Below are 144,179 nucleotides of genomic sequence, written 5' to 3' on the forward strand. Positions count from 1 at the left end.
GAACAGGGAGGTAAATTCCAAGTACCAGAAATAAGCATTCTATTGCTGCCTTGAAGATGAAGGATCATGTGGTAGCCTCTGAGACAGGAGAACCCTAGTATTCAAGTACCCAGGACACCTCAGTTTTCAAGTGGGATATTCTACACAGACACTGAGTAAATATTGCATAAATAACTCATTTTGTGACAATCTTTTGCAGTAATGGGAAAATAACATAGGGTTTGGATTTTTTCTTCCACCATGATTTACTAGATGATAAAATTTCCTAAGCACAAAAACAGTAGGACCCAATTCTCAAAAGCACCTGTTTCCTAAGGTATCTGATACTAATACACTCCCAAGAAATAAGAGGAATCGTCTGTAATTCTAGCTGTCCATATCCTACTCAGTACAGCTTTGGTTTAACCACAATCCTCCAAATCATAACTTCACACCACAAGTAAATTAAATCATGCCTGCACAAAAAGACAAGTGTATATAAAATCTTTATAAATTCACAAGCTTTGCTGAAAGTTTACAAGCAGTTTCAATTTATTGGAACAAAAGTAACATTTCAGCTTTGCAGGCGTGAAGTCACTGTACATTTCAAAGAAGGCATTTAAAAAAGTAGGTTTGAAAAAAAAGTCATGTTAAAACAATCACAATTGAAATGAAACACTATGACTGTTAAATACCTGCTATGCAGAGACCTTTTAATAACAGTGTTCAGCTGCTTGACTTAAAGGATACATATATTTCCACACTGTTTAACACTTATAAATTAATTCACAGGATCCATAGTGTTACTTTATAGCTTCAAATCAGTATTAGCAAAAATAATACAAAATGATTCCTCTTGCAAACAACACCTTCATCCTAAGTAAAACATGACATTAAACTATAATTTGTTAGCATTTCTTCTAAAAACATTTGTGACATTATTGAAGAGGAGAGACATCTCCTGTTTTCTACTCTTAGGACATCTCTCGCAGTGGGCCACGGCTATTGCTTCATTCACATACTTACTCATACCTTCAAGAATTTGGGGCCTGTAATATCTTTTGCAAGGAATACATATAGAGGCAAAGGAAAGCAACCCAAAGATGAGAAAGCCCCTGGGATGTCTACTGTGGCTTACTGCCGAGGTGGATGGGTTGAAGGGTAAGAGGCAAGCATACCTACACACTAGGCTTCTGGACCCTTATGGTTTAGGTGCTGTTTGGACAGGGGCATGGACACAGGACAAAGATCTAAGCCCTCCCATAATGTATATTTAGTTTTTACTTGGTGAATAGAGAGGGGTTATAGCTACCAATGAAAATACTTATCCAGTCAATTTTTCAAAACTTCATTACTGTTGAACTCTAGTGTACTACCTTGGCATCTTGATACTCTCTAAGCTTAATTTTCTTCCTTAAGATTGTTAATGTGTGTTGCAGTCACTTTTTACTTGAAAATAAGTAGAACAGTCAGGAACCATGCATTACTGAAGGCAAAGCAGCAGTCTTATGTCAGCTCTTTAGCAATTGACCCATAATATCCTGTCTTCCGGATGTCCTCATATATATGAACTGTCAAGCCCATGTCATCTTAGTAGCTTGGGTTTATTAAGCTAAAGTTATCTAGGACCAATATTGAATGAGATGGATTTTGAAAACTCCTCACTGGGTGGCTCCTCACTTTCCTTCTAATGAGGAAAATGGTAGCAAAGTTCAAGTGTCAATCTCTCTTTCGTAGAAAGAGGTTTACAAAGCACGACAGCTTACCTACTGAACTCTTATTAGTTCCTTTTGGAATTAACAGCATTAGGCTAAGACACGAAAAGTATTTACAAAGTGGACACTCCTTATAGACAAACTTGCTGATGCTGCAGGACCTAAAAGGAGAAACTTAAGGGGGAAGAGCAAAGTTCTAGGTAAAATGAAGACAGGGAAACCAAAATACAGCATCTTACATAACACAGTGGATGGAAGTGGAAGGAACCAGGACTATTCAGAGGACCTGAAGAGGTTTCAGGAGCATCATTATGCAAAAAAATGAGCTTTGTGGACTAACTGCATCTGTAGCTGTTCTTCTGAGAGTACAGAACAACTTGGCAAGTTCACAGGCGCGCGTTTCCATTCTTTTAATTAAGCAGACTGTCATAATGGGAAGACTAGCCCCCATTCTGTTGGCCATCTGAGAGGTCACACATTGGTTTCCAGTCCTAACAAACGTCCCATCCTCTCCACATTCTTATCAATAGTAGCTTGGCATGTTATCTCTTTTGCACATTCCATTGGAAACCAGCCCCTTTCTCCATCTCGAAGTCGTTCTCCTTCATACCAGCCTGCAAGGAAAAGCAGGTTGCATCAGGCAAGACATGTCTGGGGGAATCTTATTGTGCCATTGCACTCTGAATAAGAGATGCCCCATCCAGAGGTGGCTTTTCTTCTGTGCGTTGTGTTAGCATGGACAATAGGCAAGGAGAAACTTTAGTGCAATAGATTCCTGTTAAGGTGAAACAGGACAAGGTTTCAAGAGAGGATGAGTGATGCACCAGAGATTGGACATGAGCAAAAGGCTTGGGAGACTGAGAGAGTGTGAGCTGGCTGAGCTCGGGCAGGGAATCCACTGGACATGAGCAGCAGGGAACCCTTTCCTTTTTAAGTAAGGGAACAGGGCAGAAAAGTTGAGAACTAGGTGACTGCAGGACTGGGAAGAAAAGGAAACTCCATGGTGACTGCATCCTGCTTCAAAAGTCAACATGGAGAGAAAACAGAAGATGCAGAAGAGGGGGCAAGGAAAGGGTTTCCAAATGGACCAGGTCTAGCAATCATCAGGGCTCCGAGGAGCTTCAGGTTTGGGGCATGAACTCTCAGGGACAGGAGTTAAGGATTGGATAGAGCAGCTGAAGTATCACTGTGTCAGATTATGGAATACAGGTATTGATGACAAAATTAAACTCCATGGACCTGAGGCTCTGAGTGCCAGTCCATCACCAGTGCCTATGGGACTATTCTTACTCACCGTCACCAACACGCTGATAAATGAGGACCACATCTGCCACCTGTAGGGAGAGTTCATCTGGCTGCTTGGCAGTAAAAGATCTAATGATTTCCACCTGGGTCAGTGCTGTGGAGGAAAGGAGACACACTGAGCTTCCAGAGGCTGGGGAACAAAACTTGTACAAAGCAGCAGTATGCATCCACTCCCTCACCTGTTGACTCCAGGACTGACACAGGTGGAATGAGCCAGGCTCCTGTGGGGAAGTTACTTAAGAAGCTCATGCTTGGTTATGAAGTTTAGAGTTTTAAAAGCTGGTTCAAGAGGGCTCTTATGGTACATGAATGTGCTCAGTAGTAGCCTTAATCAGGAGTCATTCATAATATGGAACTGCCAATAGCCATTGCACGCTGGGGACACTGAGGCAAGAGAGGAGCTGATAGGTCAAGCTCATAAACGTCAGTGCCCAGATCTCTATCCACAGCACACTGGTCCTACCAGCAACTAAACATAAAGGCTGTGAAAAGCTTAGAAAAAGTGAGGGCTCCAACCAAAAGCTTGCCAAACTAGTTCGGAGGACCCAAAATGTTGATTTGCAAAAACAATAATACAACTTCAGCAGAACTAACTGGCATGGCTTCACTATATGTTTTTAGTAGAAAACTGAATGTCACACCAAACACTTTTGCTTTGACTGTAAAAGCTGTGATCATCAGCTCCTGAAAACCACCTTTGCAACCCTCATTCTTCAGTCCCCCAACTGATCATTCAGAAACAGAGCATCATCATAAGCCTAGCAGGACATCAGAAGACTAAAGCACATTTTCTTGACATTGTCACTTAAACTAAAAAGGGTCAGGAAAAAGGTAATTTTCTTTAGACCAAAAACTTGTAACCAGACATGGTGCTCATACACTGTAATGCCAGCCTTCTGGAAGCTGAGGCAAAAGACTGGGTTCAAAGCCAGCCTAGACTAGTGTGAAACCTGGCCAGGCAGAGCTAAGTAACATGTCTTCTTCTCAAACAAAACAATAAAAATCAAACATACCGTCACACTTTTCTACATATATTCAAACCCATTAATAACAGCTAAGGGTAAGCCCTGTATGATTCAAGTAGGGTTTCACCCTCTATAATTTACCTTAGTCCCCAGTAACTACTGTGAACCCAATGCCTCCAACTCATGGATGGAGAAACAAACTCAGGAAGGCTAAGCAGCAATTTTTCATGTTATCTAACAACTGCACCTGGGAGGAATCTCGTAAAGCAGGTAGAGATGAAAGTAGTGTAACCGGTCAGTAACCATGCCGGCCAGCAGAGGGCAGAGACCCTCCGTGTTTCAGAGCTGCAACCTCTCCTGGAAACTTACTAGTTCGATCTGGTGGCTGCTTTCCACTGCTGTGTCCCAGAGCTGTGATCCAGCGGGCTCGCTCACTCCTAAACACAGAGAGCAGTGTGATTCAGATTCGTCCCTTAGACATCGAAAGTAGTTTATCCCAGATAGCCAGTACAAACCCATTCCCAAGACAAAAGGGATCCCAGAGGGTAGGGGTCTAGCCTTTCAAACAGGTCAGAGTGATTTTTAAAAAGGCAAAAGAGCAGTTGTCATTGTCAAGCAAATATAAATCTGACTTGTTATTGGTCATATGACAGTTGGACATTTAATGAAAAACTGGTTATGCCAGCACATTAAACCGCTGCACATTAAAGCACACACCTGGCCTGAAGTTTAGCAGGTCAAAGGATCAATTTCACCTGTAAGGCAAGTCTGTAAAGCTGGGTCCCTCCCCTCCCACACACTCAGCCATTCTGGTAAAGAGGACATAGAAAGTGTTGTCTCTTATACAGGCACCTTTGGCAAGTGTGAGCTTTACTGAAATACAAATTCTGACATGTTTAGACTATTCTCAAATGCTTTAAAATGTTTTCATAAGTGTAATTAGGATGAAAACTAGCCACAATATTTTTTGATATCTTGCTAAGGTATAGCTACTTGAAACCAACAATTAACCATGACTACCACTTCACAAGTCTCGGGTAAATAAGCACTGCTCCATCACATAATCGTCCTTGTGTGTTTAGAAAACCAAGCATTAGAAATGAAGTTCATTAAATCAAACTAAACACAGATACTCTTTAAACTCTCTTACGCACTCCCTAAGTTCGTCTATGTCAGATACATGGACTCAGCCTCCATTATTTCATATAACCCTTCCCAAATGCCTATGGGATGGGGCTAGCATTTTGGAGGTAAGGGATTTAAGCCAATTAATTTCCTATGCCAATGTGCATTGTGGAAAGACATCTTTATCCCCAAATACATTTTTTTTCTCCCAATTCCTTGCATCTAAACATGTCTCTACAACCCATTTTCACCCCCTAACTGAACTCCCCTGCCATACCAGGAAGAGCAGCCCATATAAGGACCTGCCAGAGGACACACCAGCCCATGCTTTTCCAGTGCATGCAACAGGCTTTGCTTAGTCACCACTACCACACTCCCGCCTCTTGGCGCTGCTGAGATGACGCACAGATGTGCTGGTTCTGGTGGGGGACCGAGTTCAGTTCCTAGCATGTACAAAGGATGGCTTCCAACTGCCTGTTACTCCAGCTCCACGGGATCTGATGTATCCGGGATCTGGTCTCTCCGAATACCCACACTCACACACATCCCCACACAGACACACATAATTAAAAATAAATCTAAAAAAAAAAAAAAGTACTGTATGTATATTCAACTCTGCAAGTGCTTGCTTACAAAAACCCACGTCTATATGTCACCAGACCAGGAGTCAGCCATTGTCTTCTGTCCAAAGGAAACACCATTCTGATTTTCATCCTATATATTAACCTCACCTATTTAATATATTAGAAAATGAGTTTCTATGGTACATTTCTGTTTGAGCTTCTTTGGTTTATATACTCAGGATATTGAAAACAGAACCTCACCCCTTCCAAGTAACTTCCCTGTTACAGACACCCATTCCCTTCCTAATCCCTGTCTGTCCCCAGGGGCCCCTCTGCCCAGCCTCACCTATGGGTGGTTCATTATATCCTAAAAGCAGGCAGTGGGCTGCCAGTTGGTTAACTGATCAATTCCAGAGCACTGCTTAGTGCAAAACCCAGGCTCAGTAAACATCTGCTTACAAGCGAATCTAATTACTAAACACACATGGAACCTTGATTGTTTATCAAGTTGTCGGCTTCTATAACCAGATCCTAAACTCTGGCAGGGCAGGAATCAGGTCTCCTTCTTTAGTATACAGAAAATTGACAAAAGTTAAAGGTCACTCTTAGCAATATAATGGGACTGACTCAAAAAGCCAAGACTAAATAAATTGATACATATTTAAATGTAAAATAAATAGGTCAGGCAGTTAGGATGAAATGGGTATGTTCAAACAGTTTCTTTCTTTCTTTCTTTCTTTCTTTCTTTCTTTCTTTCTTTCTTTCTTTTTCTTAAGAGTGAAGTGCCTGCTCAGAGGGTACAGTTGTCCGCACACATATGAGTTTGGATTCCCTGAACCATGTAAGAGCTGGATGCTGTAGTGTGAGGACCTGCAATCTTAGCTTCCCACAGGGACATGGGAGGCATAGAGAGAAGAATCTCAGGATGCTTTGGTGCCACCTATCCTGTGTACACAGTGGTAATGAAGCCCTGGCTCAGACTAGGAGGATTACCCACCGGGCCACTACCCACCGGGCCTTTCCTTTGACCCCCACACAGGCATATGCATGTCTATTCACACAGAGAATGAAGGACATGAGCTTATTAGAAGCTGATGATACCATCTTGCTTTTAAAAACTTTGTCTCTCTAATACAAAGCAAAAATGCTTTCCCTTGGTTTTGTAATAAGTAATACACAGCTACCGCTAAACCAGTTAGTTCCCAAGTAAATACTTTGAGTTCTGCCGTTTGATGGGGACAAATTATGCCCCAGGCTCAATTGGAGTTTCCAAAGTACAATGCCAGCTGGAAACTAATGTCTAGCAGCAGATGACTGGTTCACTAAGAGAAATCTCCGCTGCTCAGGATACGTGTCTCCTTGCTGTACCAAAGGCACCGCAGGTCTTTATCCTGTGTCCTATCCTGCCCAATTTCTGCCTTCCTGGAGCACTGTGGAACTGAATCTTTTACACAGGACTTTCAGGCAAGGCCAATCTCAAGATCCAGCAGCTGTCCCCTGCCACTGAGCTGAGCAGTCCAGATGAAATCTTTCCCTCCCGTGCCATGCTGTCTGGATACTAATGGCATCCTGTAGACAGTGTGGCCCCTTGCTGAGACTCTAGAGGACAGAACAAGACACTTGTTGTTGGCTTTGCTGAATGGAGCTGTTTCTTGAAAATGTTTCAATTGAGCCAGCCCCACCCCCTCTTAGAAGCCTTCAAACCACACCACATCCCCTGGGGCTTCTAAGCTCCTTGCCAAGGAGCTGGCCCCACCAGGAAAGTGGAAGGATGGTATCTCTAAAGCAGGAGCAGAGCCCTCTCAGTAAGAGAGAATCCTAAGGACAGAAATACCATTATGAAAGTCCATGGCTCACCCTTATCTAGTCTCTCCAGTGACAATACGAAACAAGAGGAATTTGCAACCTACCACATATGCAGTTCAGACTTTTTCCTTCGCTCACAGTAATCCAGTAGGAAATGCTAGGCTAATGCAAACTCATACTGTGGGGAATCCAATTCCAGGGCACAACTAAGCCTTCCTCCAACCAGCCTCCCCTGAGTGCACAGGCTCTGTACTAGGCTGAGAGTGCAGAGTGCACAAAATATGGTTCTTTGCTGTTCACAGCCCTTAATACAATGGAGCAGACAGAACAGAATGAATCCATTCAAGCCTCAAACAGTGAGCAACATGCTGGGGAAAGACTCCTTAAGCCACATTGGACCCCAGAGTAGAAAGAAGACTAAGCGGAGAAGAGACTTAACAGTCCTTCCATTATCACCCAGTTTTGTACGCACGGCACTATAAGACGTCATGGCAGTTTTCCTTCACGGGGAATAGTAGCTGAGCAACTTATCCTGTCCCTTAACTGGGCAATAGGCACAGCAGGTTTAAACTTGATTGCACAATGGTCACAGACACAGAAATCCAATTTCTCACCGTATCTACTAAAGGTTACGTAAGTATTAAAAAGGAAGGTGCTAAAATGACAGCACATTGCAGCCTCAGCACTGCTGGGAATCCCAGCACTCAGGGATAACATAACTCAGGAGTAACATAAGTTGCAGGCTAGCACGGGCTTTGTAGTAAACCTGATCTCAAAAATAAACAAGTAGCAAAGGGCAGTGCTAGTTTTCCAACATTTTTAGAATAGAAGCTATTATTTAGAAAATAAGAGATATTAATTCAGATTTACAATTCTTTCTCTCTCTCTCTCTCTCTCTCTCTCTCTCTCTCTCTCTCTCTCTCTCTCTCTCTTTCTTTCTCACACACACACACACACACACACACACACACATGCCAAGGGTCAGGACTGGCTGTGAAGTTGTTAATATCTTCATGTGAAATGTCAGTGCTCAACATAAGTACCACCTGAGTACTCACTGAGTATCAAATGAAGGCTTCCAATTGTGGTCCCCCACCCAATAACATTGGTGTGTAACATTGCTATGTGCTATTAAAAAATGTTCTGCCCATGTTGGGATCCAGAATCTACATTCAAGAAGGGAAAAAAAATACTGTAACCTGAAATACCATTTTTCCATTAATATTGTGATTTTCCTAAAGGAAGGAAGATTGACTCTGAGATACCATTTACAACTTTATTCCATCCTTTTACTTCCTGTTGTAATTAAATCATTAACTGGAGCAGGAAGAGTGCAAAGCTCCCTGCAAACAATGCCTCTTTGTCAGTGGCCCAGCACCGGGTGGTCTGGATGGCTGACAGCACCAGCCACATTCATTAGACTCCCGGCTTTCCCTGTGAGAGAAATGCAAAGAAGGACCTCTAGTTATGGTTTATGACGATTCTATTCTACAGTTACATGGAAAAGCTGAAGAAAGCTTGCACTCCTCACTGAACGCATACTAGATGTCTCATCCCTAACACACTGGACCTAAGGACATCCAAATGCTACTGCCCATGCAGGAAGCCAAGGACATCACTTGCTGCATACAGCCTGTTGCCTTTGGGAGCTGCAGCTGTCTGTGCTTCATTTTAATGAAGGCAGACAAAGGGGATTCTCCTTCTCCCACATTCTTCTTGAAAAGTCTAGAGGAAAAAGATACGACAGTAAAACATTCTTCCCTTGTCTTTTCATGAACAGTAACTTCATATTTTTCAGACTCTTGTGTGATCAGCAGTACAATCACTTAAGGTTTGTACCAGCCAAACAGATCCAATACGGTGTATAACACCTCATGTAATCCTACAAAATGGTCAGCAGTGTCCTTAAGAACAAAGGTAGAAAACCAGGAGAAATTGAGGGGAGAGGGAGAAGTTGCTCTAGCAGCAATGCTTATAGATGCCAGGAAACTAGGAAGGTGCCAATGGGGAGTAGGACATGTTCAGGGGTGGAACATCAGTTAGTAGGACAGAGGTGGTATCAAAGTGGTGGGTGGGGAAACAGATTTAAGCACAGGTGGGGTGGGGTGGGGGATTAGAAAAATGAGATCACTTGAGTGAAGGAAGCCAAAATGAATAGTGTATGAAACAGTATTATGGAAATTTATAATTTTTTGTTTTGTTTTGTTTTTTGAGACAGGGTTTCTCTGTATTGCTTTGGAGTCTATCCTGGAGCTCGCTCAGGACCCGCCTGCATTTGCCTCCTGAGTGCTGGGATGAAAGGCATGTGCCACCAATGCCTGCCGGAAATTTATATTTTTACAAGCAAATTAAAAGTGTAAATTAAAATAAATAAGAGTTGGAAGGGAGATGCCTCTCTTTGCTAGATAATTCTGCTCCTAGAAGTCATGGCTATTAAACAGATAACCCAGTATCACATGGGGAATCCCTCCTGTGAGTTGCTGATCCCCAAATAATGCAGGTTCTTGCCATTCTTCCTGATTACCCACCAGAACTAGATGATAAGACACTATTACTGAGGACGCCATGTATCTTGATTGCAAAATATAGAGAAATAAAGGCAGAACTGAGCAGAAAGCTTCTTCCCTGATAGCTAGCATTCATAATGCCAGAGTGCTCTATAGGCTACTGGGAGAGAAAGGGCATCAACTTTGAAACCTATGAATTATAATACAACCACTAGGCAAGAAGTGTACACTGCTACAATAAAGATACAACCATTATAGGAGCATCCAATGTTCTATGATTGGATTCAGGCCTGTTTATACCCATAAGCAAGTGCTACTCTCAGCCTTAATCAGAGAAGCTTCTCTTTACAGCAAACATTGATGAATGAAGAGATGCTTGGTTGCTTAGGTAAGGAACAGTTGAGTGCACAGCCCTAAATGGGACATTTATACCATCCCCTTTAAGGCTCAGAAAACACTGAGGTAGAAGTGATAGACAGATGACAAGGATGGAGAAGAGCTACAAAATAGCATCTTCTAGACATGACACAGCCATTGCAACCATGTACTCATAGCAGCTAAGGTTGTTTTCACAGGGCCTGCACAAGGTTCAACCTGTCAACAACTGTAGATGGAAAAGGGGCTAATGGGACACTGCCAAGCACTGATGAGCTATTGGCCACTGATGGGTTCTAGGTGAGAATCATTTTTCAGTTCACAAATCCAAGCAATATTTCCCAAATCTAAGATGCAAAGAATACTTTCTACACTGACCAAAACTGATTACTCAGAACCAGATAGCCCACACCATAAAGAACTGGTATTTTCGAGATAAGTATATTTATGTTGATTTAAACAGATCATAATGTGTACATTTTGTAGTACTCAAGTAGTATGTTTCCAGGTGTAAGCTTAAAATAAAACAAAACAGAAAAGCCAGTAACTCATGACTAATCTACAGATGTCCACTTCCAGTATGCAACAATTTGCTCGACACTTAAACAACTCATTGTGTGTGAGTGTGCATGTGAGTTTTAAGAAAGCACTTTGGGAGTCATTTATTTTTATCTCTACCAGTGCTATTTTGTATCTTGCCAGCATCTGCCCATTTATTTATCTTAAGAATTATTGCTTTATATTATGTATTTAAATGTTTTGCCTGTGCACATGTATGCACACTGCAAACGTGTCTGGTACCCACAGAGACCAGAAGAGAGAACTCTAGAGCCCTTGTAACTGGAGTTACAGATGATTGTAAGCCACCATGAGTGCTGGAAAGTGAACAAGGACTTCTGCATGAACAGCAAGTGCTCTAACCACTGAACAAGCCCTCCAACCCAGTCTATTCATTTACTTCTCAACTGTAGTTGAGGGCAGAGAAGGGAAGAGAAGAATGACAGTCACTCCTTCTGTTCCCAAAGAGAGACTTCTGCCACCCCTGTCCCTTCTGGAATGTTCTCTTGCTATTAATGAAAGAACGACAAATATGAGTCATACTCATGGGTTTATGGGTGACATAACTAAATATTCTGAGAACATGTCTGATTAAGAAAACAGGCAACTGTTCAGTCCAAGGCAAATCAAAGACAAGAGGATAGAACAGATTCTGCAGACTTGGAAAAGATCTAGCCGTGGTTTGAAAAGAGCAGGACATTGCCTTGGAATATTTGAGAAACAAGCGATGGAGATTTCATAAATAATGGATGAACCAGTCAAGAAAATCTCTTCAGTACATTGGCAAAGCCTGAATGAAGAACAAACTGTGAATAGAAGAGGAAAACACAAGCAAAAGCAGCACTTTCTGCATTACTAATGGGGACATTTCCATGAATTTTCTGGAATGTCTGAACAAGTGTTAACTCCCAAAGAGTTTAAGTTTTTCTTAAAGTAACACAAAATCCAGCATATTGATTCCATTTTGAAAAGACACTGTCTCACACAAAGGAAGTCTAGTTCTGTCTCTGCTACCTGAGGCCTTCTAGGGTTGAAGAGATGTCTTTCCTTATTTCTGGCCCTGGATGTGTCCCACGCTAGATTCCAGAAGCACACACCCAAGGATGCCCTCTCTCAAAAGCAGCAGACATGGAAGGCAATGCTAGAAACTCTTCTGGGCTTTTCTACAGCTCCTGGGGAAGAATTGTGGGCCCATAGAAAAAGACTTCTGTAAGAAAATACTTTTATATAAAGACTTAACTCCAGGTGCGGCTGTTATTTGCTACTATTTGCTGATCCATTTTAACCACTCTACATGGGAATGCTAACTGATGATGGCAGGAAACATGCAAGGACCTGAGAGTATCCAGACTTGGGGAATTCCTTTTCCTCCATCGCTCTCTTCTCTGATCCAATGTAGTAACTGGTCCATGACGATATCCAAGAGATTTCTTGTTTCCAAACAAATTGGTCAGCAATGGCAAAATCAACCAAATTCCCGAGGTGGGCTAGCAAGTCAAGCCTTAATCCCCTCATTCAGTGTGAGAGTGGACTGCACAGTAAGTGTGGGTGAAGCCACAGGCACTCACAGAATGCTTGACCTGCTTTCAGAGACTGGCTGGAAAGAGGAATCGAGAAATGCTTTCCCTAAGCCGAGTATGATTCTGAGTGTCCTTCTGCCCTGTCTGACTGAAGGCAAATGATTCAGAAACTACTTCATATTCAATATCAAAGAAAGCAGCATTTGCTTGGAGCCTGTACCCTTTAATCATTCTGCCTAAAGTGGATGAACCGTGTTTCAAGGCTACAAAGTATAGCAGCTACAATGAGTCCACATGAAATGTTAAGTGGCCATGTCCTAACTTTGGCACTAGGAGCAGCTTCTCAAGGGCTGCACTTGCAGGAATGAATAAGGAAAACGCTTCATACTAATGTTTTCGTTTATGAAAATGTCAGTATTGAAATAAAATGCATTTTTTTAATGAAAAGGTTCAACTAAAATGTATTCATCAGGACTTATAGGGCCCCAAATAAATATCCCTCCCTAGAGATGCTGAGGAGGTCATATCTACTAAAAGTAACTGGATGCTGTGCTCAGCACACAGTAGGTACACAACAATGAAAATAAATAGCTGCACTGTCTGTGGAGAGGAGGAGCAGGTGGGTGGAGCAGAGGGAGGTCGGGTGACTCTGTCCCTTCTCTCTGTGTACACTTACTGGGTCTCAGCCCCGAGCAGCATGTCCACCTTCTCATTGGCATGGTTGCTGAGGACAGTGAGAGTGAAGAGGTGAGTGGCAGAGCTCTGTCTTGAGTAAAGCATTGTGGAAGTGTTCTTCCCTGGAGAAGAATTAAGCTCCTCATTGTCACAAGATTCCACCAACAGCTGATCCCTTAAGGAGTAATCATTGACGTTGTAACTTTCCTCACTAAAAGAAACGGGAAAGAATATGTTAATTAATCAGTGGCTATGACTGTTACCCTGTCGGATTTCAAGTCACATGTTTTTGGAGAAATGGGCAAGACATCTAGAGGAAGGAGAGAATGACCTGTTTGATAACATAAACTGGAATCTGAATGTTATCTACTGATTAGCAATCAAGGGAAGCCAATACGATGTATGCAGCACACTAAAGAACATCCCAGATAACAGAACAATATAATTTTTGAAAACACAGATCATTTCTTACATGGAATTAAAAATCAACATAAATCAAACCTGGGCACTTCTTGAATACAAACTATGAGAAATTTCTGAAATTTTGAAAACACAGATCATTTCTTACATGGAATTAAAAATCAACACAAATCAAAGCTGGGCACTTCTTGAATACAAACTATGAGAAATTTCTGCCAAAAATCCAAGTATCTAGCAGGCAATACCATGAGACTTTACATTGCCATTGTAGGAACAACACACAAGGGTTAGATCATTGCAAAGATGAAATATTGAATAATTAACCCAATACAGAGCTTCCTAGGCTACTTTTGCCATCATTCTGTAACGGTTATAGTCAGCAAGACTTGCATGCGTCGTGACTCACAAACGGTGCATCTCCCTACCTTTTACAGCCACCTCCACCACAGAATGAAGAGGAGGCTGTAAAAACCTACCCATGCTCAGGGAGCCCAGGTTTCACCCTGTACCCCCAAATGACTACAACGGAGGATTGAAGTAGAACCCCAGAGGTCTGCTTGTAGAACCTCAGGGATTTGTTGATAGAAGCAGAGCCCCCAGGAGGTCTGCTTGCTCTGGCAAAATGCCCAGTCCACCATCTCCCACATTATGGCCTCTTGTTACAGAAGCCACCAAACTTAAATCTTGCTGTGTCCCCATCCTTGCTTATTCACCCTCACACTGTGAGCTAGGCTAATTCCCTCAGGACAGTTTGTTCTTGAATGCCTCCTACTGTGCCCTTCTGGAGTGCCCTTCCTCAGGGAGTTCAGTAAAGTCTGAGGCTTTCTAATCTACCTTCTAATAATTCTGTTTCTTCTAACAGAATCTTGGTCCCTCTAGAGGATGCCATATCCCCTGTTTGCTCTGCTCACTTCTGGAAAATGACCACTTCCTGCTCCCAAAAAGAACTAGACTTTGGAGCTCATGCCATTAGTCTCTGTTCTAATCACACACTTGTACAGACTTGAGAGTCTTCCAATACTCCCAAGTTGATGACTCCCGAGCTCACTGTATCTGGCCAGCATTCCTTTCTTCTTTGCAATCTATGAATAGCTCCTTTTCTTGTTGTGGTCTCTCAGTTCTTTGACTTCTCCAGTGGCCTTGAGCCTGCTACCCCAGCCCCTTACCCATGCTTATCATTACCATCAAACACAGCCGAGACATACCGTGCTCTAGCTGGCACCCAGAGTTCTAGCTCAACAACTCAAAGCCTCACCCCCTCCAAACTTATTTAACCTGTGCTAGTTCCTACTCATTGATTCTATGATCTTTTCCTCTGTTGAGTAATTCTTCATGGCCTGTCACTCATGAATATCAAATTACTCAGCCTGGATTCCTTGTACCTAGCTAAACTAATTTCTTATTCATAAACTCATCTCCCTTGGCTGTCCTTGCCCTCTGCTATCTTCCATCCTTACAGATAAGCCTCAACTGAACTGCTAAGTAAACAGATAACCCTACAATAAATTTTAATATACTCTAGGAGCAATGACATTATCTCACTTAATAGCAAATATAAATACATGAACTTAGAAGAGCTGAAAGAAAACACCCTGTGTCCAAATACACTAGGGGTTTTAGAACAAAACATTTTGTTCAAAAGTTCTGGGGCCTAGTAAACACTCTGCCTTGTAAATGTTCTTGGAAAACTTTACAGTCTTTTTTTTTTTTTTTAAGTTTAGTTTGATAGATTTTCCACTCAAAAAACAGCACATACCGGTTCCACCTCTAAAAACAAAGTATATCTCTGACCTAATCTGTTGTTAGGGTCATTTCTGTATTCACTGCAAGTTGCCATGGCAAGAATATCTGCAAAGCTATCCTGGGGCGGTCACACCCAGGAATAGAAGGAAGTTTTCACATCTAAAATGAGACCTATCAAAGTACACATTATGTTCAAAGGAAGAAGGCAGGGAAGAACACCTTACAATCAAACACGGTTGTATCTTTAACAGGTCTGTTTACTAGAAACAAAGAAGTCAATTGTTAGCAGGGCAGAAAATGTTTACAGTTACAGGACATCTCAGACATAAATCTAACAACCTAGGATTCAAGATGTGTGCCTGTGTGCATGTGCGCACACACACACTGTCACCATTACACACACACACACACAGAGAGAGAGAGAGAGAGGGGGGGGAGAGGGGGACAGAGACAGACCCCTTTAAGGAAAAAACCATAAACAAAAGCAACATCTCAATAACAGTAACAAAAACCATGTAGTAAAGGATCCTAAGCCCCTGCATCTACATCAGGCTGCTGCTTGTTCAGTTGTCCCTGAGAGAACTTAAGGACTGAGCTCCAGGAGATAAATGTAAGTTATAATGCTTACTCTTTACTCCTCTTCATTTTCACAATTCATATTCTTTGCTATTCTCTTTTCTTCCACTACACTCTCTTTGGTCCAAATTAAAAGCTACAAAATCACTCAATGGCATGGCACTGGTTTCCTATCAAAAACCATTCTCTGGACAGAGAAATTGAGCAAATTAATATTGTAGAAGTGGGGTGGCTGGAAGGCCCTGAATAATAATAGATGCATTGATATCAAGCTTATTTCCAAAGAAACAAAAGTCAGGGCAATCTGCACATGATTTTGCCCTCATTTTTTTTTGTGTGTGAGGAAAATCAGAATGTATTGTTTTTTAATTGAAATTAGATTCTTCTCTTTATCTCATATAATGTATCCTGACCACAATATCCCTTCCTTTTTCTCCTTACACTGCCCCCCTCCCACAGACCTCCCCTCTCCCCCAGATCCATTCTCCCTCCATTTCCCTGCAGAAAACATCAAGCCTCCAAGAAACAACAACCAAGCAAGACAAAACAAGATACAATAAGACAAGGCAAAAGCCCTCATATTGTGGCTTGATAAGGCAACCCAATAGGAGGAAGAGCAGGTAGACGATCAGAGACACACCCACTAGCACTGCAATGAGTCCTACAAAAACACCAAGCTTAACAGTCATAACATATTTACAGAGAGGACCTGGTGAAGAACCATGAAAGCCCAGTGCTTGCTCCTTCAGTTTACATAAGCCCATATGGGCCCTGCTTGCTTGCTTGAGTGGCCAAGTTCTGATGTCCCCCATCCCCTCTGACTCCTAAGATCAGGATGGAGAAATCTACAGAGGCAGCTGAACCAAGCTTGAAGAAACTCATGAACTCTAGAACTACAACTGTGGAGACTCCAGGGGACAAAACTAGGTCTACCATATGTGAGAGACACTTGTGAAGCTTGGGCTAGCTGAGGGACCCCTGGTAGTAGGACTGCGATGCAAACCTGGTACATGAGCTAGCTTGTTGGAGCCCACTCCCCATGGTGGGATGCCATACTCACTCAGTCCTAAAGCATGGGAAAGGGGGCCTGTCCCTGTCCCAATCTATTGTGCCAGACTTTGTTGGCTCCTCATGGGAGCCCTTACCCCCAGTGGACTGGGGGTGGGCTAGGGAGGGGTGGGGTGGAGGACTATGGTTGGAATATAAAATGAAATAAAAAATAAAAAGTGGAAAAAATAAAAATAAATATTAAGAAAAAAACGATAATATCCTCATTTAAGACCAACTAAGCTCCTGCATCTCCAGCTTCAGGCACTTTTGCCTATTAGGTTGTCCCTGATAGAACTTAAGGACTGAGTTCCCAGGAGACAAACATACATAATAAAATGCTTAGTCTTTACTCCTCTTCATTTTCAAAATTCATATTATCCAGTGTTTACCTAAACATTTTTTAAAAACCCAGCTATCAAATTTCATCAATGCTTTGAAATTTTTTTGAAAGACATTTATTTTAAAAAGAACAAACAAACAAAAAATTTTGATATTTCAAAAGCCAACAACTATCCATCCTCAGAAAGTTAAACACCCAAAAGCTCAGACCCCACTGGCTCAAGCTAAGAAAGGGGCAATGTGCAAGCCAGCAGAGACCAGGGGAACCACCTCTTCTCCAGGAAGGGTGGCCATTGGACTGTTGGTGAAGTTTTATTTTTAGGAATCATTATAGCCAGAAGCAAATACATTTCCAAAATGTGCATTAATCGTTCCTTTAAACAAGTGCAGTGACACTGATTACAAGCTTAGCCCAGTTTAGACCAGTTAGTCTATCAAATGTCTACTTTGGATGGTAAACTGTGGTTATCCTATACACAGCTATGGAACTTCACTTCCAGTGTTTGTCCAAACTACGTCTAAATACAGAACTTTGCTTAGTTTGGATATCTAGATCCAAGCTGTCCCCAAGAAAGATTTTTCTGTCTGTTAAGCGATTTTTGGTCACTCATCCAAAAATCACTATTATCTATAGTAAACTTTTGCACTGTATAACAATATAGAGCTTAACACTTTACTACTTTTTAAAAGTGGGTTTCATGTGAAAAAAAAAAAAAAAACTTGGCGTCATGTAACAGTAGTAAAGTTAAATTGGTAATTTATCCTAGTTGGCCACCTTCAAACCTAGTGAAACAAAAACTGACAAGTCGCTGGCTCACTCTTGTAGGATACTTCTGGAATGTTCTCTCCCACATACAGATATTTAATCTCTCAAAGGTTCAGAATAATGGACATTATTCTTCTGCCTTGGAATCTGCCTACTATTACATGAAACTCATTCTTCCATCAGTCAGCACCTGCAATTTCTCTCCAGGTAGAAGTCAACTGATTACATTGTGTGCTAGAGAAGGGAGAAGGGAACCTACCACAAGGCACCTCTAGTCCGGGCTCTCTCAGGTCCCCGAAGGCTGAATGGAGTGGGAAAGAAACATCCTCTTTCCTCAGGGAAGCTGACTCTAATCAGACTTCCCCATGTTTGTCTCCATCATTTAACAAACATATGGTTGACACAGTTTCTGAAACAATTTGGATCATGTAAGGAGGAAGTTGAATTGCTCAGAAAAAGGCAAATGGAAAAACCATCTTCCCTTGCTTGAATGAGTTTACATGGGGACTTCCTTCCATTGTGTCACATGCGTTCTGCACTTGCAGCTGCTCAGGCTCCTGGCTCCGTGCTAGCACAGTACCCAGGCAAGTCCACAGAGGTCTGCTACTCTGTGTCTTAAACAATAGTGAGTATCCCTGTGGAAACCCACTTGAAGGCCTAGTAACCTCTATCCGCACTCTCCTTCTTTAAATTATTATTTTAAACAAAAGAAATAACTACCTGTAGAGAACCAGATGTGATGTTAAACATGTATCACAGTTATTTTCCCTTCTGGAAGGAATTCTGTGTTAAGACATTCACACATCGCTGTGGTGATGTAACAGAAGCCTGAATGTAAAGAGCTCCTTTTTGCTTCTTTGTGGTACTGGAATGGATCCTGGGGCCTCGCACATGCTGGGTCAGTGCACCAATGAGCACTGCACCAATGAGCTCCGCTTTGACCCTCCCTTATTAGGTGAATAATTATGAATACTTTAACTTCCTGTCCCATAATTTCTACAAAGGTTGGAACACTTCTCATAGTGGAAATTTATTTATTATTTGTTTATTTCAATGTTATTTCTTTTAGATCAGAAAGACATTTAAAGACCACATATAAGAAACTCATGTTTCAAACACCTAAAGGTCACAGACAGCTGGACATCTGCAGCACTGCAGAAATGAGCCCCGTTTTGACCCAGTCACTTGGGGAAGGGGAAGGACAGGATGAGGACAGAGATTTGATCTATAGTTTTGTTCCACTTGGGTTTTCTTTTTGGCTTAAGAAGAAAGTGTCTAATTTTAAGTGCTGTGGCAAGTTTGGGCAATGAGCTTGTTGTGTGATGATTTTCTGCACATTTGACCTATTTTAAAGTAAAAGTAGAAAGAAAATGTGTTTTAAGTCTGAAGTGCAGAGATGTGAAGACTATCAGTATTCTCACTCCAGGTGTCTCTGGATGCCTATGTGTGTGGTTCCACAAACTGCTGACTGTAGAATACATCACTAGCTGAAATATAACCAAAAAGTGACCGTAAATTCAGTATAATGACTGAGAAAAAAGAACTCCAAGTAATAGCTCTCCTATCTATTAATGACATCCAGTTAAATAATATGATCCATGTAGGCCAGTGAGATGGACTACTCAGGGATAAGTGTTGCTCTGAGGACCCGAGGACATCAGAATTTGTCTTTTGGCCTCTATACACATGCTATGGTACCCACACACACCCTAGATAGACAGACAGTTTAAAATGAAATATAATTGATGAACTCATTTCATTTATAACATCAGAAAATCTCTTTAAATATTTATGATGAAAATTATTGTAACACAGAAAATAAAAGACTCAGTGACTGATACTGGGGTTCAAGCCTCAGGCTGAAGAGTAGAAAAGCAAAGCAGCTGGTCACTGGCTCTCACTCTACCTCAGATTGAAATCGCTGATCCACCAGCTCTCCCAAACCTCAGACTGAAGCCTCTCCTCACTCAATGTGGCTGGAGAATCCTGAGACCTCAATGTCTTTCTATCCTCAAAGTGTCTGGAGAATGATATGGACTACTGAAGACCCTGTTCCTATCTTTTAAACCCCTCTAGTGCTGAGATTAAAGGCGTGTGATCCCAGGTGCTGAGATCATCATTGTGCGAGCTGTTTCTCATTAGGACTGGATCAATTTTGTGTACATCTGTGTAGCCTTGGACTCACAGAGATCCATCTACCTCTTAATCCTGAGTCCTAGGATTAAAGGTGTGTATCACCACTTCTCAGCTTCTGGCTGCTGGAATTAAAGGTGAGTGCCTGGCTTCTAGGTCTTGTGGCTGACTTTGCTTTCTGGATCCTCAGGCAAGCTTTAATAAATGATAAATAATATATCAGCTTATCAGAATTTTCTATATGAAGACAACCTTGCTATAATAAAAGTATTTGTTCTTTCTAATGTAACTTATAATTTTAATCCAATCAATCTAAATGCAAATCCAAAACTGGTTTTCTGGGGGAGAGTTAAGTAGAGGGGCTAGCCTCATTATTTTAAATCATGTGGAAAAATAAACACTCAGAAACAACCAGAAAGACTATCCAGAACAAGACGATAATGAATTGGCTCTTGGACATACTAAGACATTCATAAATCTATAGTATTTCAAGGATCAGGCCTGGGCATATGTTGACAGATGAACTAGTGAAATAGACTGATGACTTCATAAATTGATTCAAACCTATTTAGGGACTTAATGTATGATACAGGTGGTTTTTCAAATGTGAGAAATTGATAAAAAATAATTTTGGGAGATTTGGAGAAACAGCACTTAAAAAATTCAAATATCCTTCCTTATGGCAGGCTGAATCCTTAGACTGGGTATGTCCAAGTCTGTAAGGGTCCTAATGAGGTGGATGGTGGATGACAAGACAGGTCAGGTCTGCCTTGTGGTAAGACAGAGGCTTTTAAATATGCATTGACCTGGTGGAGGACTCTCACCTTGACCCTTACTAGCTATCACCCTAGATACTGACTTTTGTTGGCCTGAAAAGGAGAAATGATGCTTGACCAAAATGGATGTATGGGATGAAAGAAAGAAGTGCTGGCAGGGAAGGCCAAGGGTTATACTGCAAAGAGCAGCTTCCCTACGGTTTTCAGCACCAGGAGAGCACTTGCATACTTTACATACTGTTCTAAAAACTCTATTACATGGACCAAGTAGGAGAAAGACTGGTGGAAGCCTAAGCAACACTTTCAATTTTCCCTTTAATAAAAAGTTAAATCATGATCCCCAGACTGACAGCTGGGAAACCACCATAGGACTGACCTAGACCCCCTGAACATGGGTGTAGGCTAGGAGGATTGGGCAGTCTATGGGGGCCCTGGTAGTGGATCAGTATTTGTCCCTAGTATACGAATGGATTTTGGGAGACCATTGCACATAGAGGGATACTCCCTCAGCCTAGATACATGAGGGAGGGTCTGGGCCCTGCCCTGAATGTGACAGACTTTGAAGATTCCCCCATGGAAGGCCTCATCCTCCCTGGGGAGCAGAAAGGGGATGGGATAGGAGGTCAGTGGGGCAAGGGAGGAGTTGAGGGAGAGGGAACTGGGATTGACAAGTAAAATAAGATTGTTTACAATTTAAATTTTAAAAAAAGAGAGAGAGGAGAGAAAAAAAGACACCTTGCAACCTCCTATGAAAAATTTGGGATTTAATTCAAATTTATAGGGTGTTTCTGGAGAATTTTCACCATGCAAAATGAGGCCTGGATTTTACAGGTAGGAGAAAGACAGTGTTAAAGGATGCAAGATGTGATTTAAATATACTACTTAATAAACAACAACAACAACAACAACAACAAACCCAAAAAACAAAAACGTTAAATTAAGAGAAAGGGTTGTTATAGAGATTTATCCAAAAAAAAAAAAAAAATCACACTGACTCCCAGCATGTATCCTCAGGGTAGTGGCAAGGGTTTTTTGTTTTGGGTTTTTTTTTTTTTACCTATTCAGTATGTCTTTTCCATAAGTTTTGTCTAAAACATTCACACAGCCTCTGTCCTAAAACACAAACAGAAAACACCCCAGCACAAGACAAATGTCTTCTGAGCCAGCAGTTGCTTGTGCTTCCTCAGACCACACTCACAGGTTAGAGAAATGGTTCCCCAAGGTCACCATGGTCCAGTAGCCCATGAAATACAGCACTGGGACATTGGCATTATTCTTCTGGATGTCAGCACGCAAGTCAATGGTGACAGGCACCTGTGGTGTTCTGAAACACTATCCCTTCTAAAGCCTTCCATGACACTTCCCAGGCATCCTTCTTCAGAGCCATTCTTCTATAGCCACTTGCTTTTCTCACAGGGATGTCATGGTTCTGCCACTCTTCCAGGAGTGCGGAGGCCGGGAGCATACAAGATTGCAATTAATGAAAAGAACATCTTTGTGTTTCCCTGGAGGGCTTGTGCAAGGGCTCTTCCTCTGCAGATTTCAACTTGCTCATTCAGTAGTATGATTTCAAAATCCCTATACTTGCTTCTGGGATTAACTGGTATTAATATACCCCAGTCAAACATTGCTGAGACAGAGGACATTGAACAATGCTGGAATTTATTTCAAGTTAAGGGATTCAAAACAAAACAAAACAAAACAAACTGATCTACCTGATTGAGAGTGATTTCACCTGTAAAGCGTGGCTTAGGACACATCTAACAAGTAATTTTATGGAATTTTCAGAAGTAATGGATTTCAGCAGGTACGCTTACACAACTGACTTAGAAGGCCTGCTTAAAGTTGACCCATCTGCTTTGTGAACTGGAGCAGGGTTCCTTCCAATCCTCTCCTTGCTTCATGGCTCTCATCTGTATAATGGTGGGAACAGTACCAAGGCACGAGGTAGTTGTGGGAATTAAGTGAGATAATACATGTATTATCTCCTTGTTGTATATAGCCTTATAACCACACCTGGACCACACCAAATGTTAGCTATTATTTTTTGTTTTTCCAATAGGATCCCGTCCATTTAAACTGCCTGAGAAGGTCTTAAAGGCCGGTTCATTGCATATGCCCTGCAAACAGACAAGCAGACTAAGCAGGATTCACATTAAATACTCACATAAAGAGATTCAAGATTTGCCAAGAGCTTCGACTACCAAAGAAGGAACATTTGCCCTGACTCGATTCCTCAAAATAGCTCTCAAGACTAATAAACATGCCACACACTTCCCATCCATTGTCCAGAGAAGAACAAAGGGTAGAAGTGAGAATCTCATTCGCTGGTATGAAAAGCATCTGTTGTGATTAACTGCCACCAAAAAAGATGGCCAGAGAGTGCAGGAGGGCCACATTCCAGGGCCCAGCACTCACCATGCCTATCATCCTTGACAAAGAGGAGACAAGCAGTTCTAAGAGCTGGGAGGCCCTTGCTAGAGCTTCCTACCTACAGTGACCAGGACACAGCATGATCAGAGAACAAGGAGACAGCCTTTCAATGGGTAACAAAGTTACCTCAGATTACAGGAATCACCCCCACTCCAGTTCAGGCATCACTGATTTACACCATGAAAAATGACAAATGCAGAGTTGGGTTGTTCTTTACTGTCCTGAGGGGACTGGATCCAGGAACTCTCAAAGATGTCAAACCTGTGAGTAAGTTACGTCCCTCATACAGAGCTGTATATCTGCCTACAACCATCACATATCATATTTTTAAATATGCTCTGCACACTGTAATAACTAGCACACTATGAAAATAATTGTTATGCCATACTGTCCAAAGAATAATAATATGAAAACATCTGCAAAAGTGCAGTACAGCCACCCCAGCCCTTATTTTCCATCTACCATGGGCTGAATTCATGGACATGGAGGCTGGCTACAATTAGAATGTTCCCAAGCCCGAAGGAAGGGATGGTGCTAGAAAATTCATCCACATAAAAGCACTCATGATTCACATCTCTTTGTGAAGAATGAGTATATGTCACCAGTTATCCCTCCCCTGATGGCTGCAGTGGGTGATGGAGAGAGGCAGACATTTATTCCTAATTCATTCCAATTTCAAAGGCCATAAATTCAGGCCTAGCCCTGCAGTATGCCACAGGCTTGAGATGTGAAACATCTCATGAAGAATTTAGATTTGTTTTTAGACAGTAAAATACAGTGCAGGGCTAATAATTTGATTTGTGGCAAGAGTTTTTACAGAGATATACACAGCACTGAAATTAGTTTTGATAGTATCAGTTACTTTGTAGGGGTTACTGAAACTGCTAAGACTGTGTGCACTATCTTACAGATTTAAACACATTCCACAATCAAGATGACAAAATTACTACCACTTTACAGATAGGGACACTGAGATACGAGAGGCTGAAAATGCCTCATGCAGAGTCACATGGCCAGGAACTGAACCTAAGTCTTTCTGACCCCAGCATTGATAGTGTTCTGTCGGCAATGGTTCTTCGAACAGGGAGTCTTGATGTCAATTCTCCTTAGACACACAGAAGAAATGACTTTATGATGCTAGTGCAATAAAGCGTGGGGCAGTGAGGAAAAATAAAACAAAGGTGAACATCGTTTTTTCACTTCTCACCCATCTCACTGTCCTCAATTTAGAAGCAAATGCTACAGTGATCAGCAGCACACAAGCTTATGTACCTGGAACAAAAATGATCTGAGTCCAAATTCCTTAAGGTTGATTTACCAAGAATATTTTTTTTCTGCAGAGAAAAACAACTGATGTCAGGTAGTTTCAGTTTTCTATAATAGGAAAGAACACTACCATGGAAAAACTTATGACAGGATGGAACTAGGCCAGGACAGTTCCTGGGAACCTACACTGCCTGAAGCCACTGAGCACTCAAAGCTGATGAGAACTGAGTTCTAGAGTAAGACCCTGACCTCATGATAGTGACCATGGTACCAGTACAGAGAATCCATCTTCCAAACCCCAGAGATTGTTACAGAGCTGAGTTATGCTTATAAGATTTAAGAAGCAGGCATCCGGGAGAGGAATCTGCAGCTTTACAGGCAGTGCTGAGAAGGACAAACCCCTCACACTGGTGGCATGGGAATGGGGGTGTGGTGGGAAAACTGCACACATGATTCAAGACTTGTTCCAGTGTTCTCCTGCATATAGGAAAACTGGAAAATCACTTTGCAATGGTGAAACATGCATTTTCCAAAACGAAAAAGGAGTAACTTTCATCAGGAAGAGGAAGCCCACAGAGAGGACAGAACTTTTTTCAGCTATATATCAGACAAAAGATTAATAATCCAAATACAAAGATATCAAAAAAAATCAAGAGAGTAAATGACTTAATTTAAAAAGTGTGCTAGGAATCCAAACAGGTAGCTATCAAATGAAGAAACAAAAATGGCCAAGAAATGTGACTAGGGAAATGGAAAGTAAAGCCACTTTGAAATTTCATCTTAACGTGGTTATCATGGCTGAGATCAAATGAAACTAATAACAAGTGTGGTAAGGATGTGAGGAAAGGGAACCCTCATTGACTGCTGGTAGGACTGGTGCAGCCACTCTGAATACGGTGTGAAAACTCTCAGAAAGCTACAAGTAGCTTCACTATACAGCCCAGTTCTACCACTCCTTGGCATATGCCAAAAGGACTTGATATTCAACTACAGAATTACTTTATCAGACATTCTCAGTATTACTTCATTCGCAGTAGCTAGAAAATGTAAAAAACATTTATGTCCCCTGATTAATGAATGAACTAATAGTGAAAATGTGAAACATACACACTATGGAATACTACAAAGGTATAAAGAAAAATGAAATTTGCCGGTATATGCAAATTTATGAAGCAATTTTGCATAAAATTCAAATGCAGGAACTAGAAAATACAGTATTGAGTGAGGCAACCCAGACCCAGAAAGATGGGTGGATGTTGAATGGTCTCTCTTACTTGTGGATCCCAGCTCTGAAACTTCAGATGTGTACAACATTCAGTAACCATAAAATCAAGAAAAGTGAAAGATATATGGGGGGGGGGGAGCTGGAATGAGCTTTAGAGAAGGGGTATTGGGATGCTCTAAGGGGACAAGGGGAGAAAAGGGTAAGGGCTTTAATTAGAAAGGACAGAGAAAGGGAAATGCAGAGGGAATGGAGGAAAAAAGTTAGCACTAAGGAAAAAAGTTAAAAAGATATAGGGAAAACTCAATACACTTATTTAAATATGTATGCACTATGTTTGTGTGTGCATGTGCATGGTTTAGATGGAGTTCTGCCATATGGAGTGACAGCGGTCCCCGAAAAGCAAGAGATAATCTAAAAAGAAAGAAAGAAAGAAAGAAAGAAAGAAAGAAAGAAAGAAAGAAAAAAATAACAAACAAAAAACCTCCAGGCCTAAGCAAGGAAAACTTCCCTTCTAGTTGTTGGTCAGGGAGCCTCTAACAATATAAGCTCTTGGTGTTGCCTTTGCTTGCCTCCCAGAACTTGTTGAAGACACCACACACTTTGCACACAGAACTTAAAGGCATAGAGCTACAACTGACCCCAACTGATACAAGTAAAAGGCAACCCCTAAATCAAACGAAGCATTACAAAAGATGGGCAAAGAGACTGTAAGAGCCAGAGGACATGAATGCCCATCGCAAGATAATATCTTCTAGACATGAGCACAACAACATGGTTGCCTAAACAAGACCTTCACAATGACATCAGTCACTATGCCAGTGTGGATAGGGGAAACGTCACAAGGCATCTAGTTTTCTTAGATGAAAGCACTATAGGCAATCAATGGCTGAAGAGGAAGGGGAACAATTTTCTCCAGCTAGGAGCCTCTGATAGGCTACCTAATCCCAAGCAGGCAGCTTTACGAGCCTCTGATAGGCTACCTAATCCCAAGCAGGCAGCTTTACACACATGTACATTCCAGCAACACAAAATGGACTCAGTAGTTTGAAACATTATCTATTACTTGCATGCATAGCAATAATAAAGAGAAAGAGGTCATGAGTTTGAGTGTGTTGGGGGAGACATGGAAGGAGTTGGACATGGAAGAATAATGGGTAGAAATTGTATAAATACAGTACTCAGGAATGAAATTCTCAAAAAAAAGCATTTAAAAGGTTTCTACATTATTTTTCTCCTAATGACAACAAAGACTGTAGGAAAAATATAGTAGAAAAATGAAATCATGAAATAATGAAGACAAATTGAGCCTCTGGGATTTGAGAGACTCGGGCCACCAGGGCTCTGATAAAAAGCCTCAAAAATACATAGGTTGAGCACAATGGGTTGAAAAAAAAATCATGGTCAGAAGTATTTTAGAATTTAGAATTTTTCAGATTGAGAGTACATGCATATATTGAATGAACTACTGGGGGGTTGGTACTAAAGTCTGAACCAAAATTACTAATATCTCACATACATCTTAATACATACAGATGATGGTTAATATATATTGTATATCCTGTTCTTAGTTTTCATGTTATTAATTATTCTCTAAGAATTTCATCAGTATACACAATGGATTTTGATCATTTCTACCCACCCCCATTACCCTGTTCCATCTCTTACAGGACATACGTCCTCATAGCTAAACACTTTCTCATGGGCTGCTGATAGGGATCAGTGTATGAAGGTGCTTGCAGCCAAGCCTATCAAACTGATTTCAATACTTGATAGAGTAGAGAACTGACTCCCTCAAGTTGTCATCGAAACAACACTTCTAACAACACAGTGTGTGAAGTGGAGCTCCATGGCATGGGATTTTCTGCTTGCCAGCTATAATTTGGATTTTCTGTAGCATTTCAGATTTCTGAATGAGAAATACTCAGTCTTCTGTACTTTCATCAGTGTCATTATCTGAAACATGACAAGGATTTAGGTGACTGTGGTAACAGTGATATATTGCATACACATTCAGAGTAGAATGAACTGCAAACAACACGTGCTGGACAATACATGCTCTTATCTACGACCACCGTTCTAACTAGAAGCACCAACTGAAAACAGCATGGATGATGGTGTGAGGGCAGAAGAGTAAGAGATGGATGGAAAGTAAATAAAGACTACGTAGGTTTCAGCATGCTTTTGGTATTGTGCCTAATACCTGACAAGGCCCAACTATCTGTCAGCTCTGGGCTTCTAGGAACAAAGAAGCCCCACCAAGCAGATATTCAGTAAGCCATAGATAAATGGCTAATGTTAGGAAAAGGAAGTGAGTCTAAATCTTCTGTCACTGTCCCTCATCCATCTACCCTAAAGGCAAGGTGTTGGGACTTGCAAAGAACTCTTCTGATTCTTCCAAGCATTCTGAAGCATGACTGTCACTGAATGATACCTAGCCATCTCTGGCTTCATTGACCCAGCTCAGGGACATCACCCAACTGCACCAAAAGAAGCACCTCTCTTCTGTTTCATTCCTTTCTGACAACAAGCTTGCTCTGGATTCTGTCTGGGGAGTTTCCCCAGCCAACAGAAAAGGAAAAGCCATTTAAGGAAAGCTGCCTTTGGACAACATATTTCTACATAGCTTCCTATCATTGAATGACACCCTCCTGCTACAGACATCAGCAAGCATGAGACTCTATTCATAGGGGCAGAAAGTAAGCCTGGATGCCAGATTAGCTGTGCATAGAAAGGGACTGAGCTCTGGATAATGAATGAGCCTGGACTCCCATCCCTCATGTATTATGTGAAAACCAAACATCTCTATTATTTGAGCCACTGCTATTTGGGAATTCTGCTGAAGGGCTAGTGAATGATCCAACAATGAGTTTCCCAATGAAGAAAGGAGTATGCACGATTTCCCAAACCCACTTCATTTCTCTGGTTTTGTTTTCAGGCTGCTAGTGTGAGGGGGTGATAATTCAGTATTTTTACTGCTTAAAACCTTTTATTTGAGGCCACATTTACTGGTCCCCTAAAACATTTGTCAATACTGTAATAAAAATTAGGAGCAAGTAAAAATTGCCTCTGTGGAGTGGTTTTACAAATAGCCTTAAGTTTCGTCGATTGAAGTTATTTGGTATTTACAGAGAATTAGATGGGGGATGTTCCAGAAAATGTCAAAAGCCACATCACTAACAAGGCATGAGTCTGTTTTTTTTTTTAAATCAAGTTTAAATAATCATAGTGTTTATTTAAGAACTGGGACATAGATGAGTTGGGAGAGTGCCTGTCTACCTTGTTCAAAGTCCTGGGTTCTATTTCCATAAGCATATAAAATTGTGTTGGTCCACACGCATAATCCTAAAGCCATCCTTGGCTACAGGGTGAGTTAGAGGGTTGCCTGAGATATGTGCTGAAAGAAAGGAAGGGAGGAAGACAAAGAGAAAAAGAAAAAGAGAATAAAAGTTTATTATTTATAAAGACAATACCTAAAACAAAGAAAGACATAAATATCCTGCCTGAAGTTTGATCCAAAACAAAAGTGAAAGGCAAGGATATACAAGGAAGGGCTCACAGAGACACACACAAAGAAAATTCCACACATCAGTCACATCTCACCTGCCTAGGACACCATAGCAGTGATTCAGCACAAATATCCTCATAAGGACCCTCGGAGAAATATCCTGGTTCATTGCGAAATCAACAAGCTCCCCGGGACCAGTAACTCACCATGAGGGAAGACAGAAGACAAATGTACACACTATAGAGGGCAAGGCTAATACAAACTCCAAACTCCAAAATACAGACTCCAAGAAGTTCCAGTCATGAGACAGAATGAACAGTGTGTGTCCATGCAATGGGGCTTCTGTTTGGCCACCTGAGGTAGTTTGGCTGACAATGGCTTTCAAAGGCTCATATAGAGCAGCACTATCTGAAAGGATTAGGAGGTGTGGCCTTGTTGGAGCAGGTGTGGCCTTACAGAAAGAAGTATGTTACTGGGCTTTGGGTTTTCTGAAACCCTAGCCAGACCCATTCTCTCTGCTTGCTGCCAGGAGATTCAGATGTGGAACCCTTAATTCTTTCTCCAGAACCATGTCTGCCTGCATGCTGCCATGCTCCCTGCCATGGCGACAGTGGACTTAACCTCTGAAACTGTAAGCAAGTCCCATTTAAATGTTTTCCTTTATAAGAGCTGCCGTGGTCATAGCATCTCTCTGCAGCAACCAAACACTGACTAAGACAACATCAGTCTGACTAGTTCATCCTCAACAAATTCTTGTTATTGAGCATTCTTAGAGCGAAGTGCCTGGCTAAGCACTGAGGCATAAAAGTCACTATGAGACACAGACTCATCGTCGACATTAAATGTTACGGTAAGGCAAAGTGCCCAGTTTTATTGGATCACAGGGTGGGAGAAAATAGACTGTCTTAGAGAGTTGAATAAAACCCCTAGTGGTCGTGTGGAAATTAATGTAAACCTAAAAGATGAGAACATTGCCTAGAAAAGGTGTGAAGTGAAGTGAGGGCAGAGCAGAGGCAACACTTTCCAGGTAGAGAGAGAAATCTGTTCTAGGCCTGGCATCTAACATTGGGTTAAAAGGCACAAATGCAGGAAGAGGAGAAAGAGACATGCATGGACACACTTGCAAGGCATTTGTGCTGAAAGCAAGATAAAATGGAGGGTAAGTTTTGCAAAGGGCTAAACTAAGTAGATTCATCTTTTAAAACATATTCTGAATGTGGAAGGTAAGGAGAAAGGAGGGGAAGTTTCTGGTGCCAGTTGGGTTTGTCTTATTGGAAGAAGTGGAAAGGGTTGGCATACGGGCGGTGTATGTGAAAGAGAAGGCATTTCACCAGCTGCATAGAAGGTTTGTGGCGAACTGCTTAGGGGAGCCCAGCAAACACAGACAGGAAGGTCATCTTTGAGGGTTACCGCAGCACCCAGAGGACAGAGGACCGTTTACTAAGAAGGGAATGGACTCAGGAGAAGGCAAGGTTTGACAGAGAAGATGTGAATATGAGAGTAATCTGTGAAACCACTAAACAAAGGAGTTCAAGTCACATGACCATGACAACATTCTGAAAACTGTTTTCAAAAATGGAGTGATCTGGTGTAAAAGAAACACGTGGCCCCGAACTACCTTAGGCCATCACTGCACGTTTCTCAACTATGTTTAAGTGAGATGGTGGTGAGGGGTCAGGAGTGTAGTAGGTCGGACTGTATGCTGCAGAGAAAAAGGATGGAGTCCTAACTCCTGACACTTTGAACGTTGCCTTACTTACAGATAAAGCCTTTGCAGATTAACCAAGTCATACTAGATTGAAATAGGCTCTGCATCCAATAACTGAGTGGTGAGACGGTGGGGGACTCAGAGACACACAGAGGCATGGCAGAGGCAGGTCATATGGAAACACAGGCAGACTGCAAAGAATGTTTGAAGCCATTGGTAGGTGGAAGGAGCCAGTCACTGCATAGTACTATAATACAGCAGCTAGAAGGAGACCAATCCAGGGACAGAGCATCTGCTCTCATCTTCAGATAGAATTAAGACAAAAGACCAGGCATATACAAGGCACTAAATGAAAATAAGATAGCAAACTGCCTCTCAAACTTTGGGAGTTTTAACCAACTAAGGTCTCAGATTCAGTTTATACATTTCAAAAATAGGACCATTTGTACTTAACTCCATACGACTGCATATGTGGGCAGAGCGAAGAGGCAGCTTATTGTGTTATTATTGGCACATATCAGTTACTATATGTTCGTGCATATTAATCTATTACTGTCTGGTAGCGTATCATGTTTATATACAGTGTTACTATTCCTGCGGTGTCAAGCCGTGCACTGACTTGCACCAGTGGATAGAGACCAGCGATACTGCTTAAAACTATGTTACAGGACCAACCACAGCAAAGAATCACAGGCCCCATGTCAACACTGCTGAGGTTGGGATCTAGTGGATCCAGGGGGCATCCAGTCACAGCTTCTTGTGAATTCTTTGGTAAACACTTTCTCATCACAAGTAGTCAAATTAAGTGTATCCCTTTGAAATTTGGTAGAAGCAACCCAGACCTGATAAAAATGTTTATGTTTTCTTCTAACCTAAAAAAAGGTGAAAAATTAAAGAAAAAGAAAATAACATTGTCTTTGAAGACAACCCTATGGGGTTAACCACCAAGTCGTACTCTGCAAACACCAACAAGATGCTGAAGGGCCACACATTCAGCGAGCTAGGAAATGTGTGTAGTATACTCTATCTGCCAGTCTGAAGTGGAGGAGGAAAAATAACGGTCCTCCTGTGGAGCCACTCTCAGTAAGTAGAAAGAAAACCTCCCTATGTTAAAAACTACTTGAGTCCCATAAGCTAAGCTCCTTGCCTAAACCTTAAATTTCAATCAATCCGTGGGTGTTTGGGTCAGCCCTAGAGAGCTGGCACAGATAATGATCCCTTATCTCTCCCTTGTAGACATGTCTGAATTATTGCCCGACTCAAAGCAGCTATATCTCCTTCGCTGCTCCCTCTGGCATGCAAAGCATCTGCAGTTGCCTCCTTGAAGCTACTGTGTAAATACAGCAGCACATACTGTACATTTCAAACCCAGCCTGTTTATCAAGCCTTTTCCCCACAGATTCACGTCATGAACAAGCAGTCTCCAATGCTATTTCCTCAGTTGAGAGGACTTTAGACATAGGATAAAGTTATTTACAGGGCAAGAAAAATACCAGTTTTGACAAAGGTTAATTATGTACCCAGGCTGGCCTCTCCACTGGGAATATATGCCATGCTCTTTCTGTCATTCAGATTAAAATTTCAAAAAAATACTTGAGCACATGAATTTGGCGTAACTGGATCGACATGAAATATAATGGCAAAGCCACCTGTGAGGAGCAAAATCAGTTGCTGAGTAAGAAAACATCTGTCTTAATTCTCTACCTATTGACTACTTCTGTGCAAGTTCAAGAATAAAGGCTGCATATCCTGGTTTTAGAACTACCTGTAAAGACGGTAACGTTCATCAGTTTATCAGTCAACAGTCAAAACAAGTCTAATATTTAAAATTGGCATGGTGTGTTCAACCTTTATCATTCAACTCAAAAGGTGAGTTAAAACTTTGGTTTTACTAAGACAGCTGGAAGATGTTAGAAATAAGAGTTCTGATACGGGCTGGAGAGATGATCAGAGGTTAAGAGCACTGACTGCTCTTCCAGAGGGCCTGAGTTCAATTCCAAGCAACCACATGGTGGCTCACAACCATCCATTATGAGATCTGGGTCCCTCTTCTCAGATATACAAGAAGCAGAATGTTGTATACATAATAAATAAATAAAATCTTAAAAAAAAGACTTCTGATACTTGAAGGGAAGCACATAGTGATGCTCCCTAAAACTTACTTCATGTCGAATGCCAAGCACAGTGGTACACAGTGTAATCCCAGCATTAAAGAATCCAAGGCAGAGCCGGGCATTGGTGGAGTACGCCTTTAATCCCAGCACTAGGGGGGCAGAAGCAGGCGGATCTCTGTCAGTTCGAGACCACCCTAGTCTACAAGAGCTAGTTCCAGGACAGCCTCCAAAGCCACAGAGAAACCCTGTCTCGGGAAAAAAGAAGAAAAAAAAAACAAAAAAAGAAAAGAAGAAAAAAAGAAAACTGTCTAAAACTCAACAACTCTGAGAAAAAAATCTCTATGAAAGTCAAGAAAACATGCTGTACTGGCTAGGCTTTTGGGAAGTGGGAACCTCTACTAAGAAAATGCCTCTGTCCAAATGGCCCGTAGGTAAGCCTGTGGGGCATTTTCTTGATTAATGTTTGATGTTGGTGGGTCCATCATATAGCGGGCAGTACCATTCCAGAGCAGGCAGTACTGGATGGTATAAGTAAGCCTTGGGCTAGCCAGTAAGTAGCACTCACCTCTGCATCAATTCCTGTCTCAGGGTTCCTGCCCTGACTTCTCTCTGTGCTGAACAATCACATGGAAATGTGGGATTAAAATAAACCCTTTCCTCCTAGAGTTGCTTTTGGGGGTAGTTACTGTTCTATTGTCCTAGGTATATGTGGTAGTTTGAATGTAATTGGCCCCCATAAGCTCATAGGTAGTGGCACTATTGGGAGGTATGGATTTGTTGGAGTGGGTATTGCCTTGTTGGAGGAGGAGGTGTGTCACTGTGGGGGCTGGCTTTGAGGTCTCATATACGCTCAAGATATCACCTAGTGAGACACACACCATTTCCTGTAGCCAGCAAGATGTAGGACTCTCAGCTACTTCACCAGCACCATGTCTGCCTGCATGACGCCATGCTCCTTGCCATGATTATAATGGACTGAACCTCTGAAATGAAAGCTTCCATCTCAATTAAATGTTTTCCTTTGTATGAGTTGCTAGAGTCATGGTGTCTCTTCACAGCAACAGAAATCCTAAGACAGTATACATCTGAAAAATTCATAATACAGAAGCTCAATATCTGTTTTGTTTTATTTTGACTTATCAGTCTATAAAGTCAGCAAATTAGAACTAATATTAGAATAAATCACTCATGATTAATCTGGACATTTATTAATATTTTCATGTAAAGTCATTTCTACTGCTGAAATTGTACTTTCTAAACTAACCATTCTATCATATACTGTCAGTTCATCTCATTTCCTTCATACATGGAGGAAGTTTTCCATTTTTATTTCCAGTCCATCGTCTAACAAAGATGCAAAATGTATCTTATGCCAATAGGAAACATGGCCATCTATGAACAATGTCATCATGTAATACATGTGACAGAGAATATTCCCTGGAGAAAGGCAGAGATAAGGAGTGTGTGTGTGTGTGTGTGTGTGTGTGTGTGTGTGTGTGTGCGCACGCGCGCGTGCATTTTTGTGTCCTGAAAATGGGAACTGTTTGAGATAACAAAACTATAAATATGAGGCTTGTATGGTATTCCTCCTGGTCATTTCCTCAAGGAAGGGCATGAACATAGAGCAGAAAAGCAGAAAGAGAAAAATCACTTGCCAGTCAACTGAGGCACTTCATTCCCCGAGGAAGGAAGCACACTCAACACCTTGCCATTCATGGGCGCACTTCTTAAGTGAACAGTCATTGAGGTCATCATTTAAATTAAGTCACAGGACATACCAGAGTTGTCCCTAGAAAGTCCTTAATTATTTATCCAAATGTCCTATGAGAAAAGAAGTATGAAAAATGCTGTAGGAAAGAGCGCGGCCTCCCCTGGCACGGCAGAAGAACTGAGTGATGTGGATATGTCAGATGCCCAGAGCACTGGCTTGTACTCTGTCAACCCTCCATAGAGGGTGGCTCTGACTACAAGGTCCATAATGATGCAAGTCTTAACTATACTTGTACTTAGAGACAGTGAAGGACATATGAGACTTTGACTCAACACTTAGGAGTTACGCATCTTCCACTTAGGCTTTCGAAAGAAACACTTGACAGGCTCACCTCTTCTTCTTAGTAATAATAAGCACATCATTGAAGAGAAAGAAGTAGACTTGCTGTCTGGACATCCTCTTTGAGAACAGCACCGTGTCTTCCACGTAGGCTGTCAACTCCCCTCTTTTCACCAACCACCGGGAAGAGGAGACGAGGGGAAAAGGCTATAAAGAGAGAAAAACTCAGTGCCCACATCCAACAGAAGCCCAAAAAGACATTATAATCAAATGGCACATCTGATGAGATGCATCAATATTCTATAGGGAGATAGTGGTGAAATGCAATTGGATATGGAGAAAATACACATTTATTTTTCAACATAAAAATTTATAGCTTGTCCATACAAAAGTGAAACCACAAGGAAATGTTATTATATTGGGTCACAAAAGTATGACTCTTCTATTAACTCTGAACTACAAACAAAAACTGGAGTCACTTAGAATTCAAAAAACCTAGTAGCAAAATCTATCAGTTATTATAAATATCTTAAAGTAGAATATAAACATATGGAAATCTGTAAATACCTCTAGTTACCAAGAGACATCTAAAAGTCTGTGTTCACTTTATGTAGTACCAAAGGAATTTTCAAGAAGAAAAACCCCACAAAACTTATGTTTTGTCTACAGATATCTATTCAGCCATATTCTTGAGAGCACCTGTTTTTAAGTTTATGGCATTTCCACTGTGTAAACACATCCCTGAAAACCTCATTCCACTTTCTGGCACTGAAAATGGAGTTCTTCTAAGGAACCCCTCAATCTCACAAAAAAGGCTGCATCTAAGGAATTACATTCTGCTTTTACTTTATTCAGTTTTATGTAAACCAATTGGAAACCTCTCAAAACCACAGAATAATTTGCACCCTTTAGAGTCCTTTCCTTTTTTAAAAAAAATTAAGTTACTAGGAATGCATACTGCCAAAAAATTGATTTAAAAACATATATCCATAAAATAAGCAAAAGTTCCTAGACATACATACAACACAGGCACAGTAACAGGACCCAGCAGATGTCATCCTGTTAAGTGAAGAATGATTAAAAGTGGCTAAAGGAAATTGAGGATATTAAAGAGGAAATGAAGAAGCAGAGAAAGGGTTTCAGAGTTTTCCAACTTTATAAAGGGCTTTTATAAGAAGGTTGTTCATCAGCTATATACTAATTCAACAAGGAAGATGAAAGCTTATGGCTAAACCCAAGCTTTGCAAACTGCCTTGAAAGGGAGGTCCTGGGGTTTCCAGTCCCTTAAATTTGAGTCACACAGTTATGTAACAGGGACAGCAGAGCCCTGTAAGGTCAACAGAGAAAGGATTGCTTATGATAACTCTGACCAGTGTGCTTAGGGATTGCAACAAAAACACACATGTGTCAGGTTAAGTCCTGATTGCTGCAAGTGCTAGAAGTGCAAGGCTGTCCTGACACTGCATGTTGGCCCTGGGTCTGAACCAAGGACAGTCCTGATGGTGTCCCACCATATACGCCACCCTACGGCCATTCTTTTCATTGCATTGTCGTTTTAAAGGAAATTGATTTTCAGAGAATTTGTATTCCACTAGGAAATAGCAATCTTTCACTTATTCACCCCAAATTGAGAGTAGCTTTCCGAATGTCTATGCTGCATTTGAAAACAAAAACGTGATGTTAAGTATTGTGTGAAAAGTCTTCTCTACCCACTTTCTCACTCACCCCATTCCCTCACACTGACTCCTGCCTCTTCGGGTTAACGGCAGATGCTAAATCCTTCTGTGCTCTCCAGAAATTTCTTTGGCAAAAACACTGTTTTTTAAAAAAACGGTTTTTTTAAAAAAAATTTAATGACACATATGACTACTTTCATAGGTACCTAAACCCTCAATCATCCTTTGTTTCCCCCAGAGTTGAGTGGCTCTACTCTGCTTCATATTGATGTAGTCAGTCCTCTATGATAAATATCTGAATTGTTTCTGATTCACTGCTAAAATAAACACCATGTGGTTATGTGAGAAGCATAACTATGTGATCTTTACATTCACCTGTATAGAACAAACTCCTGGAAGCAGAATCGCTGGTTTACAATAATTGCTTTGTAAATATGAAAGTAAGTTCCAGGACTGTGACAATCCTTGTTACCAGCAGCCTGCAAAATGCCATTCCTATAACCTCACAAATAGAATGTCTTCTCACATTTCTGCATTGCTTGCTGCCCTGATGCCCATCAGCAATTTCTTTATGAACGGAATAAAGTCATTTTTTCAAAAATGGCCACTTGCCATTTGGCTCTGACAGCAGCTTCCTAACTTGTCATTTCCAGTGTCTGTCCCCTCTCCTTTCCTTGTCACTCTGATTTTACATTCAAGGTATGGTAAGAATACTATATGAGCAAGGCTACTTCTTCTCCTTCTGCAAACCGCCTCTATTTCTTTGTCTGTGTTGTTCTTGTATAGCAAAAGATTTATAAATTTTCACCTAATGAACTCAGCATTGTTTTCCCTTTAGAAACTTCTAGATTTGTTGTATGCTTTAAGATTTTCATTACACCACAGATACTATCTTAACCAACCATACTTTTTGCTTGTCTGTGCATCCCGATACCTACTCACGAGCAGTATCAGACAAGTAGTAACAGGTGGCATAGGTCCAAAAAAGAGTTACATGAGAAAACAAGCTTGAAAAAAAAAAGATCCATTAACTATCTTTTTCTGCAAAAGCAAAGTAGTAATCTTACTTGGTTTAGAACATCCTGGTCCAGCCCAGGGGATACCATTATTTGGCAGCACCTACTGACAGTGCTTTAGGATTCCCCTTTATCAACTATTGGCTTCAACTATTTGAACTGTTTGATGGTTTCCTGGGGAAGGTCATACCATGATGGCCTGGAGAGAAGCTGGGAGACTCCCTTAGGCATCTGGGAAGTCTTCTGTCAGCTATTATTTTCAATTGATAGGCCTTCTTTGAAAAGCTAATTGCAATTTACTTTGCTAGCCTTATCTTTGTCTGTTTAGATAAGATTTAAGCAACAGCAATACAATAAACATAGACAGCAGGCTACCTTAATTTTAAATTCCAGCTGGGAATTAATCGTGTACATCATCTCCGTCCTTTCCATCTTCCGTGCTCCTTCATTGCACAGTCGAACCAACTGCGAAAACAGCATAGGAGGGTTAAGAAATATGAAGAGGAAATTCCCTTCACTTAACCTCATATGGCCCGCTCTCCCCAAGAACCTCATTTTCAATTTCAGATCTCTCCTAGGTCTCCATCTATTCTGATCCTGCCCTCTGCCCAGCTTCATCTTTACCTATGAGAGCCCCACACTTATTCAGGGCAAGCTACAGAGCCTCCTCTCTTCCAGACCAGAGCAGCAGGAAACAGACTACCAATTTCAAAGACAAAATCTAAGCACAGTGTTACATATAGAGCATGGGGTCACAAAGGGATGCTGGAAGAGGGAAGTCTTGGTAGTTCTTCAAGAACACCCAGATAAGAGAAGCTCTGTTTAAATAGAAATACTCGATTATCTGCAAAGAAATGGATTCCTAGGCCTTTGATGAATACTTAGTATATATTTGGGTCACTGAGCAAACCCTACACTTTGCAAACTGTCTTTCATAAATAATTAAAACAATGTCTCTATTTAAAGATGATAAAAAGAAATAGTACATTATAATAAACTGATATGGAATGTCCTTTTGTATGCTGCAATTATGTGTTGCTTTTATTGGTTGATGAATAAAGCTGTTTCAGCCAATGGCCAGGAAAAAATATAGCTAGGTGGAAAATCCAAGCAAAGTTATAGAGAGAAGGAAGGTGGAGTCAGAGGACCATGTAGCTACTGAAGGAGTAAAATGCTGGAGCATCACTGGTAAGCCACAGCCTTGTTGTAGTACAAAGATTAAAAGAAATGGGTTAATTTATAAGAGAGAGCTAGCCAGTAAAAACTCTGAGCCATTGGCCAAACAATTATATTTAACATTAAACATCAGAGTGTTATTTCATAAGCGGTTGCGGGGACCCAGAGTGGGAGAGAAACTGGTCCAGCAGAACCAGACAAAACAGAGAAAAACATCCAACTACAACAAAGTGGAATGAAGATCTTTCCCATTCCTGCAGGAAGCAAGCAGCAGGAGATAAGTAGGAAGTTTCTGGCACACTCAGTCTCCACTCAGCTATGTCCTGTTCATATGCTACCCACAGGGTGACAATACTTTCTTTTGCTTTCTCAGCTACCATGTGCCTAACAGCAGCTAAACATACACTTTTCTATCTTCAAATATTAGTTCCCTGTCAGCCGCAACTCTTTCCCTTGCTACTCCAGGCCTGACTCCACCAGGGGCAGCTGATAGCACCATTGCACACCCCACCCATTGCTCAACATATTTCAATGTGGTTTCTGTGTCATCTACCTGAGGATGAACCCTGTAAAGAGCTAAGTCAGACTTGCCTCTTTCTCTCTCAGGGGCATCCATGAGCTGTTTAGTTATTTTCTAGGCAGTTCTGTTTTCCTTTACTCTGGCATGTCTTATTTGTTTTTATGTCTCCTGTGCTGGTTACTTTCTTCCAAACAGGAGTAAATATTGTTGTTCCCTGGCTTGCTTTTTTTTTTTTATACCAAAGGCTGATGTATTTATTATTCTGCATCCTCATCCCCAGGTAAAAACCCTTCACACTCCAACAGCAAATATCACCTATGCTGATGGTTCCCGAATCCAGGTCTCCAATTTGTTTCTTTCCTTTGAACTCTGATCCAGAACACAAGTTTTATAGGATCTGCATTACATGTCAAGAATGGAATTCATATTTCCATCGTAATAAAATGAGAAAATGATTCAGTTGTCTAATAAAAGATTATATTTCCTTGACATCTGTCCTTCAAAGTGCTCACCAGTTCCAAGCCCACTGTACATACACATTTACATACATACACACACATACACACACACCTTTCCATCTTCTTACATGAATTCATAGCTTTATCATCATCTTAGACTATAGCTCCCAACTCTCTAACATGTGCAACAGGCTCCACCTATGTCCTCCCTCCCCCCCTCATTCCCTTTCTTTCTTTTTCTTTCTTTCTTTCTTTCTTTCTTTCTTTCTTTCTTTCTTTCTTTCTTTCTCCCTCTCTTTCCCTCTTTCAATGAGTTCTTCAAACTCTCCAACATTATGGATTTGGGTCCCTACACACCCAAGACAGTCCTTCCGCTCCCTGGGTCACAGTTATTCTTGCAGTAGATCTCAGTTTAAACAACACTCCATACTTCTCTCCCATATCACTCACCACCCTTTGTGTAATTCTATTTAATGTATGTCCTTCTCTTTAATCTGCACATACCATGAATGCAATAACCACACCTGCCTTGTCATCAAATATTCAGATGCCATCATGATTCCTGGTATAGTGGTTTATATTCGATAAATATTTGTTGAAGGTGAGAATCAACAAACAGCTACTAACACACTAGACAAAATGAGATATGGATGGGCACATAACACAAAACCTGTCTGAAACAGTCAACATACCAATTTATTTGAATATGGCTATGTGAATCTCGGTGTTTTTAGCAGGCATAGATGTGCTAAACTCTTCCAAACTTTCTACATGGTTTACTGTTATCATGGTAAACAGTTACCTTGCTCACTTCCTTCAAGGCCCTTTTGCAGACTTCATACTTCGGAGAGTCCTTAGGTGTTTTTTGACATATAGTCTAAGAAGAAGTAAAAGAGGCAAAACCAACTGGTTTGTCATATGAAGCAAAATAAATTACTATTCAGCCATTTTCTCTTACTCATAAAAGTGCTATTCTTGGACACAATATTAGAGATGAAGATACCAAAACACAACTAACAGAACTAGAAAATACTCTTTAAATACACAAAGCCTAAATTAATTCAGCTAAATGAGAGAGATGTCAGAGGTCAGTAAATAGGCTGGCAAATCTCAGACCTGTCTTATGCTAGCTATTTAACTGTGGGCAAGTGACTGGTCATAGACAAATGCCATTTTCCTCCTCTGTAAAACTGCAGCAATGTCAGATACAACACAGGCTTTTCCAAGAGACGGGTGCTTTGCCTCATTTTGTTTCTTGTGCAGGGATCCAACATGGCCTTACCCATGCTGAACAAGTGCTCTCCAGAGCTGCCTCCCAGCCCTGTTTCAAGAGTTAAATGTTGTAATCTATACATTTTATCTAAGTGCCTGGCATACAGTCATCTCCCAACAAGGGTACTAACTCTGATGACCAAATAAAGATAACCTTAAATATGATTGTCTGAAATATGAAAGTCTGAAATCATAAATCTTTAAAAATGCAAAACTTTTTGACTGTCAGAACACTGCAAATGGAAAACCCTACATCAAGACACTGTTTCATGCACATCATTATTAGGTACATATAACTGTCTTTAGAATATGTATACAAGGGATGCTTGAAACACAGATGAATTTCATGTTTAGTCTTGGGCGCCATTCCCACAACACCTCATTATACAAATAAAAATATTCCAAAATTATTGAAAATGTAAAACACATCTCACTGAGCATTCTTAGTAAGGAACACTCAGCTTGTACACATAACTTTGAAAGCTCTAGGAATGAATTTAATTGTTTTAAAATGTCCATCTGCTTCAACAGATTTCAGTGAATTTCCAAATGAAGTGAAATTTAAGAGACAATGGTTGATTCTGCCTAGGTTCTCACATATGGGAAACAGATGAGGGCAAGTCATCAGGCAGGGCAGAATATGGTTAATAACTAGCAGGCCTAGTGCCTTAACTACTAATGAATGTACTCTGTAAATCTAGAAGTCTGGCAGTGGGACTGCTATATGAGAGAAGTATAGAGCATGTCATATGTGGGTTTATATTAAGTATTCTTCCTTTCAGATTTTTGACCCATTATAAAGAACACATTTATACTACAGGGGCAAGGTTTTTAGAAACAATATTTAACCACATTATAAGCCATGTATATATCAAATACTTCATATTTTGTTCTGTTGCACTTTTAAAACACTGCTCATGATTCCAAAAATCAATTATGCCCCCCTTAATGGATATAAAAGCAATATGAAAAATATTGGGTTATTTCCATGAGGGCAGACATCCTTCACTCAAATCTTTATGATAAAAATGCACATAAAATTGTGTGCAAACATTAATTATCTGAAAAGAAAGACTACAGCTTCACTCAGAATCTCAAACAGGATTATGACACAAAAGCATAGAGACCATTATGTAATCATGCCATAAATATCCAACATAGTACAGTCTGGTGTATTACAAATAGGACTACCATTCTGGTCTCCAAATGGTTAATTAATTATTAATGCATTCTATCTTTAGATAGGATAAATCCTGATCTAAAAGAAATCAATCAGACTTTTTGAAACTCCAAGTTACTGGATGGGACAATAATGAACCACATACAAGATTTAGAAGATTGCTTCTCCTAGGGATGCTGAGAATGTATTAATAGATACTACTAATTAAATTCATTGATACTGCATGGTACTGGCATTGCTAGCCATGCATTTCTCAGAATGTTAACCAGCTGTGACTATGTTCATGCAGGAAATAATTTCCTAAATTATAGGTGATGGGTGACAAGGAGTGGGTAAACACAGCAGACTTAGGTGACTAAGAGTGCACAAAGGAAGGGTTTATGAATTAGAATTCTGAAATAATCGATAAAGCTGTCACACAACTGTGACAGAGTAAGGAAGTGACAGTCATATACACTTTGCTACACTTCACACTTTCACTTTTGTTTGAGAGTATCTCAGCATTTTATAGTGGAATATGGAAAATGGAATCTATTTTTGCAATTTTGCTCAACTGTGTATCTCTGGTAGATTTTTATCCTGTGTTTTGGTCTATAAAATAAAATACATAAAAACTGATACCATGCCAATATAATGACCCAATTTTAAAGTACATCTGTGACAAACTGTCCTAATTAGATCAAAAGACACTATCTACCCACTAAGCAGGCCCCATCACGGGCCAGATGGTCTCCTCCCTCTTCCCTCAGCATGCCTTGCCATTATTCAAAGTCAAACTCTTGCTTCCTCTATGACTGTTACCTAATACCAAAAGGATGCTGGGCTTTTTACCCCACTTTACATAATGCATGGTAGAGAATAGTTTATACCTTATCATGTCAGGAGAAACTGGGCCCAAAGCATCTTGGAATGTTCAAGATGCAAGGGATCTAAAACAAAGTGACTTGTCCAAGGTCTCATGCTTAGTGGGTCAGGCAGAAAGAGAATCCAAGCCTCTTGACCTCAAAAAGCCATCATCATTCCCATTCCAAAATAAAGTGGGTAATATAAGCAGGTTTCACCAGAGTGACCACACAAATCTAAATTAACAATAAACTCCAGTGATCTCAAATACAGACAGGCTTTCTAACTGAATAACATCCTCTCAGTTAAGGAGTTTATAAAAGAGATAGGCATCAATTTAAGCAGAATAACAGCAAATTAGTTAATCAGATTTGTAGTAGCTGATATCCAGAGGACAAAGTCAGCAAATCCTGCCTTACATCCATCAGCAGGGGGAGGCGAGTCACTCTCTGCATGGGGAGAATGAGGAAAGAGATCATGGGTAAGTTCCTGCAGTCTTCATGAGACTCAATCCGTGACAATACTTCCTTAAAGGAGGGGTTGGTGGCTCTGTGGAGAGACAAGCAGAAAAAAAGTTTCAAAATATTTTCTTTGCAAGCTTAAAAGCAAACAAAAACAAATTACCAAATACTGAGGTAAATTCCCACATTACAAGATTCTTAAGCATATAAAACCAACATAAAGCATAAGACACTGGGAAACACAGGTGGCTTTTCTGCCTTTTATATTTAATGCTGAAAATAAGATGTGGTGCCCTATAACAATATTAACAATAAAATAAACATGTAAACTAGACGTTTGCAAAACTGGGATGTAAACAAGAGGGTACAGTATTGTAACAGAGAACATGTCAATCATGAGTTAGCATCAACTGATCAGATCTCATACTTAATCATGTACAAACACACTCCACCAACATAATCATGCTTCATACAACTGTTCTGGCTCTGGGCAGACCCAAGAACGAGGTATCACTTAGGCAAGATTTTCAAGGGATGCTTGACCTTTCCAAAGGTCCTCTTTCTAACAAAGAAAACTCTTTTGTATTTGTGTTTGCTTCATTGTTTGGGGGTTGTAGTTTTTTGGAGTGTGATGCTCTTCAGGCTGCCCTCCAGCTTACAATCCCCCCAAGTCCTAGGATTGCAGACATGTCTAGCCAGGAAACCCTTCGCCACATAAGCCAGAATATTTCTCTTCATCTCCCACTGAGTTGCAAATGGCTGTGATGCTGGCATATATCCATGTAGTGTTGCCAGATATTCCATACAGAATCTCAGTGGAGCTGTCTCTAGAACCTTAAAGGGGGATGACATGGAGATGCCAACAGAACAATGCTCACAAAGACTCTAACTTGTTACATATTTAGCAACAGCAATAGAATGAAGTCAAATTGAACTTTTCTGACCCTGTCCCACTTATTTCTCTCCTCACTTTGCTCCTGTGGAAGTCTACAGCATCCACAGCCCTCTACCCATGGAAAAGGAGGCTTGCAGAACCACTGGACTCTTCAGAACTGGAAAGGAAGGCAGTGGCCATAATGACCATTTTATATTAAAAAAATGTGACTTGAAATTCATTAGATGATGTGGGTCAAGGCCACTAAAAATAAAGTGTGAAAAACCTAGAATGTCAAATTAAGAGGAATTACACAGAAATGTGTTATTTTTTTCTCACACTGGAGAACTTTTAAATATCCTTTCCTTAATAGTTTTTAAAAGATTTTTAGGAAATTAAAAACAAACTTCATGTAGGTTGCACATTTAAATCACACAGGTCCCAGTCTCCTCCCACGTCCAAAGGGTTCTGATTAAGAAGTCTGGGGTGAACTTGAGAATCTTTGCTGGTTGGGCTTTGAGGATTTCTGGGGTTTCTAGCATGCTGCTGAAGTAGAAAAGTTCCTGCCCCAACCTTGAATGCCCCGAAAGACACAAACACTAATTTCCATGAGAAAGCTCCCATGATGGTTTGATTAAGGTAATCTAGACAAAATCTATTTTTGAGAGTCACATAATACATAGCAGTAACTAGTCACATATTTTTTTTAAAATCCTGCAAAACAAAATGGAAAACAATGTCCTCTGTAATTCAGGGCTTTGCTTTTAAGCATGGACCCGTATGTTCAGCTACAGGGTCCTAGCCTGGTGTGGAGTAAGGGAAAGTGAAAGGACAGACAAATCTGGAGACATTTTTGGCATCAAGTTGGGTAGAAGCCAGGTATTGGGCTAAACACCCGATAAGCCCTGAGAAGTCACCACAACACACTTATCAGGCTTTGAAATCCCCAAAGTGCATAAAAAGCCTCATTGCAAGATGCCAGCTGGGGTTTCCACCCTATCCATGAGGCATGACGAGAGGATGTGGCAGGAGACAGCATTATCAGCTCTCCTTACCAAGCTGGGAGCAATCACTGTCACCAGGAACACTGAGGCTGCCTTTGGGTTATTTGCCTCACTAATAAAAGAATTTTAAAATAGACTTTTTTATTCAAAGTTCAAAGACAATTGTTAGTTTGAGAGACAAAATACCAAGGATAGGCAAGTGGAGATCTCAGCAGGTGCCCGGAGGATAGAGACAGGGAAGAGGAAGACAAGTTATGCCTTTGGCAATGATGGTTGACGGGGTACTGAAAGGCAAAAAAGTGGGTGTCTGGCTATGCTTGCTTAGAAGGGCTTAAGCCAAGGAGCTGAGTTCAGAGGGCACATGATGTCAGGTTCTTGTGTCTCAGGGCAAAGGATCCCACCAGGGATATATGCTTATAAACAATAATACAAACTACTTAGTAAGAGAGGGAAAGTGCTCCCAAGAGTGGGAGTGGGTGAGCTGGGTAGTGTTGAGCCCCCAGGAGTGTGATTCTTTTGTAGGACATTCCTGTAACAACAGCTTCAAGTTTGTATCTGAAGAGCTGTTCTCATGTTTCCAGTCTTCCTCTCACAACTAGCTGTTTTCCATATGCTAATCTTGACGTTTCAGTCTCTAGGACCCCATTCTCCTAACACATTATCACCATCCCCTTAGCCTCTTCAAAGATCTCACACCTAGCCTGGAGTGACCAGAGGCTCCATAAATGTCACTACTCCAAGGAGAGAATGAGAATAACAATAGCCAGGAAGTCTCAAACTGGGTATATGGTGGACAACTACAACTTCTGACAACTGGGGCCTCGGAAAAATGTAACAGTATATTAACTACTCAACAATTGTTGACTCCTGTCCCTCACATTCACACTCTCAATAATCTTAAAAAGGAAAGACTAGTGGTGAGAAACAGAGTGCTTGGCTCCTTATTGTGGCATAATTAAAATCTCCAAGCTGGTCTTTTTCTTCTGTTCTTTTAAACCCTCCCACAGCAACTCAGCCAATCTACCCAGGGAGGGGGAGGTGGATCCTGCAATTCCTGTAAACAGTTTACAGAGGTTAGAATAGTAAGGGAAACCCTGGATCCTAGTGTCTCACTCTGGTCCACTTAAGAACAGCCTCTTGCCCTCTGGCAAACCACTTAATGGCTAGTTACTTGCTTAGGAAAGTGGGAGGTTGAATGATGATGGGTCAAGTCTCTGGCCAACTAAAGGGTTTATAAGGGGTGTGGGGGGAAGGCAAGGAGAACTTAAGCATACTTTAATTTCAAACTGCTTTAGGGAGAAAATTCTGCATACCCAACATCCTCACTCAAAAAGTAACCCTCTTCCACATCAGTCAAGGAGAAAACAGTCTACTAGGAGGCATGTCTGTTTCTATTATTAATTAATCTTTATCAATGTGTTCTAATCAAAAGTAGGTTAGATAATCAAACCCGAGCATTCCACCCTGCTTACAACAACTTCTGCAGTGTTCTCTGTTGGTAAACTTCATTGGTGCAGTATTTCACATAGGGATCAAATGTGGACGCCGTGTGCTTCTCTACAATGTCACTTATATCGTCTATGAGGATGTTATTCTGATGTCTTGCCTCTAACTCTGTAAAGAATCTGAAAAAAAGAAAAGAAAAAGCATTTATACTTCTTCTTTAAACTGCAAGAAACAATAGTTATCCCCATGTAGGGTTTAAAAATAATAACACCACATAGTATTTAAGGAAAATTTTAAAAATAAAACAATCCCCCTGCAGAGAAAAAGCAATGGAAAATTTTTTCTGAATTTAAATCAATTATGCACATTATTACTTTAACTTTTGATCTTAAAACATTGGAAATCCTGAATATTTCTCTGCCTTTAGGGACTTTTTAAAAATAAACAGATTTTCCTATATCTTAAGAGCTCTCCCCAGTGGAGGAAGGAGGGCCATGCTTACAGATTGTCTTGTCTCTTTCAGGAAAAGTAGGGTGATGCATGTTTGTAATCCCAGCATTGGGCAGGTAGAGGCAGGAAAATCAGGAGTGCAAGTAGCAGGTTCTAGGCCAGCCTCTGAAACACAGTGAGGCCCTGTTCCCAAAACAGACAAGAGGAAGAAATGTATACAAGCAAAGCACCTAAGTGAATGCTGACAAAATGAATTTGAAAAGAACCCAATCTCACATGCCCTTGCAAAATAAAAATGTTATTTTAAATATATTAATATGCATAATATTTAATATGTTCACAACTTAATGAGGCTGCAACTCAGAGTAATCAGATCTTGTATATGAGACAGATGGAACAGTAATTTAGGGTTGCCTGATTTAGTCATTACACAACAAGAGTATAACCACTGGCTATACAATCATTGTTGGTGGTTCTTTTGGCTACCATGACTGAATAGTCTCATATAACTATCTGTTTGAATCTCTGCTTTCATGTCTTTGTGGGTATAAACTGGGAGATTGGAATTCAACAGTAAGAGTTCATACACCAAGACATGACCATGTACTACCAAGAACCAGTATAAAAGGATCTGGGTTATATGCCCGGGAAAATTAACTCACTGAATGAAAGCTAAGAGAAAAATGATCCTTCCTTCTGGACACTCACAGGAGTGACTGACGGCAAACATGGGGGCAATTACAAAAAAGGCAGATGTGTGATAGAATAAAAAAAATAAAAACTTGGTTTTCATTCCTAGTTTTTTGAACACAGCTCTTAAAATCCCTTGGGATCACCATACCAATATACTTCATTCATATGCTGAGGAGGCACTGAGAGGTTGGAGAAGCCTAGGTAGGTTTAGGATGTAGGCTGACAATTAGGAAAACCAAGCCACCTTTCCAAAGTTGGACTTCTCAGGCTCTCTCACCTCTGACCTCCAAGGAAGAAAGGAAGCTGAACTTCAGGTTCATTCACCAAGTGCCCGTGGTCTAGCATGCCTACCCAATAACACCTTTTACAAAGAACCTTAAACAGGCTTCAAGGCTTCTCAGAGGGCCAGAGGCACTGCAGTGCTCGGTGAGTGACAGGCCTAGAGAGGGTATGGGGGCTCTGTGTCACCTGTACTATCTCCTACACTAAATATCTCCTCATTTGGTTCTCCCTGAAGTCCCTTCCTTCTTAATGAGCCAGTGATAATAAGAAAAATGCCTTCCTGCATTCCGTGGGCTGCTCTGGCAAGCTAGCCACTAAGAAAGGGAGGAGGTTTGAAGGAACCCCTGGCTTTGTAACTAAGTAGGACAGAGGTAGTGATAACTGGAGGAGACACAGTGAAAACTCCAAAGGTGAGGTGACTACAAGATAAATATAGGTGAGGAGACCGTGAGCTGGCCAGTCATCCCTGAAAATAAGACCGAACAGTAGAAGGAGAGGGGAGAAGAGCCATTGGCTACAGTCTCTCATTCAGGAAATGGGGAAGTTTATGGGACTGAAATGCAAGCCACAGAATAAATAGGCAGACAGAGAAGCCTGCAGAGCAGATGAGAGCTACTCTGCAAAGGTTTGGCTGTGTGTGACCCCAAGAAGTACTAAAGAATGCAACCAATAAGTCATCAATCATAGGCAGAAGTAGGACAGAGAGAAGTGACAAGACAGATGGCCAGCAGGGCAGGAAGGTGGACTGGAGACAATACAGAGAGGGAACACAGATTGGGCAACAATTTGGAGGTAAAATGAATAGAATTGAGAAACTCAAGGAAAATGCTTGGGTTTCTGAGAAAGGGTTCCATTTGCAGAACAGGTGGCTCATTAAACCCTGAATGGAGACAGGGGCTTTAGGAGGAAAGAGAAGCAGCAAGGAAGCTTTTCATTCCGCCTGGGTGATGTCTAATGGACAGCTGAAAACACACATCTGTGAGAAATCAGAGGCACTGGAATTCTAGGCACAGAAGGGTTAGGACCTGATTTCATATAAATGCAAATACATATAATTTATTTGAATCCAACTGTTTTAAGAAAATATTCAGAGAAAACTGATAAAAGAAGCTACGATAAGTAATCACCAGGTAAATCCAGGATATACGTATCTAACAGGTGGCTATTCTTTGTAGCTTCTTGCTTTCTGCAATTGTTAACAGCCTACAGAATGTAATTACCTTCCCTGATGAAAAGGAAAACTTCCTTTATTACTTGAAAAAGTTTGCCAAAATACAGGATTAAAAACAAGGTACTAATGACATATCTATCTGCTCAAGAGACTTACTTTAATACAATATAAATCAAGCTATACATTCTTTATTTTGGCATTAGCATTATAAGGACATAACTTGAAGCTTTCAACATTAAAAGGTCTGTTCGTTATTTGGAAAATTTGCATACTTTGCTAATCAAGCTGGGCTGCAAGAAAACCACTATATTTCTGAAGAAGGAGTTGGCATCTCAGTAGCCAAGAGGGCTGGTGCTTCAAATCAAACAAGGAGTTGCAGGGAAGGAAAGCACTGAAGTTCTGAATGAAACTGGACCAAGTTTAAGAAGCAATCTGGCAGACAGCTCTGGAATGGAAATTTGGACCTTGGCTCTATGAAGTTTCTTCCCTCTGCAACAATACTGTATTCTTCTCTTATTACAAGCACTACCAGCCAAACTGTTTCACAGTTAGCCAACACCCCCACCACCACCGCCACCCCCAACCAGCACCAACAGCACTGACAGCCTACATCATGAAAGACATCAGAGGGTCAAAGGGATCTCTTCCAAACACGTCCCTAACCAAAAACCCTAGCTCGACTGCCCATGTTGCTGTTAGCATGCCATCACAGAGTACTTCATCCTGCCAGATTCCTCCAGTACTTCCAAAGACTGCAGCCATTTCAGGCAAGTTCCTCGGCCAACAGGCAGACCAGCAAAGAACACCTCAGCCTCAATGGGTAGGTGTTCCCAAAGATTCAACTAAAAAATCTGTGTGAAGAAAGTTTGATGTAATGCATACTCCTGGTACGTAACCCATCCCTCGACATTTCCCAGATTCCATTTCTCGGCATTTCCCAGAACCACAGGAGTCATCAGTCTTCCCAGGTTATGTTCTTATATATGGCAACATACTTCTGAGGAGGAAACAAATTCAAGGTTAAAGTAGTTGTTTCCTGGATGCACAGTGCCTGTGCCCTTTGCCCTTGTAGAAGAGTCGAATAGAACTATGAATGTGATATAGCAATAGCTTGCAGCCCATTATTGACCAATACATTTCTGAATGAAATCATGAACTTTGCAGGTAAATGGGTGGAACTGAAATTTATTATACCGAGTAAGATAACCCAAACCCAGAAAGACAAACACCTTATGTCTTCTCTTATTGGTGGATCCTAGCTCAAAATCTTTAGATTGGAATATATACATATATTTCAATCTAAATATATATAGATAGACATAGATAGATAAAGATATATAGAGAGCATATAAACTGAAATATCCAAATATGTCATTCAGGAAAACAAAAAGGGACTGTGGCAGGGATTGGGGAATGTGGTGAAGAGAGAACGAGCTCTAGAAAGAGGGATAGTAGGAAGCAGGTCCTGCGAACTTGAACGACATAATACAAAAATGGAGAGCTTTAATTTGGAAGAGGAAAAGGTAATACAAGGAATAGGAGATAAATAGCAAGGATGTTTGAAAGAGTCATAGGGCTACATATTATTTTATAAGCTTCATTTTAAAAATGTGTGTGTGTGTGTGCGCACATGTGTGTGCGCCCGTGAGACTGCTGTGTTTTAATGGAGCTATGCCACGTTGCGCACTATTGAACAAAAACCCCAGTGCCAAGTATGAAACACCTCCCTACCTTTCCAGTTGTTGGTTCAAAGAATACATGCTCTCCCCCAACACAACATGGATTATAGTCACTACCGTTGGTTGCCTTTCAGAACTTATAGTTAAGACCCTGCTGCTGAAGATACCACACACACTAGATATAGAACTTGAAGGAATCAAGCTGGGATTGATCAGGAAGCCATCTTAAAAGGGACTAGGTCCCAGAGGATTTGAAGGCCCTATGTAAGCTTCCAAGGGAAAGGAGTGATGTGTAGTCCTCAGTGGTGGAACACTAGCACTTGTATATTGGACTTCAGGCCTGCTCAACAGGAGGGAATTCATGTCTGGTATTGTAAACCTAGCCAGCTATCCATGGCAGAAGAGGCCATAGATCCGAGAGGAAAACCTATTACTTCCATTTTCCTAAACCAATATAATTTCTTACTGTATGCTAAATACTTATACCCACAGATAAGTGTAGCTTTCACCCCTCCTCACCAAGAAAGCTTCTTTTAATAATAAATGGAAACTATTGAACAAATGTATAATTGGGCAAAGTATAGAGTAGTGATTTTTGGATACCCAACATCAACTAGTAAATCAACAATGCAACTCCTATACCCAAGGCTCAGGAAAAATTAAGAAAGAGGAATCAGAAAGGCTGTAAGATCCAAAGGCTCAGGGAGCCTGTTGCTAGGTAGTTTCCCTTAGGGATAACAAGGAAAATATACCCATAAATTCTCAACAATATGGCTTCTCGAACAAGATCAGAATAATCACAACACCAGCTGGCATGCCAATGTGGACAGGAATTTGCCATATGGCCCCATCCTTGTATGAGCTAAAGATGGTCAATGGGTGCTGGGAGAGGGAAAATGAGTTTCCTGCAATGATGCGCACCCACATGGGTGATGCCCAATCCAAAGTGGTTAATCCCTGACACATGTACTGGTGAGCAATGGTAAATGGAGATGTGTATACTTCTGTCACACACACACACACACACACACGCACACACACACACAATTAAAGGAGACCATAAATGGAGGGGATACAAGATGAGTTGGGAGGAAAGCAGGGGAAGTGATATAGATACAGAGCTCATATACAAAGTTCTAAAGAAACAAAAAGAAATCAGTGGTAATAAAGCTGGCACAGCAGATAACAACCCTGGAAAGATACAGTAAGGCCAGCCATCTACAGAAGAGAATAAATCACATAACACAGACCTAACAGTTTCTTTTCAGAATAATGTCTAGCACAGGGCAACAGGTTTTGTTGGACAGCAGGGAACAAACCCTTCAGTGCTTCATGCCTCTAATGCAGTCTCAATGTCATTGAGTCCTCGGGCTTGCTTTATGAGACAGCTACTGTACCCATTTTAAAGATTAGAAAACCAAGACTAGTAGAGCTCAATAAAAACTACTCTAAGCACCTAGCTGGGCATTGGTGGCACACACCTTTAATCCCAGCACTTGGGAGGCAGGGGCAGGCAATCTCTGTAGTTTGAGGCCAGCCTGGTCTACAGAGCGAGTTCCAGGACAAGCTCCAAAACAATACAGAGAAACCCTGCCTGGGAAAAACAAACAAACAAACAAACAAACAAAAACTCTAAGCACCTGAGCTTGAGTTTGAACCCAGAGACAGAGGCCTTCTGCATCCACAGCCTATGGTCACACCAGTAAACAAATAATCTGCTGCCTCTGCTTTCCTGTGAGGGCTCATCTCGCCTACCTGACAGCACTGGCTAGCTCTCAGCACGCATATCCAGGAAGAAGAGCAGCAGCTGGGACTAAAAAGAATCATTACTCTGCAAGGACAGCTGTTGACCAAGGGTGTTATACAACCACAGACTGCAAAGACTTTTCTAGGAGACTAAGCTATGGCAGTGTGTGAAGACAACATAAGGCTAACTAGGCTCAGCCTCCAGGAGACAATTGCACATAACAATGGAAGCGACTTCTGGACTAGAAACCATGAGCACTGGCCCAGTGTCCTGTGGAATTACCTAGGAACCATTCTTTTCCCCTCCTTGACCCAGGTCGCCCTTCCCTTTGCCCAGTGAACCCATGTGTCAGATTACATTCCATATGCTACAGGAAGCCTTCTCCAACTCAGCAGGGTTGGTTATTCTCCTTCTTTTATCACTTTATTAGATGATCTTCTACCACTCTTCACTCTTCCTACTGTGATCACAGCTAAACATCTTATAATTTCTATATGACTCGAGCCAAAGAGGGGGAAGCATTGCTTTATTGTGCTCACTGTTTACATGCACAAGACCTGCAGTTAGGAACTTCAACTTTGGAGACAATGTTTGAGAAGTGTATAAATGGAGAATAAATATAATTTATTGTTTTAAATTACACGTTATTATTATAAAGATAAAATTTACTTTTTTTGCTTTATTCTTATTTTACCAAGAATGTGATGAGTAAAAAATAGAAAGTTCTCTTTCTCATTTTTCTTACTAGTAAATCAAGTCAGCACCTATTTATTGACTGTGACAAGCTGGGCTTTCAGAACAACCTAGATGCAGTGTGGCCACCACTAAAAATGCAAACTAGATGTAGTTCTGCCCATGACCAAAGAAACAAGACTCCAAGCACAAGCTTTTAGTCATGTCAAACCGAGACATAGTGAAACCCAGTGCAGCCCAAGTTACTTCAGTGCCAGCAGTACTTTCTGGATAACCTGCCCAACCAGCCCTTCTTCAGCAATCTAGGAAGGGTGCCAGGAAGACTGAGCAGCCCAGCTCTGGAAAAACAGCAAGTAGAGCTCTGGCAATCATCAGCACTGTTGTGTGTCCTTGGAATGGCATCCTTTAAAGGACTTTTCCTTCAGTAACATCCATCTGCCTAAAGCAAACCCAGGTCACACTGGACTTCTTTCCATCACTCAGCTGTCTGTTAATCTAATCTGCATGGCACTTTCATCTGGTGACAGTGGCTTACCAGACAAGATCACAGTCAGTCAGGATAAAAACATAGAACACACCAGACAGGTTCCACAAACCCAAGCTGCTGTTATATAATAAAATACCTTCTCTAAACACAAATAGTTCAACACCTATGTGCTCAATACTCTAACAGCACCACTGTTACCCAGTGTGTGTGTGTGTGTGTGTGTGTGTGTGTGTATGTTCCTACATTCTACTTCAGCTTTTTATTTTGAATCTGGACTGATAATAAAACAATAAAGCTGAAACTTAAGGTAGTTTAGAATAAGAAAAAGTTCTCAAAAGTAAAAAGAAAAACTTTCAGTAACTTGCATTCCCATTTTATTTATTCTATGTATGTATGGGTAGGCATGTGTTGTATGTGTATAATATATCTTGTGAATATACTCACAAAGGTCTATATTGGGTGGCTTTATCATTCTCCACTTTCGAGACAGCATCTCTCATTGAACCTGGAGCTCACCCACTGGCTAGACTGGCTAGCCTGCAAGTCCTAGGAACTCTCAGTTTCCACCTCTCAGCTCTGGGATTAAGGGTGTATACTACCATTACTGCTGTTCCAAGCTGTTTACATAACTGCTAGTTATCTGTACTAGGGTCTTCATGTTTGGGGACTGAGTCATTTCCCAGATCAGCTTTCCCATTTTAATAGCTACTGCTTGCTCCTTTAAAATCTCTAGGCTAATTTTTGTTAGAAATTTATTTTAATTTACACATATGAGGGTGTGCCACATGCATGCAGGTGCCCATGGTGGGCAGAGGAGAGTGTTAGATTCCCTAGAGCTGGAGTCACAGTGTTTGTGAGCTCCCTGGTGTAAGTCCTGGGTATCCAACTAGGGTCCCCTGGAAAAACAGCAAGTGCTTTTAACTGCCAAGCCATCTCTCCAGCCCCCTAGGAATTCTGATAATTTTGTTGAAACTTTTAAGATATATCTGAATGTGTGTGAACTTATCACAGAAGTCCATATTAGGTATCTTTATCATGCTCCCCTGTAGGCAGAAAAGAGAAAGGACTGAGGTAAAAGACAAGCAGATCAAAGGGCTTCTTATCCATTACACTGCACAGCTCAAAGCTTAGGTTCAAATTCAAGTCCATACAGTCAAGTTCAGTTCACAACTCCCCCTACCGCTCCCCACAAAGTCCACAAAAAGGTGTTTCCCAAGGCTGGAAGAGGAGAGGTGAAGACTGTAAAACCCAGGTGTCCCAGGAAGCTCCCACAGCAGTCAAAGTTCAAACTTACTTAGCGCATATGTTCAGGGATGACTTATATTCTAAAAGGAATATACACAGGACCATACAAATATAACAATATTTTTAAAGTCCTTGAAACTTAATGCTATTAAGTTTTTACTTAAAAGTAAGAATTCAAAGTGCTTGTCATCTGAAACTTCTTCATGAGAAAGTAGATACCAAAATGCTGGTTCCCATGGTAACTTTTGTACCTTGCACCTAGTGTTCTGTGCTACCCAGTGCACTCATTCATATTCTAATTTCTTCTGGAAAACTGGACAAACTGTGAGAGGGGCACAAAGCATAAACACTCTTATTAAAATGTTCTTAGGAGAGATGGAAGCCTGGGTGGCACTGGGTTGTTAGGAGGTTCTTCAGTTTCTGATTTTGCTCATTAATATCCATTAATAAGCTCATTAATAACAATAACTAAAGCTTTGCCCCTACAGATATATACAATGAAGACTGCCTGGCTCAGGCAAGGTCTAGACCCCAGAAGAACAAATGCTCAGAGAACAAGCTAAATGACTTAAGCTAGCACTTTATTCCTCTTTGTCCAACTGCCACTTTCCAAGGAGAGCAATAACAACCAGCAATACAAAGCAATCACCTATCGGGCACAGCATAATTGCTATGGTAAAAGATGAGGGTCCTGAGGCTGGGGGTGGCCTGGAATGCTGAAAGGCTCTGTCTCTGTGGCCAGGCCAGTCTCCTAAGATGCCCTTATCTCCCTTCACAGCATCTGCGATGAAGGGTGAGGCTCTTCCCAAAGACTTCGAATTCCTTCCTAGCAAAATTCCTCAAAATCCCCAAACCTAGAAAAGGTTTATGACTTCAGAAGGGCTGCTCCGTTTTAGTGGGTAATGGCTACAGAGAGTTGTGACCTTTTTGCCTTGGCTGCCTAGAAGGACACTGCTGTGTTTAATCCTCACTCAAGGCAACAAACTCCCTGGGGAGAGGTGGCTTGGCATGTTGGCTGTCTAGGTCCCTGCTGTGTTTTCCATTTCCAACTTTAACAGACTTATTGTATACATGTCATGGACTGTAAGTTGCCTGAAGCTTTGCATGGGTACAATTGGGGTATAAATTAAAAGCAAACTAGGCAAATGAAGATTCTTGTTTGCTGCCTGGAAACACTGCTAACAGACTGGAACAAAGTGAAATAAAACAAACAAAATAGGCCCCTCATGCCAATGGTTTCTTTGCTATAGTGGTTGGTCATTCTGGATAAAAATCCATATAGCAAAGAACACTCTCTCTGAGCACTACATCCAGAGCCTTTGGAGGATGCGGGTACAGTATTTTAAATCACAATTTAATCAAGAGGTACAAAATAATGTGTAAAATCAGCTCCAAGTCTTTGCTCATTAGTGTTTTCATGCTTTACACCCCAAACCTATCTCCCTAATGAGCCAAGGAAAAGTAATCCACTGTCTGCAAAAGGGAAACAGAATTCTCAGGCTTCCCTGCATTGCAGTCCTGCTCCAGCTAAAGGCACACTCAGCTCTTGTTTTCCCATTCCACAAACCAGCCCTCTCCTCCAACTTCCATCAAAGACTTTAAAAATCCCTTTTTAGATGTCTACTAAGTGGGGTTAGTAAAGAGCCAGAAAAATGGGATTTGTGGTGAAAGCAAGTTCTTGCCCTAATTTAGGAAAAACAATAAATTTCCATTTCTTATTGAAGTGAAACAAGCAACAGAGTGCAGAGACCTGAGTAAACACCCTCCAGGCCCTTCACAGCCATCAACTTTCAGAAGTCAACTGGCAATCGGGAGAGGAAAGAAACAAATCAGAAGAAAAGACCCAGTAACCCAGCAGAGTCTGCTGGGAAAGAGCAAGAAGAGACAGTAACTACCCAACATACAAGTCAGCATTTGGCTGGCTCCTCCTTCAAACTTTCCTTTCCCTTGGGTGCTGGTGCCCAGAACCTTATTGTGGGAGTACACTGAACAGGATGCCTATAACCGAAGAGCCTTCCAGGGAAAGGCCAGGCCACAGCTGACCCTCTGCTTACAATACAGCAAGGCTGCTCACCCTGTCTTGAGTGCAGGCCTTTAAAGCCAAACCACATGGCTCAAATCCCAGTCCCTTTTTCACTGCCCATGAAACCCTAGCAACTTAGTCAATGTCTTGGTGTCCCTATTGCCCATTTGTAAAATGGAATGATCATGGTATGACCTCATGTGGTTCTCAGGATTAAACACTATCAGGTAAATATAAGAAACTACCCCCTCCCACATGAACCCACATGTCTTACAGACAATGCCTGCCAACTCTGTTCCCTTCCTGGCCCACTCAGTTGAAACATGGCAAGTCTAGTTTCTCTATTTCTAGAAATTAAATAGGGGCAGAAAGAAGTGATAGAATCCTGCCATCGACGAGATCCATGTTTAATTGCAGCTTTACATTTTTTTAGGAACTTTTAAAAATGTAACAGGCACTTATCAATGATAAAACTAGAGGAGGACCTATCACAGATTTTCCATATTATGTAGGCTCTTCCACAGAAAGTTACAGATGGGGAAACAAAGAACCATGGAAAACCAACTGTCCTCTGAACCATGAAGAAGAGATCATTTCTTAGAAATGATTATGGTTCCTAGCCTTGGACCCCTAATAATTGTGAGGATCTCCAAGAGTCAAAGTTCTCTCTCTCTCTCTCTCTCTCTCTCTCTCCCTCTCCCTCTCCCTCTCTCTCTCTTTCATAGTTGGCAAGGACAAAAAAGACACATTTATTCTTAACTCTTCTTTTTACAGATGGGTATATAATGGCCCCTGACAATGTCCATGCCTGTAGACTGTGTTATTTTTACAAAGTAAGAATAAACCTGCAGAAATAATTCTGAATATTGAGATGGAAGAATTCTCTTGAATAACCCAGTTGGTCTCATGGAGTCACAAAAGTCCTCACCAGAGGCAGGATGGAAGGGTGAGGGAGTGGGGAGGTGGGAGGAGAGGAGAGAAGATGCTACACCGATGGTTCAGAGGAAGAAGAAAGAGGCATAAGGCATGGAAGGCAAATGGCCCCTAGAAGATGGAAAAGGAAAGGCCACAGGTTTTCCCAGAGCCTCCTAAAGAAGCCACCTTTTGATGCTATGGCTTTAGTGACCATGAAACTGACTTAAACATCTAATCTTCAGAACTATAAGGGAATGAATCTCAATGTGGTTTTAGAGCACTAAGCTAGTGGTAACTTGTAATAGCAGCAATAGCAGATGAAAATATCCAATTAATTCACTTATAATCTTTCTTTTACCAACTCCCCATTCCCAAACCAGAACCAATACCTAATGTCTGCATTAGTGTCCCTTGGTTCCCATGGGCTTGTACTCTGCCCATTGGTTACTGCACCCCTCGGTTTCTCTACCCCTTGGCTATTGTGGGTTTGTTTACTGTGCCCATTGGTTGCTGTGAGATTGGTCACTGTGCCCCTTGGTTACTGGGCCCCTCATTTATTATGCCGCTCAGTTACTGCGCCCCTTCATTTCCATGGGCTTGGTTGCTGTGACTCTCAGTTACCGTACCCATTGGTTATTGTGGGCTTGCTTACTGTGCCTCTTGGTTACTGTGCCCCTTGGTTGTCATGAGCTTGGTTACTGTACCCCTTGGTTACTGAACTCCTTGGTTACTGTGCCCTTTGGTTGTTGTGGGCCTGGTTACTATACCCCTTGGTTACTATATCCCTTAGTTGCTGTGGGGTTGGTTACTGTCCCCCTCAGTTACTGTGGGCTTAGTTACTGTGCCCCTTGGTTACTGTAGGGCGGTCTTAAAACTTCATTTGTCACAGAAAGGTAGAGGTTCCAGACCCAGCTCTATCTCTGATGTGGTTTTCACAGGAAATGCCCCTACAACCTTCTGTGGTGAACACTTAGCTAAAGGCACCATTTAGGGGAACATTAGGAGGTGAAGGTAGCTGGAGGAATTAGCTCACTTGGATTCTGGCTTTAAAGTTATACCAGGTCCTGGGTTTCCCACCCCCTCACTGTGACTGAATATCCTTTGCTCCCATGGGCATGTTATTGTCTTTACCACTGTCCAGAATCAATAGAGCCAAGGACTTTGGACCAAGGCTTCTGAAACTCAGAGCCAAAATAATCCTTCCATCCTAAAGGTGTTTATGTCAGGGATATTGTCATAACAAAGAAAGGCTGTTGTGGAATATTACTTTAATAGAGTAAGAATGTATTACACTTGTTTATCTTGCCAAATATTATTTTAACTATGTAAAGATGTGCTACATTTGTTTATGCTGTATTTGTTTAATTATGTAAAGATGTGTTGCTATTTTACCTTGCCTGCCTAAGGCACCTGACTTGTCTAATAAAAAGCTAAACAGCCAATAGCCAGGCAGAAGAGGGATAGGCAGGGCTTTGGGGTTGAGGCAGAAAGAATAAGTAGGAGGGGAAATCTAGACTCCAAAGTGAGAAGAGAGAATGAGGGAGAAAAAAAAAAGGAGACACCAGCCAGTCAGACAGGAGGAAACAGGAAAGTAGGACATACAGAATGAAAGAAATGTAAAAAGCCCCGAGGCAAAACATAGATGAAGAGAAACAGGTTAATTTAAGTTATGAGAGCTAGTGGAACAAGCATAAATTTGAGCATTCATAACTAATTATAAGTTTCTGTGTCATGAAAAGGAGCTGGTTGATGACCCAAAAGAAAGCCTGTTACAAAAGTCTGAAGTGAGCAGAAAAAAAAAAAAAAATGGAATCTTGAAATTCACAGGCAAATGGATGGAACTACAAGAAACCATTCTGAGCAAGGTAATCTAGAAACAAAATGACAAACAGGGTATGTACTCACTCATATGTGGATTTTAAACATAGAGCAAAGGATTACAAGCCTACAATTCACACCGCCAGAGAAGCTAGGAAACAAGGAGGACACTAAGAGAGACATACATGGTTTCCTAGAGAAGGGGAAAGGGATGAAATCTCCTGAGCAATTTGGGAGCATGGGGAGAGGGGAGAGGGAGCTAGAAGAAAGAGAAGGGGAGAAGAGGAGGGGAGAGGAGGACATGAGAGAGCAGGAAGATTTAGTCAGGGGAAGAATTGAGGAGAGCAAGAAAAGAGTCCTAAAGTCTTCATCCAACAGCTGGTGGAAGTAGAAGCAGACACCCACAGCTAAACACTGAACTGAACTGGACGCCAGTTGCAGAGAGAAAGGAGTGATGAGCAAAGGGGTCAAGGTGAAACCCACAGAAAGAGCTGACCTGAAGAAGGGGGAGATCATCGTCCCCAGACTGATAGCTGGGAAACCAGCATGGGACTGATCCAGACCCTATGAACGTGGGTGTCAGTGAGGAGGCCTCGGAAATCCATGGGGCCTCTTGTAGTAGATCAGTACTTATCCCTAGCATAGGAATGGACTTTGGGAGCCCATTCCACATAGAGGGATACTCCTTCAGTGTAGACACACAGGGGAGGGTCTAGGCCCTATCCCAAAGATATGACAGACTCTAAAGATCCCCCATGGAAGGCTTCACCCTCCCCGGGGAGCAGAAAGGGCATGGGATAGGTAGGGTGTTAGTGGGGGGCATGGGAGGAGGAGAGGGAGGAGAAAATGGGATTGACATGTAAAACAATCTTGTTCCTAATTTAAATTAAAAATGGAAAAATATCGGGCTGGAGAGATGGCTCAGCCGTTAAAGGCTAGGCTCACAACCAAAAAAATGGAAAAATATCAAAAGGATCTAAATAAATGGAATAATATACGGACACCCTCCCCTATACTCCCTGACTGTAGGAGGTGAGCCCTTTCTCTCATACTTCCTCAGAGCCCTGCTACAGGTACCGAGGCAATAGTAGAGCCGAAAACTTTCTCTTCCATGTTCTATGACACTCACTAAAGGATGTATACCACTTTAAGAGACCTCCAAGAAGGATGGGAGAGGGGAGGTGATAGCATATGGAAAGACAAGGGCACACAGGTGTTCTGTCCAGGAATGTGATGGTGGATGTCAAGGCTTGCCAGCCAGTACAACCACTTTTAACCTTGCCTGCCACATTTGTTGCATCAGTAAAATATTCAATTTTTGTAGGTGTTACTAAATGTATGGTTTTTGAAGCATTTGAAAAAATTTAAAGTATGTAACATAAAGAAATGTTAGCATCTAACATCTAACTATGCAGCCCAGTAAATAACCAGAAGATAAATTATGAGTGCAGCCTGGGCCTAGACTGTACTCAAGTATTATTATTAACAGCTTCAGCTCTTTTCTTAAGTAATAGGACCACCAAGGTGTCTGATGTTTCTCTATGATAACTGTATTAGCAGCAGAGTCAAGGACAGGATGCTGGGCTGGGCAAGGTGCAAAGGAGAAACCAAGCAGACCAGTCACCAGCATCCAAATGGTGCACACTGAAAGAGGGAGTACCCCAACACATTAGAGTTTCCATGAGTCCAAGGAATTCCACTCTGAGGAATGGACCTAAGACTCACAAAAACTTGAAATGCAAACACTTACACACAAATGTTCAGAGCAGCAAGTTTACACTAGCAGGAGAAACAGCGCAATACCCAGGAATGTGAATGGGTAAGTAAAATATGCCACAATTATCAGCAGTAAAAAATGAAGTACTGGAGCCAGGCAGTCGTGGTGCACACCTTTATCCCAGCACTTGGGAGGCAGAGGCAGGCGGATCTCTGAGTTTGAGCCCAGCCTGATCTACAAGAGCTAGTTCCAGGACAGCTAAGGCTACACAGAGAAACACTGTCTTGAAACACCTCCCCCCCCCCAGAAAAATGAAATACTGGAATATGCACATCATGGCTGACTTTGAAGACATTGTGTTAGTAGATGAACCTCATCACAGAGCGCCACAATTGTGTGGCTTCACTAATGTGAAATACCCAAACAGAAAAAAAGCCAGAATCCAGAAGTTTAGGACAAGTGGAAAATGCATGTTAGTGAATGCAGCATCCATTTTTTTGAAATAAATTTTATTTAAATTAGAATAAATCATATTTTACATATCAATCCCAGTTCTCTCTTCCTCCCATCCTCCCCTGCACCCACCGACCCCCCCATCCCATTCCCCATACATTCCCCAGGGAGGGTGAGGCCTTCCATGAGGGATCACCAAAATCTGTCAAGTCATTTGGGGCAGGTCCTAGGCCCTCCCCCATGTATCTAGGCTAAGAGGGGTATGGGCTCTCAAACTCTGTTCATGAGTTAGGGATACATCCTGGTTCCACAGCCAGAGGTCCCATAGACTACCCAGTCCTCCTAGCTGACACCCACATTCAGGGGGCCTGGTTTAGTAGTATGTTGGTTCCCCAGCTGTCAGACTGGGGTCCATAAGTTCCCAATTGCTCAGGTCAGCTGATTCTGTGCAGTTTTCCCCAGCATGGTCTTGACCCCTTTGTTCTCACTCCTCCCTCTCTGAAACTGGATCCCAGGATTTCAGCTCAGTGCTTACCTGCAGATCTCTGCTTCTGCTTCTGCTTCCATCAGCTACTGGATGAAGGCTCTAAGATGGCATTTAAGGTAGTCATCATTCTCATTATAGGGGAAGGGCATTTAAGGTAGCCTCTCCATTATTGCTTAGGTTCCTAGTTGGGGTCATGCTTGTGGATCTCCATACAATTCCCTATAATGGCTCCCTATGTTGCTGTGTCTCTTTTCTTGCTCTCCTCTACTCTTCCCCGGACTCAATTTTCCTGATCCGTCATGTTCTCCTTCCCGCTCCTCTTCTCCCCTCCTTTTTCTCCCACCTCCCTTCCCCCCTCCTCCCTGCTCCCAATTTGTTTAGGGGCTCTTGTGCCTTTCCTCTTCACCAGGGGACCATGTATGTCTCTCTCATGGTGCTCCTTGTTTCCTAGCTTCTCTGGAGGTGTGGATTATAGGCTGGTAACCCTTTGTTCTATGTTTAATATCCATATATGAGTGAGTACATACCATGTTTCTCTTTCTGTGACTAGGTTACCTCACTTAGGATAGTTTCTTCTAGTTCCATCCACTTGCCTGCAGGTTTCAAGATTTCATTGTACATTTTCTGTATCCATTCTTTGGATGAGGAGCATCTAGGTTGCTTCCAGGTTCTGGCCATTACAAGCAACGCTGCTATGAACATAGTTGAACAGATGTCCTTATTGTATGAATGTGCTTCTTTTGGGTATATGCCTAAGAATGGAATTGCTGGATCCTGAGGTAGACTGATTCCCGGTTTCCTGAGGAATTGCCATACTGACTTCCAAAGTGGCTATATAAGTTTGCACTTCCACTAGCCATGGAGGAGTGTTCCCCTTTCTCCACATCCTCTCCAGCATAAACTGTCATTGGTGTTTTTGATTTTAGCCATTCTGACAGGAGTAAGATGGTATCTCAGAGTTGTTCTCATTTGCATTTCCCTGATGGCTAAAGATGTTGAGCAATTTCTTAACTGTCTTTCAACCATTTTGGATCCCTCTATTTAGAATTCTTTGTTTAATTCTATACCCCACTTTTTAATTGAATTATTTGGTGTTTTGGTAACTAGCTTCTTGAATTCTTTGTATATTGGTGAAGATCTTTTCCTATTCTGTGGGCTGCCGTTTGTATTGTTGACTGTGTCTTTTGCCTTACAGAAGCTTCTCAGTTTCAGGAGGTCTCATTTATTAATTGTCCATCTCAGTGTCTGTGCTACTGGCATTATGTTCAGGAAGCTGTCTCCCATGCCATTTCATTCAAGGGCACTTCCCACTTTCTCTTCTAAGAGGTTCAGTGTGGCTGGATTTATGTTGAGGTCTTTGATCCATTTTGACTTAGGTTTTGTGCATGGTGATAGATATGGATCTATCTGCAGTCTTCTACATGCCAACATCCAGTTATGGCAGCACTATTTGTTGAAGATGCTTTCTTTTTTTCAATTGTATAGTTTTGGCTTTTTTCCTCAAAAGTCAGGTGTTCGTAGGTATGTGGGTTAATATCAGGGTTTTCAATTTGATTCCATTGGTCTACCTGTCTGTTTTTGTGTAAATACCAAGCTGTTTTCATTACTATAGCTCTATAGTAGAGCTTGAAGTCAGGGATGGTGATGCCTCTAGAAGTTCTTTTATGGTACAGGGTTGTTTTGGCTATCCTGGTGCCAGTTGTGTTGGCACACGCCAATAGGATTTGCTGGCGGAGGAAAAGGCAGGGGGATCATGAGTTCAAGGTCAGCCTCAGCTATATAGTATCCGTTTGTAAGAAATGAAACAAGGTAATAGTGATTGTGACAGCTGCACAATTTGTGAATACAACAGAAAATAGTGAGTTATGTAACTGAAATAGGATATTTGTATAGTACATCAATTACTCTCTCAGCAGAGTGAGCACTTTAGTCAAGGGGACAAGGAAATGCAAAGAGGGATAAGAACTGAAGTCAGCTAAATCTGTTCATATACAGAGAGCTCCTTTCTGCTGCCCAGATGGCACATATAATGTGTTTCATCTCCTTGCAACCAACTCTCACAAAGTTCCATGACACACAATGAAAGAGAGCTGTGCTGCCTGAGGCAGGGTCAGGAGGCCCAAACCCAGTTGTTTGCCTTCTCTGACACCCAGACTAGCAGACATGAAAGAGTCTTTAAGCTCATGGGATGCAATCTGAAGCCATTCCACACGTCGACAATGCTGAGATATTTGGGAATGTCAAGCATGTTTGTGGGGAAGTCAGCCAAAAGCGTTGTCACACCCGAGAACTGGAGACTGTATGTCCTCACAGAAGCCAGCCTCATTCCAGCAAGCACAGCCCTTCAACCTAAGAAACAGCCATCAGTCTTCAGCTCAACCACCCCACTGGATACCAGTGTCAGGAGAACCAGCTGCATTTATAGAAAGTTGGGGAAGTTTGCTTCCATACCTTCTCACCAGCTTCCTGATGGCTTAAGTGAATGAAACATAGTCTAGAAGTGTTAAAATGGTCAGAAAATCCCTTTCGTATACCAGTTTTATAAAGTATTCGAGCATAACCAAGACCCTGGCAAGTTTTAACTTTCTTCAACCATGGTGAGTTTTTGAACTGCAAAGTAGCTTACCTCCTCCATTAGAGATGTCTATAGGATGGATACTCTTAAATACGTATTTCCTGCTTCCTGACCTCATTTTATAAGTCATAAAAACCGAACGTCATCTTTGTTTGAACTTTGTTGTATACATAACCCTTTCCTTCTCTTACTTTTTTAGTTAAACTCTAGTTCCAAAGCACACTGATTTTCTGACAGGTTCTTTGCACAATGCTCCTAACCTGCTCTGACCCACTTTCCAAGTTCTATTGAAACCTTGCCTTCTAAAATCTTCTCTGTAGTCAACACCTTCTTTCTCCTCTGAACAACAGGATGACCCATGTTTCCCAAACAAATTCCTAACTACCAGTTTCTAACCACAAACCATCCAGTGAGACCTGTGGACACAAACCTTAACTGCCTTCCTTCCTACTCAGCCCTCTTAGCCACTTTACTTAGCCCAGTCTAAACACCTAGATCTCCCAAAGTCATCATGGAGTCCTACCTTCATAAGGATATGAAGGAGGGCCATAGCAGATCACCATGGCTGTATCATTCACAAAGATACAAAGGGCCTGGTCCAGAGCAAGGCAATCATTTGCAGCTTGTAACCAGTTTGCCATTCTCCTGTTTCAATAATGTTTCTACAACTCACATCTTAATGTTAATAAACCGAAAAAAAGCGTGTCTGGATTTCAGCACGTTTGCATGGGTGCACGTGCACAAACATACACATACACATACACATACACACACACACACACACACACACACACACACACACACACACACACACACACATTGCATTTGGTCCCTGCTCCACCAAAACATAGTCCCAGTGCACTTTCCACTCTCACTCTCTGCCACTGGAGCAGAGCTGGCCTCAGCTAATAATAAGAACTGGAGAAAGATCAAAGAAACCACCTACTTGTCATTTCCTTGGGAGGAATTTCCTGGGAGTCCTGAAGGACTCCTAGAGTATGGAAGTAGGTACTTCTGTGTGAGGGAAGGGGCAGGGAGCATGGCTGGGTAGCTGGATGGTAAGATTCAGTACCTGCTAGCATGTGTTAAGGCTGCAGTTGCTGGCAGCTCTTCCTTCTCTCAAGCATAAGATTCTGAAAACTCCTTAGTACTTGTGTTAACAAAGCCAGCATGAACTTCAACTAACAAGTCTCTACTACTATACCTGATAAGTACACCTTGTATAGTGTTTTATTTTCCATGTGGATGTTTACATATCTTACTGTTAACAGTATCATTTGTAAGTGCTTTCCTTGGAGTCCATTAGAGCTAGGCCAAAAAATAAAAAATAAAAAAAAAGAAAGAAAGAAACCGGTCTCTTTCACAGATAAAACAGGATAAGGTAAAACAAATGTGAACGCATGTGAATATGTTTCTGTGGGCCTAGAAGCAGAGAAACAAAAGCCTTGTTCAACTGTAGAGAACAGTCTCCTCATCTGGGCTATACCGGAGCAATGAAAAGCAGCTGTCTTAACTAGGACTTCAGATTTTGTAAAATGTAATTCATAAAGGTTGCTTTCTTTTTACAAATCTCCAGGTTTGTATAAAATAATTCCTTGAAGAATATTTTATTAAAGCTAGTTTAAAGGTTTATGGGAGAAACATAAAAGAAGGAAATTTCTTTTCTGTGGGAAGTCAATGATAATATTAAGCTTTTTCTTTTTAATTGACTTATTTTATGTGTATGGGTGTTTTGCCTTTGTGTACGTCTGTGTACCGTGTACATGCTGTGCAGAGTGCATCAGAGACCGGGAGAGTGCAACAGATTACCCTGGAACTGGAGTCACAGAGGGGTGTGAGTCACCATGTGGTTGCTGGGAATCAAACTCCTTGGGTCCTCTGGAAAAATAGCAAGTGCTTTTAATCACCGAGCTATCACTCTGACCCATGAAATATTCGTGTTTTAGGTTTAAAAAAGGGAAGGGGGAGCAAAATGCCTGCTTCTTTCCAGCAATAGCTTCTGCCTGTCCTACCCAGCATCCAAACTCTAGTTCCGACCATAGAGATATCCCCCTCAGCATTGCTTAAACCCAGGCACAGAGGCAGAGGTCTACCATGAAGCACTCAGTATCTACAGACTTTCAAAACCTGAACTTTACCTCCACTCTATGACACAGAGTGGTGAACTCCGTGTTTTAAAAGACAAAAAAGAACGACCCCGTTGAGGACCTGGGGATTCAATATGAAAAGGGTCTCTTTATTTTCATCTTTCTTTTTTCAGTGTTTACACAAGGGATTTTTTTTAATTTGTGTATTTATTTGTTTGATGAGACAGGGTTTTTGCCTTCTGCTTCAACCTGGAACTGAAGGTCTTCCTGCGTTGGCCTCTTGAGTACTGAGACTACACTCATGTAGCAACTCCACACCCATGGTTTCAAACATGTGTTTTCTAAGCCATTAATTTCAGTATTTTATAATTATCTTATGTTTCTAACAGGCCAACTCAATTACAAGCAGAAAAAGGGTGGATGTGGGTATACACACATATGGATGCATATATGTATACCAGATACATTAACTACTCTACCATATGTATTAAAAAAATCTTCCTGAGAAATATTACTCAAAGTTCTCTATCCCACTTGATCAGAGAGGGGCAATGAAGGAAGATAAGGATATTTTATCATTAAAATCATACAGCTGTATTGCTGTGTCTCAAATTATATATTTTGCTAATGCCTCAAATTAAATATTTATGTGCTGGGCAGTGGTGGTACACACCTTTAGTCCCAGCACTTGGAAGGCAGAGGCAGGCAGATATCTGTGAGTTCCAGGCCAATTAGGGTTGTTACACAGAGAAACTCTCTGTCAAAAAAACAAAAGAAAAAAAAATAAAGACAAAGGAAGTATTTGTGCCTAACTTCTCTAAATCCTGATGGCAGATGGCAGCACTCACCCTAATACTTTAATACATATCCCACCCCCACCCTTGCCACCTCTGGCTGAAGCTGAGCAGAGAGTTCTGGGGGACCTTTAAGAGTATTACCCCAAACACTGGCACAGGCTTTACCCACTTATCTGGCTAACGTAAACCAACACAGTATGCAGCAGCCTAGTAACCCATGGCAGAAGGACTCTAGGAGTATGCAGGCAGACTTGACTGTTGATCTCCCAAAGTTAAAATTAAGAATGCACCTACACATCCAGATTTCTCAGTTTTCCTGAAATGTTAGGATATATAGCAACATTGAGGCCACCATGGCAAGGATGGTGAAGGCTGAACTCATAGCCCACTATGTGGAGATCACTTGCCATTCAGCACCATCTCACACCCATAACTTCCCTCAGCCACGAGAGCAGCTGGCTGGCTCTGTCTCCCCATAGAAAGCTACCTAGATGTGGGTCTGAGTGCTGGCCTTAAACCTTGGGAACTGGTACTCTGACCTCTGCTTCCCATCTGCTAAAGAGATATCTCCTCCACAGGTGATGGTGAGATTTGAAAACATAAATTAAAAAGAACCGAGCCCAGTATAACCTTCATTGGCCTACAGAAATGGCAGCAGACATAGTATCAACAAATGCCTAGGCATGTAAGGCATGCTAGTGAAGAACTGTCATTGAAACCAAAACGATTATGGGAATCTATTTCAATTCCTCCCATTTAGAATCAAGTTTAGTTGTTAGGAACTCACTAGGCTTTTACTTCTGCCTGGCAGGAACCTGTAAGCACCAGTTCTGTGTTGGAAAAGAAAGAGATGCCTATTTGCAACTTCTGGTTTCTGTTTAGTTATGAAGAAAAACAACATCTTGTTCATCGGAAAAAATTAATCTATGTCAACCAATCTATCCTGCACCTGAAGGGTTTCTCCTATTAACATAAATGAGAGCAACGACTTTTAAGCTTTCACTAATGTTTAAAGTGTTATTTTTATTGTGAGCAAGAATTAATTACTGCAATTATCATCACATTTTGACAGATGTATACTTGTAAGATATTTGTCCCTCATTAGAAAGGCTTTGAAGTTTGCAATTTTCAGTAATTGATTGCACTGTTTGCAGTTTAATTAATTGGGGACATTTACTGTTCAATTACAAATGGGGGTCAATGAAAGAAAAAGTGTGCCTGGCCATTTCTTCATAATCTTAATGTGATCTTGATGAACTGTTATCAGGAGAAAAATCTTGTCAGTGTATATTCATGATCTGAGCCAGAATAAACTATAGCAGAAGCTAAGTCCAATTATTTATATCATTCTGGCAAAACTCCAAGGCAGCAACATAATCAATCTTCAAGGGAATGTGGCAAAGAGACCACGAAACCTTGGTGATAAATTTTCTTTAAATATGAAAAGACATTAATAGCACCTGGCTGAACACACTATATTCTGATATGTAAACTATGCTATAATAACAATTTCTCCAATGTTAGTTTTGGCTTCAGAATATATGTGAAAATTGGTATGGACAAAGGCCTTGCTTAGCTGGCTGATTTCCAGGCACTAATTATCACAAAACCTGAAAAGGTTGGTTTTGCTTTCATCTCCCTTAACTTCACATTAGAACGTGAATACCAGCCGAGGCATGAAGAAGCCAGGTATCATGTCCTAAGCCAGCTACACAGCACACACAGGTGGTGTAGCGGAGACTGGAACTGGGCAGACCCATGGCATATTTAGCCACCAAGCTAAGCTAGTAGGACACCGCTGTCAACATTCTAATTGTCAGTCTTTATAATGTTTAAAAACAAGCATCTAAAAAGCAATGAGAGATTTTAACAGTACTGAATTACTTCACTACTAGGGTATAGTTTTACTTTTCATTACATCTAAACTAAGTTTTTTTTTTCCTATTTTGCCCTAGGATATAATGAAAGAATAGTACTAGCATAGAGCTGGATATTTCTTGTTTTACAGTTGTAGCTGGTTCTTAATATTCACAGTACTTATGCTCTACAAAGTTGCTATGAACATTGACTACTGAACTAAGCTACGAGTAGAAACCTGAGTCAAGCTTCCAGAAGCCTCTAGTCACAGTATTTTCATCAAATAATCAATATGCAACCTTGTTTAACGTATTTTAACACAGCTTATAATATATGTATGTAGAGAGACACACAAATTATCTGATCCTTTAATATAAGATAACACCAATGCAGCTGTAACTATAGTTATAATTATGTAAATATGGTGATTTGTTGGCATTCATCTCATGCCAATAGCATTAAAAATGCAACTTAAAACACGTGAAAATTTATCAAATGTGAACATTTCCTCTAAGGGTGTACCACAGTCTTGCTGCTATGGAATACTACACACTTGACAGCACTCTGGCCTGCTGCTCTGAGACCATTTTACGTGACAGAAATCACAACTGAAACATAAATATGCAACAAACATGCCAGCAACTCACCAGAAGGACCACAGTTAAGGGTATGATAGCAGGTGGTTGATTTTGACTACCAGCATGATTGGTCATTCGTGGGGTTCATCCAAAAGTGTGTCTGTGAAAGTGTTCTTAGAGAGGTTTAACCTAGGAGAGGCAATCCGCCCTGAACATGAACAGCACTGTTTCATGAGCTGGGGACTTCAACTGAATTAAAAGAAAAAAAAAAAAAAAAAAGAGGAGAAAGCCAGCCAAGGGCCACCATTCATCTCTTTCTGCTCCCTGGTCCACCCAGATGTGAGGGCCCTCAGCCATGTACTCCTGCAGCCATGAAAGTCTTCCTAGCCACGACAGACTATGCCTTCAAACCAGCTACAATAAAGCTGTCCTCTTAAGTTGTCTTTTGTCACAACAATGGGAAATTGTTAATATGGGCAGAGTGCTGTCTTGTTCAACTTCAAAAAGCTGGGACTGTGTGCATGGAAAAAGTTACGCACAAAGCGAGGTAAAAATAAAATGAACTCAGGTGTGCCATGTGATTTATTATGAGAACTAAACTAACAGCAGTGAGTGGTGCCTTTGTCAAACTAGTGATCTGCTGCACATACGGTTGGCTGACTTTGCTATTTACATTTCCAATTTCAAATAAGTTAACTGGGTATTTTAAAACTACAGTGAAATCTTGACTTGAAGAAACTTTAACAAAACTAAGCATTCCCTGAGGACATGATGTAAAAGGAGATTTTAGTGAGCCTGCATAAGCCAGATGCCTGTTCCTTAAATTGTATCAATTCCCTGTTACCAAACCCTCAAAATGTATAAACCCTCCAGAGACAGGGAAATACTTGAAAAACTATGCATTCAAACTAGACATATGTTTAGTATTTTGAACTATGGCATGACTCTGGCTTGGGTATTCATTAAATAATATATATGTGCGCACACCCACACCCCCCACACACACATTTGGTTTCTCAAGACAGGGTTTCTCTGTGTAGCCTTGGCTGTCCTGGACCTCTCTCTGTAGACCAGGCTGCCCTCAAACTCAGATCTGCCTACCTTTGCCTCCCGAGTGCTGGGATTATAGGTGTGCACCATTATACCCATCTTAAATAATGTATCTTCATATTGTAGCTAAATAATTTATTTGCAACATAGAAATGCTGGTTTATTAAGTAAGCTTTATTCCACATATCAGCTGTCCAATTTTAATAAAGGTATTTTTAAATATAAACAATTAGCAACCTGTGAAGAGTACAGTATTTATAGATAGGTAAAGACCTTATGAGGTCAATCTCATGAGTAACAAAGGCAGGAAGGTCATTATGAGGTAAGGACGATCACTTCATGGTTTCCTGCACCAGGGGAAGCTCCCAGTTTGAGAGCTGTTTCTCTAGCATCTGTTCTATGCTTATGTTCCCAAGTCACAAGAATGGGAATTTTGTCTACTATGTTTACTTTTATATTTCTAGGGCCTAGAATTATCAACAGATAATTTTTAAGAAAAAACTCATAGCCTAACTATGTTATAAAAGAAAAAGATATAATGCTTAAAAAAGTCATATACTTACAGAAATGATTATTACCAATGTATTGCCATTTATTACAAGTTCCTAAAGTGGGGCCAGTGAGATGGCTCAGTGGGTAAAAGCCCGTGCCAGCAACTACACAGGCCTGATGACCTAAGTTCAATCCCTCTGAACCCATGGAAAGCTGGAGGAGAGAACAGAGAACTGTTGTCTGTCCTCTGACATTCAGATATGCACCATGGCGTTCTCTCTCTCTCTCTCTCTCTCTCTCTCTCTCTCTCTCTCTCTCTCTCTCTCTCTCTCTCTGTCTCCTCCCTCCCTCTCTCATATACACACAAATAATAAATATTTTTTTAAGTTCCTAAAGAGAAGAATATAGGAAAAGTGCCAGCAGAGGAGAGTAGAGGAAGGGAGGAAAAGAAATGCAGGGTTATTTTTCATTTAAAACCCTGGCTATTTGATAGACCAAAAGAAAAGTCACTGGCATAAACTCTCTGCCTGTGTGGACCTCTGGAAATTATAACTAAGGTTGCTTTATTAGGGACTTATTTTTCATTGGATAGCCTTGCTAAAACTTGAATTTTTCATGTATACCAATTATCATTTTGAGTGGTCCAAGGCAGATCCTCTAAACCACTGTTCCTGGAGTTGTAAAAGAGAGTAACTTCTTCCAGATGGGCAAATGCTGGGCCAGCCTCTGAGGAGGGATACACGGCTACAGAGGGGAATGCAGACACCACAGCGGGGTCAAAAACAGTGCTGGGTGGTGCCTGCATTCAGGGATTCAGACTTTGCCTGCAAGGCAATGCCAGGCCTTTTTAAAGAAGCCCATTAACTAAAATTATCAAAACATCATGCTACATTTTCCTCAAAGAAGGTGTGAAGCCCTCTGACTTGCCTATAAAGGCCTCTTTCCACCTGCTCTTTAGAAATCTGAAGTTCACTCTCAGAAAATAACTTTCAGAGATATCTCCTATTAGGAAAGTGGTTCTCAGCTTATGAGTTGAGACCCCTTTGGGGATCGAACAACACTTTCACAGGGGTCACATATCAGGTATCCTGCATATCAAATATTTACATTACAATTCATAACAGTAGCAAAATGACAGTTATGACATAGTAAAGAAATAATTTTATAGTGGGGGGCTCACCACAATGAGAGAAACTGTATTAAAGTATCACAGCATTGGGAAGGCTGAGAAGCACTACATTAGGAGATTATTTACTGGATCAAGCTCATCTGTTCCAAATTCTAAACATATTATAGTGATACATATAGCTATATTTTTCAAGACATCCCCGAAGCTCTCACCACTTTCAGACCCTAATATGAGACACACACGAGCCTTAGGTAAAGTTTGCATACCCCATCTCTGTGAGGCTCACTGTCTGAACCATATACCACTGAAGAACTAACAGCCGAGGAAAGGCAGGAACCGGCTGGAATTCTCCAGTGACACCTGGTGATAATGTTGCTTCAGAAAAGACCTAAAAGCAACGGCTTTTGATCCTATGGTTGTCTGATAAACATCATCTCTGGCTGAGGGAGGGCTCACTCAGCAGCTGACAGGCAGAGGGCAAGTGACCAACTCAGTGATGAGATTGACATTCCTTGCTCCATTATCAGGAAAAGAAATACAATCGACAAAAGCCAGTCTTCAAAGTTGGGAATTAGTTAATGCCTGGAAAGCTGAAATAAAACAGGCAAAGGGAAGTGTTTCTCCACTATACATTCCTAAAGAATACAGGAAAAAAAAAGGGATTTCCTTCATATGTTTTGCTCAACAGCTTGTAAGGGGAGAGAGTTTTGAATCTTTTTTGTATTGTTTTGTTTTGTTTTTTGATTTTTTTTTTTTTGAGACAGGGTCTCTCTGTGTAGTGCTGGCTGTCCTAGAACTAGTACTATAGATGAGGCTGGCCTTGAACTTACAGAAATCTACCTGCCTCTGCCTCCCAAGTGCTGGAATGAAAGGTATGCATCACCATCGCTGGGCAAGAGAGTTTTGAGTCTTAATAATAATATTTTTCAAAGATAGTTTGTAAGGAGACACTGTAGCCCCGCCTCCTAGAAGCCCCTACAGGTGTGCCTGACCACGCCCATGAGGGCATGGTCAGGGGAGGTCAAAGATGACGCTGGAGATAATTCTTCAGAGGCCACAAACATGTGGATGCCCCTTCTCTCTGGCCACACTAGCTTGCAGCCTCTGGGCATGCTCTGGCTTGCGTTTGGGCTGGTGTTTATCTGAATAAAGAAATCTTAGCCTTATGGACTACTAATCATCTTTGAGCACACGCAGTAAGAGTTTGCAAATGGAAATCACCTGGTCCAAAAACTCCATTCTGATCACAGATGGAATTCTATAGAAGTAAACTAGATACTGGACAGGAAAGCAGGAAAAGGTAAAGGAATAGAGTGGAAAGGTTCAAATCCTGGGGTGGCATGGACACAGCCAAGGCAAACCAATCATTCCCTCAGAAGGAGAGCCTCTTAAAACAAACCTTCCCCGAAGTACAGTTGCTTCAGAGTTAAGGCCATGGCAGGTAAACCTGTGACAGGGAGCTTAAAAAAATTACTCCTGTAAACGACCTTTAAGTTAATGCTACAGACATCTAAGAAAGTAATTTAGTGCTGGGATAACTTCTGGTTTTGTTTTTTGTTTGTTTGTTTTTTTCTAATAAAATGGAGTCAGGTGAAATTTCTACTTGTGAGATGGATAGTTGAGGACAACCTGGAAGGCGACTTCCAGTGTATTCTTTAATGCCTCCACATAAGCACACAAGTGCGGACCTGTGTCTCTATAAGTAAATGTACATTAAATGGCAAACACGATGCAAAGCATGAGAAGCGAGTATGTGAAGGGCCATGTCCACAGGCGAGCACAAACACTGCTATTGTTCCTGTTCTGGTTCTCCAGATGGGTCTCCTCTGGAGAAAAGACATTCCAATGAACTCCCAATACAAAGGCAGTTTGCTAGTTACAAGGAGACCTTTGTCTGAATCCCCACAAGTGACAGGGTCAATCTCAGCCAATCTTGACATTTCCATGGAATCTTTCCACAAAGTTTTTTTGGAAGCCCAAGTCATTTCCCAAAACCTTTTAGAAATCCAAAGAAAACACTGTGAAGATAAAGGCTCTGTTAAGAACCATATCCAATGCCACTCAGAATACTCTCCTACACATACAGTGATTTAATTCAGACCCTGAAAATTGTACAGAATGGTAATAATACGCTGAGTTGATACTTAAGATATTATTCATCTCTCTTCCTAGAATCAGAAAATGAATTTTTACATTTTTAAGGGAAATCATATTTTCACAGGTTTTTACACAAAGTTGAGATCTTAAAAACTTAAAATAAAAATCTGACCACAGATTGCTCAATATTTACATTACCACTTAAGAGTTAAAGAATCCATTTACTTAAATCCTGGGAGGCTTTCAAACTTTTGGAAATATATTTTTCATACTGAGTATCTGAAAATTATAAGTCTGAGTTAAGTCACCACTTTCCAAACATACATTTTTCTTTTCTTCCTCAACTCACTGAAGTAGTTGAAGAAATTTAACATAAGCTATTGAGATGCCTTTTTAATTTGGCGATTTGTAAACTGTCAGACACTTGTACGATCTATTTGCTTATTTTCAGATTGTACCATAGTACTGCAATGGGGGTGGGGGGACACACATTCAGGGACAGCTTAGAGTAAAGACTCTGAACAACCGCCCTTGCTTACAGTGGCAATGAGGACATAACAGGGTAATGAAAACAGCAAGTCATAGAGCACACAATGCCTTGGCTTGTAAGGTCTACATATCAGAAGAGGTTAAAGTCATTCAGATGTAAGAAAAGCACTTATAATTCTCCATTGGATGATGCATACTGAAACGAGCAAATCAGAGTCATTTTCAGTGTGTGTGTGTGTTCCCTAGAACCCTAAATTGAAATTTAGTTTTTTACACTAAAATCTCTTTGGTTTTTAGAGACAGGGTTTTGTTTATTATTTTTTTATTTATTTTTTATTTATTTATTTTTTTTTTAGGTTTTCTCTATGTACCCCTGGCTGTCCTAGAACTTGCTCTGTAGACCAGACTGACCTTGAACTCAGAGATTCACCTGTTTCTGACTCCCAAGTGGTAGGGTTAAAGGCATGTACCACAACCACCACTCGGCTAGCCTGCTATACATGTGTATTTTTGATAGGTTGTCTAAGGCAAACACATTTGAAGAACAAAAAACCTCACTTACTTTAACCAAACTTAAGCAATGAGTTTAAGTAGATTCACATAATTAGCTTGGGCTCAATATCTTTACTTGGAAACAGAAAATGATAGATGGTACTTGATAGCATCCTGAAAGGATCAAGTCAGATGGAATATTCACACTGTGATGCTTATGATGAGTACACAAAAGTCAGAAGCAAACAACTAGAACACTCACAACAGCTTGCCTTTGCAACTTCACTTGTCAACCATCCTTCTTGTGCTTAAACCAAGTGCTAGATTTAACTTGGCTAGATCATTGAGTTTACATTAAGATCTTTTCTGTTGCCAAAAAAAAAAAAAAAAAAAAAAAAAAAAAGCTGGGTGGTCTTGCTTGTTTTACTCACAACTGGCACAGTTACAGAAAGAAAAAAAAATCATGAAATGGTTCAAAATCCACAGCTGCAAATGGAAGGCAGATGAAATAATGCAACTAAAACCCAGTCATTGTTTCTTTTTCCATAGATTTCTACTTTAGTTTAATGTTGGTCACAGGGAAACTAACTTGCTAACAGTGTAGTATGCTCCAACTGGGAACTTTATCTGAACTTAAAATCTCTAGGTGACAACTCAGAACTCATGGGCTTATTCAGGCAATGCATAAAGATGAATGGGAGTGTTTAGCCCCAGATACCTGCATAAACGTAATAGGAACTGCCCAGCTGGTAGCCGGAGCATGCCAGGGCCTTTGCCAAACACTGGTATGGAGACCTTACCATTTACATGGAAAACACCAGGTTTTAGTTGCCAACTAAGTCCTAGCTAATATATTCTGTATGATTACAGTATAAAGAAGATGGCTAAAATGGTATGGTAATATGCTGTGACCCATCACCAGTCTCCTAGGTTCACATCTCTGTTGCTATGATAAAACAGTGACCACACCAACTTGGAGAAGGAAAGGGTTTATTGGCTTACACATCCATATCACAGTCCATCTCTTAGAGAAATCGGGGCAGGAATCTGTGGGCAAGAGCTGAAGCAGACGCCATGCTTTCTGGATGACTCGGACTGCTTTTTTTTATACAACCCTGACACAGGGTGGCCCTGACCACAGTGGGCTGGGCCCTCCCCTATAGATTATTAATCAAGAAAATGTCTCACAGATATGCTCACAGGCCAATCTTACGGAGGCAGTTCCTCAGTTGAGGTTCTCTCGTTCAGATGACTCTAGTTTAAGCCCACTCTTAAACCTTGTTCTTGACCAATGCTGGCAGAGGCAATTAATAGAGAATATTTTAATCCGGAAAAGTAAAATCAAGACATATTTCAGATACCTCCACGGGTAAGGATGCTCGCCTCCAGATCTATTTCTTGGCTTCTTTTACTGCCAATTTCAATGCAAACTTTTTGAGTTGCCTGAAATAGTTACTGAGCACCCAGCTTGGGTTTTCTAGGCCCAAAATACCACTGCTGATGCCCATCCCAATGAATTTGCCATTTGATGGTTCACATCGTCTTCACCAGGATTTCAGAATAAGTATGTGTTTCCAGTTACCCACACCCACCTAGCAGCACTTGCTGCTCAGCTTTACAGACCCACCGCTTTCTGCATTCTTAACTAGAAGAACTGCATCCATGGGACATCAGTAGCCTTTATTTTTCTTCTTGAGATGACTACCTATTTCTTGTATTGTCACTTCACACATTTGTGTGAGAGACTTGCAGAGAATTTCGAATAGACTCGTTGGGCACCTGTCTCCAGGTGGAGACAATGCCGATAAAGGTCACAGAGAGTGGTTTCTGTGTTTCTGCCTGTGAAGTGTCAGCTGAAGAAGTTGGTTTTAGAGAAGTAGAAAAAAGACACCGCTTATCTGTTTAATAAAGGCAAGTAGAGCAATGGATTCCCTTTCCAAAGAGTCTCTGTTAATTATATTACATGTTGAGTGAAGAAAGAACATTTGCTAACAAGAAACTCCAGAGTTGCCAACACTTCAGAGCAAAAACTAAACAGGTCTCATGATCTAAAGAGTTCTGTATTCTGGCCTACTTACATTTAATATGCTTTTCTTTTAGAAGTTAGCTGTTTAAATCAGATAAAAGGGGGGAAGTGTTAATATTAATGCCATTAAAGACTTTGGGAGATTTGCTGTTATTTGGTTAATGTACTAATGTTTAGAATTTTAACACCAACTAGAAAACATATTTTGGAGTACACATAGGATGTGCCAATATTTAAACAAAATGCAATTTTTGGTACTATTAAGCAATTTCATAAGGCGTGTGTACTTAAGATAGTATTTACTGTCCCTTGATGTATTAATTTTAATATAACCTGATTTAAATGGACAAGCAAATCAGGTAAGTATTGTTTAGTGTGTTTACTGTTGTCATAGTTTACTCCCTACACAAAGCAGGAATGGAAAGAGTTGGGATTAGCTGCTCATTATATGCCAGAAACAAAATCACCTCTCCAGGATACAAAAGCACACTGAAGGACATTCTGACTGTACTCTAAGGAAGACAGGCATAGCTTCTGCTTCATATGCTTCCCAAAGAAACCGGATGTTTCCACTTTTTAATGGGAAAAAAGAAATAGCTTTTCTACTTGCAAAGCTCTTCCACTACCTATTTGACAGGATGCAAACAACAGCACACAATATAGCTAGTAGTAGAAAATAATATTGAAAATGAGTGCACAGAATTGGAGGCAAAATAGACATATAAAATATCAAAGTCATCTAATTTTCATTTTGCAGAAAACTTTCTAACACAATTTGCCTTTGTTTAGACTTCGTATTTTCTAACCACAACAGGGTGGCTGATACTTTGCAGCAAATGAGTGAATTTCCTTTGATGACAGTGTCAACCTTTAATAGTGAAGTATTTGAAATTCATAAATAATTAGAATTAGATATATTGCAAGTTGATGTAAAGCAATAGCACTTACTATTAATACAGCAATATTATATGTACATTATTCTAAATGGACACTCAAGAATTAAGGAGAGCCGGGCATTGGTGGCGCACACCTTTAATCCCAGCACTCAGGAGGCAGAGGCAGGTGCATCTCTGTGGATTCGAGGCCAGCCTGGTTTCCAGAGCGAGTGCCAGGATAGGCTCCAAAGCTACACAGAGAAACCCTGTCTCAAAAAAACCAAAAAAAAAAAAAAAAAAGAATTAAGGAGAACCACTGAAACAGGTGAAGTACATGCCATTCGTGTATCTATTTATACAACAAACCTATTTGTTTTTAAATGGAATAATATATCAAATGTTTCTATTTAACTTTTCATAAACAAGCTTTTAGAACATCCTTAATAGAGAAAAAGACCATGAGTCAGGCTTTCCACATATTTGAGACAAAGGCAAGATGTTCACTCAGTTAAGGTACAAGTTAAGTAGACCCAGGGTTGAGAGCCAAAGATGCTTCACAGACTGGCCCAGAGCCATCCTGGTGCCACAAGTTTTCAAACTTTTCTCTAGTCATCCTATGAAAATAGGGTAGTATTCCTTTCTAGGAGAGAACAGGAGGAGAGTCAGCAGGAGGCTAGCTTTCCCTCCATATAGACTTTTAACAAAGATTTAGAAAGCAGACAGTTGCCAGGCCCACAGCACCCAGAGAGATGCTATTGAGAGGCAAATTCTCCAGGGCCAGAGGATCAAAGGTTGGTGGTATCCACTACATAGTTCTTACACCACCCAGCTCACTTATTCCAACCACAGTCTCCTCAAATGTCTCTGGGTCAAAATGCTGATATTCATCTTCTTTGTAGTCCATCTATAAATTTCAAGGTGGGCATTCACATTTGTCCAGGACTACGACCAATTGTACCCAGGTACCATCTACTAATGTCAACTCACAGGATTACCCACAACTACAATTCCTTAGTGGTATATGGGTTCATCATCACCAACCACTTCAAAAAACTACTGCTACAAGATTTGTAAGTTATTTGACCCATAGTGACAGGAACCACCTTTGTGAGTCAATTCTACAGTCCCACTCAAGACCTCTTTAGAGCCGGGCAATGATGGTGCACACCTATAATCCCAGGACTTGGGAGGCATAGGCAGACAGATCTCAGTGAGGCCAGCCTGATCTACAGAGTTAGTTCCAGGACAGCCAGAGATATTACACAGAGAAACCCTGTCTTGAAAAACAAAAACAAAAATAATTCTTTAGTTGTTTCATTTCTTTCTTCTTTCTTCCTTATTTTTTTTTTTTTTGTTTTTTTGTTTTTGTTTCTTTGGGACAGGTCTCACTATGTAGCTCTGGCTGTCTAAGAACTCTCTCCCTATGTAGACCATGCTGGTCTCAACTAAACTCACAGAGATCTTTCTGCCTCTGCATCCTGAGACTGGCATTGCCACCAGACTGGCCTGTTTCCTCTTTCAACAAGACACCTTCTCTTCACGTGCATGCCACATTCTCATGTTTAAGTCTTTATCTCCCTCACTAATTCCAGTGTTATAAAACTTCCATCCAGAGTCAGCCAGGCTGAAACCCAGGAAGCAAATGAAACTTTGCTCTTTCTACCAAGTCGTCAAGAATCCATATTCTAAACATCTTTTGAGTTCTTCCCCTTTGTTTTATCACATTCCCATCATTGTTGATTATGTTACAAAAACTACCTCAAATCTCTCATCATACATTGCTTCTCTCTACAGCATTCTACACGTTCTTTCCAGCACACTCACCCACTACACAAATGCTAAGTGTGAAATTCCTCAGCAAACAGTAGAAACCCAGCCACATGAGCCTTGTCATTCATCTACTCTCTCCCTCTCCTTTGACCTCACCATGGCCCATGACCTCTAGTGTGACCCAAACATTCCTCTTTCCAGAGATGTGTTAGGCTTTGGGGTGCCTCAGCATACATGCTAGGGTTGTTCTGCCAACCACCATTGGTCCCACCATACCAGCATCTACAAGGCAGACACTGGCTAAAGTGTGATGTAGCCCTTAGCCTAGCAGAAAAGGAAGCTCTGTAAAGGTGACTAAAATGACTAAAGGTGACTAAAATTTGTCACATAGAAGAGAATCTAACAGAGACATACCACTGACAGATGCCTATGTATACACTTAAAATCAGAATGGTCTTTGTCCTTGCTTCCTGTGTGCAAATAATGCTATCTCACACGGAAGGGCCTGCTGGTGTTTAATCAGCAAACAGAGAAGCCTAAGGTACCACAAAGGGTAGCAGATGTCACACTGACAACCTGTATGTCAACAAGGTTCTGACTTCAATCTACACTAAATAGGCTATCACCTACAGCTACTTCTTTTATTACACAAAAGAACAATCTTGCTAACAAGCCTGGCTTTGCTGCATCCACAGTACTCTGCTTCATTAGCACTGTCTATTATAGGTAATTCTGAATATATTGACAAAAATAATATTTTAAAATATTCCTCTAAAATTTTTTAATTGATCACATAATAATTCCTGTTATAAGTCTATAACTCAATTAAACTCACATTACTGAATTCAGCAATCTTTCAAGAAATTTTGTTGCCCATAAAACTGCACTGCGGTGCATCACAGAACTTTTTGGTCAACAGTAGACCACACATAAGATGGTAGCCTCATAAAAATATAATGAAACTAAACAATTTTGAGTGTTTAATCACTTTACAGTGGTCATGTGGTCACAGAACAATGCTTTACTCATGTTTGTGGTGACACTGGTATAAACAATCCTAAGGTGCTGCCATCTGTACAAAAGCAGAGTCGGACAAACATTTGACAATGATAAAACTATGTCAGTGGTTCACAAATATCCTTGTTATCCTTTCATCACGAAATTATACTCCTTTTCCTTAAAAGCTTATAAAGTTATATGCCATGTTACATTGGTAGCAGCATCTTGTATCGTGTATTTCCTGTGCCTTATTTTTTCCTATGCTTACTTAATTCTGCTTTGTTCATGGCTCTAGGAGAAATAGCCAGTATCATCTACATTATGCTATCATTTAAGTATGTAGTGGGCTATACCATCTAGGTTTATGCAAGTACACTCAATCTAAGGTGTTTTCACAATGACAACCCCCCCACACACAGTGATGGATTTCTCACATCTTATCCTGGCTGTTGAGTAATACATGAGTACACAGTAATGCCCTTGCTATTACCCTAAGGTGTCAATAACCTATGTTCATTACTTAGAACAGTCTACTTACTGTGCTGAAAAATACCATTAACTTAGTTTCAGTTGGACTATAGTATGCTCCAGAATGCTTTAATTGAAAAAAAAAAAGGTCTTAAGAGAAATGCTAAAATGATATTGAGATAATACTCCTTGCTTAACAGATTGACAAAAATCTAAAGATTTGTTGACAGACTGCTGGAAAGGCTGTGGAGGTGCAGGAACTTGTCTGTTCTTAGTGGCAATGCAAGGTGGTTCAAATACTTTGAGGGGAATTTGGTAATACACTCCAAAAGTGCATACATACTTACCCTTTGATACTGCAATTCCTCCTCAAATATTTTCCCAAAGATAAAATAACTAAAACACAACAAAGCATATGCACAAAGCGCAATAGTAAGACTGAAAAAAGCCTATGTCCATAAACAGAGGGCTGCATGAGTGAGCCATGACACAGACTCTTAATGGAGAATCAGGCAGCCAGAAATGAGAATGGCTGCCTTTATAAATGTCTAGGAAGCAATCTCTAGCCCATCTCATTATGTGAACAAAGAAAGGCTGACAGAAGTGTATGGAATATGCTTGTGGTATCTAAAGGGAAGTGACACAATAGGTGGTGTGTGTGTGTGTGTGTGTGTGTGTGTGTGTGTGTGTGTTTATATGTATACACATACACACATTAAAAACAAAGATAAACAGTAACTTTTAAGAGGAGGGTAGTGAGATGGCTCAACAGTTAATGGCGCTTTTGCCACTGACTTTGACAACCTGGGTTCAATTCCCTGAACTTAAATAATAGAAGAAAAAAACTAACTCCTGCAAATTGTCCTCTGACACACACATTATGGCACACTGCACCCTTACGCCAAATAAATATTTTAAAAAACAGTAAAAAAAAATTAGCCATATAAAGAGAGATCAGGATGGCTGGGGCTTTATGAAGTTTTAACAGACATATAAAAGCTGTACATTTATATGCATGTATTTTGATGAGCTTGGAGTACCTAGAGGCTGTTTTGAGTATATATTGTTCTGTAGATTTGAATTTGGACTTGTTTTTCAGTTATCTACTCAAAGTCAAAAAAAAAAAAAACCATCCAGCAATGAGCACCCCCTGAATTCTTCATGAACATCAAAAGATACTAAGGCTCTTGGGGCAAACAGCTGATATAGAGCAAGAATTATAACCAGGATCTTGAAGTACTATATAGCAAAAAGATGGCCAGAGATTATTAGGGCTAAAAACAGAAAAACATCAGCAAAGAGAATATGTGCTTCACTGGGTACATTAATAGACAAATGTGCACTTCCCTTATAGAAACATACATTACTCGGTAAATAAAGCATGGTGGGCTAGAGCAAAAGCATCTGCAGTCCTTACTGAGCTGACAGATCAGAGACGGATCATCACCCCATGTTCTGCCCCCTGAAAATTGCTGCCCAATCGATAATCTGGTGCCTTCAATAAATGATTTGCCATAAAAAATATTTTTAAAACAGAGAAACTTGTAATTACAGACATGGAATGACTTGTAAAATTTAGGTGAATAGTTAAGGGGAAAAATAGTTTCCCACAGAATGTTACCATTTAAAATAAAAAAGAGAGAAAATCATATTTCCTTACATAAATCATAATTGATTTTGAAAGATACACAAGGAAGAAATGTTTTCTCTAGCTGCTTTTCAGGTGCCAGAAAGCAGTACATAAAGGGAATGTTTAACATATAACCCTTTGTGACATTAAGCATTTTAAAATACTTTTAAAAACACATGCACACCTACACATACATAAAATCAAATAGGATAAAAACATAAACCAAAGTGTAGGTATATAAGGAAATAGTTTTCATTATTAAACACTGAGGCATTTATCCGTCAGATATCATATGTATATACCTATAAATATTTAAGTGGAAAAAAGCAAACCTGGAGGAAAATGTTAAATATAAGTTTTGAGTGTATGAAAATGTATTACACAGATGTATCAACTTCTCATGACAAAACTCAAAGTGAAATAATAAAAATCAATAAAAGCAGTCTACCCAACTATTTTGCACAGAAGATGAAAGCCTGAAGCCTCTCTTTCTTTTTTTGCTAAAATAGACAAGTGTCACAGCCTCGTCCAACAGAAGAAATAAAGAAGCACATGCAGGGAAAGAGAAGGGCTGGAGAGGCATGAGCTAGCTCCCTGCTGAGACCTGTAGCAAGCACAGATGCTCAACATCTAAATCACCAGCTCAAAGCACATCCTAAAATTGATGTCACGGTGTGAAGACACTGGCCACTTGGGTGGAGAGAGACTTTCTAACCCCAGCAGCTCCTTAGTCAGAGGACACAAGTGACCCTGGTAAGGACTGTCCCAGACTGGCCACAGGCAAACTGCAGAGCACTTACTTTTTGCTGGCCTCACAGACATCTGTGATATTGGAGAAAAGGTGATGCCGCTCTGTTTTAGTCATCGTGTCGCTCAGTTCTTTCGAATCTTTAAACATCCGTATCAAGATCTCCAAGCTGAGTAAGTAAGAATGCTCGGAGGATATGACTTCAAAGATGGCCTGGCAAAGGGAAAAGTAGAAATACTTCATTCATTGCTTTAACTGAATAATTAAACACTGCTTTTACTGTTCTCATTGGAATGACAAGGAAAAGGTATTGCCAAACTGAAGACTGTCACTGCCTGTACATAAGGAAAAAAGTTAAAAAGCCAGGATGACTTTCCATGGCATCCTGAGGTCATGCCTTTGCCAAAGGGTACAATCTATGGAAGGAAGTAGGGCATGTCATAAAATCTCACTGTGACACTAATTAACCTTTGGGGGTCACCTCCTCTAGCCCTGCTTTCAAAGCACATTGCTTCAGGGACAACAAGAATTTATTATCATTGCCTCACAAATAGTCCCCTGCCCCCTTCTTGTATTTGTTCCTTCTCTCTGTTTTAATATGACTAATTTGCAGTTAGCAGCAAATAGTGTGTGGCATGACCGCACCTACCCTTAGAAGGTCCTTAGCAGCCACAGGAATTCTTTTATATAACTCATACAATTGAAAGTAATTCCATCTTCTCAACAAGCCACCTACTCTACTCTCATCAGTGTCTCAAGAAGGAACAAAGCGCCCTGGGCAGAGACCCTTGGTGACAAACAGGGAGATTTCTGATGACTATGAATGATGAAATGCCAGGTCACATCTACAGAGACACCAACGCCCTGTGTAAAGAATTCATCTACCTCTTGAACAAAGTCAGACTTAGATTCTCCACTAACAGGAATGCTAGGAGAATTTCTCCGTGGGGGGTGGGGTGGGGTTTGTGTAAACATTCTTACAGGCCTGGGTACTTTGACCTTTAGGTCTTGTTTCCTTCAAGCCCCTGCCCAGAGAGCACAGAAGAGGAAGGGTAGATGGGAGGACAGACACAGGCAGGTGGAATCTCAGCTGTCTGTGGCTGGTCTACATCTTGCATATCAAGTTAGCAGAACTAACTTGTTCAGAGTTAACAGTCTTTACACCCCTCCCCTCCCTTTTTAAACATCTGTAAGGTTTCGGAGGCCTTAACCTTAAAGATTCTGGTCTAGCCTCAGCTAAGCTCCAAGGAGTTAACTGACATAACTATTTAAAAAAATAAACAGTAAGAGCATTAAAAGTTAGCCTGTATCTTGTACAAGTCTAGGCAATAAACACAACTGTCCCTAAGAAATATAAACGAACTCAAGAAACTTCTCCATTCCTGAACAAAAATGAAGGATTTTGTGCCTTGGAATGACTTCAAATATTTTCAACAACAAAGGCTTCTTCAATCACATCCAAAAATACAAAGACAGACAAAAGACACATTGAACTATGCAGAACAGATCACATGCAAAGGTGAGTGCAGAAAAGTCTATGGTAGTAATTTGACTATATCACTAAAGAGGCTTTGACTACTGGAGAGCACAGAAGAGTATGCCTGAAGAAGAGAAAGGGGTTAGAGCATGAAATGTAAGCTGCCATGATATTTGTATGAGAAATCTCAAAAAGATTTTCAGAATTCAATAGAAATAGACAAAATCCAAATGCATAAGATGTAAAAGACAGATTGTTTTAATACACTTAAAACTTTGGAGAAATTCTTGAATTTGTCAACAAAGAGATAAATATTATTTATTCCATAATAAACAGCAAAAAAAAAAAGCCCTAACCTCTGCTGACCCTTAGTAAAACTGATATAGGTGTTCAGAGAATGGAGCATCACACAGAGGCTTAAACAATGACCAAAATGAATATACACCATCACAGACAAAGAAAGCCCTTAATATGCTGAGTATAAAAAGGGAACAGTTTAACATTTAATGCATATGTCTGTATATAGAATACCTAATTTAAAAATATAGATTGAAGGATACACAGCAACTTGTAATTTAACTTCTCTCAACTGAATTAAGAACACAAGATTTTATTAAGTTTTATTGTCTTTTAAATATGGTACACCTGTGGGTAACCTCAAGTGCTATGCTATATTCTTTAACCTTTTTAAACTTAAAAAATACCATTATTGTGGAACCACATATTTTTCCTTTATTCCATGCTATTTTTAAGACAAGGGCAGTTTTGCATCTATGCAGAATTAATTTACCTGTATGTTAAAGCACATTATGTATACATTATATATTAAGATGCATAAGATGAGAGAAAGTGACAATATTATGAAAATGAGCAAGGTTGGGCATGTGTGATGGTACACACCTTTGATCCCAGCATGAGGAAAGCAGAGGCAGTGGATCTCTGCAAGTTCTAGGCCAGTCTGGTCTACATAGGAAATTCCAGGAAAGCTAGGGTTACATACAAATACCCCGTCAAAAGAACAAAACAAAGCAAAAAAAAAAAAAAAAAAAGGAACAAAAATTTTAAACTGTATCGATTTAAATTTCAAGTTACAAAGTTCAATTATCAACCCTTTTTCTTATGTAAACTTGATTTTGGTGTACATCTTAATTTACAGAAAATTTGCAAAAGCAGTTCCTAAGACCCTGTATTCTTTTCCTGGTTTTCCCCACACAGTGTGCACTGCACTATCAGGGTCTATTGTGTGGAGACTACTTTCCCCAGTTTTCCCCATTCAGTGTGCACTGCACTATCAGGGTCTATTGTGTGGAGACTACTTTTTCTAGTTTTCCCCATGCAGTGCGCACTTCACCATCACAGTATATTGTGTAGAGATTAACATAAGTACTAGACTCTGATTTTGGCTTTTTCAGCTCCAGGACCTCCCATCTGTAGTTCAATGCATTTCTTCCAGGTGCTTTGCTGTTTAAATGCAAATGATGTCGTGACACTTAAAACATCATTTCTTCTGTTCTGGGGGCTAACATGGGTGTTGCTTTATTCAAAGACAAAACTTTCTGTGTTCATAGAAAGAAAACAAATATGTTTCCAAACACTGACCAAGCACACACAGTAGGGGAAGACAAAAGGTGTGTGTGCCACCCTGCATCGCTCAGGATACAGAACATACCTCTTGTCTCTTTCTTTCCTCTTGGCTCACTGTTTGAGACAGACCATTTCGTTTCACCTAGAAGAAAAGGCAAAGTAGCATTTATCTCACTGACTTTAAAGGCTTGCTTCCTACATAGGCACATTCTTTTAAAGTGAATTAAAAAGAAATTAAACCAAAAGTAGTATTAGATTAGCATAATTCAATGTAAAAACAACAACAAAAAACAGCCAAAAAAAAAAAAAAAAAGCCACAATGCTATTAGTTCAAGTTTTTGTTTTAGTCTTTAGTTCTGGCTACTTCCAGACTATCCAATTACCCCAGGGTCAAAAGAAGAAATCTGAAATCAAAGGAAATGTTTGCTGGCTCTGAGTGTTAACTGAGCAGGTTTACACACAGAAGTCATTCTATCACATAACCACTGGACTGTCAGGGCTCTACAGAGAGCTACAATCCAGAAAAAGCTCCTCCCACAGCCTCGCCAAGCACCAGAGGTCAGCAGATTTAAACTTGACGAGCCAAGATATCAATCTGACTGTTCTTTGAGAAGCAACAGCATACCTGATAAACACTTTGGTATCATCATTTGAGTTGTTGAAATATGAATTTCAACCAACATCCTGTTTCACTGCTATAGCTCCCATCAAAACTCCAATTTCTAAACCCAAGAAGAACATAGGAGGCCCACAAACTCCAAAAACCAGGGGCCTGGTTTTCTTCTGACACGCCTTACACTTCTGTCAACATAGGAAAGATATTCCTGATTTTCAGTCAAAGATTCACTTGACAGAAGACTGTCATGAAGAGTAACAATTGCCCCTGAAAGTGAGAGACACAGATGCAAGAGAGAAGACTGAACTTCTTCAAGGAGGGACATGTATAGCAATGAAACAGGACCATCTTTAAACCTTTTGTTGTCTTATATTCCTAAAACATTAAGAACTGTTTCTCTGGGCTCATTATTAAACTGATCCCTAACATTTTTCATCATATGCTTAAAAGCCTAAAAGAACATGTCTGATAGTTGTTACATCCTCAAATTTTAAAATGTATTCAAAGTAACATGAAAGTTGGTATCATTTGATGTCCATTATCCATGTAAACAACTTTCCTTAGCAGTTGGACAGGTCACATTGTTCTCTTCTTAAAAGCATATTTTCAGGTCAATTTCCCTGTAAAATTTCATAATGTAATAGAAAAATCTATGTGTTTGAGTCTCCTACTAACCACCCCCGAAGTACTTTGAAACAGGACATATTTTTCAAGTTTAATTCTGTAAAATTCCCTATAATACTATAGTGATCCCCACATATAAAGAAATTCTCCTTTAAAGAGAATAACTCACAGATGTCATTAACAACTGATGGGAAGGTGGAAAGAAGACTCTGTCATAATAGCACCTACAAATGTACTTTTAGAAAAATACTCAGAAGCTGAGGTCTAGAAGATGAAACCTTAAAAGTATTTCCTAGCCACCATCAAAAGATCTTCATGAGGTCCCAAAGGAGTGACACATTCCCAGTTATGAAGGCTGGTGGTGAATAATTCTCTCTACACAGTACTGTTGTGGAAAATGCAGAAACACCATTGTCTTTAGTTTGCTTTTGATAACAATTTAGAGGGCAGTAGAACAGAAAGTAATCCCAAATCAATAGGAAAATCAATAACCATTTATCACTTATTACATGTTATGAACTGCATTGAGCATTTTATATATTTTCCCATTGGATTCTCATAAAAATTCTGGAAGATTAATAGTGTTCACAGATGGTGACAACTGAGGATTAAGATCCAAAAGAAAATAGCTACTAGGAGCAAGGCCAGGATTGGGGCTATGCCTGTCCAACTGCAAGGCTTCACTCTTGATGATTTACAGTCACCCTCTGCTCTCTACAACAGGCACCCCATTTCTAGGGCTTGGCTATCATCATTAAGACTCGGTCTCATGCCAGCTCTGCAACACAGTTTCCATGTGTTTTTTGGACCATGCCCATCATGGAATGCTCTTATCTTTACCCACCATCGTGACCCGAGGTCAACCTGTCAGCAAGAACTCATGGGTAAAAAGGCTTCTGTACGTGTTTTAATAAGGCAGGAGACTGGCCAGAAAAATGAAACCCTTCAGAGCTCCACTCGGTGAGCCAGGGCAGGAACTTCACAGGATTTCCTGCCTGACAAAGTCGTGGTGGATGGATGTGCAGTAAGGCACAGGGCCCACAATCCCTGCAGGTGAGGTCACTGGCAAGCCTTTCCCCACTGTTGGCTTATCTATCCAAGTGGAGTTCAGATCTCAAATTCTGCTGGGGAGGAAAATGAAATACCTGCTAAGAGACACACAGAGATGACAGCTGGTATTTATGAGATGAAGAGTACTTCATACTACCAAAGGGAGAAATGAACAGCTGACAGTTGCCCTATTGAGGGGAAAGACAAGTGTTTCGAAGGGGTTGAACGACCGATGCAAAGAACTACCACTTCTCTGCAATACTAATGCAATAACTACAAAATATTCCTTTTACCAAGTCATGCATAAAAAACAGTGGCTCCCCAGACAAACGGAGTGCCAAACAAAGACTCCAGGAAGTGTTCTTGAATTATGATTAAGGAAACTGAATTGGAGTACATTCAGGGAGGCTGAAAGTTCACTCTGGTGAGCTATGACAAAGTAGTCCCTTGTGGCTGGCCGCCAAGGTCACAGGGCCTGTCCTCCCTCTGTCTATCCTCCCGTATCAGCCTCTAACACTATAGACAGTGTGATAGAAGAATCATTTTGTCCACCTGAGGGCCCTTCCACATTCAACTCTAAATTAAGCAGCAGCTGAGGTGTCTGGCAGCTGTCTGGCAGCACAAGGTCATGAGCCCATCAGATGAGCTGAGAAGACTGGGGAGTGTGGAGAGAGGACCACAGAGACAGCGATGTGCAGTGCCACTCAGAATGCAGAAGTCAGAGAGAACCAGAGGAGAGGAGAGCACAGGCACATAATGCAAGAGGGATGAAGAAAGGGAGGGAGGCGAAGTGCAAAGGAAGGGAAAAAGAAAGAAGAATGTAAACAAAATGCTTTGAGAAAGCCCTTTTAAAATACATATTCAAAATCATAAGCAGTGATCTTGTCAGTAAACTTGAGCCAAAATGACTAGAAGGTCCAAGGCTTTTTTTTAATTATAAAAACTAACTGTGCAGTTTTAAATGTTAGGTGCTTTCTGAAGTTTGTAAGCTTTCCCTAAGAGAATCTAAAGAATGGTCAAGTTTATTCCATGTCCCCACGTGTGTTCCTTGTTTTGATGTATGAAAAAAGGAAAAACAACATACTAGCTACTGGGACATATGAATCCAAATTTTCTATCTAAAGTCAAAGAAACAAACTGTTCAGCTTTCTTTTTATTCCTTTTTAAAATCTTTTTCTTTTCAACATGAGAACCACAGTACTTTATTGATTTTCTTGGTACTATTGCCTGGAGAACGAGGTTTAGCCGGGTGGCAGTTTCTTCTTTCTTCCTTCCCAAAGCTGAACATTCATACTCACTAGCTGCTGAACAAACAACTTCCCAGTCCAGAACACATAGAGAGCCAGAGTAACTGCATGTGAACTTTCTTGCTTAATTAAATTGACTTATCATCAATAAGTAGGATTTTGAAGGTATCTCCATGAAACTTGAAGAGCTGAAGTCAGTGTGGGCCTCTTGATTTTGCATAATCCAACCAAATCACAGAACTGTTCAGATCTGGTCATGCAGACTGGATACCAAGTCAAACATGTCAAAGTCTTTAACATTCTAAATGAATAAAAAATTTGTTCCAATAAAGCACCAGAATGTGTAAGACTGCACTTCTGACCTATTAAAGACAGGAAAATATATCTGTGGTTTAAGACAGAAAGTAAACTCATTATGTTATAGTATGACTAATTTCACAATTGTAAATTACATATTCACTGTTGTAATCAGCACTTAAATTCTTTTCCTTTGATCTTTGTGGTCTATATATTTTGGATATCTGAATGATATATCAACAATTTGCTAAACTTAATGAAGAACACCTACTTGGATATGAAACTCTCTAGTTCCATCCTAAAACAGAGTTTACCAAATCTCTAATAGGGTAAATACCTAGAAGCAAACACCCAGATGTTAATTCATGCCAATTTCCTTCTTGAAGACTGAATATTGGGTCTTCAAGACCCTCTAAAATTCATATTCTGAAACCCTGTCCTCCAAGCAGGTGGTTATCAGCTGGTGGAGTCTCCTAGGAGATGATAAGATCATATAGGTGGAGCACCCAGGACTGGGACTAGTACCTTTAAAAACAGACCAAAGGAAGACCCTTTGCCCCTGACACCATGCAAACATGCAGCAAGAAGGAACTGAGTCAGAAAGCAGCCCCTCATCAAATATCAAATCTGCCTTGAACTGAACTTCTCAACCTTAAGAACTATAAGGAAGGAATACACTTCTGTTTTTATAATGTACCTAGTTTGTGGTGTCTTATAATAGCAGCCTGGACTATGGCACTCTGCAAGTCTAAGTTTCTCAGACAACTGTCACAGGAAAAGAAAGACAGACAGTCTTTTCCATCCATTTCATTTCGGCAGTTACTACACATGCACTAAGCATCTTCACATTGCAGAGAGCTGTGAGGAAATCCATTGACTTTATTAGTGTTTTATGCCAAGTTCTCTAAGAAAGTCCCTGAACACTGAACCTGTCCACGAGCTCAGTAGACCAACATTTTCTGTGATGCAAAGGCATGGTTCTTGCCCCTCTGTGATGTAAGGCTCTTTCTGGATAAGATGGATGTCTGTATCCCTTCTATTTCTCCATCACTCAGGAAGAACAGAATAGGGGAGCCCACACAAATCGACCAACCAAGAAGACTCAGACACGTAGTCATTTGAAAATTGCATATTTATACTCTAATATTACTCTGGTTTCACAAAGCACCTTATACCGGATTTCCTAGTTGAGCTAACCCTTTCAAACTTGCCAATATTTACACAATTGTTGAAAATAAGCTGGTTACTCATCTCCAGTAGCCATTCTCAACTCATAAGTGCCCTTTTCAACAAACAGATCAGGTAGAAAGGGGCTACAATGAAAAATTATACTGTAGAATGTAGTCATTCCTGGATCCTTTCAGTTTTCCACAACTGAAGTCACCCCTCAAGTATAAATGAGCCAGAGTTCTTCCAGTACAAAGAAAACATGGCAACAGCAACAATTTGTGACAGTGATACAGCTGTCAGGGTTTAAAAATGGTGCCCTCTACATAGAGACTCCACAGGGGCTCCCTAGTTTCCCTTCATCTACAGAGAAGGGTTCTGAGACATCAAACTAGATAAGCTACAAGGCACCATGGGACCTCTCTCTTTCGAAGTATCAAAGACCTAGGTACCCAAGGCCAGACATGTAAAGTCAAGACAGAGGCAGGATCGCTCTCCTGGTGAACAGTGAGGAAACAGAGAGGATGCTATCTGGAGGGTAGAAAGAAGCAAGACAGGAAATGGAGGGAAGAAGAGAGAGAAATAGCTTGTAAGACACAGACCTTACATGTTTCTAGTTTAAAATATAACAAATAATATTCCAGTGACTTCCTGATTCCTTTGCTCAAAAAAAACAAAAACAAACAAACAAACAAACAAAAAAAAAAAAAAACCACTCTCCGATCTTCTGTTGTTAAGCTCAACTCTATCACCCTCACCAAAGTCCTTGGCCCTCAATAGCAAGCATGCAGTGTCAAGCAGGTAGGTATTAGATCTGCTTCAATGATACAAAATCAGATAACACAGGCTGAAGATTGAGGTTTTTGCAGTCATACATAGGCCAAGATTCCCACTTTAACTTAAATTATTCCAATTTTGATCCGAGGCTAAAAATACAAGCAAACAGATAGGTAATTAAATGTACAAGAATTAGCAGGGCGGTGGTGGTGGTGGCGGCAGCGGCAGTGGCGGCAGCAGCAGCAGCAGCAACAATGCACGCCTTTGATCGCAGCACTCAGGAAGCAGAGGTAGTTGGATCTCTGTGAGTTTGAGGCCAGTCTGGTCTACTAAGTGAGTTCCAGAACAGGCTCCAAAACTACGAAGAGAAACCTTGTCTTGAAACCCCCCCCCCACACACACACACACAAAAAAAAATTAACTACTGTGTTAATTCTTGAGATGTAAGAGATGAGCATGCATTCCTTCCTCGGTAGCCAGATCTTACTAGCTAGTATTTCCCCATGTCTAGCCAACTCTTGATTCAGAGTTCTTGGTTATTACCAATATATCAAATGTTTATTATGCACCAGGCACAGTTCTATTCATGCATCTTAAACCCACACCCCTGGGAGGTAAATACTATTATCCCTAGTTTACAAGTTAAAAACCCAAGACATAGAAAAGTTTGCCTTTCAGATCTAAGCTTCCCTGTCTGCCCATCCCACACAGCCTGAGCTCTCAGCCACTGCAGCACACTGACCTCTAAAAGTTCTTCCTGTGTGGGTGTGGGTATGTTATTTGTGGGTGCATGTTTGTGAGAGTTGTGTGCAGAGGACAGAGGTCAAACTTAGCTGTTCCTCAGGAGCCAACCACCTGTTTTTAAGACACAGTCTCTCATTGGCTTGAAGTGTATGGGTTAAGCTAGGCTCCATAGCCACAATAATGCAGGGATTCTACCTCAGCATCCCCAAAGCTGGCATTAAAGCACACACTACTGTCCCATCTCTTTTAAGGCAGGATCTAACTAAGGTCCTCATGTTTGTTACCAACTTGTCTCCTGGGTCCCTGAAATTTCTTTATTGAGGTTGGAGTCATGATTGTCAGCTACTCCTGCCCAGGTCCTCCCCCTTCAATGCCCCAGAAACCACAAGTCATTGGATCCCCAGAGTCAGTGGCATCAGGAGCCGAGCAGTCAGCAGGGCCTCCTAACTGAACTAGTTGATTGGTCCTGACATTCCTCCCACTAAACAAATTCCTCTCTTTTATTCTATGGTCTCTCTAACCTACATCCCTTTGTGTGCTTCTGAGTTTGGGCCCAAATGTATTCATTTTCTTCCCCAAGTAAGTGTGAGATGTGCTCTTTATGTATACATCAAGAATTAGAAAAGAATACGAGGTTAGCTAGCACACATGAAAGCTAGAGACACAGAAGGAGAAAGGATGTAAGGGTAAAACGGGGAAATTCTATAATGTTATTTAACAACAAGGGTAATTTCAAAAAGTGGAGTATTTAATAAAATAATGAAGAGCAGAACAGGAACAACAATTAGCAGTTGAATAGTTGAGATTGCAAGTAAAGTCAAAGCAGCTGCCAGGTTACATTGTATGTCAACTTTGCTAACAAGGAAGTATACTTATATTGCTTCTCCAAAAATAATAATTAAAAAAATAATTTTATGGGCTGAAGAGAGAGCTCAGCAGTTAGGAGCACTTGCTGCTCTTGCAGAAAAGCCAGGTTCAGGTCCCAGCACCCATGCAGTGGTTCACAACCATCTGTAACTCCAGCTCCAGGAAACCCAAAGCCCTCTCCTGATTCCACAAGCACCAGGCATGTATGTGGTGCACATACATACATCTAGATAAAACACACATACACATACAAATTTTTAAATAAGTATTCTTAAATTATTTTAAAGAAGTTAATATTATTTAAAATGAATAATTAGAAACTAAAATGGTAAACAATAGGAAATTAGTTAAAGGAACTAAATTTCCACTTAATGAAATAGTATATGGGCTTCAAGAAGACAAATAGAAGAAAGTTTGATAATAGTAAATGCCATTTGGGGTGGTGTTAAATGAAAAAAAAACATGCATTATACAACTGCAAGTTCACCCACAACACACATTATTAAAGGAAAAATAACAGGTGACAAAGCTACTTTTACATTATTGAATGTATGCTTTAAAGGAAGTATCTATCTCTATACATATACTTTAAATAATCTTTTAAAATTTTCTTTTGCTTTTAAGTATGTGTACTTGTAGGGGCATATATATATGGGTGCAGGTGCTCATGGAGACCAAAAGAGGGTTTCAGATCTCCTGGAGCAAGAATTACACGCAGTTGATGAGACACTCAATGTGGGTACTAGAAACAACTACAGTCCTTGGCAAGAGCAATATGTGTTCTTCAATCACTGAGCAATCTCTCCAACCCCTCTATTATGGTCTTCTTAAAGACCAAACAAGTTATGAACCAAATTTTCAACAGTGATTAAATAAGGAGAGACTAATTTCAATTTGCTTTTGTCCACTAGTAATTCTTAACCGTCCTATAATAAATATGCCTCAACATTGAAATGAAAGGATCACTTTCAATAACAAAAACTAAAATATGTTTTATTATTTTATATTCAAATGAAAAATAAAACAAGTAACGCATCCAAATAGAAATGTTTAAGAATGTCAATAGCTACAGTATTTCCTTGTAAAAGGGAAGCCAGAGAAAAGAGGAATGGCCATCAGCAGCTGAAAGAAATGAAGACACTAAGATAAAGGGAGGTAACAAGAAAGATTTGAATCAGGTTCAAACAAAGCAAGGCTTATGAGACTGTGTTGAAAATGAGTGATGACAGATAGAGCTGTGAGGACCAGAGATGAGGAGGATGGTCAGGTTGGAGTAAGCATACCTGAGAATGATGCCATGACACATAGTAAAGGCCTGAGTCAGGAGGGACTGAGGAAGACAGGGTGAGATTCCTTTCTTAACAGAAGAAAGAACACCTGCTTGTAAAGGTTGTGCCAGCATATTAGCTGCTATTTTATTTGTTCTTCTAATAAAGTGGCAGTTGGGTAGGAATGGGAAAGTGCAAAACAATGAGTCATTTACAAACACTGACACTGAGGTTGCTTTCCTGAGTTTGCAATAAATTTAACTTGAGCAAAATGTGTTTCAGAAAAAAAAAATGGGTGATAAAACTTGATGCTTTCTATTAGATGTACAAAGCATACAAGGGTTTCCTTAGAAGTGAAGAAGCTCATTGTACAGAGACCTGAGGAACAGACACCAAACTTTGTCTCCCTTCTTCCACTTGTCTAAGTACCAAACTTTACTGACATACTTTATACAACTATTGGCTTCATTCTTGCTTTTCTGCCTCTCTGGCCTGTTTGACCTGGGACATGGTATGAGCAGAACTCTCCTAACCATTTTTTGCTCTCTATGATTTCAGTGTCATCCATGTTCCCATTTTTTATATTCTGAAAATATCACTTAGGCTTTTCATATTCATCATCTTCTAAAACAATTCTCCAAGTCCCTAGAGTACAGGCTGGTTTCAAGACTATTTTATCTCTTCCTTCCACCACAATGCAGCAGAATACAAGTACACCTTGTCATGAGATACTATCATTTTCCCCAGACACTACAACCTTGCAGTGAATGAATGTAGTGGCTTTATTACTTAAACATGTGCACATGCATGCACATACAGAGTAAAATGCATTTGTCATTACAGTACACTGATACAGACCACACTTGAAATAATATTCCTTTGGATCCCTATAAGAAAAGCTAGTGTACAAAGACAGCTTCTGGAGGGGAGAGGATAGATGAGAGAGAGAAGAAAGAAGAGAGGAGAGACAAAGGAGGAGAAAGGAGTGTCTTCATTAGGATTTCTATTGCTGTGATGAAACACCATGACCAAAAGCAAGATTGGAGGGAAAGGGTTTATATGGCTTACACTTCCACATTATAGTCCATCATTGAAGAAAGTCAGGACAAGAACTCAAACACGGTAGGAACCTGGAGGCAGAATTTGATGCAAAGGCCATGGAGGAAAGCTGCTTATTAGCTTGTTCCCATGGCTTCCTCTGCCTACTTTCTTATAGAACCCAGGACCACCAGCCCAAGCATGGAACCACCCACAACTGGCTGGGCCATCTCCATCAATCACTAGTTAAGAAAGTGCCCTATAAGCCTTCCAGTGCCCTGCTCAGGACCTCCTGAGGGCTGGGGACTGCGCATGGAGGAACCTATCCTGGTGGACCAGGCTATCCAGAGTCTGCCAGCATCCTAGTCCTTCCTCCACCCACAGGAGGAGGCAAGCTTGGGCCTGTTTTCAGTCCATTTTCTGGTAACCTGCTTGGAGCCTCCTGAGGCCTAGGGGAACCTGTCCCAGTGCAAAGCCCACCCAGAGTCTGCCAGCTTCCTGGTCCACCTCCATCCACAAGAGGAGGTAAACTTGGGCCTGTTCCCCACCCGATTTCTGGTGCCCTGCTCAAAGCCTCTTGAGGCCTGGGGACTGCACACTGGGGAACTCATCTGGGAGGTCCAGCCCACCCAGAGTCTGCCAGCATCATGATGCTAGTCTTGCCTCAACCCAAGGAGGAGGTGAACATGGGCCTGTTTCTGGCCTGCCTTCTGAGGCTTGGGGCCTATAGACTGGGAACCCATGCCAGCAGAAGAGCCCATCCAGAGTCTGCCTACATCACAGTACTAGTCCCTATACCACCCACAGGAAGAGGAGAGACTTCGGGTTGTTGGACCTGCTTGCACCCACTAGAAGAGAATATGGCTCCCATACCAACCAGGAGAGTGAGAGACCCCACCAGTACCCACTGGAAGAAAGGATGGCAAAATGACAATATAAGAACACAGTCAACAACAGAAATATCAATAAGACACCACCAGACTCTGGGGACTCCACATCAACAAGATCTGAACATCCCAACACAGATGAAGCAGAGGAGAATGACCCTAAAAATAACTATGAAGATGATGGAGACCCTCAAAGAGGTAGTGAGAAAATCTCTTAAAGAAATGGAAGAAAAAACAAACAAAAAATTCAAGAAATGCAAAAATACTCAATAAAAAACTGGCAAACAAATCCAAGAACACATCAGAAAAATCATCCACTATAATCAAGTAGTCTTGATTTCAGGGATGCAGGGATGGTTCAACATATGAAAATCAATCAACATAATCCACCATATAAAAAAATTGAAAAAGAAAAACCACATGTCATTTTACTAGATGCTGAAAAAGCCTTTGACAAAATCCAACACCCCTTCATGAAAAAGGTCAGGAAGGGATCAGGAATAACAGGAACATACCTAAACATAATAAAAGCAATATACAGCAAACTACGGGCACATCAGTGCTTTGGTTGGTAGTTCAACTACATGTAAATTAATCATTATTTTAATGATCCATGGAAGCTCCCAAGCTTTCTTGACAGCCAGCCATGGGACTACTGCTTGTGTGGAGACTGGATCATATGTCTGCATCTATAAGCCCCACCATTGCTCTATGAATGCAACCACACACCTTTGAACGACACTTCCAAATGTAGGGTCTCTTGCCATCCAAAGCAGCGACTGCTGTGTTTTGAAGTCACTGCTGTCATTTGGCCAGGTGGCAGAGTTCACTTCTCACATCACAAGGAGAACTAGTCTACAATTAATTCTCTTTTACTGACAATAATACTTCCCTCTCCTGTGGCTGTTTGCTGACTTTGTACTCTGTCTTCTCAAATAATAGACATGCAGATTACAAATGCCCTACTAACTCAAAGGCAGAGTGTAGCCAGATCATCTGGAGATCATCAAGCTACAAATCTTCCAGGTAAATTCAGAAAATCTGAAAAATGTGTGTGTGTGTGTGTGTGTGTGTGTGTGTGTGTGTGTGTGTGTGTGTGTGTGTGTGTGTACACCCATGGGTGCCTGTGGCATGGGGCATGTGTGGAAGTCAGTTCTTTCCTCCTACCATATATGTCCCAGGGATCAAATTCATGTTGCCAGGTAAGTGCCTTGACCCACTGGTATCTCTCTGGCACAAGGAAACCCTTTGAAGCTGATTGTGAACAACATTCAAAATGGCATAAAATATATAATGAGGTACAGTAATTACAATAAATAAATAAAATACTCAAACTGAAACTAAAAACACCCAAGTAAATATTAAACATACATGTGTGCATTTTTCTAACTAAAAAATGATTCACAACTTTTTTTCTCTCAAAGCATAGACAATCCTCCACAAAGGAAGATGGGTATATTACTGGATATGTCAGAGGATACCCATGCATAGGTAGCTTAGAGTCTCCAGTAAAAAAATGCCAGGGTTAGTATCTCTTCAACATATGCAGAAAAGAGCTTTGATAAAGTCCAGCATCCCTTTATGATCAAATCCCTAAAGAAACTAGCAATAGAAAGAACCCAACAACACAATGAAGCCTATGTACAATGAAACTACACCCAGCATTGTAATAAATGGGGAAACCAATGCTTTTTTATAAACTCAGAAATGAGGTTTTGTTTTCTTCACGAAACTCTCTCCATTTGTATTCAATATAGTCCTCTGAGTCTGTGCTTAAGCAATGATACAAGAAATAAGAAGGTTGCAAACAGAAAAGGGAGCAGTCAAATTAGTCTTTGCAGACAATTTGATCCTTCCCACAAAAGGATCCATCTGAAAACTCTGCAAAGTGATAAGCAGTTTTAAAAAGTAGCAAGATACAAAATCAGCATGGAAAATCAGTGGCCATTTTATAAACTAGTAATAAATCGGGAATAGAATCCCTTTCGCAATGCCTTCAACAGTACATGAGTAAATGTAACCAAAAGTTAAAAGTTAATCAATGAAAACTTTTAAACACTAAGGAGAAGGAAACTGAAATTTTTCTTTGCTTGAAAATGAAGACACTCTATATTCTTGGGTCAGTAGAATAAATGTTTTTAAAAAATGGCTATACCACCAAAGCAATATACAGAGTAATGAAATACTCATCAAAAGTCCAATAGCATTCTTCACAAAAATAGAAAAAAGAAAAAACTTTCCTATAATTCATATAATATGGAAGCACAAAAGACAAGCAATTCTGAGTAAATGGAATAATGTTGATGGTATCATAACAGCTGATTTAAAGTTATACTACAAAGCCATAGAAACAAAACAATATGGCACTGACATAAAAAAAAAAAAAAAAAAAACAACCACGGACAGGAGTGAAGTGGAGTGGAGGAGTGGAGTGGAGCAGAGCAAAATGGAAAGACCAGAAATAAACACACACAACAGCCACCCGACTTCTGATAATGGCTTTGAACACGTAGTGCTGGGGAAACAGGCAAAAGAATGCAACTGGATCTAAGTCTCTCATCCTGTACAACTGAAATAACCCAAAATGGCTCAAAGACCTAAGATCTGAAACTGAAACTGTTAGAGGAAAACACTTCAAATTACAAAGCATAGACTCAGACTTTCGGAAAAGAATTCCAATAACTTGGGAATAATTATAAAAGTTGACAAATGGGATTTCATAAAATCAAAAAGTTTCTATACATCAAAGGAAAGCTGAGTGAAGTGACAGACTATAAAGCAGATAGACTACCACATAAAGTGTATAAAGAATTCTCTCTAACACACACAATCTAACTATCAAATAAAACTAAACCCATCAACACAATCAATAAATGAACCAAGGCATTGAAGAGAGAGTTCTCAAAAGATGCAAAGCAAAGCATGAATAAACATATGAAAGTACATTCCACAACTGTAGCCACCAAGGAAGACAAACTGAAACAAGTGCTAGTGAGAGCTCAGAGAAAAGGGAACACAGACAATAGGAATGTAAGTTAGACTGCTGCTATGGAAACCAGTGTGGAAATCCCACATAAAACTGAAAATAAGTCCCAGCTAAATCAATTCCAGATATACCCAAAGAACTCTAAGTCACAATGCCAGAGATACTGTCACATTTATGTTTACTGTGACACTATTCCCAATAGATAAGAAATAGGATCAGCCTCTGTGTTTATAAATTAGATGAACAGATAAAATGTATACAAATAAATGTAAAAATGTTATACGTATACAATGGAGTTTTAGTCAGCCATAAAGAATAATGAAACCACATCATATACTAGAAAACAGATGCAACTTGAGATTATATCAAGCAAAGTAAGTTAGACTCAGAAAGACAAATATCATGCTTATTCATTAGTGAATCCTAGATTTTATATAGAGATACATGAAACCATTTATATATACACAATATTACATATATGATATAGAAGATGAGAGGCTGGGAGAAGAAAGAAGACTAACACAAGTGAGATGAAAGGGAAGTTATGGAGGAAATGAAGTCAAAGTACATGATATACTGCATAGAAAATATCTTTATGAAATCTAGCTCTACATATAATAAATGCATGCCAGTAAAAAGGACAGGTCAAAGCATATATGCATCCTACAGAAGAACGAAGCAATTTTAGCAATGTCAATCATTTCATTTACGGACCACAAATGTTTGTAAGACACATAATACAGGAAAAGCAAATGCTATGCTATAAACTAATTATTTATGTGAGTATATACAATATAGTTTTCTTAAATGTGGATTTTAGAAAGTGTTAACAAACTCAAAACAACCTATCTGTGGGAAAGGAAAGAAAGCTAGGATTAGAAAAAACTGAAAAAGACTTTGGTTTTATTTGAACATTTGGATTGCTTTCTGCATATGGGCTATATTATATGTTACCTATGTAAGTTAAAATTAATTTTTAAAATGCTAAGAAAATACTTCAATGTAATTATAGTGAAAGCTAAGACTGTGTCTACAAGTCCTACTGTCCATCACAGACATGTGCTCTCAAGATGATTACATAATGACAAGGGGTAAAACAGCCAAACGTGAAGGATGACTATTTTCTGTATTTTAAACATAAAAGATGACAGGCAAGAGCTCAGAAGGGTATGGGACTTGCTGCCCTAATCTCACTCCCTGGGACCTGAGAAAACCAACTACCAAAAGTTGTACACTCTGAACTCCAGTGTGCACTATAGTACATGTGGGCATGGGTCCATCATTGTGCCCACCAGATAAAAGAGTGTAGTGGAAAATTAGGCTCAAAAGATATAGTAGACACCATTAAATTGCCATCTAAGTTTTTAAAAATAACTTTATGAGATTGCTGTCTTATAAAACTATTAGTTAAATTTTATTGGGCCGTGGAAGCTACTATTTTAAGCAACAAGTGTGGGCAAATGCTAAAATTGAAAGACCAGAATGAAAGTTTTCTTTGGCTTTTAAATGTATTAAGCATTTCTCCAAAAAGGAAGGATATTCATGGTTTTAACGTTTGTTGATCTCTGGTTTTAGGCAAAAACAGTATCTTCTGCAATATGTACAATCCAAATCCTAAACAACTAAGTCCCATCAGATAATACTGCTAAAACTCAAAAGACATGCTTTATCTTTAACCCGGCAACATTATTCTTGTGAATGCCCTGGCTTCCCTTCCTCATTTCCGCAAGTCCGCAAAAGCCTCCCAAAGTGGACTACACATATGCAGAAGCAGGGAGTAGAAGGTCCTAATTCTGGATTCCACATCACAGCATTAGCCACTAAACACAGCCAAAACACTCTGATGAAAATGTTAAAAAAAAAAAAAACCCTGACCAGAGAGTCTGAATTCTGTAAGCACACAGAAGAAACATCTGAACTGATGGATGATGACTGATAAAGCCGCAAGCCAGCAAGCACAGAAGAGCCCATGAGAGGATGACTATATTAGGTGTGGAAATTATGCCGGCATGTTCCAGCTTCTGCCCCGGGAGCCTGAACACCCTTCTCAAAGGTACCTGGCATTTCAAGGTAATAGAAATTATACAAACACACCCCACCCCACTGCAATGGGGTCAGGGCATGGCTGGCAAGTGTTGCTTTGGTGCTGCCACTGAATGTAAATGAATATACACTGGTTTCACAAATCACTTCTTAAATGTCCCCAGCATGTGCTGGGGTGAGATATAATGATGAGAAGCAAAAGTCCATGCAGAAAAGAGGGATACTCCTATGATCCTTAACAAAACTTTGGAGGAAGCCAGAGCTCACTTTCCAGGCAGGTTCAACTGGCAGTGCACCTGGCACTCAGCCTAACAGGTACCCAGTGTTCTACCCTGACTAACACAGTCAATACTGTCCTTTAAACCCACAGCTTTTCCCAGAGCCCCAAGAACTGCTGGCTCGGGTTCATGCCTTCGATTTCGGTGAGTCACTAAGCCATTCACCTGTGTGCAGCAGGTTCCCTGATTCTGGGCACAGTTCCAGATAACCATCTCTTGCGGTCCAAACAACTTCATAAGCTCAAAACCCCAAATCCCTTCCATATTTAAACAGCTATGGGGTACCGAAATCCAGTACAACCCTGAAGGAAGGAATTGACATAGTCAAGTGGATGAGGTCGGAACCTGTCCCATCCTAGGAGACGAATGAATGTGGCTGCATTCTGGATGACAACAGAGCATGCCATTTCTGCATGGGGAACTTGTGGGCTGAGACAACACTGATAAATGTATACACCACCAGTTGGCTTTAAGTCTGTGCAATCTAAATGCTCATTCCAATGAGGGAGTACTTTACTATGTTTCTCTGACACAGATCTACTTCTCCTTTATCCCTAAATGATCATAGCAACACAGTTAAAACTGCCCAGTTCCTTTAAATGAGGACCGCCTGCCACCTGTGCAGCCCAAAGCCCAGCACTTTCCTACCTGGCACTACCCAACGAAATCAAAGGAGTCATATGCATAAAAACACTCAGATAAATTACACTACAGAATGAATGCTTAAAGAGCTTATATAACAGCCATAAATTACAGCAAATTGCTGCACATCAAAAGAGACTTTGGCATACTGCATGCTCCATACAGTCGACAGATAAGAAAATTGCATCACACTAGATGGCAGGCAGGTGTTTGCAAGAGAGATAAGAGATTTTTCAAAACTAAACATTCAACCGTGGCCAAGGCGCAAGTGCACCCACACAGAGCCCTCTTAAGTAAAAAGTTAAATGTATGCCAAATTGAATCATGCCAACTGCTAGAAATTGCTTGTCTTGTTCTCTTCCAGGGAGCAAGGCCACATTCAAGGAAGAGTTTGGATAAAAGTGATACATGCAAGGATGGTAGGTGGGACTACCCATTAAAAGTTAAGCATGGCAAGATGATAAACCAGTCTCAGTGGCAGAAGTCTTCTGAGGACCGCCTTCGGTACTGCCTCTACTCTCTGAGGAAGCATCAGGACACGAGGGCAGACAGATGAGAAGCGACCATAGCCACTTATGCCCGTGCTACTTACTCAGGGAGTCTCCTCTACTTACAGTCCTGACTGAAATGTGTACATTTATTAACGGGAAGTTTCTAGCAACTGCCTTTTAGTATGACAGTATCCACTCTGCTAAGCTCCAGAGCTGGTTTCAACTTTGTACTAGTCCACCTCAGGTAATCCTAGCCCTCAGAAGATTAAGACAAGATAAATGAGGATACCCTCGGCTAAACAGAAAGACTATCTTAATAAGAATTTTAGAAAAAAGGAAAACCATATGGAAAAGGCAAAGACCCTCATGGTAGTGATTCTCTGGAGAGAAAAGAAGGGAATCAGGGCAGCAGGGATATTGACCTGGATTGCCTCAAAAACAGAAGCTGAAAAATATGCGTTAAAATATTAATATTCGTTATTTATAGTTGGTGGGTACATGGAGATCTACTACCTTTATGAATGTCTGCTTGCTTTTTTTAAAAACTTTTCTAAATGTTAACAGCACTTTATAATATGATAAAATAAAATGTGAATGAAAGGGAATACAGAGGATGCAAAGAAAATGCAGATTTATACTGAAACATACATACATACATACATACATACATACATACATACATACATACGGCAAAAGTCTAATCATTTGGCAGCCAAAGAATACGATAAATACACATGTGCTTCCAGGAATATTCAAATCTAAGATGCCACACTCTGAGGTTAAAGGTATATCAGCACATTTTCTCCTGACCAAGTAAAAACACAAGCTCATAGGCAAAGCTGTGCTGAGGAATATACAGTACAATTTAATGGCATCTGTGTTTGTTCATCTCAATGAAAGCCAGACACCAGGAGGTCAGGAACATGGCAGCCTCCTTTTCAGTGCTGAAGTTAAGCTGGATGAAACTGTAAGTGACACAGAAGTCCGAATCTCTGCCCAGAGTTAAAGAACCATTCCCAGGACTTAGGCTTACAGCAAGTACAGCTGCTGTCACAAAAGAAAAGTCAAAAACAGGTGTTTTCTCCCATATCCTTTACCAAACGGTTCACTTCAACACATGAATGAACTGAACGACAATCACTTATAGCCACATTTTCCAGGTATCTATTTTGATACATGCATCATCAGATGGTTGTATTAGAGTATAATATTACTAATACACCAACTTTCTGGAGACATTTTACTATCTAGCCCCATACAAAAAATCCTAAGAATGCCACAGAAGCAGCACACTATTCCTGGAGAGATACAGATATTTTGCAGACTTCACATAACATTTCCCTAATACTTAAATTCAGATAATACAAATCAAAGTCTGGGTTTCTGTATCAGAGGACCTGGCAATAATGAGCCTTTGTTGTTTCCTGACTTAAGGTAAGAAGTAGTTGTCCAATTTATAGGGGCCTGCCCATCACAATCCCCTACTCCCTATTACCCACATTCAAAAGAATCACTGATTCTCACTGACTGCCTTGTGGCTCTCTATCAATCAGCAGGATAATTCTGGGCATAATCATAGGTACCACAGCTTGGAAGCACCAGAAAGGAACAGAATTTTTCTAGAACAATATTAGGAGAAGCAGACAGCCAGGTATGATGGCGTACATCTTCAGTCCTAAGACTGAAGAGGCAGAGGCAGGTGGATCTCTGTGAGTTCCAGCATAGCCTGGTCTACATGGGGAATTCCAGGTCAGCCAGAGCTACATAGTGAGACCCTGTCTGCAAAGGGATGGGGAGAAGGGACTTGATCCAGACTTTGAAGTTACATATAGGTTAGACAAGGAGAGACATAGTCTGAACCAGAAGTTTTCCCCCTACCTTTAGCAAATATTTGCTATGCTAGTGGCTTCCCAAAGCCCATGAGAATCATGACTGAACAACACTCAGCATGGCTTAAGAGGGAGCTGTCCCTGTCCCGGTAGTACGTAAGACACTCAGAGCGTCACTGACCTGTTTTTGATGCAATGTCTTTACCACCCATGTCTAGCCACAGGAAGTCCTTTCAACTTGCTAATGTGTCAGGCAGTCAGACATAGTATGCCCAAATTCCATTATGAAAACAGAGAAACACATGGCATTTTATATAAGCCAGGAAGAAAACTGACTGTGGCTAAAAACCAAGTATGTTTGACCCACAAAGAAGAAATTACACATTATTACAAACAACATACGCAGAAGACACACAGAGAAGGGATATTCATTAACTAACTCAAGAAAATATCCATGTTTATATCAAATAAAATGTCTAAGAAATAAATGTAATTGAGTTCCCATTGTTACATGTCACACAAATATACGTACATACCCATAGAACACATTTATACACAAACATATAGCCAATTATGAAAATATCTGGGGTATATTATCACTATATGCACACTGTATTAAAAAGAAAAAGGAAGGCAGAGTGAGAATTTACTGAGTCCTCACTACATCAGTCTAAGGCATGTCATGCCATTTGATCAACCCTGCCTTTCCTGATCAGAAGTGCCAAGCTTCATGTCCTTATTAACGTCTGCAGTTTCCAGAAACATTTTATAATCTGAAGAGTCTTTTTTCTGTGAATTACAGGATCATTGGTAGAAAAATATAAAGGCCACATTCATGCGCGATTTCCACAAATTGGCCTTTTCCTCCCACAGATGGAAAAGAAGAATGCAAACACTCACCGCAGAGAGCTGGCTCCATGTGGATCTCAGTGGCTTATGGTGAATCACAATCTTTTCCTCTGGCTTCTGCTCTTTGGGCTCTGACTCTTCATCAGAGTCGATATCTAGGGCCTTTTCTTTGTAGTTTTGATACAGCACTGCATTTTCTTCAGGAAAACAAACCAGATATGTCACTGATTGCCCCCAATAGCCATGCTACTTGCTCTAAACAAAGGTCTACCTCTATACAATGTTTAGTACTGACTTAATTAATAGCTGGAAAAAACAAATATATTTTGTCACCAAAGAGTATATGACATTCCAACTAAAGCAAAGTTGCAATGTCTCTGTTCAATATGATGAAAGATGATCAGCATCACCCATTGTAATTCAGGTCAAAATGAATCCATGTTATGTTTTCTTCAATGTCTATTATTTGTCCATTCAATTATCTGTTTAGCAAACATCTACTGTACATCTATAAAACCTTATTTTTCTAAAAATAAGGGAAAAGATACTTCTTATCCCTTCATGAACTGATAAGTTAGTAAAAAAGAATGAACTCCATACTAATGCATTTATTCATCCAACTGACATTTAGGAAATGCCTACTAGATGCCAGCAACTGCTAAGCAACTAGGAATACAATGGACAAAAAAAAAAAAAAAAGATAAATCTCAACGTTCATGAAGCTTACATAAAATGAAGGAGGACTGAAATAAACAATTAACTTTCATAGTATTTCAAATATAATTTTCTCCATGTTGTCATGGAGAAAAACAAATGATAGAAAGGAGTAGGAATTCTGGGACAAAAGTTCAGTTCATTTTAAGTAGGGTAGTTTAGGAAGGCCTCCCAAGACATAATTAAGGCAAGACATAAGAGGTAAGAAGGCAAGCCATTTGTACAGTTGGAGAAATAGGTGTGTGTGTGTGTGTGTGTGTGTGTGTGTGTGTGTGTGTGTGTATGTGTGTATCACACAGGGATACAACAGCATACCTGACAATGTCTGTTGTCTGTCTATGCTGTCCACCTTGTTGGCCACAGGCTTTCTGTCACAGCTGCACACATCAGCTGAACACACGAACACTTGGATTACACATGTGTTCTACCACACCTGGCTTTATGTGGGTTTGGGTAATACAAACTCAGTTCCTCATGTTTGTGCTGCAAACACTTTATCTGCTGAGCCATCTCCCATTTCAGGGGAGTGAACCATAAGTACAAATACCTTGGGGCAGGAGTCTGCCTACTATGTCTGTATGGACAAGAAGCAGCAAGGCCAGTGTGGTGGGAGTACCAGCAGAGGGCTGGAATCACAAAGGTGAGAGGTGAGAGTGAGTGCAGGCAGGTCATATTGGGCCACTAAAAGAACCCTGATATTTGCTCCAAGGGGATCACAAGTTATTGAAGGGTTGAGGGCCCATGATGTCACATAAATACATAGCGACAAAAGGGAAGATATGTGTGTAGAGTTGCACTGATAGAACTGCCAGAGTGTGATACAGCCTTGGGAGTCAGAGAGGCATCAATGAGGAAGATCTAAGCTCTCAAAGTAAAAAAGCAACAGAGCTCAGGGAAAAAGGAGATGGACACACTCTGAAGCAAGAAGAAATATAAACCTTAGGAGCTCCAATGAAGGTCAAGGCAGTTGTACCAGGTGGTCAAACAATGCAAGACCTGTTTACAGAGATGAGCCACAAAGTCCAAATCTAAATAATCTAAAGAAAAGAATTAGATTTTATCCTGAGTTCAGAAGGATTTGGTTTCTTTCACACTGTAACGATTGTATTTTATCCCGAATGCAAGGTAACCCACCAGAAACAGATTTGCTTCAATGTGCCAGTTTGACTCAATGGTAGCAAATACTAGCTACCCAGACATGCCAGTGGACTAGTGACTGATAGGTAACTACTGAGCTGTGCCACTTAGAATAGACTGGTGACAGACTGGATCTTCTGGGAGACAGAAGTAGGTTTAAGCTTTCAAAACCCTCCCATTATACAGCTAGAAAGCAGAAGACAGGAACATCAGAAGAGACTCAGTCATGAGGGGGAAGATTCTGAGTTTGGTATAGAGGGCTTAGGGACTTAGAAAGACTTTCCCCACATCTGCTTCTTCTCTTGGCAACCACAGATATCTCTGTGTGTACAGTGCCTACAGTAGTCTGCAGAGTCTATGCAAGACTTTACTATTCTGTGGCTGTCCTACATATGCAAATAAGTAAGTCAAACTTGGTTTCTGCAGTTATAAAGTATTTCCTGGGGGAGGCACAAAGCATATGTATAACACCATTGATACGATTTCTCACTCATTCTCACAAAAGAATGGCCTATGGTCATATAACTCTCATTTCACATGAGATAGGGCTCAATGATGCACAGTTCTTGTGTCTCTGCCACCCAGTTGATGACTAGAAACATCAAGAACCCAGCACCACAAGTTCTCTCTGTTGGACAACATTGCCTTACAGGTGCATTCTTTCAGGCCATTAACTGTTAAGAATCATGTAGTCTTCACTTACATGTGTCAAAAAAGGATGTCTATACCATCATGTATAAGGACAGATAAGATACCCAGAAACAGCTGATACAAGGAGATAACACACGACTGCCTATTCTGACTTTAAAACACTCAAATTTTCCAATCCATTAAGGCATAAACAGAATCAAGTTCAAACTCCAAGATGCAAGAAGCATCCTCTGAAGGAAATAAAGTGGAGGGTTGTTGGCTTCACAGTCATACAATAATAGTCTAGGAAACAGCAGTGCATGAAGCAGCAGCCCTGAGCCCCAGAGCTTGGGTCGCCAGAGGTGTCATGGGGACCAGTTACTAGTATTCTCAGAGCTTCTGATTTCTGCACTTATAAAATCAAGGAGACGAATTTATCCCAATTAGCCAAAATACTGTATCTGGGTTTCTTCTCCAAAACTTTCTACAATTAGTACAATGACTTCATTGATTACCCATTTGCAGTTATGCAGGAACTATTTTACAATCACCCAAATTAAATATTAAATCTACATGGCTTTCCTTTAGCTTTTCTTACAGTGGGGCATACTTTCCTTCATTTTCACATAAAGGTAGAAAGCTTTCATGCTTTTACATAAAGGTAAAAGCATGAAAGTAAATCCACTCACTGTCCCCAGGAGTCTCAGGGGAAGGCCTGAGACTGCCCCTTCATGCTGCTCCAGTTGGCTGACACCTGACCCATCTATTTACAGAGTCTACTAATCTGATTAGCATGTGAACACCTGGCTGAGTCTGCTTGTGCTTTTGAAATCCTTAACAACAAATAATATACAAGTCACAAATTCTCAAGATTGTTGTTTTTTCCACCAGAAAAGCTGCATTTCCCCAAAGGAGAAACTTAGTAGGAAAACAGGAAGTCACAAGTGAAAATCAAAGGTGGAAATATGGTGAAAATAATATTAAGGAAGAAAAAAAATGTGGCCTAAGGAAAAACCACATAAGATCCAAGTGTCAATTAAAGAGCCAGAGCTTGCTCTGCAGCTGGGGACGGAGCCAGGGCAAAGAAGAAAGAAGAATGAAGCTCCCAAGATGTAAACTGAAAAAGTTATCAGCTTATAAAAATGCTCCCTCATGAGTAAAAACCTTAGCTTAGTGAACACAGCTTTGCACTGTAGAGTCCAAGACAAAGTTGGGCAATTCTGTGTTTTCATCTCAAGTGTCTTTGTTACTTCAGTTAGTTTTGAACTTATAATTGATGTGTCACATTGAAATTGCAATAAATTTCAGTTTTATTGGAAAACTGGAAAATTAAATGCTTACCTTCCCCATCAAATGTACCTTGTCCTTTCAGCATTTTTTTCTAAGAGAAGAGGAAAGCAAAAAAAAAAAAAAGGGGGGGGGAGAAAAGCAAACTATGTATGAATGAGCCTGTAAGTAAACGTGCCCTTTTGTTATATCCCTCAGATTCCCAAAAGCACACCGCAGAGAATCCCCATGCCAATTCACAAACAGTCAAATAAAATGCACAGCACCCCCCACATGCCCTTAAACCAGACTAAGAATCCTCAAATGACCAGCATTTCCACACAGTTCACTACCTGATTCACTCTCACTGTGAAACTGAACTTTGCTATCCTTGACAGCTGTGTCAGTGTGTGTGTGTGTGGGGGGGGGGTGTACATAAAATGTTATGTTATGTCTTTTCTTTAAGACCATATGTCTAAAATGAAACAGGTTTGTTTGTGTATTGCATATTTGACATTTATATAGACTTGTTCCAGTTCTCTGATTAATCAAAAAAAAAATTGTGACTGCCAAAGGCAGGCTTTGCCCTATGCTTAGATATGTCTTGTGTCTAAGAAAGTGGCACCTACTCCAAAATACCCCTGTCTAGTTGTCTTTTTTCCTTTAGGTCGAAATGGAAAAAAATATTCAATAAGTGCAACTGCTAGGCCTTTATCAGCATATATCACCTCATACCCTCACTCAAGTTCTAAGCTACTAGTCTGTCAAATACACTCAATGATTAATAGTAATCAGCTATAAACAAGGAACATGGTGACTAAAACAAAACAACAGAAGTCAGAGTACTGTTCCAGGGCTTGGGTACTGATTTAAACTCATTTTACTAGAATGTTGTCAAAAGTGCCATGATCATTCAACACTTGTCCCAAACACGTTCACTTTGAGTTTAATGAAGGCAAGTGAGTCTGCCCAGTCCTACCTTTATCCTTCCCAGGCTAGAGAACTTCTCCTTGTCTTCCATCACTGCCTTCAGAACAGGCTGGGACATTCTGTTCTTCTTCTTTGAGCTAGTGGGGCTGTCAAAGTCAAAGCCGCTGACCACTGCCCTTCGGTAAGAAGTGGACCGCAAGCCTCGCCGCAGAGAGCCCGGGCTGTCCAAGTCGTTGTCGACTTCGCCTTCCTCCCCTTCGTGGCCCAGGGGTGCTCCCAGTCCCTCCACCATGCTGCGCACCTTGAGGAGCCTCCTGTGGGGCTCTACATTTTGACTATTGGATTTACTCAGCTTAATTTCCGAGGCAAGGCTTTTCGGGATTATCTGTTGCTTTCCCATCTTGAGGGCGGCGGGGCTGTTGGTACTCAAAACCACGGAAGGGTTCGGGAGCTCATTCCCTTGGGAGGGCAACCTTTGGAGCGGCAGTTTTTGTTCTGAAGACCTGTGCTGGGGTGCAGGGGAGAGTCTCGAGGACCCGGGCTCCAAGTCCCTAGCCGTCTGACCAGTTAGTGAAGCTGAGCCAGGTGAGTCGTTTTTAGGGACAAGGCCATTGGCAATGGGAGAAGATACCTTACTGGCAGTTACGACGGTGCGATCCTCCTCCGGGTCAGGAGCGTCGGGAGTCCGAGATGCGCCCAACAGCGCCGCGGACGAGGCCACCGTGCCATTAGCGGAGGGCTTCGGGGAGCCGCCCGACGCCGCGTGAAGAACTAGGGGTGACTTGGGTCGTCGAAGTCGAGGAGAAGCAGCTCTATAGTCCGGGGACACCGAGCGACCATTGGTCACCGGCCTCCGATGCGGGCACAGAAGCTGGGGGCTCCTGGAAACCATCCTGCCGTCCGGGGCGGCGGACACACGGGAGGGAGTCTGCGGCACGGGCAGAGCCGCCAGTTCCTCCACCGGGAAGTCGGTTATCAACAGTCCGCTGGGGCTCTGGTAGGACTGTGGCCGAGGCTTGCTCCGGCCAAGTAGCTGGAGAGGAGGGGTGGACCGTCTCCGCCACAAAGGGGTGACGCCGTTGCTGGAAAAATCCACCTCGCTTTCGCTGTCCATGGCGGGGCCTTGGGGCCGGCCCCGGGAGAAGGAGAGCTGCTCAGGTTGCCTAAGAGGAAGGAACTTTGGCTCCGGACAACTGGTCTCGTCTGGGAGCCCAGCCGGCTCCCAGCTTGGCAGTCACACGGGTGTCGCGCGGGACTCGGCAGCGCCGCACTTACCCGCCCTTTCTCGGGCACAGCGCCTCCCGCCACACTGCGCGACCGCGGGCAGAGATCCGAGCTGCTGCCGATAGGTTGAATCCGGTCCTTCCTGCGTCCTTCCCGCGCCCAAAGCCCGCCGGTACCCTACAAAGCCTGCCACCCACTCACAGAGGGTAGCCGACCCGCAGGACACTTGGGAAGAGTTCAGCTGGCTCCCACAGCTCGCCGCGGGACGCTTCCCGGTGCCTCCATCCAGCCGCCCGCTCCGCGCCACTCTACCGGGCCCCCGCTGCGCGGCTCACGGCGCGCTCACCCTTCCGGGTGTCCAGAGCGCAGACCAAAGAATGCTCCCGGCCCCGTGGGTGGCCCGGGTCCGCACCAAAGCGCGGGGGAAAGAGCTCGGCACGGCGCAGCAGCGGCCCGCGGCGCCGGCTCCGCCCCCACGCTGGGGCCAGCCCCTCTTGGCCCCGCCCCCTGTACGCCCGGGAATCTTGCGGAGAGGAGTCCGCGAATCGTTCCCTCTTGCCACCCACCTCCCCGCCTTCACCTCTCTGCCTAGAGGACGCGCACACCTGAGCCGGGTGCGTAGACGCAAGTACGGGGTTGCAGGAGCGCAGGCGGCCGCCGCAGGGGCCAGCTGGAGGGCGCGGGCGCGGCACGGAGCACAGCGTGGGAAGGATCGAGAGAGCGAGCTTTGCCACGGTGTACTTTCTGGTCTCCGAGCCCGGGAGGAGGAGGTTGGAATGGTTATTAAATCACGTCGGAGCGTGGCGCTACTCTTGGAAAGGTGAACCACTTCGGAGGGTACTGCTGGGCCCCTAGCGATCTTCAAATTGAGCCTCACTCCCCTACTTAACAGTGCCATGTGGACTATAGACGGATTTACTTGTGTGCACTCAGAGGGAAACTGGCTCTGAGGCCAGGTGGAATTGATTTCGTAATCTTTGGACTTTGTGTGTTTGAAAGTTACACAGTAAAAGTAAACAAAATACAAAATATGTGAATGTGCAATTGCGTGTACTATAAACAGAAAATGAATGTGTAGAATAAAATAGAGTACAAGGAGTGAGTTCCAAATCCTTATCAGAGATTAAAAGTCAGACTAAAGGTGGGCCTACCTCTACAGCCCCATCTCCTCTCTAGCTATACTTAGCCAACCCAAGTCTACAGCCTTAGAGCCTTCACTTTCTTGGCTTCTGGTTGTCACTCGATCACAAAGGCCCCCTGAATAGGAACACACACTACTCTTTATTTCCCCAAACTACCTGGTCTCTTAAATTTGTAACTCTTCATGCTTATATGTTTGCATATTAATGCTTAATCTATTCTGCCTTTGCAATGTAATCTTAAAGAAGGCAGGAGCAATGTCTGTGGTCCATGCACACAGTAGATGAAAATATCTGTCGAGTAAGTGAGTAGATGAATAAGAGAAATGAACATCCCTCCCTTAGCTGTTGTTGCCAAGCTGACGATGTCTTGGTGAAAGTCCTGGTATGTAAGAATAATGAGGCAACCTGAGATGAGAGATTATTTTAGTTGATCAGACCTGTAGAATTGGTTGTTAGCAAGACACAAGAAAGTCTCCTAGCTCTCAGCATTCATGAGAGAACCCACTGTTTACAAGCTTTGGGTGGTAAAAGAAGGATGATGTTTGTCATGTTTCTTTATACATTTATAGACTTACCAAAGCTGTACAACGAAGGTCTTACTTTGGTCTAAGAAAGGTTTGTGAGCTAGAAGAAATGGCATCAAAATATTTGCCAAATAATTTTTAAAGAGAAATTTACCAACAATTCCATATGGAATAAAGCAGATTCTGTGTTCATATACAGGCCCTTAACATAGGGAATTTTTGTATCAATAATGCTAGTTTTATTAATAAAATAAATTTAATTTCAGTAAGTGTGGAAATTGATAAATGGAAGGTTGGATATGGATAAGAATAAAATAAAAAGTTAAAAGGCTGTAAGTAATGACATGAGGAGTTGGCATTTCCGAAAATTATGTTGTTTCTTCAGTTGTGACTGGTGTTTATGAAGAAGTTCCAGATTCTGCTTCTGTCTTCCTGAGCAACAGCCTAATCCCCAAATAGTAGTGAAACACCAAATGCTGTTCTTTCAATAAGGGAAGTTTGGGAACACGCAGACTGAGCATATATTTTAGCCTTCACTTAATTTATTGTATACTTTCAAGTCTAAGCCGTACATAATTGGTTGCCAAGCTAATAACTAATTAAAATATGACACAGTGTAGTGTTATGGAATTCTTTATATTTACTGAGAAAATACTTTTAGGTTTGCTTAGACAAATTTTAGTATGATGCATGTATAAAAAGTGTAAAAATATAAGCAGAGTAAACTGTTTGAAGTTTTGTACACCAAGCCTATTTCTTTAGAACACTTTTATTTTTACACTGCTATTAATATGTGTGGCTTTCCTCCCACAAAATAGCAACAATAATACAGTATTTCTTTTTCTTTTCTTTTCTTTTCTTTTCTTTTCTTTTTTTTTAAGACAGGGTTTCTCTGTGTCTTTGAAGGCTGTCCTGGAACGAACTCTTGTAGACCAGGCTGGTCTCAAACTCACAGAGATCCACCTGCCTCTTCCTCCTGAATACTGGGATTAAAGGTATGTGCCACCAACGTCCGGCTATAATACAGTATTTCTTAAGAGCATGTTGTATTGTAGTCTTGTGTCTGGGAATTTTCTTTCTAGCCATTAGTAAACATTATTGCAAATCTGTTGTCTTTATTATTCTCTGATTAAAACACAGAATTTTTTATCCAATATAATTATATGGATCTGGTGTGTGTGTGTGTGTGTGTGTTATTCAAAAATACAGAGGCAGTAACAACTAAATTGTCATCCCAGTAACTTTGTCAATAGCTACTTTTTTGATAGCAAGAAAATTTCCACTTTCAGGGGGATTGAAAAGCGGGACTAAATACTGTTTAAAACTGGAATAAAAGAGTGCATGAGCAATGTGGTTTGTTAGTATATCCAAAGGCCAAATTGGAATCAATTAGAATATCCAGTGGTATAATGAAGGATGTATTTACCTTTATTGTTGTATTTTGCACAGTAATTTAGCTAATTTAAAGTATGCTATATTGATTAGACTTAATACCTTTGCTGACATGTCCATATATCTTTAATTGATTTAGTTACACTTTTCACAAATACTTATTGGGTGCAGTTAAAAGTGAAGCAGTGGGTTAGGTCTGTTTGAAGGTTATAACTTGTCTCAAGTGCCTGAAACATTAAAATATTAACAGAAGACACTCAAATTGAGTAAGATATGAATGAAATTCCCAGTTCTTTGGAAACCTTTGTCAAGGGGATACAACCGGGCCAAAATATTTCAAGTTGGAAAAGACAGAATGGGCTTCTAAAAGATGTTCCAACAGGAACAAAATGTAGGAGCGTGACTAGACTGCTGGCATTTCTTAAGTGCCAACTAGATGCCAATCTAGTATACATATCTGATCCTCATTTAGAATTCTGCTTGGAAGATACATAGGTAGCCAAGTGGGCTACCTCATGGAGACTGAGAGGGAAGGATGTGGGCATTTTGGGGCCCAAGGAAGACAAAGGAGCATGCTGTTGCTCTTTGTTCCTTTACTGGAGAGCCTGAGGATGGCCCCCTAGGTAGCTGCAGCACACACCTGCAGAACTGCAGTAGCTGCCAAATCAGAGTCTGCCAGTCACCAGAACAATAACATCCACAGGTGCTGTGGATTGAGAAGTAAGCTAAGTATGGGGGGAAGGGAGCAAAAATTCCTAATTCCGTTGAAGATCCTGGTGTTTAAAACTCCAAATTAAGAATTTAGGAATTCTAATCCTTTTTTTGCAGTGGGCCTGAAGCCATCTCTGGAATGCAGGGCATGGCAGGGCAGGAGGACATGCATAGCCCAGGCATCTTGCATTGTGTGTTAATCTCTAAGCAAACTTGAATATACATACACCAGATCCCTGTACTGCCCTCAGTGCACAGGTAAGCACATGTGTGCCCAAAATGTAGAAAACCCTTCTGTTCTTTGGGCTTTCCATCCACTTGATGTCAAGGGCTTTCTGGACAGTTTGGACACTGCTGTCAGTCCTAAGTAGGGACAGGATTGTCCTTCTGATTTCTAAGTCTCTGATTTGGACCTTTCTGATACAAATAAAAATCAGAAATGACCTGAGCAAATGGCAGCTCACGGACTGAACCAGGACCCCTGAATGTGGGTGTCAGCTGTGGGGCCTGGGCAGTCTATGTGGTCTCTGGCAGTGGAACCAGTATTTATCCCTGTGCACAAAAGGGCTTTGGGAGCCCATTCTCTAAGGAGGGATACTCTCTCAGCCCAGATATAGTTGGGAGGGCCTAGGTCCTGCCCCAAATGATGTGTCAAACTTTGATAATCCCCCCATGGGAGGCTTCACCCTCACTGAGAAGTGGAAAGGGGTGGGATGGAGGTTGGTGAGGGGCATGGGAAGACTGGAGGGAGAGAGAACTGGGATTTGTATGTAAAATAAGATTGTTTTTAATTGAAATTAAAAATATTAGGCATGATACCTGGATATTAATAGTATCAATTTAGATTAAACAAGATAAAGAATTTTCAGTTGAAGTTGGTGGGGAGGCCCTATAGCATGGACCATCAGGAGAAGGAAAGTTCAAAACTGACTGTTTTCCAAGGGTCCAGCAATCCAGTGATTTCAGTTCACCTGAGGAAAAGACCTTGGGCTTGGCAAAGGACAACTTAGCTTCTCAGAGATACTTAGGATTCAGTTATGATCCTTGGGACAATAATAGAGACCTCTGCAATGTTTATGTATATTCTCTCTGTGTCTGTCTCTCCCTCTCTGTGTGTATGTGTGTCTCTCTGTGTGTATATCTCGGTTTCTGTGATCTTGCTGTCTCTCTCTCTCTCTCTCTCTCTCTCTCTCTCTCTCTCTCTCTCTCTCTCTCTCTGGCCCATACTACATATAGTATGCTGTAAGCATAAGTTTTGTGGAGTTGTCCCTTCCTACTCTTGAGTCCATGGGTCTGATGTCATTATTCTAGGTCACTGCCTGCCTCCAACTCCAGGGTCACAGCCAAACTAGAAAAAAGCAGTGTGGTTGAGGAGGAGGCTGTGTGAAAGGTGAACCAGAAGGGGAGCTCCTCCTGCTGTCTTCAGTACTGTGGAGGAGTTATTGCTAGGAGGCAAGGACCAGGCCTGGGCCATCTCTCATCTGACTATGTGCAGAACTCTTTAGCTTAGCAGTCAGAACTCTGCTACTGTGAGCACTCTTATCACACACCCCCCATAAGGGCAGTCTTTTTCATGTAGGTCCCTTTGGACCTTTTTGACAACAAGAAGTATCCTATTGTTGGATAAAATCTGCCCATTTTTACAGGAAATAGGATAGGGGATGGGAAGTGACAGCCACATATAAATTCTGCCCTCTATCGTACTCCCTGAGTAAAGATTTATGAAGGGAAGAAGGTTGGGGGGTGCTGAGGTTAGCAAAATGGTGCTGCTTTGTTTGTCATGCTTTTCTTAATTCATCCTGTACCCCAGGAAAAGGTAACCCCATCTGTCTGACATGCCTTATGTTCTTGCCAACGACACCACCTGCCTGCCACCACTCTAGAAGACTCAGGAGAAATTATCACCATTCCTTATATTTGGGTTGGAATGAGAAAATAACTTAACTGTTTTTGTATGGGTAAGGTAGTAGCACACCTAGGCATCTTTCCTTGCTTGAACACCTTCCTGCTTTCCCTACATCAATTATATCTTCCCTTCTCTATTTGGACCCTCACTGTCTGCCTCTCAAGTCCTAAGCAGAACCACAAAGATGGAAACAGGAACAGAGGTGGTCCTGATTCATTTTCTGCAGTCCTTTCTGTTATGTATCTTTCTTGTTCCACAAGGAACTATTTGGGCTGCACGAACTGATTCAGGTTACATAACCCAGAGAACTAAGGAAACCACAGAGCTTAGGCCTTGGCAGGATTACTACCTTTTCAGACTTTTCCTCTGCAGGCTTAGGGCTTGGTCACAGGTTGCTTTTAAACTTTTTTAAAGGTAAAGTTTAGTAGAAAGTAAAGTATTTTAGAGTTATCTTTGTTCTTGATATTTTTGTAAATATATTCATCCAAGAGACTGCCAGGAAAGGGGAGGGGGTTCTAATTGGAAGTCTGACCTATTTCCTAACAATATTTTAGAAACAGAATGAAAATAAGGTACTAATGCAATGAGCTATCTCTTATGAATAGGTTACAGAAAATATTTACATATGCATTAAAATAAGACAATTCATTAATATTTATTTCATTCACTAATCAGCAAGGAGAAATTACCTGACAAGGAAAAACAAGGAGATTGAGAAAAAGCACTTTAGAGAGGCTACAATAGCCAACTTGTTAAGACACAAAATATACTAAGCCAGAACAGTGTAAACAGAAGTCACAAGATTGTAGTTTCCATATATAAGATTAGCAGAGATTATTAAAGACAGTAAATGGGGAAGCTGGATAGGGTGGCTCATGTTTGTAATCCCAGTATCTGGGAGGCTGAGGCAGAAACATTGTTATGAATTCAAGGCCAGCTTAGGCTGAAGAGTAAAACCCCCTCTCAACAAAACAAAAATAGGGCTGGCAAAATGGATCATCGCGTAAAAGTGTCTGGCATTAAGTCTGATAAGCTAAACTCTATGCCAGGGAACCAAGAGATGAAGGAGAAGAAAGTGATTCCCACAAAATTGTTCTGTGACCTCCATATACCCAAGTACACACACAAACACACACACACACACACACACACACACACACACACACACACACACACACACGTAATACAAAATTAAAAGAATAGGAAATTAGATTCATGATCCTTGTGATTGTGTACAGGTGAAGACCAACCACCATGGCCTCTAACACTAACAATGCTTCCATTTAAAACCATTAAACTACAAGGTTTTTATCTTTATGAGCAGGAAATCCAGCTTTGAGGGCTAATAGACAACAGTCAGTAAGCAGAACAGGCATTTAACTACAAGTGAGGAGGGGATTTTTGTTTTGTTTTGTACATTTGTTTGTTTTGTTTTGTTTTTTTCTAGCATAGCCCTGGATGCCCTAGAACTTGCTCTGTGGACCAGGCTGGCCTCAAACTCATAGAGATCCTCCTGCCTGTGCCTCCAGAGTGCTGGGATTAATGGTATACACCACTACTTCCCTGCAGGAATTTTCAGAGAGAGGGAGAGAGAGAGAGAGAGAGAGAGAGAGAGAGAGAGAGAGAGAGAGAGAGAGAGAGAGAGAGAGAGAGAGAGAGATTTAGAAAATAGGGCAGAATTTGGAGGAAAAAAGGAGAACTAAGCAGTTTTAGTTTCAAGACAGGGCCTACTTGCCTGGAAATCGGGAAGCTAGGTTTCAGTGTGTTTGCTGCTTCCTAGTTGTTAGAAGAACAGTCACTTAATCTTAAAGACCATCGTTTCTTAACCATAAAATGAAGACATTTCTCTTCCCCAGCACCAGTTGAGGAGAACAGGTATAGATAAGAATAATTTGTTGTAGCTGATCCAGTGGCTGGAGGGAACTATGAGCACAGAAGTGTGTCTAATGGGAGAAGGCACGGGAGAAATCAGCCTGGCCGTAGAAAAGGCTAAAATTTATGGAGATGGTCACAGAAGACTCTTGGTGGTCACACCTAGGGAAAATTACAGGCAGATTTGATCAGCAGGACTGGGTTTCTCCTTTGTTCCCACTTCCTGGAACATGAAGCATCCTCTTGGCTAATCCACAGTCATAGTGAAGATGATTGACATTTGGTGTATGAGAAGTCAAATTTCATTTTGAGGAGATCTTAATTTATTCAGAGAAACCTCTAAGTTGACAGGTCTAGCCGCTGCAGTCAGGTTTGCGAGCTGTTCTTGACTCTCAGGGATGAGATGAGCGTTTTAGCAGCTTCTTTCTTCAGTGGGTTCCAGTCTGAGTACATAGCATGGATGAACAGGGCCCCCATCTCTTTAAATGCCTACGTTCTGTGGCTTTGTTTTATTTACTTAAACACTTTACCAGCAGGTATTAATTATACTTAATGGGCTTGATTACGGTACTTTCATACTCACATGTACATAATGCATTTTAATCATGTTCATTCCTCATTAGGCTCTCTCTGTCTCCCTTCCAGTCTAACCAATACCCTCCCTCGTCTCAACTAGTTCCCCTTCCATTGTCAGACTTTCTTTAAGGGTGCTCAATGGGCTTAATTAAGGTTGCTTATAGGAAACTGGGTATAGGGCTATTTACAGAAGTATGGGCAACTTACCAATGGTTATACAACTGAAGAAAGTGTCTCTCTTTCTCCCAGCCATGGTTAGCTGGGTATAAATCCTCAGAGAGTGGTGAAGCTTTGCGAGCTTCTCTCCCCTCCATGAAAGAACGTGGAGGATCCCAGTCTCTACAGATCTTGTACAGGTAATTATATGTATTGAGTCTGTGAATGTAGGGGCCATGTTATACCTCAAAGAAGACTGGCCGAGCACTGTTAAACCAGTCAGTGCTTCACCTGCTTCCTAAGTGCTTATATTCTTTCTACCCCCTCTTCTGCTTTGTTCCCTGAGCCATGGAAGGGTTGATACAGATGTTCCATTTAGGGCTCTGTTTCCATCGGTCAGTTATTTCATCACTTTGCCCAGTTATTTGCCTCCAGCAACTGCTGCAAAAAAGAAAACTTCCTACATATTTATGCACATATATATGCAGAATTTATTAGACTGGCTTGCAGGCTGTGGTCCAGGTAGTCCACAATGGTTTCATGACAGAAAGGCTGAAAATCCAGTAGTTGTTCAGTCCATAAGGTTGGATATCTCAGCAGTCACAATATGGTACATTAAGGGAAAAAAATGTGAAGTTCCTTTAAGTTCTATCTTTCCCATAATCCATTGCTTTATTCCTTCTATGCACAGGGTACCAGGGTAGGTAAAGTAGTTAAATAAATAAATAAATAGGCAAAACTTGAATACTTTATTGAACACAGTTTGGGTATGGTGTAATGCTGCTATACTTAATACACAATCATGTAGGGAGACTCTAGTCCCACTCCAGGTACCCGGACAGGTGTGCCAGAACACGCCGGTGAGGGCGGGGTAAGGTGAAGTCTTAGGCTGATGTAGAAAGGCTTCTTAAGGGGTCTGCAGATGGGTGCATGGTCTCTTCTGCTCCCCCAGCTACTGGCGCTGGTTCCAGCTCCCTCCCTCTCTCTTTGGCCTGCACTTGACTGGTGGGTCTAAATAAAGAAAACCTTAGCTCTATTGGCTGCTGACTGATCACTCCAAACAATCATAATGATGAAATCACACACAAATATGCTGTAAGCAGGACTGGTCCTTTTTATGGATATTTCCTTGTGGATGCTATTATCAATGTCATTTTTCCTTTGGTGATTATTTCACGGTGTCTATTCACTTCATTTTCTGAGCTTCCTTGTATTCTAAGTTTTCTCCTGGATTAATGAAACAGCATGTTGAGTCACAACTCTTGTTCTGTGAACTTTGATAAGTAAATTGAACAAAGGTGTATCTGAATAGGCCACACTGCTCCTTTGTGTGGTGAGTTCTGTTTGCAAAAGAACTCAAGATAAACCAAATTCTGTGTGTGCATTCCACTTTCCAGGTGAAATTATATCAAGAATAATGTGGGGATACTTAAGACTGGTCGGTACTTTCAAGTTTTCTCTTGCCCAGATTTGTTTGGAAGAAATCTATTCTTACCTATCTCAAAACTCCGGCAGGAGAAAAAAATGCTGAAATAAATTGAGCCCTGTGATTATTTAGTTCTCTGTTTATCAGGCATTCAAGGTTTTGATAGAAAGAAAATCTTTTTAGATGTATTTTCAAGGTCTCTTTTGCCATCGAGTTTTAATTGGATAAAAAAAAAGGTAGTACCATAGTAAAGCTTTCTATGCTGTGCACATCCAGGCTCACTACCAAGCCACTATCATCCAGCAGCTACAATCGAGTTTGAAAAATGTTTTCCCAAGTGGAGATCTGCCACCTAGCAACCACTGTGAAATGCTTCCTGCACTGATTCAAGATGAGTCAAAATGCCCAGTTTTGAAACTGATGGGCTGTTGTACAGACCAAAGCCATTAAAGGATTAGAACTTTGTTTTTAGGGCAAAGACATGCAGATTAGGGGAATTGTTTAATTGAACTGCTCAACTGATTTTGGAGTGAGTTTGGCAGACAAAATACAGATAAAAGGTTGCATCAGATGTACTACACTAAAAATTACTCTTACTGTTTATGTGAAATTTAGATTTGACTAGGAATAGGGTATTCCCATTCATTAAACCAGAAAATCCTACTTCAGAGAAATTTTGCATTGAATTGTATAGGGACATTTGTAAAAAACTGTATCACATATATTGATTCAATTCCTTCAGGGCCACTGAGCTTCTGTGCTTAGGACACCTATCTCAGATGCCACTGGGCCTGTGAAGGAGACTGAAGCATGAATATGGGTCAGGAAGAAGCTCACAGCTGAGGACAAGCAATCACTCCAGGGTTGGTATTCAGCAAAGTCAAACTGGGGAGAGGACAGGAAAGAAAGGTTAAGCATACGGGAATGATGGTACCTTCCAAGGTGAAATGCTGTGTAATGAGGCAATAGAGATTTGCTCAGAAATCTAGGAGGGAGTGAATGTCACAAGAAATCAGCAGTTAACCTGGTGGTGGTGCATGCCTTTAATACCAGCACTCGGGAGGCAGAGGCAGGTGGATCTCTGTGAGTTCGAGACCAGAATGGTCTACAAGAGCTAGTTCCAGGACAGCCTCCAATGCCACAGAGAAACCCTGTCTGGAACCCCCTCCAACCACCCCCCACAGAAAAAGAAATCAGCAGTTACTTTACTTCTGAAGAGGGAGGAGGAGGCTGAGAAGCTGCGCCCTTTGCCTAAGTGTTCACTCTGAACATTGGCTGAGGCAGAAGAGTGGAAGCCTGTGACTGGCTGGAAGGTATTGCCTTAAGCATCCCAGCTTCCTCAGCCTGCTTGCTTCGGCATAAGGTGTCTCCTTTGGATGATAGAGGTTTTGTCAATGTTCTTCCCTTCCAGCTTTCCCTGGCCCAGCTCTGAACTTGGGAGGGGCTATCATTTTATTTGCCATTCTCTTCACCATCTGCAGCCATTTTTGGCTAACTGAATCCAGCAGGGCAAAACAGTTAAAGCACTGAGTACACACATAACCTCTGAAGGAGGTAGCTGGCTGGAAGAGATGGATTAAAGGGGAAGTCCAGAGAAGAGTAAGAAGTGTTTGAGCACATACTCTGCACACTTGTTTATTATTCATTTTACTGTGGGTCTATGTTGGTGATAAATCATCTCTAAAGAGAATTTAAATATAATGACTATGTATAGACAAGCATAACCTGGTATGCTGTGTTTGACTGACATCCTTCAGAGGCCTGTTATTTTCTGAAGGGAAACAGGGGAGCAATGGGTATGGGGGAGGGGAGACTTGGAGGGATGGAAGGAGAGAAAACTGCAGTCCAGAAGTAATGTGAGAGAAAAGTAAGTTTAAAAATACATTAAGCTGGGCATGGTGGTGCACGCCTTTAATTCCATACCTTGGAAAACAGAAGCAGGAGGATCTCTGTGAGTTTGAGGTCAGACTGGTCTACAGAGTGAGTTCCAAGACAGCCAGTGCTACACAGAGAAACCCTGTCTCAAGAAACTAGAAGAACAAACAAAACAAAACAAAACAAAAAGCAAACCATTAAAATATATTCATGTAAGCCAAGCGTTGGTGGCACACGCCTTTAATCCCAGCAGTGGGGAGGCAGAGGCAGGAGGATCTCTGTGAGTTCAAGGCCAGCCTGGTCTCCAGAGCGAGTGCCAGGATAAGGCTCCAAAGCTACACAAAGAAACCCTGTCTCGAAAAACCAATATATATATATATATATATATATATATATATATATATATATATATTCATGTAATCATTCACCTAACATATGTTTCACAGGTTTAACAGTTTAGATGATAATCATTAAACACATGAATTCCTAATTACATGAAGATATAGTTATCACAATAATTATGAAAAATGTTATTGGAGGGTATATGATTGATAATGAACACAAAGGACTATGCCAAGTAAGATCTTAGATCATTCTTAACTCCAAGCAAGCATTCAACCATTTTTGGTTGGAGAAACTTCAAAATTGTTTTAAAATTGTATGGCTAAGGTGTTTCCATTTAGGATATATTCCATCCCATAAGGCATGTGCTATTTTCCTAAATAATAAAATAACTTCATAAAAATTAAAACAATGGGAAAACATGATTTAGAAATAATGGGAGAAAATGTTTTGTACAGATATAAATGGCAAAGAACTAGGATTGAGACATATAAAGAAGACAGTCCAATCATGGAGGAATAGCAGCAAAACTCTTGGGGACACAATAGAGCACATGGACATGGAAGCAAATTCAAATGTCTTTAAATCATGTATGTAGTGTTCAGTCTCATTAGTCATAAGAGAAGCAAAAATTAAAACCACACACACCAATGGCTGCCAAAGATGTTACAGTCTCACAATGTTAAATGTTAGTGATCTCCCTGAATTTTGTGTCCTGTTCTTTAAAATAGAGCCGATGCCCAGATGCCCAGATGCCCAGATGCCCAGATTGGATGTGAGCACAAAACTGGAGGATGTTTGTGAATATAGCTTATCAGTGCTGCAAAACAAAGCAGATGTTTACTGATGACAAAGTCAGCATTGTCTAGTCAAGTGCACATAAGGATTGATCCAGAAGCATTTTCAAGGCACTCAGTACCAGTTCTCAACAGGAATACCTTCTCATTCTTTACTTCTCATCCTGTGTTCTGCACTAGGATCCATAAAGTTGCAGATAAGAGGCATCCTCTTGACCTTAGACCTGATTGCTCTTGAGGAAATGATAATGTGAACCATTTCACAGGCACATGGTATTCCTTCAAAGAAGCCTTTGGTGTTTTGATGTGAACAAAGATGCTGATATTGCCTAGTTGGTGATGTTGAAGGAATTGAAGGGGAAAGACTGAAAAGCCTCACAACTTCAGGACAAACAGAATTAGAATAAGTTCTGTCCAAAGCTCTGATGTGTGTATGTGGGTATGTAGTATATTTTTACATATATTTCATGCATTAATTGTTCATATCCTTTGTGTGATTTTTAAATTCAATATTTACTCCAGGTATTTAGGAAAATAACCCTTTGCTCACCACATGTTTGCGGATATTTTCCAATTGTTCTGACTATATATGTCACCCAAAATATACATCAAAGTTGGTGTTTTTTAATATACTCTGAAAGGCCTACTATAGTCTAATTGTTTTCTTGTATATATGTGGTCAAGAAGAGTGTTTTGCCATGGGTATTATGGCTATTATAAGAAGGACCTTGTGTCAGTCACCTTTAGTGTTGCTGTGATCAAACACCACGACAGAAGTAACTTAAGAAAGGAAGGGTTTATCTTGGCTCAGAGTTCCAGAGTTCACCTCCACCCTGGAGGTGAAACATGGCATCACGAGCTTGAAAAACCTGATTATATTTCATCCACAGTGAGACAAATAACAGACTTGTATTTCACTATTGATATTCTTCTGCTTCTTTAAGCTGAAAACTTTTCAGTAAAAATTAGGAACCAAGCTTCATTGGAAAGCAGTCATTGAATTTATTTCCTTTTTTGTTTGAAGATTCCATATACGAGTACCATATTTAGATCATTTTCACCCCTCATTTTCCTTCTTCCAACTCCCCCTATGTCTTCCAACCTCTTCTCAAGTTCATGACCTATTTTACTTTAAAATTTCTTTGTTTGTTTGTTTATTTAATGTGCATGAGTGTTTTGCCTGCATGTATGGAAGTATACTCCTTGTGTGCATTGTCCATGGAAGCTATAGGAAGGCATCAGATCTCCTGCAACCAGTGTTAAGGACAATTCTTAGTTATCCCATATGTGCTGGGAACTGAACCTTGATGCTCTGCCAGAGTAGCAAATTCTTGGAACCAATGAGCATCTCTTCAGTCCCATGAGCTCTTCTTTAATTATCATTGTTATATGCATACATAATTCACACATATATTTGTGTGTGTGTATGTGTCTGTGTGTGAGTACACATGCAGCTTGCTAAGTTCATGTAGTATTTCTCATATTTATGTATGTTTAGAGCTGACCATGTGGTATTGGATACCCATCAGGAGGCTCATCCCTGGAGAAGTCTGAATCTCCCTTTCTTAACTGCCATTAATTGCCTGAGCTCTTCATCTAGGAATGGAACCTTGTGAGATCTCTACCATTTACATCTGCATGGTGCTGTCACTGTGTAGGTCTTTACGCAACCATATTGTGGATATTTTATGGGTGCAGCTTCCATGTCACATACAGAAGACGATATGTTGCAGCACACAGCCCTGACTCATGCAAACTTTCCACACCTCCTTCCCTAATTTTCCTTAAATGTTAGGTATAAGGGTTGTGTTGGAGATGTATCACTTAGGGTTGGGTACCCCATGGTCAGTTTTTATCCACACAATGATTAGTTGTGAATTTTTGTAATTGTCTTCATCTGCTGAAAACAGAGGCTTCTTTGATGAGGGATGAGAAGTACACTTACCTGTGGGTATAAGGACAAGGAGGTATTTAGAATGCAGTTAAAATTATGCTGGATTAGGAGAGTGGTGTTAATTAGGTTTTCCCTCTAGGCTCCATTATCTAACCAGCCTTGAGTAATTGGCTAGGCTTACAATACTCAGCATGAATTCCCTTTTTATTGAGTAGGCCCTAAGTCTAGTTAGATGACCACTGGCCACTTCCAAGAAGTAAGCACTACACTTAGAGATATCCTGCCACGTGGGCCATTATTGTGGTTCATAGGCTTTACATCTAGGTAGGGCTATTGAATACTTTTCTCTTTGGGGAACTTGTGTAGTACTTTGAGATAGTATTAGTATCAGCCCCAGCTCGGTTCCATCAAATCCTGTATCCAAAAGGTATAGTCTTTGTAGCTTACCTTTGAGTTTTGGAAAATAAACCAGGCAATGGCAATGGAAAAGTCTATGTTCTTTTGGAAATTCCTTTGATGAATAGTTCACGCAAGTCTGGATTCATCAAGAATAAGCCTCATAATAATTTAAATAGATAAGGATTACAATTACAAAAAAAATCACAGTCAAAACAATGTCTTAACCAAATTATGAACTGGCTAGTAAGATGTAAAGAAGACAAAGCAGTAAGGAAGACAATAGCAAATCTAAGAAGTAGCCTCTAGGTTAAGATGGAGTAATCAAACGAGAATATCTTCCCTGCCCTGCTGCACTCTGAAAGCAGAGATACACACTCTGTTGAAGGTGTTCCTATGTCTCATTGGGTGATAAAATCCCTGTGGTGTGACACTGGTGTTTGCAACTCACTAAAATTATGCTGTTTAGTATGTCAGGGAAAGGTGTTCACAATAAGATAACTGACTCTACTACCCAACCACCCAATGGGAGTCCCAGGGTAGCTTTTATCCTGCTTTGTGCTGCTATCCATTGTGCTACAATACTGCTTCAAATCACAAGGTAAGTAGGCAACAAGTTACACAGCACTAGATAATCTAATCTAGCACACAATGTACATATGTGGTACATCTGTGTACATGTCTTTTTCTCAAGCTTCCCTCAGTGTGACAGTCTACTTCCTGTTGCTTGCTATAAAGAGGTAAGGACTCTCAACTCCAGCACCATGTCTGCCTCCATGCCACCATGTTCTCCTCCATGCTGATAGTGGACTGAACCTCTGAAACTGTAAGTGAGCCCCCTCAATTAAATGTTTTCCTTATGAGTTGCCATGGTCATGGTGTCTTTTCACAGAAAAAAAAAACCTAACTAAGACAATATCCAACAGATACTTTTCTTATTTAGCACACCTGAGCTAAATGAACTTCATTTTTGCTATTGGAAACTAGAAACGTGACTGACACGAGGACTTGCTACATTTTGCTTAATAATATTTCCATCCCATACTTTAAAGAATTAGAACCAACTATAATATTTGTTTGAGTATCTTTTCAGAAGCAGTATCTGGATGATTGACTCTGTTGTTTGTTTGTCATGGTCAATTATATCTCAAAGACAACCCATGACAGATATCTTCTGTGTGTATATGTGTCTATGTATGTACATGCACTATACATTTGTATAAATATGTGTCTGGAAGGTTACATCCTATGTACGTGCATGTGGAGGTCATAGGGTTATTTCTTCAATTTTTCTCCACCTTATGTTTTTAGACAAGGTCTCTCACAGAATGTTTCATTGTAGAGTGGCTGGGCAGCAAGAACTGCCTATCTCCATCCCCCCTATTCCCCACCCCCCCATGCTATGGTTACAGGCAAGTGCTGCCACATCAGCTTTTTACATGAGTATAGGAGATCTAACCTCAGGTCCTTATGCTTTAATAGCAAGCTCCTTACCCACTGAGCAATTCCTATAGGCCCCCAAAATTTATTATATCATTGTCTGAGTATGTGTGCACACTTACTTACATTCACCTCAAATATACTTTTGCTACATACATCTATATTGCAATTTTATTTTGCCCCTCTATACTTAAATGCTTGTAATAGTCTCCTAAATTTATTTCATGACTCAATAACTGACCAATATTTGAAAAATGTAACTATAAGAATATTGCTCCTTTGTTCATTTTGAATTGTGGAAGATGTATTTGAGACCAATATACTCCCTCTCTCTTTTTTTAGTGGATTAACAGACCTGTTTTTAACTGCTTTTAAAAAAGCTTTTCAAATCAATTTAATCCCTCCACTACTCTGTGTACCTTTCAGCTTTAAGAATGGCATATTTTCTGAGTTCAGGGTGTTCAGTTATGAATACAAGTTTCTTATCTGTTGTTACCCTCTTCAGTGCTTCATCCTGTTCTAATGTCTAGAAGCTTCTTGAACAACCTTGTGAGTCTTTATTTTCCACTATATGCAAATGGAGTTTTACTTAATTCTGCTTTGTTTTGAAATTTGTTGTTTGCTTTAAATCTATATAAATGATGGTTCCCACACATCTTCAGAAAGCACACACCCAATAAAGAATACAGAAACCAGACAAAATATAAAGAAATTTTGAAATAGACATGTAATTTGAGCATTTTATCAGGAAAAAAACTTGTACAGATAGAAAATAAGCATAGACAAATTGATGCACACCAGTATTTTATACAGAAATGCTAATTAAAATAGATATACATCAATTGGCATTTTAAAACCTCTAGAACCTGACCATGTCAACGTTTTAAGTACCTGGAACTACCAAAACTTTGATGGTTGATGTTTGGCAGTCAACACAAACCTTATGACCTAATGACAACACTTCTGAGAATTCAATCAAAAAATAGAAAGTGTGTTACTAAAACTATGAATGAAAATTCTCAAACTTTGTCTGTCTATGGTAGCACACGCCTTTAATCCCAGCACTCAGGAAGCAGAGGCAGGTGAATATCTGTGAGTTCAAGGTTATCCTGTTCTACAGAAGAGCTAGTTCCAGGACAGCCAGAGCTACACAAAGATACCCTGTCTCAAAAAAAAAAAAAAAAAAGATTTACTAATAGAGGCAAACTAATAGAGTAGAGCAAACTACTTATAGATGTAAACTCAAACCATTATATTAAAAGAAACAAGTAATGCATATGAATTTATCTGTGGTGAAGGTAAAACTATATTGACAGAAAAAAGACAATGGTTTCCAGGGCATTGGACTGACTCAACAAGAGATGGCAGGTCCAGCACAGGCTGATGGAATTGCTCTTGTTTGCAATGGTGCTTATAGAACTACATATATTTCTCCAAACTCATAGATAGCTTACATTTAGAAAACAATATTTATGCTCAGTAAGTTAAAACTCAAACTTTGCTTAAAGTCAAGATAAAAATAATTTTGATAGTTACTATTCCATGTGTTCAAATTTTTTCTAACTCTACAATATACCTATTTTATTGAAAAAAAAAATGCACCTTTCACTCTGAGACCAGGAACAAAATTTTTTTCTTGGAGTAAATTTTCTTCCTGGAAAATTAGTTGTGATTTTTTAGAATAATCTTTTTTTTCTTTTGGACTATTGTTTTCTTTTTTTGACTATTGAAGTTTTATTCTAGTCATGTTTTGTGAGTTTAGGATTAGAATTTGTTACTTAAAAAATCACAGTAATTCATTTAATCTTTAGTAGGAAGGAAAATGAATTTTCCACTTTCTGTATTTATACACGTCTGTAGCTGACAGTCCAATGCGTCTAGGAGGCTGCTCTTGACTATGCTCAGGTCCTTCCCAGAATGCACCACTTGTTGCATGTGGAGTGCAGGGTCGGTCCTGGGAAAACATTGAGCCTGTGAGCATAGTGGGCAGGCAGCCGAAAAACCACCTCTAGGACAGTAGTGCAGCCTCACAAGTACATGGGGGCTGAAGGTAACTGGCCTGTGCAAAGTGTTTTAGTAGGGCTGTAGAAGTTTGGAAAATGCAGCAGATGCTGCTCAGCTTGTCTCATGTTACCATGGAGAAATGTGTGTGCAACATGGCCAGAGGGAGACTCTGCCTTTAAAAAAGAAACTAGAAGCTTGAATTTTAATCTGAAGAATTCCCAATTTAAAAAAAAAAAGTGTGTGTAATTCAAAGATTTAAAAATATTCTATGGAGCAACAATGTGTGGTTCTAGCAAAGCCATCTGTGTCCTACAAGTCCCATCTCTCCCCTGAGCACTGTTCCAGAGGGTGCTGGGCATCCAAATGAAGGGGCATGATGCTAAGGTGTATTAATTCATTACTAGGATTGATGTTATGAAGGGCTCAACAGCTTCATCATCAAAGTGGCTAGCTTTTAGACGATCAGAGACACTTCCTAAAGTCACATTGTACTTCTGCCCTACATATCTTTTCTTCTTCCCCCCTAGTGTGTCATAGTTTGTGTGGAGAGAGATGATTTGCACTCCCACTTGTGTGTATCTCCCTAACCCATGTAACAAGCAGCAATTCAGGCCTAACTTAATCACCAAGCAGTGTTGAACAGACAAACAATTTACATGGCCTTCCTTACTGGGTTGGCTTTCCAAACTGTAAAATTTAATATGAGTAAACCACCTGGCTTATTTCCAAATGAGACTATGAAGTTAAAAGAAGTGCTTTCCTGTGGTCAGATGCATAGGAGTAGAATACAGACAAGAACCAGGTCTGCAATTGTGCTATACTATGGGACCTCTGGTAGTGGATCAGTATTTATCCCTAGTACACGAATGGACTTTGGGAGCCCATTCCACACAGAGGGATACTCTCTCAGCCTAGACACACGGGGAGGCCCTAGACCCTGTTCCAAATGATATGACAGACTTTGAAGATTCCCCATGGAAAGCCTTACCGTCCCTGGGGAACAGAAAGGGGATGGGTTAGGGTTGGTAGGGGGAGCTGGAAGGAGGAGAGGGAATGGGAACTGGGATTGACATGTAAAACAAGCTTGTTTCTAATTTAATTTTTTTTAAAAAAAGGAAAAAGAAGAAGGGATGGAAAAGAATATGGAGCATTTACAGATATATCTGGGTCTATTCATCTATTACATTCAAGCAAACAATATTATAATTATAATTTGGGAAAATGGAATAAGTTCCCTCTCAACGCCTGTTCAGTCAGGACACAGAGTCTACTAAGGTCCCACAGAGAGAATGCATTCGGTGATGGCACAGTTGGTTTTTACAGGAGGAAACTGGCAGCTACCCCAAAACAAACTCAGAAGTGAACTGAGGGCAGGAATGAGAGGGAAAAGGGAGTCAGAGATCATGCAGAGATGTTTTGAAGGGCTTTATAAAAAGCTATCTCTGTGGTCTACTGGTCTTACTGTCCAGTAAGGGAAATTTTAACTTACTGTGAAACAGCTGATAAATAACAAATGGTTTGTTTGTTTGCTTTTATAGTTGCTGTGTTTAAAGCAATTGCTGCGGGTAAGTGGCAATTTGTTTAAACTTTCTAAAGGTTTTGATGCGAATGCTCTCTTCTTTTTTTTAGTTATTCTCCTCAGAATTTATTCTGCACAAGTGTTTATGTATAGATTTTGCTATAAAGTGTTAACTGCTGTTACAGATAGTAAAAATAGGATTAAAATGTGTCAAGACATGGAAGTGGGTAGGAAAGCAGTGCGTGCAAATACAAAGGGTTAAATGCCAGGCATCTGAAGTGCTGTTAGAAGAGAGTGCTGAAAGCAATAGAACTTTTTATAATATATTGTTACCTGGTTGATAAAAAGTTTCCAAACATGGTTTAATGTTAACTAGCCTTTTTGTGTTCTTTCATACACTAGAAAATTTCATTGTCTTAAGGGATCTTTCCAATTCTATATGATAGGTATTCTCTTGTTCCCACATTATTTATTTCTCTGATTTTACATCTTTGTTTGGCTTTTTATTTGTTTTGAGACAGGGTCTCTCCTTGTAGTCCTGGCTGTTCTGGAGCTTACAGTATAGACGAGCCTAGTTTCAAACTCACAGATATCCATCTGCCTCTGCCTTCCCAGTGCTGGTATTACAGGTGTGGGCCACCAACACCTAACTGATTTTACATTCTTATGGTTTTGAGTATATGTATTTGAGGATGAGCTGACAACATCATTCCTAGATTCAGCGTAATTTATCTACTTGGACTAAGTTACTTAAAATATATCTTATATTACAAAATCACTACTTACATGTGCATATTGGCATGTAGTCTAAATGGAAATAATCGGTTGCAAACTGATACTTTGCAAAAACATGGACTTGGGGCCTTAGCAGTTAAGAAAACTGGTTGCTCTTCCAGTGGACAAGGGTTCTATTCCTAGCATTCATGTGGTGGGTTGTAACTGTCTATAACTCTGGTTCTAGTAATGGAACTTCTTTTTCTGGCCTGCCTTGGTACTTCGTGCATGTGGCACACAGACATACATGCAGGCAAAACACCAATACACATAAAATAAAAATAAATGAATTTAAACAAAACAAAAAACCCATGGCCGCATATTGTATTTATTTAGGACTCACATGGCTCCTGCAAAGGGGTCAAGTTTCCATGACTGTCAAGAGTTCTGAGGACCATAAGAATGAAAAACAGGAGGGTCATCTGAGGAAATAATATGTGCTACCAGTCGGGAAGAAAAGGATTAGAGAGGTATCTACCACAGGACGTAACTATTCAGAACCATATGAAGGATCAGAAATCCATGCGGGTAAATAGCAGGTCCTAGGGTCCATCCGCTCCTAGTTGAGTAGCTGTTGGCAGTTGATGGCTGCAGGGGAAGCATATTTTTCACTGGGTTTGGCCAGTGGTACATTTCCATGCACTAGTATATGGACCCACACCCACGACCACTAATTGGGCTCAGGGATTATTGGGGAAAAAAAGATGACATGAAATTGGATGGTGGTCTGAGGAGAAATGAGGGAGGGATGGATGATAGATCTGTTCAAAATACATTGTACATATCTATGAAATTCATAATGAATAAGTAAAATACTATACATATGCACAAACCATGAATGAAATTTTGGGCAACAATAATAGAAACAGAAGCTTCTATAACCTATGTTCCATGTATGCAGAGGTATCTAATCAGGAGTACTTTTTAAGCTACGAGGAAGAAAAAGAGGCCACCTTAGGTAGCTAGCAGGATTTCCAAATAGACACATACAGACCCATAGACACACAGACACACAGGCAGTTAGAGAGTCACACAGCCAGAAGTTAGAGTCAGAATTTCAACATAGCTTTGTTTTAGTCAAAGCACACATTCATGATCCTTGTTAGAAAAAAGTCCCCATTATGATTTGACCTCTGGATTGCAAAATACTTAAGAATGTGAATTATGTGTCTTTCATCTTTCATAGCAAAATACACACCACCACTCTAGAATCTTTCAATACCATATGTTGATTAATCAATATTGTACACAACCATGAACTATGCAATTGTGTTTTGGTTAGCAATGGACTGGATTTATATAATGATCGCTAATATAGCATAGGCTGGTATTGCAATACCTTATAGGTCTGTGTAAATGCACTCTGTGATGTTCTCTTAATGATGGATCAAGTAACATTTTCTTAACATATCCTGTTATAATGTGATATATGCCTACATTTATAGCCTGAACAGTCAAACTTAGAAGGCTATGTGTATTTCTAATTATTTGCATCTGTCCGTTTATACCACAGATAGACAACTGAATCCCTGTGGTGCTAATGTTACTATCTACATTAGAAAACAAATCCATGTAAGCAATTTCTGAATGATTCATCTCTGTCTCATTTTTAACAGAACACTTGATATAGAGCCTCAGTGGTAAGATTCTCCACTGAAACATTCCCAAACACATTTTCATATTTGCAAGTACCCATTACCACTAAGTAGTTGCTGCATGTTACCCCAGAAAATATAATCCGTACGTTAGCTCTAAGTGGCCAATATGACTTTTCACAATTTACAAGTAAGGAATGTGAATACCAGAGCACTGAGGAGTGCTTGCAAAGCTTCTAATCCATTCTGTCAGAGCTCGCAAAGATGTCACAGCCAACACTAGGCTCAAACACATTTTAACATGTGGAGTGACAATGAGTCAATTTTTTCTTTAAAAAGCACCCTGTTTTTGAAAGTTTTATGCATGTACACAGTGTGTATCCATCATATCCATCCATTCATCACTACCTCTCTCCACCACACATTATGTGCCCCACCTCCTCTCCCAACTTCATGCCCTCTTTTTGTTGTTGTTCACAACCCCTTGAGTTCAATTAATGCTGCCCATATGCACATGGGTGTGGGGCTGTCCTATGCAGCATGTGCAGCCTACCAGTGGACAAGTTTACAAAGGAGAGTGAGTCAGGCTTTTAAAATTAATACCATTCTGGAAATTCATAACACAGGTTGTTAAACACATAATTTTTTGTTGTTGTCAGTTAAGTAGCCACTAGTTAGTGATACATCTCTCTGTTTTTTTTTTCTAGCTTGAGTGTAAACTTTTAAATTTTATTACTTATTTTGCGTGCATGTGTGTGCCTGTGCCTGTCTGCCTGTGCCACAGCACATATTCGGAGAACAGAAGACTACTTGAGGGAGTTGGTTTTCTTCTTCCACCATTTGGTTTGTAGGATTGAGCAGAGGATGTCAGACAAGTACTTTTACCCAGTAAGACACCTTGCCATCCATATTTTAAAGATTTTTTTTAAATGTGAGTTTGATTTTTACTTTACATTTCTCTATCCTTTCTCACGTTGCTCAAATATTCAAGATTCTTGAGATTTCTGATAAGGACCCTGGAAAGGAGTATGCAAAAGAGTGAAGATATAGGGGGGATAGAAGCTGCTGAGTGGTGAATGTGAGCTAGGTGGCATGGCCACCAGACCTGTCTGCAGCCCATCTCCACACCACAGCTTACAGGTTGTGAGTATCAAACTGCCTTGAAGAAGACTCTTGCTGCTTTGATTAACAGAACAGGAAATTTAATTGAAAATAGCAAATTCAATGTAAAGTAGCAAGATCTCAGAATTCTACCAATCATAGTAACACAGTGGTGATCTTCTGTGCTAGTGAGATTCTTTTTAATTATTATTGTTTCCTAAGTTTAGTTACTAGTTGAAGCTTAAAAGAAATGGAAATATACCATCAAGGAAGTGGTGTCTGCAATGCAAGCTAGCAGGTAGAAAAGACAAAACAAAAACACTGAAACAGAACTTTAAAATGAGTAGATGTATGACTTTGTTTTACATGCTAAAACCTAGTAGATAAGACTTAGGAACCAGAAAATAAAACAAAACATGTAAGTTACATTGGAATTCAGAAACGAAATAATGCCTCATCTGCTGATTGATTTCTTTTTCTCCCACTCCAAATGATCTGTATCAAGGATACAGGATGGGCATTTTACCTTTTTGAAAATGCACATTTTAGCTGTGTACTTCCAAAGTGAAACAACAGTATTCCTTTTAGATATAGAATTGAAGAAACTTCCTTGTATTGATACATCTGAGGATGCCCCAGCTGTGCCCTCTAGTGATCATTTCACCCTGTTGCTTGATTAGCATCAACATTACATCAGTCTCAGGAATTTGCTCAGTGGTGTGAAAATAAATGCTACTTTGCAAGCAAGACTCTGACCAGCTAGAGCATGGCAGGCATGGCTCTGGCAGGCCTTGCCCTTCTCCCCAGTTCCCTCTGTCTTGCTAAAAGCTGTTAGAGTTCATTCCTAAAGCAGGCCTCCAAGGTTGATTTGGTCCCTTATTTGGCCACTTCCTTCTCCTGAGGCAACTACCAAAGTCCAGCTATCAAAGTATTGAAGTCCAGGAATCAAAAACCCTTTTGGCTCACCTAATAAACAGGTCCAATTAAAATTAAACACCTCATCTTAGCATGGGGTTTAGAAACTGCCATTTGCCTATATGCCTTTACCTTTATTAACCTTTATCTTTAGAAACCATCATTTTCCTATGTGCCACATCTGTCTCCACTCTAACTAGAGGTAGTCCTTTGTACCTCAGGACAAATACCCCTGCTCCCTCTACCTTGTTTCTTCCCCTTCTCCTTTATTCTCTATCTCTTGTGTTTGTCTCTTATTCCCTGTCCTCTGTCCCTCTGGGACAAATAAATCTCCTTTGTGCTAAGAACTTGGTCTTGGGGGTTCTGTTCTTATACCTTTCCTTATAGGCATAGCAGGTGTAAAACAAATAGTTCTTTATGCTTGTTCTTTGGAGCCCCATTTTTCTCCACCTTTATTAACTTTTTTTTTGTAGATGTACTTTATTGAGCCACAAGTAGAACAGTTAACTCCAATTATATCTCAGGTAGTTCCAAGGGAATTGAATTTAAGCATAAAGAATTCTTAGATCTAGTATTGCTTATAGATTGGATTACATTAGGGCAATCATATCTTAATAGGTAGTGACTGACTGTCTTTGAAGGATGTTGTGATATAAGGTGAAAGGACTGGAATCAGAACAAGACACACCAAGACCAAGTTGTCAGCATAAAGGAGATGTATTTGCCCTAGAGGGAAAAAGGGCAGGGAATGAGACAAAGACTCAGCTGGTCAGTGGTGGTGCACACCTTTAATGCTAGCATTTAGGAGGCAGAGGCAGGTGGATCTCATTGCTATCCTGGTGTACAGACGAGCTAGTTCCAGGACAGACAAGGCAATATAAAGGAACCCTGTCTTGAAAACCAAAACAAAACACCAAAACCAAATTGAGAGAGAGAGAGACAGAGAGAGAGAGAGGAGATTGAAGGCAAGGGAGAAGAGAAAAGGAAGAAGGGAGAGGAGGAAGATATGTTGTACCTGGAGAGACAAAGGACACCTCTGAGTGGAGAGGACACTGGTATGGCCCACAGGCACTTGACAGTTTATAAGGGAAACACTGTGTTAGGATGTGTTGTTTTGCTTTGATTGGGCATGTTAATAATGATAGCCAAAAGGGGGATTTTTGATTGCTGAACTTTGATACTTTGCTGACTGGACCTTGGTGGTCAGTCTGTGGGGTGGGGAATGGAGTGGCCAAATAAGGGAATAGACCTTGGTGGCTAGCTTTATGTATTTAACAGTTTAGCAAGGCAGAAGAAATGGGGGGAGGGCAAGACCTCCCCAAGCCATGTTTGCCATGCTCAGGCTTAATAAAGCCATTAATAAGGTATGGCAAACACTGTTAGAAATTTTAAGACAACTTTGAGTCTCAGGTCAATATAATTTATATAATATGGTATTGCAGATTCCAAGCGATGGGAGCTTCTGAGTAGAGAGTAGACTCTTATGCTGCCTTTAATGAAGCATAGTATCTTGTGTGCTATTCTGTTGAGAGGGACAAAGTCAGTGCATGGCCTCTAAAGTATTTGAGGAACTATCATAGGTAGCTCCTGCCAACAAGTATGTAGAGCAGGAAGTAGATGAGCATTCAAACGATGTCTCCCTTGACCATCATCTTAACCACTAAGTCATCTCTCCAGCCCTTGACCCCCATATTAATCACAGCCAAAAGCAAACACTATTTCATGCCTAGATTCCACACCCACAAACACTATTGAATATCAATTGCATGTTCTGTTAAGCTCTTAACCTTTTGGGAATGTGACAGGCAGTAATAAGTAGATCTGAACATCTGAACTTTTGTGAGTCTGAAAGTGTTGTGTAGCAGTTTTCTCTGAGATTGAAAGGGTCTTAAGCCATCAGGTAAACAACTAAAAATAACTTCAGAAAGTCCCCGAGACTGGCCAGATTGACTGGGCTCTCTTCCTCCCAAGAGTAAACACTGAAGACTACTGAGAGTCACTCTCAGATGAGCCAAGCTGCAAGAAAGACTCTCAAAGGAGTTCAACTGCCTGGAAGAAACCAGCCAAGCAACCTGAAAGCAGCAGAAATGAGCCTGGCTGCCTGGATGAGCTTTAGACCAACTGAGGCACATGGAAGGGACACTCTCCAACCCATTGAGCTGCCTGCAGGCTGTTCAGTATGCTCCAGATTCCCAGCTTTTGTGAGCTGTCACCCATGCTGTGGTGGGCTTTGGTGAGGCAGCTGCTACTGTATGTAAACCCCCACCCATATTCATGTAAGTAACCCCAATAAAACTCACAAATTCACTAAGTTGGACTTTGGTGGTGTCTGGACTTTGGTCTGTCATGGGCTTCTTGCCCGTGTGAATGAGTAAACATTCTTGTCTTGCATCTCCTTAGAAAAAGTCTTATCACATAAGAGAAAGTTGTTTTCTGATAGGTCTAAAAGTGCATAACATAGTTTAGGTGTGCACAGAATTCTATATTGTCTGTAAACAGGTAAGTTATGATTGCATCTTTTAAGTTTTATTTTTTGTTAGGAAAAGTCTATCACTTTGTCTTTGCAAACACTACCTACACATTTTTATTAATGCTTTTTCTTTATTTTTTATGTGCTTCACAAGGATGTTGCTGGGAGATTATCTGTCTGTTTGTCTGTCTGAGATCACTTCCTACAGGAAGACTCTTGTTTTTCTGCAGCTGTGGAAACATCACTAATGTGACTTTACAGCTGTTGCTCCATCTCTCTCATCCTGATGTCTGGAATTTCCATTATATTGGATCTTCTCAGTCTCATATTTCTCTCTTTTCACTATTCTATTTATTTAAAATAAAGCAAATCGTCCCCAGTACTTCATTCTATGTGAATATATATATATATATATATATATATATATATATATATATTTAATATTATCACTCCTCTTTTTACCATAACCAGGAAAAAGAATAAGCATTCTATTTGAAGGGACTCTAGCCAGCTCAAACATGGCAAACATGGCTCTGGCAGTCCTTGTTCTTCTCCCCCATTCCCTCTGCCTTGCTAAAAAATGACTAAAATACATTCCTAAAGCTAGCCCTCAAGGTCTATTCCCTTATTTGACTATTTCCTTTTTCTGAGGCTGACAAACAAGATTCAGCTATCAAAGTATTAAAGTCCCTGGCTGTGGTGGCGCCCAGCACTCAGCACTCAGGAGGCAGAGGCAAGTGAATCTCTGTGAGTTTGAGACCAGCCAGGTCTATAAGAGCTAGTTCCAGGACAGCCTCCAAAGCCACAGAGAAACCCTGTCTTGACAAACAAAAACAAACAAACAAAAACAAAGTATTAAAGTCCCGTAACCACAAGCCCTCTTTGAATCACTTAATTAACATGCCCAATTAAAATTAAAAATCCTCATACTAACACGGAGTTTCCCCTTGTACCTTTATAAACTGCCATTTTCCTATGCATCACTTCTGTCTCTTCTCTATCCAGAGGTGGGCTTCATCCCTGCAGGGACAAATGCCCATTTTCCCTCTTTTTAGTCCCTTCCCCTTCTCCCTTTTCCTCTATCTTTGTCTCTTATTCCCTGCCCTTTTTCCCTCCTGGGCAAATAAATTTCCTCTGTTCTGAGGACTTGGTTTTGGGTGTACTGAGCCCATACTGATCCCATCACTGTTGACGCAATACTTTTTTGACTGTGCTTGTCCTAAGAATGTGTGTGAGGCGGAGGTTTTTTTCTTTTTTTCTTTTCACTCTGTCTTATTCTGTTTATGCTTTTTAGCTTCAGTGTTTCTGTTTGTTTAATTGTTATTTTTTGAGACAGTGTGTCTCTATATAGTCCTGGCTGTCCTGTAGAGCAGGCTAGCCTTGAACTCCCAGAGATCTGCCTGCCTCTGCTTCCCAAGTGCTGGGATCAAAGGCATGCACCACCATGCTGGATACCCGGCTCTTTTTAACATCTTAAATGTTCCCTTAAAAAAAAAAAAAGATAAAAGCTCCCTTTCTTTTTAGATGTTAAGGTATTCCATCCAGGGAGTCTGTTCCAATTCCTTTAGCCTTAACCCTTTTAAGTCATTATTTACCAGCAGAAGCCAAACTTCCCACAGTCATTTTCTGCCTTTGTTCCAGGAGCCTAAGTGATCATGAATACACTCACAGCTTTTCATTTGGGCTCCATTTCTGAGCTATGGGCATATTTATTTGATTGTTCAGATTCAGATTTAGATTCTCCACATATTCCTATGCATTACTCTTGTTAATATTTTGGAGGAAGAGAATATTATTCCATTTTAAAGACACTTTGGTGTCTAGAAGAATATTAATAAATTCCTAGTATTTTCAAGTCTTTAAAGGCCTTTAAACTGCACTAATTCATTTAATACTCACGAGAGCACTTCTAGGTGAATGTTGGTACTATTCTCTAGCATTATTTGTTTCTGGTTACTTTAACCAGTGCTGAGACTGATGGCTAATTTGTACAGGGTAGAGTAGTTTGCTCATGGAGCAACCAGGATGCTGCCTGGCCAGAGGAGCCAGAGAAGCACAAAAGGAAACAGGTTGAGAAACAGGATTGAATGTCAGGTTATGATGAACTTAGTGCTGATGCCTTGAGTGACAAGCTTTGAAGGACTAGGAGCAGAAGAATGCTTTAGAGTTAAGGAGGTCATCGTGATCTGAGAAAAGGTGGCCCTATCAGCATTACAGCCTCGAGAACACAACAGAAAATATAACACACAGCATTAAGAGACTGATAAGAGATACAAAGGAGAAGGGGGAAGCATTAGCTGCTCGTCTTGTTGTTTAACAAATGCCTGACAAAATGCATCTTAAAGATAAATGCAGCTTATGGAGGAAGCCTTTATTTTGCTTGGCAATTTGAAAAGGGGTACTGTCCAGAGTAGAGAAGGCAGGGGTGATGGGAGTGTGGCATAGCTGGTTATACTGTGAGTACAGTCAGGAAGCACATGGTGGCCAGGAAGTGGATCTAGGCTCCATAAACCTCAAGACTGGCTCCAGTGACTCACTTCCTCCAGAGAGGCCCCAACCTTTATGAGTTCCATAAGCTTCAAAACCAGCACAGTCAGCAAGCTTTGAAAAAACATGGCACTAAGTGCTCAAACTCATTAATCCTTAAGGAACATATTCAGAGAAAGATATCAGAGGTCTCCGGAATGAAAGATGTGAGGTAGGTGTGTGTGTGTGTGTGTGTGTGTGTGTGTGTGTGTGTGTGTGTGTGTGTGTGTTTTGTGTGAATGTGCACATGGAAGCAAAAAGACAACTAGTGTCATTCCTCAGTTGCTACCTACCTTGTGATTTGAAAAAGTTTCTCTAATTTCCCTGGAACTTGTCAAATAGGCTAGGCTGTCAGGGTCCCAGCCATTTACCTAACCTGTCTCTCCATTTCACCTGGGTTAGAATTATAAGCAAACACCATTGCATCTAACTCTCTCTCTCTCTCTCTCTCTCTCTCTCTCTCTCTCTCTCTCTCTCTCTCTCTCTTTTTGGCAGTTCAGAGAATGGGAAAAGTTAATCACCAACCCCATATCCAACAGAGGGCTGATCTCCAAAATTTACAAAGATCTCAAGAAGCTAGTTTACAAAACACCAAATAATCCAATTAAAAAGTGGGGTAGAGAACTAAATAGATAATTCTCAGTAGAGGAATATAAAATGGCTGTAAAACACATAAGAAAGTTCTGAACATCCTTAGCCATCAGGGAAATGCAAATCAAAACAACTCTGAGATACCACCTTACTCCTGTCGGAATGGCTAAAGTCAAAAATACCAATGACAGTTTTCTTCCATTTCTTTAAGAGATTTCCTCATATCCTCTTTGAAGGTCTCTGTCATTTTCATGAAGTTGTTTTTAAGGTGATTCTCTTTTGATTCATATTTGATGGGATGTTCAGGTCTTGCTGGTGTAGAATGCCTAGACTCTGGTGGTTTCATATAAGTCTTTCTGTTGTGGGATGTGTTCATATACTGTCATCTTCCCATCTCTTCTTCCAGTAGGTACAGGTGATGTGTCTTCCTC

The 144,179-nt window shown here is 40.7% G+C and overlaps 1 protein-coding gene across 1 annotated transcript; it reads right to left on the reverse strand.

Moving 5' to 3' along the window:
* Positions 1–2,165: 2,165 nt before the first annotated feature.
* On the reverse strand, positions 2,166–113,694 carry Arhgef26 (Rho guanine nucleotide exchange factor 26). Its single transcript, XM_027391706.2, has 14 exons — positions 112,630–113,694; positions 111,726–111,765; positions 107,955–108,100; positions 88,289–88,345; positions 85,195–85,355; positions 47,150–47,302; positions 43,758–43,887; positions 40,846–40,920; positions 38,265–38,354; positions 35,250–35,404; positions 13,095–13,304; positions 4,334–4,401; positions 2,989–3,093; positions 2,166–2,308 (listed from the first exon to the last, which is right to left on the reverse strand). The coding sequence occupies exons 1-14, from the start codon at positions 113,692–113,694 to the stop codon at positions 2,166–2,168; spliced, it is 2,598 nt and encodes an 865-aa protein (XP_027247507.1).
* Positions 113,695–144,179: the final 30,485 nt, after the last annotated feature.

The sequence above is a fragment of the Cricetulus griseus genome (genome assembly GCF_003668045.3).
Source record: "Cricetulus griseus strain 17A/GY chromosome 1 unlocalized genomic scaffold, alternate assembly CriGri-PICRH-1.0 chr1_0, whole genome shotgun sequence".
In the NCBI taxonomy this organism is placed as follows: Eukaryota; Metazoa; Chordata; class Mammalia; order Rodentia; family Cricetidae; genus Cricetulus; species Cricetulus griseus.

Excerpts from the sequence above, each read along its gene's own strand:
- Arhgef26 (XM_027391706.2), bottom strand. The coding sequence starts at position 113,694 with ATGGACAGCGAAAGCGAGGTGGATTTTTCCAGCAACGGCGTCACCCCT. Across the intron at positions 111,766-112,629 it reads CTAGCCTGGGAAGGATAAAG|AAAAAAATGCTGAAAGGACA; the intron begins GTAGGACTGGGC and ends CTCTTCTCTTAG. Across the intron at positions 2,309-2,988 it reads TTATCAGCGTGTTGGTGACG|GCTGGTATGAAGGAGAACGA; the intron begins GTGAGTAAGAAT and ends TTTTCCTTGCAG.